The sequence below is a fragment of the Euleptes europaea genome, chromosome 7 (genome assembly GCF_029931775.1).
Source record: "Euleptes europaea isolate rEulEur1 chromosome 7, rEulEur1.hap1, whole genome shotgun sequence".
NCBI classification, from domain to species: Eukaryota; Metazoa; Chordata; class Lepidosauria; order Squamata; family Sphaerodactylidae; genus Euleptes; species Euleptes europaea.
Window position 1 is genome coordinate 93,832,107 of NC_079318.1, and position 111,634 is coordinate 93,943,740.

General features: G+C 50.5%; 1 protein-coding gene across 1 annotated transcript; it reads right to left on the reverse strand.

Annotated features, from left to right (window-relative positions):
• Positions 1 to 6,476: 6,476 nt before the first annotated feature.
• On the reverse strand, positions 6,477 to 110,782 carry INTS3 (integrator complex subunit 3). Its single transcript, XM_056853904.1, has 30 exons — positions 110,657 to 110,782; positions 86,674 to 86,757; positions 81,654 to 81,737; positions 73,849 to 73,962; positions 73,097 to 73,181; positions 68,297 to 68,363; positions 62,342 to 62,486; positions 59,836 to 59,965; positions 49,375 to 49,472; positions 48,168 to 48,359; positions 46,338 to 46,425; positions 45,381 to 45,460; positions 45,146 to 45,237; positions 43,662 to 43,768; positions 41,539 to 41,658; positions 38,042 to 38,171; positions 34,329 to 34,383; positions 32,775 to 32,878; positions 31,377 to 31,421; positions 30,086 to 30,205; positions 28,505 to 28,658; positions 25,446 to 25,514; positions 20,943 to 21,018; positions 19,543 to 19,656; positions 18,657 to 18,705; positions 11,706 to 11,873; positions 9,241 to 9,341; positions 8,555 to 8,627; positions 7,240 to 7,396; positions 6,477 to 6,560 (listed from the first exon to the last, which is right to left on the reverse strand). The coding sequence occupies exons 1-30, from the start codon at positions 110,780 to 110,782 to the stop codon at positions 6,483 to 6,485; spliced, it is 3,105 nt and encodes a 1,034-aa protein (XP_056709882.1). The 3' UTR covers positions 6,477 to 6,482.
• Between the last annotated feature and the right edge of the window lie 852 nt (positions 110,783 to 111,634).

Genomic DNA, 111,634 nt, shown 5'->3' on the forward strand with positions numbered 1-111,634 from the left:
GGGAAAAAGCATGAGCCAAGGTTAATATTTTCTTTTCTGTTCCACTTTACACACCAGGACCAAAATAGCTGGGACAAATGAACCTCGGCCCCACCATTTAAAAACAATTCCCACTGAGCTCAGGGTGACCTGCGCCATTCTCCCTCGGGTTTATCCTCTTAACAACCCTGTGAGGTAGGCGAGGCTGAGAGAAATTTCCTAGCAGAGTGGGACTTCGAACCTTGAGGAACTCCCCAGCTCCTAATCCGACACTCTTTCCACTCGTAAGAACATAAGAAAAGCCATGCTGGGTCAGACCAAGGCCCATCGAGTACATCAGTCTGTTCACATAGTGGCCAACCAGGTGCCTCCAGGAAGATCCAATCCATTTTTAAAAATTCTTAAGAAATGAAAAAGCAGGAAAAAAGAAGAAGCCAGTAATTAATTTTTTTAAAGGGGGAAAACCGACATATATAGAGTAGAAATAAAATGTAACAACCGCGGTGGCAGATCTACACATTAGCTGCTGTAAAAGGTTTCTAAATATCTAAAAATACATCCGTATGCAATTGCTATATATACACTGCATGTCTGTGTAGTTGATAAAAGTTGTAAGGTGTAGCAATAAAGTTTTGAGGGCATCTCTCTCTCCAACGTGGCATGGGATCCAGCCTGTTTGTAAGTTGTCTGCCGCGTCTATCGGACGGAACGCCGGCCTATCACGTCTTTAAAATGAATTCCTCTGCTGATTCATAACCGATAGCTGAGAGATTCATAACGGATACAAGGAAGTTAAATGGTGGAACTCCCTGCCCCAGGATGTGGTGATGGCTGCCAACTTGGCGGGCTTTAAGAGGGGAGTGGACATCTTCATGGAGGAGAGGACTATCCATGGGTATTAGTAAATATGGATACTAGTCATGATGCAATACCTATTATCTCCAGGATCAGAGGAGCATGCTTATTATATTAGGTGCTGTGGAGCACAGGCAGGATGGTGCTACTGCAGCCGTCTTGCTTGTGGGCTTCCTAGAGGCACCTGGTTGGTTACTGTGTGAACAGACTGCTGGACTCGATGGGCCTGGGTCTGATCCAGCAGGGCTTTTCTTATGTTCTGATGATCCAAACTCTCAGCCCTAATCCTGCCGCTTCCCCCACATAATTTCTCAGGCTGCGGCCTGGGCGCTTGGGCAAATCCCAGCAGCCCCCAAAACCCTCCCGACCTTTCCCCTACTTAAATAGAATGGGATTTCCCCTCCCCTTCTGGCTTCGGGCAACGGCTCTCGATCCTATGAGTTACAGATGTTGGGAAGAGAAGCGGGAACCGCAGAAGAAATGCCCTCGTTTTTCCGCCTTCCTCCCTTGCCAGATACAGCAGTTCTGGAATGTTTCTCCCTCCAGGGGGGGGAAAGGATGCCAGACGAGCGCACGCGGAGAGCTGGGAACAGGCTTGTGCTTGTTGAGAGGTGCAGAAACTTTCTTTTTTGAGGGGGAAACAAAACCCACATCCAGAATCATCCTTGAGTGCTGAGGTTGAATTTCAGATGAAGAGCTTTGAGGTAGGGGCTGCTAGTGTTGTGGGGGAGGCATTCCCCCCCCCAAGTAGCTTCAGCCTTTAATTGGAAGAAGAGTTGGTTTTTATCTGCTGATTTTCTCTACCACTTAAGGGAGAATCACATCGGCTTAGTCACCTTCCCTTCCCCTCCCCACAAGACACCCTGTGAGGTAGGCGGGACTGAGAGAGTGTGACTAGCCCAAGGTCACCCAGCTTGGTTCAGCAGGGGGTTGGACTAGATGACCCTGGTGGTCCCTTCCAACTCTGTGATTCTATTCTATGATTCTAAACTGGCTTACCACAACAGACACCCTGTGAGGTACGTGGGGCTGAGAGAGTTCAGAGAGAGCTGTGACTAGCCCGTGGTCACCCAGCTGGCTTCATGTGTAGGAGTGGGGAAACCAACCTGGTTCACCAGATTAGTGTCCGCTGCTCATGTGGAGGAGTGGGGAATCGAACCCGGATCTCCAGATCCGAGTCCACTGCTCCAAACCACTGCTCTTAACCACTACACCATGCTGGCTGTCAGAGAAGCACGACTATTATCTCATTGCACGATTTTCTCTGCTTGCCTTGCCCCCAACATCAGCTTCCACTGGGGCTGGTACACAGTTTTGTTCTATATTTGCATCGGGTAGGATTGCACTGTTCAGCTGCACCTGATGCAAAGAGAATCCTGTCCTTGGGAGGAGGTTGCCCATTGCACCTCTGCATGAGTCACTGCTTTGGTCTTGCTGGCTTCCTATCTGGAAGACTTGCACAGATACACAAAAGGTGAGTGACCCTGGGCCCCAAGACCTTCCTCTTACACGCTCTACAAGTCTACACAGGAGCAAGAGTGAAGTCTGCTTCCAATGTACTCCTCAAAATTAATTCACCTGTCAGGCGTTTTGGGGAAACATGGAGTTGAGAGATCCCTCCCTCGGTTGTTTTGTTTTACTTCCTGGGCGAAATGCCTCGGAGTCCCGTTTCAGAGGACTCAAGCCAGAGGCGGACCAGGATGCAACAGGTTCAATCCTGAAACGCAAGAGTCACAGCGACTGAAGATGCCTTGAGGCTATCCAGTCCACCCCTCTTCTAACCACCCAACAGCCTTCCGAGGAAGTCAACTAGATCACAGACTGCTCTGGAGAGCCAGCGTGGTGTAGTGGTTAAGAGCGGTGGACTCTGCTCTGGAGAACCGGGTTTGATTCCTTGCTCCTCCACATGAGCGACGGAGGCTAATCCGGTGAACTGGATTTGTTTCCCCACTCCTACACAAGAAGCCAGCTGGGTGACCTTGGGCAAGTTACAGCTCTGTTAAGAACGCTCTCAGCCCCACCCCCCTCACAGGGTGTCTGTTGTGGGAAGGGGAAGGGAAGGTGATTGTAAGCCGGACTGAGTCTCCCTTAAGTGGTAGAGAAAGTCGGCACTAAAAACCAACTCTCCTTCTCCTCTTTACGAGCAGCCATTCTGCAAGAGAGGGGGAGAGACCAAGGCCTCTTCTGCCAGGCAGCGGCAAGACCATCACAAGGAAGGAATTACAATCCACAGTGTGGGGCGCAAATGGTTGGACAGTGGGGTGTGGTGGTGGCGGCGGTGGAAGGGGTTGTCAAGTCGCAGATTACTTATGGCGACCCCTCTTGGGGTCTTCAAGGTAAGAGACAAATGGCATTGGTTTACCGTTGGCTGCCTCTGCGTAGCAACCTCGCACTTCCTTAGTAGCTTGTAAACTTCAGAATGCATATACTGTAGGCTCAAAGTTACCTGATGATGCTAAAGCGTAATATATTAAATGTTCTTCATTTCTGTGTTAAACGCTGCTCCCCAACTCAGCAACCAGAAAAATTAAACAGTGTAATTTTTAATTATTTACTTCATTTGTATTCCACCTTTCTCCCCAAAGGGGTCCCAAAGTAAATTATCCTCCATTTTATCCTCGCAACAACAACCCTGTGAGTCAGGTAAATCTGAGAATGGACTTCCTTAAGTGGTCTCCCATCCAAGTACCAACCAGGGCCGACCCTACTTAGCTTCTGAGATCCGACAAGATTGGGGTAGCGAGGGCTGTCTGGGTCAGAGCAGAATGGAGCACGCGTGTGAATAAATACATGAATAAATTCATCAAAGGAGAGAGACTGTGAACTCGCTACAGAAGCCCAAGGAACAGATACTGCCAGATGAGCTGAAACATGCTTTGACGTAAGGAAGGCTATCCTCAACTTGCCTACATTTGAGGAAGCAGTAACGTACCAGTTGGACCCCAGGGTAAAATTCCCCTCCCACCAGCAATCACAGCCTTCTACCTCCATCTCTCATAATACTAGAATGCAGGGTCATCTACTGAAGCTGGAGGGTGAGAGATTCAAAACAGATAAAAGGAAGTATTTCCTTCCAATGCATTGTGAAACTCCCTGCCCCAGGATGTAGTGATGGCTGCCAACTTGGAAGGCTTTATGAGAGAAGTGGACATGTTCATGGAGGATAGGGCTATTCATGGCTACTAGTAAAAATGGGTACCAGTCATGATGCATACCTATTCTCTGCAGGATCAGAGGAGCATGCCTGTTATATTAGGTGCTGTGGAACACGGGCAGGATAATGCTGCTGCAGTCGTCTTGTTTGTGGGCTTCCTAGAGGCACCTGGTTGGCCATTGTGTAAACAGACGGCTGGACTTTATGGGCCTTGGTCTGATCCAGCAGGGCCTTTCTTATGTTCCTAACAAGCTTCCTCAGGTGATCAGGGGGCTAGAGCAACTGCCCTATATGGAGTGGTTGAAACACTTAGGGCTGTTTAGCTTGGAAAGAAAGTGGTTAAGGGGAGAAGTGAGAGGTCTATAAAATTACACATGGTATGGAGGGAGTGGACAGGGAGAAACTTTTCTCCCTCTCTCATAACACCAGAACGTGGGGTCATCTGCTGAAGCTGAAGGGGGAGAGATTCAAAACATAAAAGGAAGCATTTCTTCACACAGCACATAGTTAAATTGTGGAACTTCCTGTCCCAGGATGTGGTGATGGCAGCCAACTTGGAAGACTTTAAGAGGGAAGTGGACATGTTCATGGAGGAGAGGGCTGTTCATGGCTACTAGTAAAAATGAATACTAGTTATGATGCAAAAACTATTCTCTCCAGGATCAGAGGAGCATGTCTGTTATATTGGGTGCTATGGAACACAGGCAGGATGGTGCTGCTGCAGTCGTCTTGTTTGTGGGCTTCCTGGAGGCACCTGGTTGGCCACTGTGAACAGACTGCTGGACTCGATGGGCCTTGGTGTGATCCAGCAGGGCTTTTCTTATGTTCTTATCATCCCCTAGAGCATTTTATGTAGGACTCAAAATTGCTAGCCTTCTCTCTCTGCGGCTGAAAAGGAAATGGGAGAAAGGGAATATCCCGCCCCCACACATCAGAGTATACGCACAATCTTCCTTACCCACAGTCCGTTCCAACGGGTGCATCGCAAACATGGCCAGGCAGAAACTTGAACCCAGACCCAACCCCAACCTCCCCCGTGGGATCCATAAACACAGGTGACCGTCTTGAACCCTCCACCGGCCACATCTGATGTTTCCTTTGTACTATTTTTACTTGCCCTATGCATCTGTCTAAATCTGTCCCGCTCTCCGTCTCTCTCCTTCTCCAAAGGGTGGCTGCAGAAATGCTTGTGAGAATGATCTCAGGTCTAGTCGCGACATGGGGTAGTCAATCAGCATCAATTCCCGGATTCGAAAAAGGTAGCCGAATGTTGGGGAAAGAAAGCGAAAAGAGGTTAGCTTCGGATTGAAGTCCCTGCCTGTACTCAAGCTGTTGGCCCCCCTACCGCGACTCCCCTCCCCAAACCGGCCCGAACGATCTGCACACAAACACGAGACAAAGGATATGGCTTGTACAAAACAGGTTGACAGTTTTTATTGTCTCTTTAAAAACCACTTAAAAATGATAATCTCTCAGTGGGTAGATGGGGAATTAAAAATATAACCGCCATCTTGTCTCGCTGGCCGGTTGCTCTGATAATTGATCCCCCTGCCCTGCAAGCTCTTCCAAGCAGGGTGCCACAAGGAAGACAGGATGTTCTTTTCGAAGCCGGCCGGGGGGGGGGGGGGCTTCGACACCCGTCCTCTGCGCCATAACCCTTGGGGAGGGGAGCGTGTGGTCGACATGGGGGGTTGAAGGCAGGGGACAGGGTGGGTGGCGGGAGACGGTGGTGTCTTTCACGCCACCAGTTGGAACGGCGAGGAATCCATGGTGAGTCTGGCCTGGGAGGGGAGATGAGGTGGGAGTGAATGAGGCTCCAGCGGTGACTCGCTGCGAGGAGAAAAACAGGAACTTTGCCTCCCCTTTTTTAGGGAGGGGGGAGAAATGTGAGAAGTTTGGAAATAATGTCTCTGCTGGGACGCCAGGAAGAGATGGTCCCGGACTAGCCCTCTCCCCACAACCCGATTCCCCTGCTCTTGGGTCTCCTTAGCCAGAAGTACCGACAGAGCAGTGAGCTGGTTCACACCCTTTATTTTCGTGAAGGATGGGGGCGGGTGGGAGGTGGACCCAGCCCCTCTCTGGCTCGGCACTACTTCTGATTACCGATCGCCCGGCGGACGCCGACTGGTGTCTTCCAGGTCCGCTGGTGGACGGCCGTGCGAAATCTCCCTTTCCCTGCTGCATTGGGCTAGACGGACCAGCGAGGAGGAGGAGGACGATGCCTGGTGTGGAGCGTGGTTCACATGGGGCGGGGAGGGCAAGGGCATGGGGTGGCGCTACCCAGGAACGGGGCAGTCAAGAGTGTTCAAGTCTCGCTGGGGGGGGGGTGCGCGCACAGACGCATCTCTTGCGTGTTTCCTTGCTGCTGATGGCGTCTGTCCAGTTGCTCCGGAGCCGCTCTCTGCTTCTGCCGCGGTTGCCCCGGGAGCCCCCAGCGATGAGGCAGATGGGAGGCGGGCGGGCAAGCGGTGCTGCTGGGGCCCTAACCCCCCCCTCAGTCACTGTCTGAGCCCACCGCCGAGGAGCCTTTCCTCTTTCGCTTCGTAGGCTTCGGTTTGGTGTCTTCCTCCTCCTAGGAGCAGAGAAAACCTCATGTAGGCAGGCTTAAGAGAAGGCTTGGGGAGGGGAACTATGAAATTGAGGATGGCCTCATGTTGCCTGATGGGACAGATACGCTCCCTTAGCAATATAACTGCCCTACTAGCCACGCTTACAAGAAGAGCTGCCGCTTGGTTTAAAGAAATCTTAGCTGATCAATTGTGGTCTGTGTAAATCTACACGGGAGAAGGCACAAGGGGTCTACTGGGGGAAAAAACACCTTTTCAGAGGATACCCTGCCTGTGCCATAACAGGCATCACCTCAGAAGAAGTGTTCCCCCTTCTCTCACATCACCTCAGAAGAGGCGTTCCTCTTCTCTCATGTCACCACAGAAGAGGCGTTCCCTTCTTTCGCGTCACATCAGAAGAGGCGTTCCCTTCTCTAGCGTCACCTCAGAAGAGGCGTTCCCCCTTCTCTCACATCACCTCAGAAGAGGCGTTCCCCCTTCTCTCACATCACCTCAGGCATTCCTCTTCTCTCACATCACCTCAGAAAAGGCATTCCCCCTTCGCTCACATCACCTCAGAAGAGGCGTTCCCTCACATCACCTCAAAAGAGGCATTTTCCCTTCCTGCCTCTCCTCTGGCATTTCCCTGAGGAGTCCCTGATAGGTAACCCTCGGGGACTCCATGTGTTGCTGCCCCCGACTCACCGAGGCGCTGCTGGAGGCGGACTCCTCTTCATTGTTGGCCGGCTGGGCTGCGTTCTTGCGGCTGCGGGGGCTGGAGATGGTGGCTTTCCGTCGGCTCTTGGGGGGCTTGCTGGACGAGTCTTCGTACTCCTCGGCCAGAGAGAAGAGGTCACTGAACCTGGGAGGGGAGACAGGAGTCGCAAATGCAGGCAAGGACTGGAGCCAGGCAAAGAAAGCTGGTGGTTTTTTTTTTGGGGGGGGGGGAGGAGGAGGAGATGAAACATCATCCCGCCCCAGTTCTTTTCCTTGCAGGCAGCAATGCGCATCACCCTCCTGGGAAATCTTCTGCTCCTGTTCTTGGGTTTCCCACACCCTCTTTTAAAGCACATTTCCTATCAGACAAAGGGAGCTCTGACTCTTGGAAGCTCATAACTCTCCCGCCCTGACCCAGCCACGGTGATCCATGCGATGGTCACCTCTAGGCTGGATTACTGCAACTTGCTCTACTTAGGGCTGCCCTTGAGACTAACCTGGCGGCTCCAGCTGGTATAGAATACGGCAGCAAGACTCCTTACTGGAGTATCACCCCGAGAGCATATTCAGCCAGTGCTCCATCAACTGCACTGGCTCCAGTTGGAGTATCAGATCAGGCTCAAGGTGCTGGTTTTGACCTTTAGAGCTTTACACAGTCTGGGAACTTCGTATCTTCGGGACTGCCTCTTCTGGAATACCCCCCAAAGAGTGCTACGATCTGCTGATAACAACTTACTGGTGGTCCCCGGCCCTAAGAGTGTGCGGCTGTCCTTGATGACAGCCAGGGCTGAAAAGCCTGGTGGAATGCTCTGCCTGGTGACATCAGGGCCCTGCGGGACCTTACGGAGCTCCACAGGGCCTGTAAGACAGAGCTATTCCACCAGGCTATAGAGGGCAGCCGCGGATACTATACTATATTTGCTGGCCTCCCTATTCTCCCCCGCCCCGTTGTATTATATCCATCTGGGGGGGAGGGGTCACCGGCCTGGTTGCCCAGTGGAGCACCATCTTGACTTGTTTTTGTTATTGGAATGTTATTGTTTTTAGTGGTTTAGTGGTTTATTGTTTTTAGTGGTTTATTGTTTTTAGTGGTTTAAATCTTGACGACAGAGAACTAATGATGTGTATTTTAAATGATGTGACCCGCCCTGAGCCTGGCAAGAAATCGAAAAAAATAACCCGAAAATCTTGTTGGTCTCCATGGGGCTACAGGACTCTACTGCAGACCGACACGGTGACCGTCTGAAATCCCTCTGCCGTAGCCCTGATGAAGGGCCCTCCCCACTGTCCCCTGACCACTTACTTCATCTTGTGGGCCTCGTCGCAGCTGGCTTGGACGTGCTGCAGTGCTTGGAGGATCGGGGTTTGGCTGAAAACTGCCGGGGAAAGGGAGAGAAGAAGAAGGGGTCTGTCAGAGGGGAACGGGGTGAGGGGGAATGCAGCCCCTCACCCCCCACAGCCAAGCCCTTCAGGACTGAACGGGCAAATGGGAGGACGTGTGGCGTGCTTTAGTTAGAGGAAACCCAAGGCAGGGAGGAGGCTGCAATTCTGAGCAGGGACCGCCTCCTACCAACCTGACCTTCAAGAGGAACTGGTTGGCCACTGTGTGAGATGGGATGCTGGACTAGATGGACCACCGGTCAGATCCAGCAGGGCTCTTCTGATGTTCTTAGGAAGGCCTCGACCTCTATGCCCTGTTGTTGGACCTCCAGAGGAACTGACTGGCCACTGTGTGAGACGGGATGCTGGCCTAGATGGAGCACTGTTCTTAAGACCCTCTCTTCTACCGATGGAGAAAACATCTCCATCACAAGCTTCCCACCCCCTGTTTAACCCAAACAACAGCTCAGTGAGGCAGGTTAGGCTTAATCCACATGACAGCCCCGTGAAGTAAGCTAGGTGGAGAGTGGGTGAAATGTGTGCTTGCATTCATGATGGTTTTGTGAATGTGTGTGGGGGGGTGGAGTGGGGGAGGGGAGTGTTACGTACAGTTCTGTTTGGTATTGGTGAGGTTCAGGCGCAGGTTGTCCAGGTGCTCCAGGATCTGCTCCAGAGTCAGCTGGGCTAGTTTGCTACTGGAACTCCGCAGGCTGGGAGTTGAAAGAGAGAGAGAAAAAAATTAAAATAATAGGCAGGGTTCTTAAGAGGCTCTTAAGAGGGGCCCTTCAGTCTTCGGCACCCTCTGTATGGAAGAATACAGACACAGCATTTGGACTCATAAGAACATAAGAAAGGCCCATTGAGTCCAGCAGTCCGTTCACACAGTGGCCAACCAGGTGCCTCTAGGAAGCCCACAAGCAAGGCGACTGCAGCAGCATTATCCTGCCCGTGTTCCACAGCGCCTAATATAATAGGCATGCTCCTCTGAGACTGGAGGGGATAGGTATGCATCATGACTAGAATCCATTTTGATTAGTAGCCATGAACAGCCCTCTCCTCCAGGAACATGCCCACTCCCCTCTTCCAAGCCTTCCAAGTTGGCAGCCATCACCACATCCTGGGGCAGGGAGTTCCACAATTTAACTATGCGTTGTGTGAAGAAATACTTCCTTTGATCTGTTTTGAATCTCTCACCCTCCAGCTTCAGCAGATGACCACGCGTTCTGGTATTATGAGAGAAGGAGAAAAGCTTCTCCCTGTCCACTCTCTCCATACCATGAATAATTTTACAGACCTCTACCATAAAGTGTAGACGCCTGGGGAAGGCGACGGCAAACCACCCCGTAAACACAGTCTGCCTAGTAAACTTCACAATGTGGCGTCACCCCATGGTTCAGGAATGACCCAGTGCTTGCACTAGGGACTACCTTTACCTTTTTTACCTAGTCCTATTATTGCCGTGTCCTGGATAGCCCAAGCTAGCCCTATCTCGTCAGATCTTGGAAGCTTGGCACCGGTTAGTCCTTGGATGGGAGACCACCGAGGAAGTCCAGGGTCACTATGCAGAGACGGGCAATGGCGCACCACCTCCGAATGACTCTTCCCCTGAAAACCCTACCGGTCGCCCTAAGTCGGCTGCGACTTAACGGCGTTTCCACGACCAGTCCTGTTACACTGCTCATGAGATATCTCCTCCTACGGATTGCGTCAGCTTGCGCTCTGTAATCCGCCTTGGATTCAGTGACAAAGATGGGCTATAAATTACATGAATTAAAACCCAAAGCAAAACAAAACCAGTTTTAACTCTTGTGAAGTCTGCAATAAAAAAATGCAACCCGTTGCTAAAACAGGTTCCTCTCAAGAAGCTCTTCCAGATCGTAACTGGGAAACTTGTTCTTTCAGGGAAGCGGCAAGTTCTTCAACAGCAGACTTCCGTTCCCCTGGTTCAGTCCATTAGCTCTTCTGCGCCCTTGCGCTGATGTTCAGATGGCAGAGAGGAGAAAGCGAGAGCCACTAGATGTCCTCCTAGTTCCGCGCAAGAAAGTCCGTCACCCTGCTAATTGTGGCTGCCAGCAGAGGGAACTGTTCTCTATGCTGGACCAAGAGACTGCACATCCTTCGTGCCCCCTTACCGCCCAGGTGTTTTCTGTGCCCCTCATTTTCTTATCCAGAGCTTCCTACAAGAGTTCTTATCCAGCCCACGAGGCAGCCACCCCCACCCTGCTCCTGAGGTGTCAATTATCGAAGACTTTCAAATAAAATACTGTTAAGAGTGTTATTGTTTTAAGCATATTTGTATTTTAAGTAAAAAACAAAGTAAAAATAATATCATTAATTGGCAATGCCTGTGTCTTCTATAAAGTTTGTATCTCTGGTGTGTGTAAGTGCCGTCAAGTCGCTTCCGACTCTTGGCAACCCTATGACTCAACGTCCTCCAAAATGTCCTATCCTTAACAGCCTTGCTCAGGTCCTGCAAACTGAGGGCCGTGGCTTCCTTTATATTCAAACCATCTCTGGTTGGGTCTTCCTCGTTTCCTGCTGCCTTCGATTTTTCCTAGCATGATTGTCTTTTCCAGTGACTCTTGTCTTCTCATAATGCGACCAAAGTAAGACAACCTCAGTTTAGTCATTTTAGCTTCTAGGGTCAGTTCAGGCTTGTTCTATAACCCACTGATTTTTGTGGCAGTCCACGGTATCTGTAACACTCTCCTCCAACACCACATTTCAAAGGAATCTACTTTCTTCCTATCAGCTTTCTTAACTGTCCAGCTTTCACCCCCATACATAGTAATAATATCTCGGTAAAGGTCCCCTGTGCAAGCACAAGGTCATTCCTGACGTCACATCCCGCCGTTTCCTAGATAGACTTTGTTTACGGGGTGGTTTGCCAGCGCCTTCCCCAAATCTCTCTGTTACCTGGCATTAAATTTTATGGTGCACATGGCCCAGCCTGATGAAGCGACATTCACGTCATATCCGGCCCTCGTAACAAATGAGTCAGACACTCCTGACCTAAGCGGCAATGCACCTGTTCTTCACCCCACCCCCTCGCTCATTCCCACACCCGGCCTCACCTTTGGCGTTTCCGGGGCAGGCTGTTGTTCTTGATCAGGAGGGACTTGATGTGCTCGGCCAGGAGGTCGTCGTGTTTGATGCACCAGTGCCGGAGGATGCTGGTGGTGAACTGGTCGTCTGGGTGGCATGGACGGCTCAGCACCATCTTCACCATCTCTTCGCTGGGCCTGTGGCAGGACGCAGATGGGGACTGGGTTTTATTACCGCTCCTTTCAAAAAGAGGGACCCGGAGGTGACAGGGGAGGGGGCCCTAGAGATGGTCTCCTACACAGATGGCTGGATATGAGCTTTTAAGGAGCTGCCTCGCTTTAACCGCACTCACAGAGAACCCGTGCCAAACAAATCTCCCCTTTAAAGAAGCAGTTTAGAAAGAATATGTAGTAGAAGAAGAGTTGGCTTTTATACCCCACTTTTCTCTACCTTTTACGGAGTCTCACAGCAGCTTACAATTTCCTTCCCTTCCCCTCCCCACAACAGGCACCTTGTGAGGTAAGTAGGGCTGAGAGAGTTCAGAGAGAACTGTGACTGGCCCAAGGTCACCCGGCAGGCTTCATGGGAGTGGGGAATCGAACTTGGTTCTCCAGATTAGAGTCCACCGCTCATGTGGATCAGTGGGGAATCGAACCCGGTTCACCAGATTAGAGTTCACCGCTATTAACCACTGCACCACACTGGCAGAGGACGAGAGGGGCCCCCGGGCACTCTCTGCCCCCAAACCTGGGACCAATCCTGATGGCCCACAAACTTCGCTGACACATTTTAATCTTTCGGTGGTCCTCCTTGCCCACTGCTAACGGTCTGTATCTGGACTACACCCTTTAATCGCCACATCAGTAGCATCGCTGACCCAAACCCCACAGACGATCAGGAAAGCATCCCTGTGTGGTCCGAAACGTGGAGATCTTAAATGCCAGGCTCTGCATGAGCCAAGGCTCAGCGTGAGGCCTGGCTTTTCCCAGCGTGGTTTGCCATTAACACACAGCCGGGAACCGCTTGCAACTTCCCAGCCGCCCCGAGCAAAAGCAGTGGGACGTGTTTGGACGTGGGGTGGTCCTGCCTTTCCCCCTCCCCAGGGCGATCTGGAGCAGCTGCAGATAGAAATCCACCCTTCGGTCGGAGCTGGCCTGTTTCCTGCCAGGCGAATGGTAAGAAATTAAAGCGCTCTCCTGAGAGGTACCGCGGGTGCCCGCGGGGTTGGCCGGGATGCCGCAGGATCCCTGTGGATCAAGGTCAGGGCACATGCTGCTACCAGCAGCAAAATACAGTCGATGGGGGTCCAGGGGGGTGTTAACCTGCTTCTGAGAGGCGTGGCAAGCCGTACAGACAGCAGCAGTGCCAAAGAGCCCTTTACTCCAGCATTCTGCCTCCGTCAAATGCCTCTGGGAGCTCCGAAGGAGGGAACGAAGGCAAAGATGTTATTCTATCGCCTGTCCCCAGGGCTTCGCCTTCTGAGATAGACTGTTTCTGAGCATGGAGGTTCCATTTACCCATTCTGAACAACAGGCAGGGACAGACCTTCTCTCCTTCATGAGACCAAGCCTCATGAAGAAAGGCGGAGGGACTTGGGAATGTTCAGGCTGGAGAAGAGGAGGTTGAGGGTGGACATGATTGATCTCTTTAAGTATTTGAAGGGCTGCCTCTTAGAGGAGGGCAGGGAGCTGTTCCTGTGGGCAGCAGAAGACAGGACTCGCAATAATGGGTTTAAATTGAGGGCAGAAAGGTACCAGCTGGATATTAGGAAAGAGTAGTTTAGTAAGAGTACTTCAGCAGTTGAAACGGCTTCCTTGGGAGGTGGTGAGCTCCCCATCACTGGCAGTCAGTCTTCAAGCAGAGGCTGGACAAACACTTGTCAGGAATGCTGTAGGCTGATCCTGCACTGAGCAGGGGATTGGACTAGATGGCCTCTATGGACCCTTCCATCTCTATGACTGTATCACTGTGTCTAATGTGTTTAAAGCCATCCAAGCCAAATGTCATCTACGGATCTAGTGGCAGCAAGCTCCACACATCAACAGCACACAGAAATACTTTCTTTTGTCTACCCTGAACCGATTACGAATCGGCTTCCGCGGAAGATGCCAAATTCTTGCGTTATTCGGGGGAGACAAGGATTCTCCCTCCCTCTGCTCCCACCACAGTCTTCATTAGAGAGCCAGCATGGTGTAGTGGTTAAGAGCAGTGGTTTGGAGCGGTGGACTATGATCCGGAGAACCGGGTTCAATTCCCCACTCTTCCACATGAGCAGCGGAGGCTAATCTGGTGAACTGGATTCGTTTCCCCACTCCAACACACCAAGCCAGCTGGGTGACCTTGGGCTAGTCAGAGTTCTTAGAGTTCGCTCAGCCCCTCCTACCTCACAAGGTGTCTGCTGTGGGGAGGGGAAGGTGATTGTAAGCCGGTTTGAGTCTCCCTTAAGTGGTAGAGAAAGTCGGCATATAAAAACCAACTCTTCTTCTTATCGACCAGAGCCCTGGCCCTTTTCCATCTCTGGCTTTGCGGAAGGGGCTCCCTGAAGAGGTGAGCCCCCCGCCACCTCCTTGGAGACCTTCAGCAGTCACTGTAAGAAGTGACTGTTTGCCAGAGCTTTTGAGAGGGTTTGAATCGCAGGCGTATTTTAAAGGAGGGAGGGGGAGATGCATGGCGTCCTCTGCTAGCAGCAGAACCAAGAGAAGAAAACAACCTGCAATTCTCAGGAGCTCGCGCCAGATCCCACGCACAGAAAGGCAGAGGACGGCCGGCAAAACCTCAGCTTTGGAAAGACGGAGAGTCTGCTTGAGCACTCGGCTCGCCTCCGCCTGCCTCTCCCGGCCCCACTTGGCTCAAGCTCAGCTGTGCCCCGCTCTCCTGCCACCGCTCCAGTTGTACAGGAAATTGAACACCGTCTCAAAGGAGGCGGCTTTGGTCAACAGGATCGCCCATTAACATTTCAGAGTGGCAAGGGCGAGGGAGCCAACGAGAGGACTCTGCCCTTTGGCGTGGCCCCTCTACCAGGCGCTCCAGCAAAAGCTTTCTGCAAACAGCAGCTCCTCCCCCCGCCACCCCCGTGTAACTCTTCCAGAGCCCAGAGGGGGCTTACTTCGGAGGGAGTCTGCCGACACCAGGCCAATGGGCCAAGGAGGCTGGCAGCAATCCAGCGCATACGAAAAAAAGCTTAGGCCATTTATGCAGGGGAAATTCGCGCTGGGTTCACCGCTGGGCGGACGCACCGTTTTCTGATTCTATTCTCAAAACTGTATTTGTGGGGGCTTTTTGCCCCAAAGATATTCCAGGAGTACATTGCGCTCAATTATTTGTCCCCAGCGAAATATGATGCCTTCTGGGTCCCTCCCCACCCCCGACAATGCTGGTTGTTTCATTGGCCCCTGCCAGCCCCACAGCGTGAGTCTTGGATTTTATTTGATCCCAGTGGTCATTTTACAGCCACAGCAGATAAGGAAACCTCACCACCACCAATTTGTTTCTGGCTATCTCAAGGCAGGGGTCTAGCGCCCGCAAACTATAAAGAACTCTCGCTGCTTAAACTGACCAGAACAGATGGGTATGGGGGGGGGGGGAAGACAGCCGTCTCCGTTCCCGGAGATCATAGAACACACTGCTGAAACTCACCAAAATGGCTTTTCTGGGAAGGATTGGATGAGGGAGGGATAAGCAAGAATGGGCGGGGGAAGAGAAGCCCAAAGTTAAGACTAGTCGCAGAAATTGCCTCGATTGGTTTCCCTTTAGGATTGAGGCAAAATTTAAACTCGTGATCAAGCAGGTTCCTGGAAATGCAGGACAAGTGCGGGGCGGCCGCGAAGTGACTTCTGAAGGTCGGAAGAATCATGAATAATCCAAACGAAGCCCCGAAGCAGTCCCGCGGGAATCGCGAGGCTAAGTAACCAAGCACAAATGGCCTTAGATTCCTGCTCCTATCCTGCCACGTGTCAAAACCGGAGCCAACTGAAGCTGCTGGGCTCTGACCGTTCCCCTCACACTGTTAAAAGCTGCACGAGGAGCACAGAGGCTACTTAGGTATTGGTGAATATCTCGCAGGTGGCCTGTGATGACTCGGGGTCTAACTTCTGCCCGTAAGGGCTCTTGGGTGTTCTGGCCCCACCAGGTACCTGTCCACTGCACCCTTCGAGGAGAGAGCAGGAACGCCACAGAAAAGCACCTGCCGAGCCAGCGGCATCCCAGGCAGCTCACGTAAGTGAGCCAAGCAGCACGCAAAACCTCTGTCACATCCCTGGGCACCCCAGCCCTGGGGGAGAAGGGGTGGAACCTGGGCACTGCCTTAAGAATGCTAGCAGCAACACAATGGGGCATAAGGAGGCACCAGGGGGAGGGTCTGTAAGGGCATGGCAGGAGCAAATGGAAGGAAGAAGAGTTGATTTTTATACCCTGTTTTTATCTTTAAGGAGTCTCAAAGTGGCTCACGATCGCCTTCCATTCCCCCACCCCCCAAAACAGGCATCTTGTGAGGCAGGTGGGGCTGAGAGAGATCTGAGAGAACTGTGACTGGCACAAGGTTACCCAACAGGATGCACGTGGAGGAGTGGGGAATCGAACCTGGTTCTCCAGATTAGAGTCCGCCGCTCTTAACCACTACACTACGCCGGCTCTCTAGGGTCAGTTCCCTATGGAGAAAAGGCCTATATGAGAACAAAGGTCTCCTTGGGAGAAAAGCCTACACAGCTGTAGGCACAGGACAGCAGAAACTGTCCGAGTCCAGGAGGGTGATAAAAAGAAGAAGAGTTGGTTTTTATATGCCGACTTTCTCTACCACTTAAGGGAGAATCAAAGCAGCTTCCAATCACCTACCCTTCCCCTCCCCACAACAGACACCCTGGGAGGTAGGTGGGGCTGAGTTCAGAAAGAATAGTCACACTCTCTCAGCCCCACCTACCTCACAGGATGTCTGTTGTGGGGAGAGGAAAAGAAGGCGATTGGAAGCCACTTTGAGTATCCTTACAAAAGTAGAGAAAAATCGGGGTATTAAAACCAACTTCTTCTTTTTCCTTCCTCGTGCTATGGAGATTATTTTAACTCCCTGCGTGCAAGAAAAACCCACCCGCCAAACCTTCCCTAGGCAAAGGTTATCGGCATGCTGTGTTACTGGGCGAGAAGCTAATACGTTCATCTCTGCTATATTGGACAGGCGCGAATGGAACATTAAAACTTCTAACACAACGACGGGAGACAAACCCTCCATCCCTCATCTCTGTGCCTCTCTCCCGGGAAGCTCTCTGTGCTTCTGTGTACCAATTTCTCCTTCTCAGTGCCGCTTTCGCGGCAGATGGAAGTTTTCTTATCAAGTCTAAATTGATTAGAGCCAAGAGCTGTCTCTATCAGGGGAGCTATCGTCCCACTGCCGCTCTTCGCTCTTCAGAGCAGTGTGACGAGATGGCAGTCGGGAGCGGAGAAATTAAAGGTTCCATCTTCCAGCGCCAGCTTTTCAAAAAAGCTCTGATTAACAAATTAAAGCGCCACTTGCCACGGTTTCATTTCCCCTCTATTCCAGGGGGACGGTTCTCAATTTGAGCCTTCATGCACAGTTGGGGCACCTAGACTGCGTGGAACACATGCCCTCCCTCCGGTTACACAATCTGGGGAGAAGCCCTCTATAATGGGGGTGGAGATTGCAAGAACTCCTAGAATCATAGAGTTGGAAGGGACCACAGGGTCATCTAGTCCAACCCCTGCACAATGCAGGAAGTTCACAACTACCTCCCCCCACACACACACAGTGACCCCTGCTCCATGCCCAGAAGATGGCCAAGATGCCCTCCCTCTCATCATCTGCCTAAGGTCACACAATCAGCATTGCTGACAGGTGGCCATCTAGCCTCTGCTTAGAAACCTCCAGGGAAGGAGAGCTCACCACCTCCCGAGGAAGCCTGTTCCACTGAGGAACCGCTCTAACTGTTGGGAAATCCTTCCTAATGTCTAGGCGGAAACTCTTTTGATTTAATTTCAACCCGTTGGTTCTGGTCCGACCTTCTGGGACAACAGAAAACAACTCGGCACCCTTCTCAATTTGTTCCCACATCAGCGCAACTGGCTAATCGTCCCAGTCCTTTGAAAAACTGTACATGGGACTCTCTTCAGGGAAAAAAGGATCCCCCCCCCCAAAAAAAAAGAACCAAAGCTATTTATGATAGAATAGATCAGTGCAGAGTCAAAAGAGCCAAATTCTGCCATGTGAATAAAGAATGTAAATGTGTTTTTAGATTACTGGGGGGGGAAAGTTTTCTTTTGCCTCATGTGGGAAAGTATAATGAACTAAGGAGGAGGAGGAGGAGGAGGAAGAGTTGGTTTTTATATGCTGACTTTCTCTACCACTTAACGGAGACTGAAACCAGCTTACAATCACATTCCCTTAACCTCCCCACAACAGACACCCTGTGAGGTAGGTGAGGCTGAGAGAGCTCTAACAGAGCTGTAACTTGCCCAAGATCACCCAGCTGGCTTCGTGTGTAGGAGTGGGGAAACAAATCCAGTTCACCAGATTAGCCTCCGCCACTCATGTGGAGGAGAGGGGAATTGAACACGGTTTTCCAGATCAGAGTCCACCGCTGCAAACCACCGCTCTAAAACACTACACCAAGCAACCACCCTGGACTAGTGGAAGTCCTCCTTGCTGTGTGCTCCCAGCTCCTGAGGTCTTACCATGCCTTGCACGCATATTTCCCAGCCTCATTTTGCATCTTTAAGGGCTAGAAGCTTCACAATAATAACAACTTTTAAAACGGAGACGTTTACAGTGTGGAAATTTGTACTCACTACCAGTGTTTCAGTGTGACTGCAGACATACAGGCTATACAAATAGGCCTGAACATCTCCCTCCCTTTCTTGCCCAGATGTCTTGGGAATACTAATGGCTTTCTCTCCAGACTTTTCATGACCCTGAAACAAGCCACCCCTGCTGGAGCAGCGCTTTAAATAACCGGCAAATAGGTTCAGATACGTACTTTTCACGTCTCAGCTGGAGCAACAGGCAGGAAAGCGCCTCGGGGTGCTCTGCAAAAGAAAACAAGGCTTGTTAAGCTCGGCTGATGGGCTAACCAATTCCGCATGGAACAGCTGGGTGCCAATTTTCCCACAGCACAGACAGGGAAGGGGAGACAGGGCCTGGTCTCTGGGAGATGGTAAACCTGGACTGTGCCCATTCAGACTGGTGGAGGGGCTCCCATGACGGGATACAGGCACATCTCGCTTTGCCGATATTGTATTTTCGAGCGAGTCTATTGGCGCCATTTTTTCCCAACAGCGTGTGCTCACTTCGTGTCTCTGTGTCACATTTTGGTCATTCTCGCAATATTTCAAACTTTTTCATTATTACTACAGCACATTTTAAAGACAGAATGCTATTACACACTCAGTAGCGTAAACGTAACTTTTATGTGTGCTGGGAACCAAAATAAATAAATAAAAGTGTGACTCGCTTTGTTGTGATATTCGCTTTTACTGCAGGGGTCTGGAACCCAACCCGCAATATCTCCGAGACTATGGTTGTACTCGTCAATATATACTGAATCTCCCTGTGCGTAGAAAGTTAGCATGTCAGGGAGAAGGCTGGAATTCTCCATGACATGCCAGCTTTCTACAGAAACAGCAGCGGAATCTGCTGCCTAGGGAGGGGGTTAGCTCCCCCTTACTGGCAGTCTTTTAAGCAGCCGATGGACAAACACTTGTCAGGGATGCTCTAAGCTGATCCTGCATGGAGCAGGGGGTTGGATTAGATGGCCTCTTAGGTACCCTTCCAATTCTATGATTCTATGGTGGGTGGGCAGGCCAAAGTGGACAAACGGCGAGCCTGGAACCAGTGTTTGGTGTCCTGTTCTGGCTCGATCTCACCTTTGTACTTGAGATGCTGAAGGATGGGGATGATGGTCTCCAGGGGGATGTTGTGCGCCAGGAAGAGCTGCCACGTGCAGTACTGCTCGAACGTCTCCCAGTCCAAGCTCTGAACTGGAGAAGGGCAAGAAGAAGAAGAAGGAGAGTTGGTTTTTACACCCCGCTTTTGTCTACCGCAACGAGTCTCGAAGCGTTTTACGATCGCCTTCCCTTCCTCTCTCCACAACAGGCACCTTGTGAGGTGGGTGGGGCCGAGAGAGCTCAGAGAGAACGGTGACCGGCCCAAGGTCATCCAGCTGGTTTCATGTGAAGGGGTGGGGAATCAAACCCGGCTCTCCAGATTCGAGCCAGCCGCTCTTAATCGCCACGCCACGCCGGGAGAAGGCTGGGTATCAGATATGCTTTGGCTGATGGCAAGGACAGCTTAAAAAAATTCAAGGCCACTCTGACCGTCCCAAGAGCATGAGATGGTCCCCAGCCCATTTTTACTCCATTGTGCTCTTGTTGGAATCATTACCACTGTTATATTTTACTGGAAATTGTGGAGGAGCAGTTTGTTTTACCGTTGAGAGGCAGAAGAACTCTGCCTTCCAAGTATTCATGGATTTCGCCACTCGCAGGGACGGATCCCTCGCCAATGGCACTGGTTTATATAGTTGGTTTATCTAGCCTAGGACTGTCACGACTCGTACCGAAGGCTCTTCAGTGTTTTAAGGCAGAGATCCTCCTAGCCCTTGTACTGGAGATCTTATTACTTGGAGAGAGCCGGTGGGTGAACCTGGGAATCTTCTGCACACAAACGTTTTGTGCTCTGGGGTTCAGCTCTGGAGCTACTAACTATTGCCAGGGACACCAGCTTCTCAGAGTTCCTTCCACACTAGGACGGTTCTCACAGGGCAAAACCCTCCCTCAACTGCCATGTCCCCTCGCCACCTCCTCCTCTGTACAGGCAGCAGCCAGCAAAGAGAGACCAGCTGAGCGTTTGGCAATCCGCGGGCAGCTGCGTGACCCCCTTTCCCCTCAAGCCTCTTCCCTGCTGCTGTCTTTGAAAGACCGGCTCCCAGAAGAAGAAGAGTTGGTTTTTATATGCCGACTTTCTCTACCACTTAAGGAAGAATCAAACCGGCTTACAATCACCTTCCCTTCCCCTCCTCACAACAGACACCCTGTGAGGCAGGTGGGGCTGAGAGAGCTCTAACAGAGCTGTGACTAGCCCAAGGTCACCCAGTGGGCTTCATGTGTAGGGAGTGGGGAAACCAACCCGGTTCACCAGATTAGCCTCCGGCGCTCATGTGGAGGAGTGGGGAATCAAACACGGTTCTCCAGATTAGAGTCCACCGCTCTTAACGACGACAACCAAGCTGGCTTTCACGGCAGCGCACCCACTGCATTCTACTCACTCAGAATGTTCAGGACCGAGTCCTTCCGGAACATCACCAGGTTTCCCATCATCACATGGCACACGAGCTCCTGGAGCTGGAAAAAAGGGAGCAAAGAGGTTGGGGGGCTGAGGAGAACTTGAAGCAGAGAGCTGGGGGGCGCGCGGGGGGAGTTAGAAGACAGGAAAGGCCTAGAAAGATTTCGCCCTTGGTCGTTTTCAGGGATCCCCCTGTGCTCAACTTGCTTCATTTCACCCTTATTCCAGAGTGCACCAAGGGGGAAAGGGTCCCTGTGGTAGCCCCCGTTTTATCCTCACAACAACCCTGTGAGAGCGGTTAGGCTAGTCCAGCATCCTGTTTCACGCAGCAACCGACTGGTCACCCCGGAGGGCCAACTGATGGGGCACACAGACCGAGACCTTCCCCTGATGTCGCTTCCTAGCCCTGGCTTTCAGAGGTTTGCTGCCTCTGGATGAGGAGGCTCCCTTTACACAAGAATGGATGAAGCTGCATCGCTCCCTTGGTACGCTACCCTGAGAACCTTGATAGAGCAGCATGATAAAAATGCGTTAGATAGACGGATACACCGATCTGCTGCTGCAGCCATGGATCCCTTGAAGACATTCGGGTGGGCCGCTACCCAGATGAGAGGCGCTTCTTTTAAGACTGGTGGCAAGCCAGAAGGGCAGTTTCTTCTTTGTGCACAGGCTACTTTAGAGTGGATGTGGGCCGTGCTGGAAAGCAGGCAGTGTTCACATCGACGCAGCTGCCACTCAGAAGGTGGTAATTGCCTAGCAGACGCAGCATAGAATGGGCCGCAGGTCTGGGGAGACCTCCATGCTTTGCCACGGTCTCTGTTGCAAACCAAAAGTGGTTAAGGGTGTCAGAGGGTTCCTGAACCAGAATGCAGCCAGAGGAAGAATGAAAGGAAAGGATGAATGGGGCGGTTCAGGAAGGGCAGAGGAAATAGATGGCCATCTGACAGCAAGGCTGATTCCGTGAACTTAGGTAGATCATGAGAGGGAGGGTTGCGTCAGTGCTTGGCTCTCGTGGCCCTTTCTTTTACATGCTCAGGGAAATGCCAATTGCCACTTTGAAGAAGCTGGTTTTTATATGCCGACTTTCTCTACCACTTAAGGAAGAATCAAACCAGTTTACAATCGCCTTCCCCTCCCCACAACAGACACCCTGCGAGGCAGGTGGGGTTGAGAGAGCTCTAAGAGAACTGTGACTAGCCCAAGCTCACCCAGCTGGCTTCATGGGGAGGAGTGGGGAAACCAACCCGGTTCACCAGATTAGCCTTCGCCGCTCATGTGGAGGAGTGGGGAATCAAACCCGGTTCTCCACATCAGAGTCCACCACTCCAAACCACCGTTCTTAACCACTATGCCACGCTGGCTGTCTTCCTGACTTTGGGGCCAGGGAGCAATTTTCCTCCAGGCCAAATTGGCCAGGGATCCTGGAGGTTGGTTTTTTTTTTGGCCATCTTCTGGGCATGGAGCATGGGTCACTGGGAATGTGTGTGTGTGGGGAACTAGTTGTGAATTTCCTACAATGTGCAGGGGATCAGACTAGATGACCCTGGAGGTCCCTTCCAACTCTGAGATTCTAAATACAAAATGATTTGAGCTGGGAATATCCAGAGCATTGGAGGAACCCAGCAAGATATTGCCGGGTTGGGGGGGGGGTTGTCACCAAAAATTTCCCATACTTGATACCATCTTGTTGCCAAAAAAGCAAAAACAAATTCAGCCTAAGAGATCCAGTTCAGCCCAGACCGACGTGGGAAAAACACAGAGAATGGATGGCAAAACTTTACAGCTGAAGCCAGTAGTGATATAAAGGGGGGGCGGGGGAACAAGGGGCTTATCGGGAAAACAATCAGCCTGCGGGCATGTCCTGGCTCAGGAGCCATTCTGCGTAGGGCTGGATTGGCTGGCAAGCCTTTAGCCTGCTACGGCTCCCTCCCCCCTGCCTCTCCACTTTGGCTATTTTTGGGTTACTCCACGCCGGAGCCATAGCAACCTATCAGCATTGGCACAGCCTGCCATTCTCTATTCTCTGGGGACTCTGCCCAGAGCTCCGCTCCACACTTCCTTGCTCCTGAAATAAAAAAGGCTCCAGAGCCCCAGCACAAGCAACACCCTGGGGACCATCTTCCAATTGTGGGGGTGGAATTGGCTGAGATTAATCTAGGGAAGGACGTTTGACCCATGGTGAAAGGCTCTAGTGTTACCTGAGCTCTGTGGGCTGAGAATGGATATACTGGGGTGCCCAAGGATGGACTTAGTTAAGATCACAGAATCATAAAGTTGGAAGGACCCATCCGGGTCATCTGGTCCAACCCCCTGCACAACGCAGGAAGTTCACAACTACCTCCCCACACACAACCCAGTGACCCCCACTCCATGCCCAGAAGATGCCCAAGATGCCCTCCCTCTCGTGATCTGCCTAAGGTCACAGAATCAGTATTGCTGTCAGGTGGCCATTTAGCCTCTGCTTAAAAACCTCCAGGGAAAGAGAGATTACCACCTCCAGAGGAAGCCTGTTCCACTGAGGAACCGCTCAGAAACTGTTAGAAAATTCTTCCTAATGTCTAGACAGAAACTCTTTTGATTTAATTTCAACCTGTTGGTTCTGGTCCAACCTTCTTGAGCAACAGAAAAAAACTCGGCACCAGATCCTGAGCTCAGCTTCCTCAGCGGGCCAAGGTTCTGTGGCAGAAGCCGAAAGGGCGAGAGGGGGGGCATTCCTAACCCGGTTTCACACAGCTAAAAAGCGACACCGCCAAGACAGCATAGGAAGCTTGTGAAGACTAATGCATAAAGCATAAGCTTTGGAGAGCTGTGTGTATGCCAAGTGCTGTCAAGTTGCTTCCGACTTATGGCGACCCTACGAATGTATGACTTCTAAGATGTCCCATTGTTGACAGCCTTGCTTAGGTCTTGCAAACTGAGGGCCGTGGCTTCCTTGACAGAGTCATAGAATCATAGAGTTGTAAGGGACCCCCAGGGTCATCTAGTCCAACCCCCTGCGCAATGCAGGGAATTCACAACTGCCTCCCCCCACACACACCTCCAGTGACCCCAACTCCTCCAAGGTCTCTGGCCAATTTTGGCCTGGAGGAAAACTGCTTCCTGACCCCAAAGTGGTGATCGGCAGTTCCCTGTGCGTGCAAGAAAGGGCCACGAAAGCCAAGCACTGATGCAACCCTTTCTGTCCTCTCAAGATCTGCCTAAGTTCACAGAATCAGCATTGCTGACAGATGGCCATCTGGCCTCTGCTTCAAAACCTCCACCTCCACCTGAACACACGAACCTGCCTTATACTCAATCATACCCTTGGTCCATCAAAGTCAGTATTGTTTGAGGGCGATCTGGCTGCGACATCTGTCACCCCATTGATCGCCAGGGTTGATTCGGCTGATCTGGCAGGCTAGGCAGGTGACCCCTACCTCCCTCACCGCTCCATGTGTGTCCCTCCCGAAGCTGTGCGCTCGGTCGAAGAGGACGACCATCCCAGATAGGAGTATTGTCTACTCAGACTGGCAGCGGCTCTCCAGGGTCTCCGGCTGAGGTCTTTCACATCACCTACTTGCCTAGTCCCTTTAACTGGAGATGCCGGGGACTGAACCTGGGACCTTCTGCGTGCCAAGCAGATGCTCTACCACTGAGCCACAGCCCCTCCCCAAATGTGCAAATTAAAACCCAAAATAACACCCCCACCCAGCAAACTGTACCTTAAGTTGTTTGTTTCAACAGCAAATTCTGCAAGGCAGGCCATTTATAATCCCAAGGACTGGGGGTGGGGGAGGGGCAACACACCAAAAAGCTGAAACGGAGGGCTGAGAGTATGATCTTCAGCTTCCCACCTAGGGGCTTTTCCTTTGTGACCGCTGGAAAGAGATCCTGCCTCTCTCTGGACAACCTTCCGCTCCGCCTCGTACAGAACGGGCAAGTCTAGTTGGAATTACACCCCCACCCCCAGGCGGGATAGTTACTGTAAGGTCTGAGAACAGCCAAACAGATAAGAACATGAGGAAAGCCCTGCTGGATCGGACCAAGGCCCATCAAGTCCAGCAGTCTGTTCACACAGTGGCCAACCAGGTGCCTCTAGGAAGCCCCCAAACAAGACGACTGAAGCAGCACCATCCTGCCTGTGCTCCACAGCACCTAGTATATTGGGCATGCTCCTGATACTGTAGAGAATAGGTATGCATTATCAGAACAAAAGTACATAAGAAAGGCAGTGCTGGATCAGACCAAAGCCCATCAAATCCAGCAGTCTGTTCACACAGCGGCCAACCAGGGGCCTCTAGGAAGCCCACAAACAAGACGGCTGCAGCAGCATTCATCTGCCCGTGCTCCACAGCACCTAATCTTCTGATCCTGGAGAGAATAGTCATGCACCATGACTAGTATCCATTTTGACTAGTAGCCATGGATAGCCCTCTCCTCCATGAACATGTCCACTCCCCTCTTAAAGATCCCGCTCTCTGTTCCTTTCCGAGCTCATGGATCTTACCTGGGCTGAGTCGATGACTGCCACAATCATGTTCAACAGCTCCCCGCTCCGAAGGGTCTCATCTGGAAACTGAGAGCAAAGGGGGGAGGGGGAGAGAAAATGATGAGAACCCAGCGGAAGAAGGCCGCGGTCTCTCTTCCTGAGGACTACCTAATGAAGGGGAACCACCTTTCCAGCCTACCTCCCGTATTTTTGTTTGCTCTGCCTAATGACGATGAAGAAGGAAAAGAAGATGATTTGGTTTTTATATGCCGACTTTCTCTACCACTCAAGGAAGAATCAAACCGGCTTACAATCCCCTGCCCTTCCCCCCAACAGACACCCTGTGAGGTAGGTGGGGCTGAGAGAGCTCAAAGAGAGCTGTGACTAGCCCAAGGTCACCCAGCTGGCTTCATGTGTGAAGGAGTGGGGAAACAAATCCAGTTCACCAGATTTGCTTCTGCCGCTCACATGGAGGAGTGGGGAATCAAACCCGGTTCTCCAGATCAGACTCCATCGCTCCAAACCACCGCTCGTAACCACTATACCACGCATACACAGACTCCAGGTTTGGAGATAACTGCCAAAATAGATTAATTCTGCCCAAAACTGTTAACAGTTGAGAAGCTTTGGCAAAAAAGGCCAAGTTGCCCAGTTCCCCACAGACCGCTCCAAGAACACAGGGGCCCCCGGGCATGCCCGTTCTGGACAGCAGGGGGCGCAACAGGCTGAGCATAGCTGGCTGGCTGGCAAGAGAGGAGAGCCATCCCGGCCAGAGAAGAGGGAAGCCGAAACCAATCTGTTGCTAGCTTTATTATTTTTTTGCTGTCAAACATGCGTAAAAACCTGATTCATGCCACTCTGTTCAAAATTAGAACAGAAGCCAAGCCAAGCCTGTAAAATAAGATTAAGGCTTGGCGAAGGAAACCCTGTTCTGTATATGGAAGACATTACTCTGCACGCCCAGGGTATGACAAAGTGGGCTATTTTTGCAAAACGGTTCCGGAGAAAATGGACAAGGGCCGGCTGGAAAGGACTGAGGCACAGGAGGCTCAGATGCAGGGGATGGTCCCGAGTGAAGTTTAAGAACATAAGAAAGGCCAGGCTGGATCAGACCCTGGCCCATCAGGTCCAGAAGTCTGTTCACACAGTGGCCAACCAGGTGCCTCTAGGAAGCCCACAAACAAGACGGCTGCAGCAGCATTGCCCTGCCTGTGCTCCAAAGCACCTAATATAATAGGCATGCTCCTCTGATCCTGTAGAGGATAGGGATGCAACATGACTAGTATCCATTTTTACTAGCAGTTATGGATAGCCCTCTACTCCATTAACATGCCCACTCCCCTCTTCAAGCCTTCCAAGCTGGCAGCCATCCCCACATCCTGGGGCAGGGAGTTCCACAGTTTAACTATGAGTTGTGTGAAGAAAAATCTCCTTTTATCTGTTTGGACTCTCTCACCCTCCAGCTTCAGCAGATGACCTGGTATTATGAGAGAGGGAGAAAAGCTTCTCTCTGCCCACTCTCTCCCTACCATGCATAATTGTACAGACCTCTATCATGTCTCCCCTCAGCCGCCTTCTTTCCAAACTAAACAGCCCTAAGCGTTTTAACCGTTCCTCATAGGGCAGTTGCTCTAGTCCACTGACCATTTGGGTTTATCTTTTCTGCACCTTCTCAAGCTCTCCAATATCCTTTCTTAGATGTGGTGACCAGAACTGTACACAGTATTCCAAGTGTGGTCTCACCATAGATTTGTACCAGGGCAGTATGATAGCAGCAATTTTATTCTCTATTTCTCGTCAAATTATGGCCAGCATGGAATTTGCCTTTTTCACAGCAGCCGCACACTGGGTTGACATCTTCATCGAGGGATCCCCTACCACCCCAAGATCCCTTTCTTGGTCTGTCGCTGCCAGCACAGACTCCATCAGTGTGTATGTGAAGCTGGGATTTTTTGCCCCGATATGCATCACTTTACACTTGCTCACATTGAATCACATTTGGCAACTCCCGTCAGCCGCTGGACCTCGGACACCTGGGAAGTGCTTCCGCCTGAGCCTGGCAGAGCAGCTGCCGGCCAGAACCGGCAATGCTGAGTGAGAGGGGCCAACAGCCCAATTCAGGATAAGGCTCCAGGATACCAGTGCTTGGACAGAGGCCGCACAATACCTTGCTGAAGACTGAAGGGTTAGATCACTGCCTGCGTGGAAAACCTGAGGCATCCTGCGTAAGCCCCCTTAAGCCCCCGGTGTAAGAGATTCGAGAAAGCGATTTCGTAAATAAACCAGCAGGAAGGGACCACATCTTCAAGTACTTGGAAGGGCTGTCATACAGAGGAGGGTGCCGAGTTGTTTTCTGTTGCCCCAGAAGGTCGGACCAGAACCAGCAGGTTGAAATTACCGTAAATCAAAAGAGTTTCCGTCTAGATAGGCCCACAGAACTCCTGCTAATATTTTTACCACCCAGTCACGGCTAAATGTTACTTCTGTGCTGGGCCTCTCTCAGTTGGGGTGGGGGATAAAGACATTGAGCCTACCTAGCAGGACCGTTGTGGGGAACCAGCGAAGTTCAGCGATGGAAGCGCTGTGAATAATCCCCAGTGCCGTGAAAATGCTATTATTTTAACTCTGGGGTTGTTTTGCCATGTAAAGCGAGCCAGCGTGGTGTCGTGGTTGAGAGCGGTGGTTTGGAGCGGTGGACTCTGATCTGGAGAACCGGGTTTGATTCCCCCCACTCCTCCACATGAGCGGCAGAGGCTAATCTGGTGAACTGGATTTGTTGCCCCACTCCTACACACGAAGCCAGCTGGGTGACCTTGGGCTAGTCACACTCTCTCAGCCCCACCTATCTCACAGGGTGTCTGTTGTGGAGAGGGGAAGGGGACTGTAAGCCAGTTTGATTCTCCCTTAAGTGGTAGAGAAAGTCGGCATATAAAAGCCAACCCTTCTTCTTCTTCTAAAGTGCAGGCCATCTAGGATGGAAAGTGGATCCACCCACTTGGTCAGGGTCCCAAGACTCCCTTCGTCCCCCGAAAGCCCCACTGGCCCTCAGCCAGCCCACCCCCACCCCCGGTCCTCACCTCAGTGTATATGGAAGGCGTGAGGTAGCAGAGCAGACGGACATCATCCTCCTGGCAGGCCTTCATGTCCATCATCAGGCAGGTGTGCAGGTCGCCCAGCTGCGTGGCCTGGGCAAAGGACTCGTAGAGGCTCATCTTCCCAGCCGCAGCTCTGCTACGGAAACAGCACGAGGCCCCGGTCAGCCAGCGGAAGGAAGAGTCGGCCAACAGTCCGCTGTATACCATTAGCCCAGGGGTCCCCCAACCTTTTCAAGCCTGTGGGAAGGGCTGTGGCTCAGTGGTAGAGCCTCTGCTTGGCATGCAGAAGGTCCCAGGTTCAATCCCTGGCATCTCCAGTTAAAAAGGACCAGGCAAGTAGGTGATGTGAAAGACCCCCTGCCTGAGACCCTGGAGAGCCGCTGCCGGTCTGAGTAGACAATTCTGACTTTGGTGGACCAAGGGTCTGGTTCAGTACAAGGCAGCTTCATGTGTTCACATCTGGAATTCTGACAAGGCATGGTGGGCGTGGCCACAAAAATGGTGGCTGCAGGAGTGCGGAGCCAGCCACAGAATGGCCGCCATGGCTTAACTTCGGTCACACAGTGCTGTGGTGGCAGCTGCTGCCAAAGCAACGTTTTTTTTTAAAAAAATCAGCACAGCCAATTAAGTCTCCAGTGCTGGGCAAGAGCCCTGCCTGGCCCAGCCCACTTCCTAAATACACTCGGCGAGTGCCGGAAAAGGCATGGGTGGGCCCACAGGCACCACGGTGGGGACCCCTGTATTAGCACATCGTCATTGCATTATTGTCTACTGATGTATCACCATTTTTTCCTGCACCAAATCTGCACTCTGACTCGGATCTAACATTCTATGCTCGTTTCAGATGCCTGCAATTCTAGCCCTGGTACACTGCTGATTGGAGGTCTCATCCCATTGGCTGCATCGACTTACACCGTACAGTCCACCTGGATTCCCAGTGAGAAAGACAGACTACAAATATAGTAAATATATGAATAGTGGGCACTGCCATATAACATGGCGAGACCTGGAGAGCTCTAGGACACTGGAGAGCTCTAAGCGGAGCGAGCCCTACGAGGAAAGGCTGCAAGAGTTGGGAATGTTCAGTCTGGAGATGAGGAGGTTGAGGGGGGACAGGATTGCTCTCTTTAAGTATCTGAAGGGCTGCCACTTAGAAAAGGGCCGGGAGCTGTTCCTGTGGGCAGCAGAGGTGAGGACTCGCAATAATGGGTTTAAATTGCAGGTGGAAAGGTACCCGCTGGATATTAGAGGGAAAATATTTACAGTGAGAGTAGTTCAACAGTGGAATCGGCTACCTAGGGAGGTGGTGAGCTCCTCCTCACTGGCAGTCTTCAAACAGTGGCCGGACAAGCACTTGTCAGGGATGCTCTAGGCTGATCCTGCATTGAGCAGAGTGCTGGACTAGATGGCCTGTATGGCCCCTTCCAACTTATGGTTCTATGGCAATGACTGGCCAGATTCCAGCGTGTGCCCATGTCCGTCCACCCCACTCCCAAAACAGCCATCCTATTGCCTGCTGTTGGTTTTTTTTTACCAGCTCAAGCCTTGGCCATCTGTTCTCACCTGGCTTTTAAGTAGTAGAGGAGGTGGTAGCCGATCTTGGGCTGCTTCTGGTAGAGCTCCGAGAGAAGGTCCAGCAGCACAGAGAAGCTGCTGTTGTCTTCCTGCATCTGGCAGAGGTTCCTGAAAGGGGCGGGGAGGAGAAGGGAGAAAAACTGAGGCCGAAGCCATGCCAGGTTAGGGTCCAGCTTCCTGCTGAAGTCGAGGGTGTGGTGCTGGGAGTGTGTGTGTGGGGGAGCTGTTGCTGTGAATTTCCCACATTGTGCAAGTTGTTGGACTATATGACCCCGGAAATCCCTTCCAACTCTATGGTCATTTGCGCATGGTCGCTGTAGCCTCCTTTATTCCCTGTTTCAGCCAGGATCAAAGTAACCCGGGTTGGGGGAAACTGTATGCATTGGCTGGAATGATCAGGGATGAAACTGTGCGTTAATGGAGGCATGAATTCAGAAAAGCAGTCTCCCAAGTTCAAATCAAGTCCTACCCCTTTAAATGCTGCTCTGTAATTGGCTGACTTCGCAGTACTCACCCTGAGAGAAGATTTCCTTCCCCTCAGACCCAACTGCCGCATAAAAAAGCATTTTAAGAACAAAAAGCGGAGCAATCTGAAAGAAGGGGGGGGGATCCAAGCCTCGTTTTTAAGAAGCCTTTCTTTTGCTCAGAAAGAGGTCTGAGGTAGCAGGAAGCACTTGAATCCCTGCCTCTTTACACACTGGTTCGTGATTGGCTGAGAGAGAAGCCAATCTTCTGTGCTTCCCCTGTTTGGCTATCTGCATGCTGCCTTGAAGAGGGGTTTGGAAAAGGGTGGGGCGAAGCTCAACCCGAGAACAGAGTTTGTACGCTCTGTGACTCCGGAATGAGCCATGATGAACGGTTTAATTCAGGCCAGAAGAGGAATGGGAAAAGCTGGGTTCATTTTGCGTTGAGACAGCGTTGAGCTTCCAAGGAATGAGGTAACGTGCATACTGAAAAAATTGATCCTGGCTGAAACAGGGAATAAAGGAGGGTAAAGCGACGATGCATAAATGACCTATGATTCTACTTACTGCCCAGCAGGTGGGAAGGAAGAAGCACAAGGCCAGGGCAAAACGTGTGCCTTTATAATCCATGGTTTGCCAGCAAAACTGGAAGTTCCAACTGAGCTTAGAGCAAGCCGGGGTTTGCCTCGGAATCTGAACCGAGTTGGAAAGGAGGGCCAGGGCCCTTCACTCCTCAGGCCAGGGAGCTACTTCCTGACTCAGAGTTGCTCCCTACTGCAGAGCTTTGGATATAGCAAGGGAGGCACAGGACTTACCTAAATATTAGGTAAAGCGGCTTCCCCACGGATTCCTCCAGAGACCTGCATGGAAGTAAAACAACCAGAGGCAACAAAATCACCCTCCAGAATGAGACCCACAGAGCCAAAACCTGGCAAGGAAACAAGCGATATCATTCAAATTTAAATTGGGCAAAGTCAAGGCGTTTCAAACTTTTTAACACCTTCGGGTTGAGCTTTCCACATGGACTCGTCTCCCACGGAAACTGTGCCCTTGCAAAGCCTCTAGAGCATCACTCTGGGGAACACAACAGCGCTGAAGCCTAGTCTTCACCGAGGTGATCAACCCACATTTGGGCTGCGGCATTTTAGAATGCTGTGGAGAGGGGGAAGGGGCTAACACATAAAAAGTCCTCTGCGTGCAGAAATCTAGCGTGTCAGGGAAAACGCTAGCACCTTCACAGTGCCATGCCAAATCTCTGTGTGTGCGGAGAGTTGCTTTAGGCCTTTTTTTGGTACAGACATCAATTTTTCAATCACAGATTATCCATCCATCCATCTCAATAAAAACAATCTCTTGGGATTGTGTGAACAGTCTGAAATGATACAGGCCAGATGTAAGCGGATCACCCCAATGAGATCCGGGGCCTAGGGCAATGCCCTTCAACCTCTCCACACCCAGGAGCCACCTCCAACACCCAGGTTAGTAGCCTGGGACCAACCCAGCTTCAAGCACCCAATCAGGAAGTCACCCACCATCAGAGTCATGTGACAAGAAGAGGAGGAGCCAGAGGCGCAGCCTCACCGGTGGGGAGAGGGGTTCCGTCCGGCCAGCTTTCATGAAAACACTGGTGGACAGAGGCGGGGAGAGGCAAAGGAGAGGAGAAGGGACCTTTTGTAGGGTGGGGTGGAGGTGAAGAATGGCCTCTGTGCTAACAAAAGGACCCCCTCTGCTAAGGGACCTCCCCTCACCCAGTGTGCAAAGAGTGAGGAGGCGCCACACCCTTACCCTTCTCCCGTGACAAGCTGAGGGTCAGGTCCTCAAGATTAAAGGCCACATCCCAAGCAGATGCAAGCAAGAGGCTCGCTTCTTGTTGCTGCGGGGATCACTGATAATTGGGGTCTGTGAGCAGCTGGGCTCTGAATAGGGTTGCCAGCTCCGGGTTGGGAAATACCTAGAGATTTGTGGGGAGGAGCCTAAGGAGAGCGGGGTTTGGGAGGGGCTTTGATGCCATAGAGTCCAACTGCCAAAGTGGCCATTTCCTCCAGGGGAACTGAACGCTGTTGCCTGGAAATCAGCTGTAATAGTGGGAGCTCTAGCTGCCACCTGGAGGCTGGCAACCTTAGCTCTGAAGGGCCTCTGTGCACGAGGATCAGCGACAAAAGAGAACGACGAGCGCGAGAGAGGGGAGGAGGGCGGAAACGGCAGCCCCTTACTCTTCGGTGATCTCCTCTGGTAGCACCTCCCCGCGGAAGTGGGCCTTGAAGAGCTCCTGCAGGCAGGACGCGAGGACTGACAGCTGCTCCTGGTCAAAATCCTCCTGCAGAAGATGGGAACGGGACACGGCAGGGTTAGCCACAGCTCTGGTTCACCTCCCCTCCCCTTGGGAACAACACCCACGGGCGCGGGGCTCTACCCATGAACACATGAAGCTGCCTTATGCTGAATCAGACACTTGGTCCATCAAAGTTAGTATTGTCTACTCAAACTGGCAGCGTCTCTCCAAGGTCTCAGGCAGAGGTCTTTCACATCACCTACTTGCCTAGTCATTTTAATCGGAGATGCTACAGGCGCAGCACTTGGGAAACAATCGCTTTCAAAGCCATGGTGCTCGGGAGGATGGTTTGGGGGTATATCATGAGTTGCAGACATGCCGTTAATGCCTGTTATCTGTTTGACAGGGCCGGTTTCATGTTGGCACCGTGTCTTTGGAGCCCCTTCCACAAAGGTCTCCCTTGATGCCTGTGTCATTATCGCTCTGGCAGAGGCGAGGACTTTTAGAAGAAGGGGAAAAAAGGAGAAGGAGGAGAAAGAGAATAAGGAGGAAGAGAAGAGACTTTTCTATGCTGACTTTCTCTACCACTTAAGAGAGACTCAAACTGGCTTACAATTGCCTTCCCTTCCCCACAACAGGCACCCTGTGAGGTAGGTGGGGCTGAGAGAATGTGACTAGCCCAAGGTCACCCAGCTGGCTTCACATGCAGGAGTGGGGAAACCAATCCAGTTCACCAGATTAGCCTCCACCGCTCAAGTGGAGAAGTGGGGAATCAAACCCGGTTCTCCAGATCAGAATCCACCGCTCCAAACCACTGCTCTTAACCACTACAGGAGAAGGAGCAAAAGAAGAAGAAAGAGGAGAAGGAGAAGGAGGAGGAGGAAAAGAGGGAGAAGGAGAAGAATGAGAAGATGACGAGGAATTGGTTTTTATATGCCGATTTTCTCTACCTTAAAGGAGTCTCAAAGTGGCTTACAATCGCCCTCCCTCCCCCCCCCCCAAACAGTCACCTTGTGTGGTAGGTGGGGCTGAGAGAATTCAGAGAGAACAGTGACTGGGCCAAGGTCACCCAGCAGGCTTCATGTGGAGGAGCCGGGACTCCAACCCGGTTCTCCAGATTAGAGTACGCTGCTCGTGTGGAGGAGTGGGGAATCGAACCCGGTTCTCCAGATTAGAGTCCGCTGTTCGTGTGGAGGAGCGGGGAATCGAACCCGGTTCTCCAGATTGGAGTTCACCGCTCTTAACCACTATGTCGCGCTGAATTTGAGGGAAAGGCAAGGCCCGCAGGGGGGAAGAAAAAGCCCGAGGTTCTGATGCCACCTCCTCCCACCTCCCTTGTCCGAGAACACTGGATGATCGGCTGCGTTGACAGCTCTCTGAAGACGCGTTTATGCGCCGTACCCCCACCAACAGGACCCCGTCACCTCCCCGTCCCTTGCGCTTCCCCATAGCCCGCTTAAGCAGGAGAGCCGAGCTTCCGGGAGCAGGCGGTTACCTCCAGGACCTGATCCACGATTTCCTGCATGACCTCACACTGGGCCTCTGTGTCACTGCAATGTAAAAAAAACCAAGAGGAAATCCCAGTGAAGACGGGGAAACTGCAAGATGTAGAGGAAAGGGGGACCACCCCGTACCGGGGGCTTGGCGAGCTCAGTCTGGGGAAGACTGCAGCCCTGGAGGGTAACTCACGTGAGTTGAGGGCTATATTTTGAAGTGGCTGAAAAGCTAGGGGAGGGGGATGCTGCACAATGGACTCGCCCCTGTGGAAAGCAGCTGCAAACTGCACAGGGGCTGATTACTTTATCCCGCACTTTGAGAGCTTGATTTAAAGGGAATGGGGCGCAGAGGACAGCGACGAGGATGATCAGGGGCCTGGAGACCACGGCCTCCAAGGAAAGGATCATAGAAATCATGGAGTGGGAAGGGGGCCATACAGGCCATCTAGTCAAACCCCCTGCTTAACGAAGGGTCAGCCTAGAGCAGGGGTGTCAAACTCAATTGTTATGAGGGCCGGATATGACAAAAAATGTCACTCGGTCGGGCCAGGCCACGCCTCAGTCCAGACTGAGAGGGGGTGTGTGGCTGCCTCGCGGGCCGAATAAGAGCTCTCAAGGGGCCGAATCCGGCCCTCAGGCCTTATGTTTGACACCCCTGCCATAGAGTCCAATGGCCAATGCGGCCATTTCCTCCAGGGGAGCTGATCTCTGTCAGCTGGAGATCAGTTGTAATAGCGGGAGATCTCGGCAATCCTAGGCGGCTATTTTGTGGCTACGCCCACCACCCTGTGTCCGAATTCCATAGGGGCCCAAAGGCTCAAAAAAGAATGACTGTTTTTTGTTGTTTGAACGCACCCTTAACAATGACTTCCTGACAAGCTCCAGGTTTGGTTCTTGCAGGGAGGCTGGGAAATTCTCACGGGACGTACTGGAGGAGAGGCCCGTGGCAAAACAAAAACGGCCTTGAGAGCCGCCAACAGCTTGGAACCGACACTGTTATCCCCGAAAGTCAACAAACCCTTCTCCTCCTCTCCTCCCGCCCCCTTGGCACTGGCTCTCCCCTTCCCTCGAGCTACAAGAAAAGGGGGGAGGGAAGAGATATTCCAGCACACTTTGGAAAACAAGCCTATTAAATGCACTTAGTCATGACAGAGCCCCGTTTATAGCTCGAGCGGGGTCAAAGGCCTTTTGCTGCCGAGGGGAGCTCTGAAATCCCTGTGCAGGCGGCACAGTTCCAAGGAGCGCGGGCAGCGCACTGACAGTGCCGGCGGGCCAGACCAAGAAAGAGCACCATGCGGGCGTCATGTCCAGAGGTTCGCTCGGGCAGGAAGTGAGAGGAGCGGGCCTGACTGATCCCCACGTTTGAAAAAGCGGCCCCTTGCAGAGATCGCCCTCAAAAATTGTGTTGTGGGGCGACGGAAACAAAAGCTGGCAAAGCTACGATTGCCAGGGGCGAGCGGTGCCAAGGAAATTATTCTGGCGGGTTAACGGTTGCATACTGAGGCCCGTGCCTGGAAATCTGCGAGCATCTTGCCTGGAAATGACACATGTTGGAGACATTTGTCGACGCTGAGCTTACCGACAAAATTCTGTTCTGTGGAACAGCGTGTACATTTGGGGGGGGAGAAGGGGAGAGTTTGTTTTGCTGCCATGTATAGTTATCAGGAACTGGCGCTTGTGTGACAAATACAGCAGGCCGTGAGGAAACTAGGGGCGCCAGCCTCCAGGTGGGAACATACTAGAACATAAGGAAATAAGAAAAGCCTTGCTGAGTCAGACCAAGGCCCATCAAGTCCAGCAGTCTGTTCGCACAGTGGCCAACCAGGGGCCTCTAGGAAGCCCACAAGCAAGACGACTGCAGCAGCATTTATCCTGCCTGTGTCCCACAGCACCTCATATAATAGGCATGCTCCTCTGATCCTGGAGAGAATAGAGTATTCATTTTGACTAGAAGCCATAGGTAGCCTTCTCCTCCATGAACATGTCCACTCCCCTCTTCAAGCCTTCCAAGTTGGCAGCCATAAGAAGAGCCCTGCTGGATCAGACCAAGGCCCATCAAGTCCAGCAGTCTGTTCACACAGTGGCCAACCAGGTGCCTCTAGGAAGCCCACAAACAGGATGGCTGCAGCAGCACCATCCTGCCTGTGCTCCACAGTGCCTAGTATGATAGGCCTGCTCCTCTGATCTTGGAGAAAATAGGCATGCATCATGACTAGTATCCATTTTTACTAGTAGCCATGAGGCCTTCCCCTATGTTGCCTCCTGGCACTGGGATTCAGAGGTTGACTGCCTTTGAATGTGGAGGTTCCCTTCAGTCACCATGGCTAGCAGCCACTGAAAGTCCTGTCCTCCATGAATCTGTCTAATCCCCTTTTAAAGCCGTCACTACATCCTCTGGCAGCAAACTCCCCATTTTAATCACTCGTTGTGTAAAGATGTATTTCCTTTTGTCCGTCCTGAATCTACGGTCCATCAGCTTCATCGGATGCCTTCAAGTTCTAGTATTTTGGGAGAGGGAGAGAACACTCTCTCTGTGTGGCCCCCCCCCATCCAGTTTGCCCTCAAGTTGCAGCTGATTTACAGCGACCCCGCGGGGCTTTCAAGGCAAGAGATTATCAGAGGTGGTTTGCCACTGTCTGCCTCTGTGTAGCAGCCCTGGACTTCCTTGGAGGTCTCCCATTCAAGGGTTAACCAGGGCTAACCCTTCTTAGCTTCTGAGATCTGACAAGATTGGGCTAGCCTGGGCCATCTAGGTCAAGGCAAGAGATTGGCAGAGGTGGTTTGTTATTGCCTGTCTCTGCATAGCAACCCTGGCCTTCCTTGGAGAGCTCCCATTCAAGGACTAACTATGGCCAACCCTGCTTAGCATCCGAGATCTGACGAGATAGGCTAGCCCGGGCCATCCATGTCAGGGCCCACTCTCGCTGTTCCATGCATAATTTTATAAACTTCTATCATGTCCCCCATCGGTTGTCTCTTTTCTCAACTGAAAAGTCCCAGACTCTTCAGCCTGGCACACCGTTGTCCATGTGCTCAGGTGAACACAGGCAGGCAAGTGCTGCTGCAGTCGTCTTGTTTGTGTGCTTCCTGGAGGCACCTGGCTGGCCACTGTGTGAACAGACTGCTGGACTCGATGGGCCTTGGTCTGATCCAGCATGGCCTTTCCTTATGTCCTTATGTTCTAGTCATGATGCATACCTACTGTCTCCAGGATCAGAAGAGCATGCCCATTATATTAGGTGCTTTGGAACACAGGAAGGATAATGCTGCTGCAGTCGTCTTGTTTGTGTGCTTCCTAGAGGCACCTGGTTGGCCACTGTGTGAACAGACTGCTGGAATTGATGGGCCTCGGTCTGATCCAGCAGGGCTTTTCTTATGGCCGCCAGCCTGGAAGGCTTTAAGAGGGGAGTAGACGTGTTCATGGAGGAGAGGGCTATCCATGGCTACTAGTCAAAATAGATACTAGTCATGATGCATCCCTATTCTCTACAGTATCAGAGGAGCAGGCCTGTTATATTAGGTGCTGTGGAACACAGGCGGGACAATCCTGCTGCAGCCGTCTTGTCTGAGGGCTTCCTAGAAGCTGTGTGAACAGACTGCTAGACTCGATGGGCCTCAGTCTGATCCAGCAGGGCTTTTCTTATGTTCTTAGTAAGGAGAAGCCCTCCACTGCCCCGGTGTTTGCAGCCTGGGCCACCAACCCTGTACCCACCTCCCCTTCTGCAGCAGCAGGACTTTATCCTTCAAGGACTCGTCCAGCTGGTCCAGGAAAGGTGTGATGTCGACCGGCTCTTCCACGACGGTTTCTTTGATCGGGTGGAACCGGAACTCTCTCTTTTTTCCTACAGGGGATGAAGGAAGTCGAGCAGATTCAAAGGTGAAAAAGAGCTGCTCCGCCTCTCCCTATGCGAGCGCCCCCCCTGCCCCCACAGCCCTTCCTGCGATGACACACACAGGCCCGGTTTTGACCAAGAAAGAAAATGTGCGTGTTTATCCACTATTTGAGACAACAGCTGGAAGTGCCTGTTCCAGAGCCCAACTCAAGGTGTTGGATTTGACCTTTGAAGCCCTACATGACTTGGGACCGGGATATCTGAAGGACCCTGTTCTTCCATACATTCCTGCCCAGGAATCAAGATCACAGGGAGAGACTCTCCCATCATTCCAAGAAGTTCGTTCGGTGGGAACATGAGAGAGGGCCTATTAGACATTATGTTTACTATGGTATCGTCAAAGGAATCCTCGGCATGAGTCCCACTTCTTCGTTTGCAGTAATCTGTTTCTCTTTCCGTTCTGTTTTTATTAATATTATATAATAAAAAGATAAAATTTTGAGAGGGCCTTTTTGGTGGCAGCCCCACAATTAGGGAAGAACGGGTGGAAAATAAATCAAAAGAGTTTCCATCTAAGCATTAGGAATAATTTTCTAACAGTTAGAGCGGTTCCTCAGTGGAACAGGCTTCCTCAGGAGGTGGTGAGCTCTCCTTCCATGGAGGTTTTTAAGCAGAGGCTAGATGGCCATCTGTCAGCAATGCTGATTCTATGACCTTAGGCAGATCATCAGAGGGAGGGCATCTTGGCCATCTTCTGGATATGGAGTAGGGGTCACTGGGGGCATGAGGGGGAGGCAGTTGTGAATTTCCTGCATTGTGCAGGGGGTTGGACTAGATGACCCTGGTGGTCCCTTCCAACTCTATGATTCTCCAGGGAAGAGCCCTCACATTCGATCTTCAGGAGGCAGCTGAGGACTGTTTTATTTAGGACTGCATTTGATAAATTGTGATTTTAAATTTTGGCTTTAATTATTTTATTGTACTCTGCTTTATATATTTCATTTATATTGCAAGCTGCCTTGAGCTCCGTAAGGAAGAACAGCGGCTAATAAATGTTTTAAATGAAACAAACAAATTCCCCTCCGCCTAGAAAGCTAGCATGCCAGGAAGAACGGGCCTAAGCCTACCCCCTTCCCTGACACGCTTAGTTTTCTCTATGGACAGAGGGGGATTTGCCTTAAAACTGGCATTCCAACTCCTGATTCAAGCACTCTGAAGTCAACAATCCAGCCACAGGTTTGAGTGAATGCCTACTGGGAGACAGCAACGGGGTGTGTTTTTAGAAATACTGGCCATTAAGGAAGCTGCCAGGAATTTTGCATCATGGGGCTGGGACAGTGAGGTCACTGTGACCCCCCCAAGGGACAAAAACTGCCAGCCACGCTTCCTGTGCAAGCATTGTGCTCCGGCCTTTGTTTTGCCATCTGGGCCTGAAAGGGCACAGTGTTCTGCGTGGAAGCGCCCCCCCCCCTTTCTCTCAACTCCAGCACATTGCATAAAGGACGGCATTCTCCTAGGCCATCTTGTCTCCTTCCGGCTTTTTCACAACCTCAGAGGAGCAGTGTTATGCCCAGGCCCAGCCAAATGATCCCAGATGCCGGATGTTGCCAAAGAACGAGGTGTGCTTTTATTGCAAGGTGTGCTTTTATCGCAAGCAGAACGGTTTGGGCTGTCCCTGCTCCATCCTGTCTCCCCCGCAGGAGCCGGAACAAGAGACGCTCGCGTTCTCCTTGTGCGGGAGGAGCTCGGCCCCCTCTGTGTGGAAGGGAAGCAGGCCACCGCCAACACTCTGGATTAGGATCTTGGGGTTTCACTTTGATTTGGTGGGTGCCCAATGCCCATATACTGGCCCCGCTCGTAGTGCCCAAACAACATCTGGAAAACTGGAAGTTCTGGCCATGCTAGAAATCACACTTCTTGCCCCTCAGATAGTGCAGATGTTTCTGCAGGGATCTCACAGTCTGCATTAAAGTTAGCAAGGCATGCTAAAAATGGGCCAATAAGCACCAACACCAATTTTCTACGAGACTGGACAACATTATGATAAAAGGGGGGGATAAAATTCTACATATATTAGGGATAGATGATAATAATATGTGAACTCATTTTTTATTATTCGGGAAGTACTTTTAGAAAATAATAGAAATAATAATAGTAATCACCACTGTAAGCTTTTTTTAATCTATCTTCATCAAGTATTGTATAGGGTATTTTATGATTTATGCTAAGATATGTAATCATGATAATCACCATTCAATGTGAAATATAATATCTCTATTTACTGCCAATAATTATTGCTATCTTTATATATTACTTATTGTTTATGATACTATGTTTATTATGTTATATGTATAGTTTTCATTTTTTGTTTCTCTTTTTTTTTATGTAAATGTAATTATTGCTGAGATACGGCTTTCATTTCTTTCCCCCCCATTTGGTCTATGTATAAAATAAAATTTAAAAAAATGATAACTGTACTTGCACCTTTTTTAACCTTTGCTCGCCACTTCCTACACGGCTTCCACCAAGAGAGTGAGCCTGCCCCGGAGCTGGGTGTGTGCCAACAGCCCCAGATGAGGGAGGATTTAAGAGTTTCTAAGAGATACAGGACAGATGTGCCTTCTCTAAGCAAGCAAATGCAAGGAAGTTCACAGCTGACAATGCCCAAGGGTCAGGAGGGCAACGAGCAATTAAGACAGACTGTGTAACCAGGTTTGTTAACCATAACCATGGTTACATCTGAACATCTGCGTGTGCGTGTTAAGTGTTGTCGAGTCGCTTCCGACATATGGCAATCCTAGGAATTAATGACCTCCAGAAGGTCTGAATATCTAGACTGTGGTTAAGGATTGGCCACACACCATACTTGGAAGGGGGCTTTGCAAACCACGATTAAATGTTGCACAGAAAAAACCATGGTTAAGGCGGTCTCCGTCTCACTAGCTTCTCAGTCTTGTTGGGGTCTCCTAAGTGTGCCCTCGTCAACATTTCCAGACCCCAGGACACTCCTTTAATGTTCTCTTAAAGGGGTCTGTAGGGGCTCCACGTCCCTCCTGAGGATCCCAGACAATGGGCTTAAATCCACTGCCTCCAGAAGAAGGGCTTCAACAGCCAAGCTCAACGTGGGTTTTGCTAGACCTTTTGGGATCTTAGCCAGGGCTAAGGCACAAACCAGGATTAGCGCAAACAACAGTGAAGCCTTACGGCCACACCGTTCCACAGACAGCACTCTACTCAAGAGCCTTGGGGGGTACGCAGGGCCCTTTGTTCTGTGAACTGTGTACTAAAGGGGGTACACATGTGTGACCTAAGAGGCCATGGGAACAGAGGCCATGGGAACAGGATTGGGCAGTTGCCCCTGCCGAGACTGCCTCACCTTTGCTATTCAAATCTTCTTCGTCATCGCTGAAGGCGGCCTCTGCGTTGTCGTAGCAACTGTCATCTTTGTCGGACATGTGATTGTCCATCTCCATGGAAACCGGCTCCTCAATTTTGACTGTAAGGAGGAATGCAAAAGAGATTGGGTGGGGGGACACGGCTGGCTTGACCCCCGCCTCGACGCAAGGCAGGAGGGCTGGGTGAAGGCGGTTCCCCGCCCCGTCCTGTCTGGTTCTATGGGGCAATCATGGCAAAGTCAGTCAGAGAGCAGAGGCACAAGAGATGTCAGACATGGGGGTCGTGAAGAGACTTTTGCGGCAGTGAAAGTTCCCTTGTAAGCCCATCAAACTTTCCAATCGAGTAGATTTTTAAACCAAACTTCCCACTGAGTTCTACATGCTTCCCCCTTTCCCGCTTTATCTTCCCAACTGCCATGTGAGGTGGGTGAGGCTGAGAGAAAGAGCACGCGACTGGCCCAAGATCGACCAGTGAGCTTCGTGGCCATATGCAGATTTGGAACGTGGTACCCTCCCAGGCCTTGTCTGTCACTCTAACCATTATACAACGCTGCCTCTCACGGGGAGACCATCCTCAGCATCCAGGGGTACTTACAGGCTGTCCCTGTGTCCCACTTTCCAGCCAAATGGGATGAACCCAAGTGAGTGCTAGCCTTACGGCTTGGCATCTCTAACAAAACGCCTTTGTTCAAGGTCCTACACACCAAGGGTGTGCCATACTTTGTAATGGTTAAAGCGTTGGACTAGGAGAGATGTGGGTTCACTTTTGGGCACCACAATTTAAGAAGGATGTAGACAAGCTGGAGCATGTCCAGAGGAGGGCGACAGAGGGTCTGGAGATCAAGTCCTACGAGGAAAGGTTGAAGGAGCTGGGTATGTTTAGCCTGGAGAGGAGAAGACTTGAGAGGAGATATGAGAACCATCTTTCAGTACTTGAAGGGCTGTCATGTAGAGGAGGGTGCCAAGTTGTTTTCTGTTGCCCCAGAAGGTCGGACCAGAAGCAACGGGTTGAAATTAAATCAAAAGAGTTTCTATCTAGACATTAGGAAGAACTTTCTAACAGTTACAGGGGTTCCTCAGTGGAACAGGCTTCCTTGGGAGGTGGTAAGCTCTCCTCCCCTGGAGGTTTTTAAGCAGAGGCTAGATGGCCATCTGTCAGCGATGCTGATTCTATGACCTTTTAGGCAGTTCATGAGAGGGAGGGCATCTTGGCCATCTTCTGGGCATGGAGTAAGGGTCACTGAGTGTGTGTGCGGGAGGTGGTTGTGAAATTCCTGCATTGTGCAGGGGGTTGGACTAGATGACCCTGGTGGTCCCTTCCAACTCTATGATTCCCCACCTGGCCATGATGCTCGCTGGTGGGCCTTGCGGCCAGGCGCTCCCTCTCTCAGCCCAACCTACTCTACAGTACTGTTGTGAAGGGCAGAAGGAGAAACCACACAGGCCACCTTGAGTTCCCTGGGAGGTTAACGATATATCAAACAAAAAGATGATATGGCTTTCTGCCCGGCTCGTGGCAGCTGTGGCAAAGGAAGCCGCAATTCTTTGCAAACTCTCTGCTCCCTCTCCCCCTGTCCAGCTCCTGGCATCCGTTCTCCCCCCTCTTGGCTTCAACCCTCCACCCTGCCATTAAATGCCATTACGGCATCCCACACAATGCTGTTTTGAGAGAAGCCTTTCTATGCCACCCGCTGTAAACGGGTCAAAAGCTAATGTCACTCGGTGCTTTTCTCTGCCCCGGCGTTATGCCACTGAGCCAATTTCCTTGCCAAAGTCGTCATGATTCCATACGCCTTTTAATTACCGCTGCTCTTAACTGCCTCCGTGGTAACCTAAAGCATCTTAGCCATGTCAAGGGTCCCTGACATTTCAATCTTATTTGCCGCTACCCTTTCCTAATCTTGACTCCCGTTTCTTCCTAAACTGCACGCGTTGCGCAAGGGCAAAAAATTAAGGATCTGAAGCTCAATTCGGCTTCCTGAGAAGCAAAGGTTTCTTTCCCTTCCTTATCAAGTTCTTCTGGACGTAAACCCTGTTAAAAGGCTTGTGGGCTTCCTAGAGGCACCTGGTTGGCCACACCTATCAGGTCGGTCTCCAGCCCTACCTTCAACTGGAGGAGAGGGCGAACTGCAGAACTCGGGGAATTTCTCTCTCAGCATGGCCCGGAGCTCCTTGTCCAGCTTCGGGTTGTCGAAGAGAGGAGCCAGGTGCCTGTGTGGAGAGACAAGACGTTCACATGGAGAGTTGCTTTTGGCTCCATCGAAGGGCCGATTGCAACAATACCATGCCCCTGTGGCTGCCGCAAGGATTTTGTGTCAGACATTGAGAAGAAGAAGAGTTGGTGTTTATATGCCGACTTTCTCTACCGCTTAAGGAAGAATCAAACCAGCTTACAATCTCCTTCCCTTCCCCACAACAGACGTCCTGGGAGGTAGGTGAGGCCGAGAGAGAGCTCTAAGAGAGCTGTGAATAGCCCAAAGTCACCCAGCTGGCTTCATGTGTAGGAGTGAGGAAACCAACCCAGTTCACCAGATTAGAGTCCACCGCTCTAAACCATCGCTCTTAACCACTGCACCATACTGGCTCCCTTTAGTGGGAGTTCTGTGCCTCTTAAGAAGCGTGTGGGCCCAATTCTGATTGAGACTGTGGTGCACATGGAGAAGGGGCTTTGTTTTCCCACATGAACACACATGAAGCTGCTTTATACTGAATTAGACCCTTGGTCCATCAAGGTCAGTATTGTCTACTCAGACTGGCAGTGGCTCTCCAGGATTTTGGGCAGAGGTCTTTCCCATCACCTACTACCCGGTCCTTTTAATTGGAATTGCTGGGGATTGAACCTGGGACCTTCGGCATGCCAAGCAGAGGCTTTGTGACTGAGACACGGTCCCTACTCAGACTGGCAGAGGCTCTCCAGGGTCTGCCTGTTCCTTTAACTGTAGATGCCGGGGATTGAACCTGGGACCTTCGGCATGCCAAAGCAGCTGCTCTACCACTGAGCCATGACCCCTCCCCTCTCTCTGCCCACTATTTCGTGTCCTATATTGGCCCCAGGGAGCTGCTGCTTGCCTCACTATGAAAATTACACGAAACCGTGCAAACAATGTTATTTTTGCTGTGGAACTAATATTGGCTCCCGGGGGGAGGGGGCGTGTTTCAGGATGAAAAGACAGGAGTGGCGGAAGCTAAAGCCCCTTCTCTGCACATGCCAGGGCTGCAGTCAGATTCAGCCCCCCAGTGCACCTGGGAGACGGAGGAGTCACATGTGTGATACAAAGCCGCAGGGGCAGTCACAAGGCATTTGTAACGTGCAAATTGGCCCAAAGAGGAGCAAGTGGACACTTCTGAGCACCAGCCGCTTCTTAGCCTCAGCGAGACTTGAACACGGCTCCAAGGTCGGCATTGTTTCTCAGTGGACTATAGGAAGGGACGCCCCGAGTCTGACTGGGAAAATGAAACCTGTCCGCCACCTTGCTTGAAGGAGGGGGAGCCCGCCTTTGTGAGGCCGGAGGGAACAGGCGGTCTTAGGAGCGGCGAAACAGACGGCCCGGGCCAGCAGGAACCCATCTGGACTTGTAAGCCACTTACGAGAGGACGCGCTTCTCCACAATGTGGGTGAGGGAGTTGAAGACGCCTTGTCGTACGTGGACTTCCAGGGCGGGGCAGAAGTTAGGAATGATCTGCAAAGGGGGAGAGAGAAAAGGAGAACACTGCTGCAGTTTTAAGTCACTTCAGGAAGCGTCTTCAAAACAGCAACTGGCAACCGAGGCCAGGCAGGGTCGGAGCTGCTGGGACGCTCGGGGAGGGGGGGGACACACCTTACCCGACACATGAAGTCCAGCAGGGTGGCGGTGATGGCTGGGTGCTGTTTCATGGAGTGGTGCATGACTAGAATGGCTGGTTCTGAAAAGCAAAGAAGGGCAACACTCGGTTCAAGGAAGAAAGGAGGCGCCTGCAGGCTCCCGTCACGGGCTCTGCATGGGGCTACCATCCGCAGGCTCCTGGAAGTGGTCAGGAGTGGCTGAGCTGTGGACAGCACGGGGGCAAAAAAGCTGGAGTTGGATGGCAAACAGGGCAGCCAGCCTCCCAGTGGAACTGGAGGTCTCCTTGAATTATGGGAGGTTTTAATTGAAGATGGAGGTTTTTAAGCAGAGGCTGGATGGCCATCTGTCAGCAATGCTGATTCTATGACTTTAGGCAGATCACGAGAAAGAGGGCACCTTGGCCATCTTCTGGGCATGGAGTAGGGGGTCACTGGGGGTGTGGGGAGGAGGTTGTTGTGAATTCCCTGCATTGTGAAGGGGGATGAACTAGATGACCCTGGCGGTCCCTTCCAACTCTATGATTCTATGGCTGATCTCCAGACAACAGGGATCAGTTGTCTGGCTGCTTTGGAAGGTGGGCTATGGGGCATGATTGGCCAGGGATCCTGGAGGGTTTTCTTTTGGGCATGGAGCAGGGGTCACTGGAGGGGTATTTGTGAATTTCCTGCAATGTGCAGGGAGTTGGACTAGATGACCCTGGAGATCCCTTCCAACTCTATGATTCTATTCTATGACAATGGTAGACAAGCAGTCTTTCAGAGACGCTGCCAAACTTCTCACTGAGATGAGCTCATCTGGAAAACATGGCATGGTGGAGGAGGGCGATACGATCTGCAACTAATCTCCTACAAACTCTGGATCCCACAGGGGAGGGAGGTGGGTTTGGGGGAGACAGAAATCGGGATAGGAAAAGACTTCCATTGTAACTGCACCAGAGAGCAAGGACTTCACCGTACCAATGTTCATGATGCTGTTTTTCTCGGGATTGAAGAACAGCCAGTCGTAGAACAAGGCCAGCTTGGCGTTTGAGGCGGCGACGTTGGACTAGACAAGGGAGAAACAGAGAGAAGGTAAACGGAAACATCTCCCCAGTTGTTCTGCCCCATCCTGCGGCATTCTGAAGGACAGGTCAAGCCAGCACAGGAGCAGCAAAGGACTCTGGGAAGGAGTACCGGGTGTGGGAGACGGCTTTCCTCTATGACGGAAGGCAGGCTGCAAAGAAAATGGATCTTGGAGAAGAAGGAGGGAAGGAGGAGGAGGAAAGAAGAAGATGAAGGAGGAAGAGGAAAGAAGAAGAAGGAGGAGGAAAGAAGAAGAGGAGTAGTAGTTGGTTTTTATATGCCGACTTTCTCTACTACTTAAGGAAGAATCAAACTGGCTTACAATCTCCTTCCCTTCCTCTCCCCACAACAGACACCCTGTGAGGTAGGTGGGGCTGAGAGAGCTCGAAGAGAGCTGTGACTAGCCCAAGGTCACCCAGCTGGCTTCATGTGGAGGAGTGGGGAAACCAACCCGGTTCACCAGATTAGCGTCCACCACTCATGTGCAGGAGCGGGGGATCAAACCTGGTTCTCCAGATTAGAGTCCACCGCTCCAAACCACCGCCCTTAACCACTACACCGTGCTGGTGGGGGGAAAGCATTTGGAGAGGGAAGGAGCGGCAGAGCACCTCCCCCCGGGTCTTCATTTTGCTTCCTTGCCTACAGGGCTGTTTCTTGCAGAACCTCGAAACACTCCATTGTGTTTCCAGAAAGATGGCGTAGCACCTCCGTACAAGCAACACTCTGCCAACTGTGTCCAGAGATCGCACGAAGAATGTGCTGTGGTTCTCAGCAACCTTCCCTTCTGGCCACGCCAGCGCCTCTCATCTTTCCAGCTTGATCCTGTCCAGTAATGCCAGGTGGAAAAAAATGTGGATTGTGTTACTGATGAGTCAAGCCAGACTCCGGGCCTTAATGAGCCAGGATGATGTTGGTAATTTGTTGCAGGAATAGGAGATGCTGGGAATGCCATTTGGGGGGGAGGAGAATGACAGGGCTTGGCATAGTGGTTAAGAGGAGCAGATTCTAATCTGGAGAAACGGGTTTGATTCCCCGCTCCTCCACATGAGCGGCAGAGGCTAATCTGGTGAACTGGATTTGTTTCCCCACTCCTACACGTGAAGCCAACTGGGTCACCTTGGGCTAGTCACAGCTCTCTTAGAGCTCTCTCAGCCCCACCTACCTCCCAGGGTGTCTGTTGTGGGGAGGGGAAGGGAAGGAGATTGTAAAACCGGTTTGATTCTCTTTAAAGGAAGAGGGAAAAAAAGGTATAAAAATTCTTCTTCTTCTCCCCCCAGCCGTCACAGCGTGGAACTAAACTGCCTCATGTTGGGGCAGTTTCTTGAACTGAGAAGTAACACTCCCCCACCCACTAAGGGAGGCAGGGTTCTTTCGCCTTTAAGATTCAGTAGCGTGGCCCCTTTCAGCACCCATTTTTCCGCCCGGCGCGGGTTAGTGAAACCTCTCAAACGAAACCCTCGGCCGGCCAACCACCAGGCCGCCCCTCCGAGATGCCTTGAACACATGAACACATGAAGCTGCCTTATACTGAATCAGACCCTCGGTCCATCAAAGTCAGTACTGTCTACTCTGACCGGCAGTGGCTCTCCAAGGTCTCAAGCAGGGGTCTTTCACATCACCTGCTTGCCTAGTCCCTTTAACTGGAGATGCCAGGGAATGAACCTGGGACCTTCTGCATTCCAAGAAGAGTCTCTATCACTGAGCCACAGCCCCTCCCCACCTTACCGTGCAGGTGGTGAGCAGCCAGCCGATGATGGCCCAGCGCGGGAGGATGTCGGAGCTCAGCACCTCGTTGGACGGGTGGACCACGCCGCAGATGTAGCGGATGAGGTCGCAGCGCAGGGACTGGCTGTCTGGGGTGGAGAGATACTGCCGCTGGAACCAGTCTTGGTACCTCTTCTGCTGGCCAAAGCGCACCTAGGAGGAGGAAGAGGGAGGGGGGCAAGACAGGAGTGGGGGAAAGACACAGGCCGGTCAACTAGGCCACACTGGCTCAGGAAGGGGAGAAGACTGAGAGGTGATAATTATAACCCTCTTTGAGTACTTGAAGGGCTGTCATATAGAAGAGGGTGCCGAGTTGTTTCCTGTTGCCCCAGAAGGTCGGACCAGAACCAATGGGTTGAAATAAAATCAAAAGAGTTTCCATCTAGACATTAGGAAGGATTTTCTAACAGTTAGAGTGGTTCCTCAGTGGAACAGGCTTCCTCGGGAGGTGGTGAGCTCTCCTTCCCTTGAGGTTTGTAAGTGTCTAGATGGCCATCTGTCAGGACTGCTGATTCTATGACCTTAGGCAGATCACGAGAGGGAGGGCACCTTGGCCATCTTCTGGGCATGGAGTAGGGGTCACTGGGGGTGTGGGGGGAGGTAGTTGTGAATTTCCTGCATTGTGCAGGGGGTTGGACTAGATGACCCTGGTGGTCCCTTTCAACTCTATGATTCTAAGGGGAGAAAGAACAGGCTGCTTGCCTCCTGAACGCGGACTTGGAAGAACCGACAACTCTGCCACCCATCTGGGAGGGCTGCCTTCCACACGGTACTGGCCAGAGAGCCAAGCCAACCCCAATACACCAAGGTGGTGTTTAGTTACTCCAGGTTCACCTCCTCTCCCTCCTCAGAGAGTCAGCGATACCGGTGAAGGTGACCCACGGAGTCCAGCTTCCTAGCTTCAGTTGGGTCGCCACGTTGGTTTGCAGTAGAAGAACAAGGTCTGAGGCCGGCAGTGCCTTAGAGACCAACGAGATTTCCGGGCCCCTTGGACTCTCGAAACCCCCCGAAATCTTGTTGGTCCTTAAGATGCTATTGGACTCGGATTTTCCTTCCTAGCTTAACCTGTTCTTTGCCAGATAGCATGATGCTGGCCAGAAAGATACCCGGCTGCTGTTCGTTCTGCCTCCTCCCGCCCTCGCCCCCGGAGTAGGCTGGCCCAGCTTACCCGAGAGGTCATGAAGAGCAGCTTGGTCTCCATGTCCGGCGTCAGGCGGAAGGCCAGGAACTTGCGCGAAGTCCGCGACTGCAGAAGCTGCAAGATGCCTGCGGGGGAACAGCAAACACAGCAGGTTGCCAGAGCTGCGCATGGACTGCTGATTGATGGGGGGGAAGCACTACGGCCAGGTGGGGAGGCTGCCAGTCGGCGGGGATCTTGGCTGTTGCCTGGGAGAGGCTGCGGCACTCGACTAGCTAGCTTGGCATAGTGGTTAAGAGTATCCGACTCAGTTCCGAGAGACGCAGGTTCAAACCCCCCAATTTGCCATGGGAGCTTGCCGGGTGACCTTGAGCAGGTCACACGCTCTCGGCCCAACCTACCTCGCAGGGTTGTTGTGAGGACAAAGTGGAGGAGAGGAGAACAACGGAAGCCGCTTTGAGTCCCTGGGCCTTCTCCGTTGTGGCCCCTACCGTGTGGAATGGCCTGCCTGAGGAGGTCAGGAAGGCTTCCACTCTCCTGGCTTTCCACACACTATGCAGAACTCAGTTATTCAAGAGGGCTTTTCTACGCAGGCAATAGAGTTGCACTGTACTAAACGATTCACAAAGTAACTTGGAAAAATCTTTAGGGACAGTGATCTATCGTCCTGTGTTCAGCTTGCTGAAACTAGGACCCTATATAATTTTTGCATCATTTAATGCTTCAGGTTCATACTTATGCTTTGCTTCAGTTCTGTCTGGTTTTTTTTTTTAATTTCTCATTGGTACTACAATCATAATGCTATTGTATTGCTTTTTGAATGCCCTGTAGATTATTGACTCGTTCCGCGTAATCCACCTTGAGTCCAAGTGAGAAAGGCAGACTATAAATACCGTAAACAAATAAATAAATAAAAGCTGCCATCCCCAAAATGACCGATCATGCACTTCATGCTGCCCACCTCAGCTTGCCCGATTTGCTTACTTTGCCCAGTATTCAAATGCTGTCAGCCACCTGCAAACTAGGGAAAAAATTATTTTATTTACCATATTTTTTACCTAGCCCCTCCGCCAAGGAAGTCAAGCCTCTCCCTATATTCCATATACCATCAGATCACTGAAGACTAAGCTCCATACTCCCTTAATATGCTAAAGACCTCAATATATGTGCATTAAAGAGCAGGGCCTTAGGGTGGTGGCCCCAGGACTAGGGAATGGTCTTCCCTCTGTAAGCAATACAGTCAGTCGCTTACAACCCTCTGGACGTTTAGGCAAATGTGCATGGCTCACTTTAGAGAAAACCTCTGAGGCATGAACTGCTGCAGATTTTGTTTAGGTCTCCTTTAAGAAGCAGGGCAGCTGCAAAGGATTTGTATTGCTATTGGACATGGCTTTACAGTCAACTGCAAGCCATCTTTTGGAAAGACAAGTGAGCAATATTTTATTTACTAATTTTTCAATATTTCATCAGCTGCATCCTCCAGAAATACTAGAAGCAACTTACAGCAGCTAAAAAATTCAGAATAAAAACGGGGGGGGGGGGGTTTCAGGGATTTGAAGACATTAAAATGCTAAGTGTGAAGTCATTAAAATGCTAAGTTTGAAGACATTACAGTTTGAAGACATTAAAATGCTAATGAGAAGAGTAATGACAGCAAGAGCGTGATAATAATTCGACATAAGACATAAGCTTTCTGAAGTGTAAGGATGTGTCACTGGCCACCAAGATTAAGTTAATTCATGCCATCGTATTCCCTATTACTATGTATGGGTGTGAAAGTTGGACAATGAAGAAAGCTGACAGGAAGAAAGTAGATTCCTTTGAATTGTGGTGTTGGGAGGAGAGGGTTAAGGATACCATGGTCTGCCAAAAAAAAAAAAATCAGTGGGTTCTAGATCAAATCAAGCCTGAACTGACCCTGGAAGCTAAAATGACTAAACTGAGGCTGTCGTATTTTGGCCACATTATGAGAAGATAAGAGTCACTGGAAAAGACAATCATGCTAGGAAAAGTTGAAGGCAGCAGGAAAAGAGGAAGACCCAACAAGAGATGGATCGACTCTATAAAGGAAGCCACAGCCCGCAAGATCTGAGCAAGGCTGTTGAAGATAGGACGTGTTGGAGGACATTGATTCATAGGGTTGCCATAAGTCGGAAGCGACTTGACAGCACTTAACACACACACACACACACACACACACACGCTTTCCAGAGGTTACAAGCTAAGGGACAAGAGCAATTCACACAGAACATACATAAAGAACCAAAAAGGTTCCTTAAATTCTAGTCCGGAGGTCTAGCAGCCAGTGAATGGTTGACTCTGACAAAACAGTAAATCTTGCTTCTGAACCAAACGCAGGGGCAGTAGATTCAGAACAGGCAAAATAAAGTACTTCGTGTGAGTGTTGTGCCGTCAAGTCGCTTCCGACTCATGGCGACCCTATGAATCAACGTCCTCCAAAATGTCCATAGCAGCCTTGCTCAGGTCCTGCAAACTGAGGGCCGTGGCTTCCTTTATTGAGTCAATCCATCTCATGTTGGGTCTTCCCCTTTTCCTGCTGCCTTCAGCTTTTCCTAGCATTACTGTCTTTTCCAGTGACTCTTCTCAAATTGTGACCAAAGCACGGTAGCCTGTGTGCTACATTTAGTGAAATCACTGAAGCCAGGAAAGTGGGTGAATAAGATTTCCCATGACGTATGTATGCAGGTTGAAATTAAAAGAGTTTCCGACTAAACATTAGGAAGAACTTTCTGACAGAGCGGTTCCTCAGTGGAAAAGACTTCATAGAATCCTAGAGCTGGAAGGGGCCACCAGGGTAATCCAGTCCAACCCCCTGCACAATGCAGGACATTCACAACTACCTCCCCCCCATACCCCCAGTGACCCCTACTCTATGCCCAGAAGATGGCCAAGATGCCCTCCCTCTCATGATCTGCCTAAGGGAGGTGGTGGGCTCTTCTTCTTTGGAGGTTTTTAGGCAGAGGCAAGATGGCCATCTGTCAGCAATGCTGATTCTATGACCTTAGGCAGATCATGAGATGAGAGGGAGGGCAGGAAGGGACGAGCCAGTGCCCGGCTCTCGTGGCCCTTTGGCCGATTGGCACTTTGGGTTAGGAAGCAATTTCCCCCCAGAACTGATTGGCCCAGGGATCCTGGAGGTTTTTGCCTTCCTCTGGGCATGGAGCAGGGGTCACTGGGGGAGTAGGTAATTGTGAATATCTGCATTGTGCAGAGGGTTGGACTAGATGACTCTTGTGGTTCACTCCAGCTCTGTGTGTGTGTGTGTGTGCGCGCGCGCCTGACTGCACCTGTCAAGTGGCACTCCTTGCCCTAACCGTTAAAACCAGAATAAATTAAGCAAAATTGGATGTCAATTTGCGCAACTTATACATATTGAAGAATCCATCTTCTCTGAGTCTCCGAGGCTGAATTTTTTAATGTTAAAGTATGGTGCCCGCTGCAGCTCCGGTTACATAACCATCTAAAAATTTGTATTAAAAACACAAGAATTTATTTCAGGACTGTGTTACAGAACTTGCCGAGCTGAGAAGAACTTGGATTCCCACCCCCCACCCTGTTACCACAAACCCCCGAGGCATCAGGACAAAGGCCCCCTCCCTAGCTACATGCATCCCCTCGCCTGAGGTGCTCCTGTTTTGAGAAGGCTATCAGTGACAGCCTTTCCTGTTTCTTTTCTTTTCCCAAAGATGGGTGGCCATGAGAGAAAACTCCTCTTCTACGCCAGGCCTCCTGTGCTTGCCAACAAGAAAGGAAGGAGTCATGCGCAAGATGTTTCTTATCTTTCCAGCGCCCCCCCCCCCAAGTGCAAAGGCCAGAATCCCTGCTTTGCCCTCCTGCCCCCCCTCCCCGCACATGCCACAAGGCTTGTGGGAGAGGGGTAGTGGCATGGGAGGGGGGGTTCCTGGGAGCAGAGCTGACGTTAGTCAGCATCCACAGCCCCTCCAGGCCGGGAACACCCTCTCCAGGAACAGAGTTGCTGCACCAGGTTTGTCCTGGAGCAGCCTCGCTGTTCGCAACAAGGGAAAATGCCCCATTTTTGTCATCTTTAAATTTAAAAAGGCTTTTTGCAGCCTTTTGGAGGGAGCCGGCGTGGTGTAGTGGTTAAGAGCGGTGGTTTGGAGCGGTGGAGTCTGATCTGGAGAACTGGGTTTGATTCCCTTCTCCTCTACATGAGCAGCAGAGGCTCATCTGGTGACACTGGATTTGTTTCCCCACTCCTACACACGAAGCCAGCTGGGAGACGCTGAGCTAGTCACAGCTATCTCAGCCCCACCAGACACAAGGTGTCTGTTGTGGGGAGGGGAAGGTGATTTTAAGCCAGTTTGAGTCTCCCTTAAGTGGTAGAGAAAGTTGGCATATAAAAACCTCTTCTCCTTCTTCTTTTTGGAAACCTCTTAGGAGGCGCCGCAGCAGTACCTTAGCCATGCTGTCCCCGGCTGCCGAAAGGCTCAGGAATGGTCTGGCCGAGCGTTATTGTTTTAAGCATGTTTGTATTTTACGTAAAAGATAAAGTAAAAAATAATATCATTATTTTTTCTGCCTGTGCCATCTACAAAGTTTGTATCTCCGGTACCTGGCATTAAATTTTACGGTACACATGGCCCGGCCAAGTGACATTTATGTTGGAACAAATGAGTTCAAAACCCCTGCTCTAAACGCTATACCACACTGGCTCTTGCGGAAACAGAGAGCTTGCCGTGGGACTGAATGGAACCAAAAAAGACCTCTGAAACGGTATGAAATGGGGACCCCCTGTTGAATGAGGCCGGTAGGAGTTGGTGGGGAAATCTCCTCTCCCCAAGGGCTGTTAAAATCGCTAACAATGCGACGGCCTTGGACAGGAGTGAATCATTTATTACTTCTATATTCTTCTACCCGGCGACTTGTTCCCACATTCGCCCACCCACAGAGAGGGCGATTATGCAACAGGCCTCCCACCAAGACAGCCAATAAGACGAGAGAACGCGCAACTCTAAGCCTGGGAGTTATGTGCATAAATCCTGAGCTGGAGGCGCCTTCTCCCTGCCTGCTGCAGAGCACTGGCCAAGCCTAGGAGTGTCTAAGAGCAGGGCAGCACAGTGTAGTGGTTTGGAGCGGTGGACTCTGATCTGGAGAACCGGCTTTGATTCCCCCACTCCTCCACATGAAGCCAGCTGGGTGACCTTGGGCTAGTCACAGTTCTCTTAAGAGCTCTCTCAGCCCCACCTACTTCAACGGGTGTCTTTTGTGGGGAAGGGAAGGAGACTGTAAGCCGGTTTGAGTCTCCCTTAAGGGGAGGAGAAAGTCGGCATATAAAAACCAACTCTTCTTTTTACTTATTTTTCGAATTTGTAGCCCACCCTTCCCAGCAAGCCGGCTCAGGCTGGGTAACATCGTTTAAAATAATACAATAACAATTGATAGAATAAAACCAACAACAAAATACCTAACCCCCCCCCCAAAAAAAACCACGATGGCGCTCAAAATACAATTATACTGTGAGAGTAGGGTTGCCAGGTTGGGAAATACCTGGAGATTTTGGGGGTGAAGCCTGAGGAGGGTGGGGTTTGTAGGGACCTCAATGCCATAGAGTCCAATGGCCAAAGTGGCCATTTGTTCCAGGTGAGCTGATCTCTGTTGCCTGGAGATCAGTTGTAATAGTGGGAGATCTCCAGGCACCACCTGGAGGCTGGCAACCCTATGTGAGAGCCATACAGGAGGTCACCCCTTCAAGTCAGAGTGGTTCCTCAGTGGAACAGGCTTCCTCGGGAGGTGGTGAGCTCTCCTTCCCTGGAGGTTTTTAAGCAGAAGCTAGATGGCCATCTGTCAGCAATGCTGATTCTATGACCTTAGGCGGATCATGAGAGGGAGGGCATCTTGGCCATCTTCTGACTCATGGCGACCCTATGAATCAATGTCCTCCAAAATATCCTATCATTCACAGCCTTGCCAGCTGAGGACCACAGCTTCCTTTATAGAGTCCATCTCATGTTGGGTCTTCCTCTTTTCCTGCTGCCTTCGACTTTTCCTAGCATTATTGTCTTTTCCAGTGACTCTTGCCTTCTCATAATTTACCTTGTAACTAGAGACATTTCCGAATCCTTCCCCAGCAATATACTATGTTAAGGGGCAGCATTGTGCAGTGTTTAGAGCACCATAAATTTCCAGCGGCTTCTTGGAAAGACACAAATTGGGATGCTCGATGCCACAAAGCTCGAGAACAAGTCATGTTTAACTGACCCTTCCTGCGAGTCACCATTTGTGAATGCCTGATGGTAATCAGATTCTCTGCCCTGCTGCCGTTTTTCTTTTTCTGCTTGCTTCTTCCATCATTTTACCGTCTCTTGAGTGTTTTAAACGAATTGCAAGACAGGCCTCAAAAGGCCGAAAGGCTGGGTATAAAAGTCCCGAATGCATATATCACTTCGAAAGGCCATAGCCGTTACCAGGATTCCCTGCATGTGGAATCAAAGTTTTACGGCTGGACTTTATTTAAGGGTGTACTAATAAAACTATCACCTCGCTATTCAAAACGCTTTGAAATTTTGACTCTGAGCCCGTCGGTATGCAACGGAAACGGTCTGAATGCTCAGCTGAGCGTAGGGGGATTGGTGAGCCGCCGAGAGAGACAACTCACTCGTACGAAATCGGGCCCAACCATTACCCAAAAGTTAATTTCAAAATAACAGCGCTACCAGGGCTCAACCTGGCCCACAGGCAGACGTCTGTGGAGGCTGGCTGAGGTTAGCTCAGTGCAAAAGGTAAGCACTCTGCCCATGCTTGGGAGGCTCTCAGCTGCCTCACATACTCAAGTTTCTCCCACTCTGGAGCTGAGCTCTCAGTCACAAAGAGCCTTCCCTTGTTCCAAAATTGTATCGTCGGGACCGTCTCTCCTGGTACGCCCCCCCCGCCCCCAGAGAGCATTACGCTCTGCGAATACCAGCTTGCTGGTGGTCCCCAGCCCAAAAAACATCCGGCTGTCCTCAACCAGGGCTTTTCCGGCCCTGGCTTGATGGAATGCTCTATCAAGTGAGACCAGGGCCCTTCGGGACCTGGTGCTATTCCGCAGGGCCCGTAAGACTGAGATGTTCCACCAGGCTGATGGTCTAAGACAGCAACCGTTTCCATCTCAGCTGGCCTCCCACCCCCACCCCCCATGGGGAGGGGCCGTGGCTCAGCGTAGAGCATCTGCTTGGCGTGCAGATAGTCCCAGGTTCAATCCCCAGCATCTCCAGTTAAAGCAGGGTTGGGGAACGTCAGGCCTGCGGGGGGGGGGGGCGCGTTTAAGGCCCGCGAAATCATTTGGTCTGGCCCTTCGTGGGTCCTGGCAGATCTCTAGCTCAGAAGACTGGCGGTCCGCCCCCTCCGGTGGACAGGAATAGCCTCTATTCAAGGCGGATGTGAGTTTGTTTTGCCGAGAAAAGGAACCTTTTCCTCCCCTTGCAGAAGAGTCGTTAGCTATGGAGCTGCTAGGACCGCCCAAGAAACTGTGTTAACCCTTTCCCACCCGGGCCATGGAAAAACGTATTGGTCGGCTAATTTTTAAGTTGATAATTTTGTATGGCCTGCGAATGATGTTATAAATATCCAAATGGCCCTTAGCAGAAAAAAGGTTTCCCACCCCTAAGTTAAAGGGACCAGGCAAGTAGGTGATGTGAAAGACCTCTGCCTGAGACCCTAGAGAGCCGCTGCCAGTCTGAATAAACAATACTGACTTTGATGGACCACGGGTCCGATTCAGTACAAGGCAGGTTCGTGTGTTCATGTGTGTTCTATAATTTTAATCTGTATATTGTAACTGGGGACTCACATTGCTCTTCCCTAGGCTCACCATGGATTCCTGTGATGAATAACAGCGCCAACTGATTGATAATCTACTGTTATTTGACCTAGCTTTTAAATTCTATATGTATTGTGTTTTAAATGTATGTGTATTATATTTTATGACTGTTAGCCGCTCTGACCCTGGCCTTGACTGGGAAATAGAGCGGGATAAAAGACCGGTAAATGAATGAATGAATAAAAGACTTTCCCGGAATTCCATGGGGGAGCTAACACCCGGTGCAGTTTCAGCCCTAGTAATTAGACACTAAATTATAATTAAGAAGAACTTTGGGGTGGAGGGTGTCGACAGCAATGAGAGAAAAAAAATCTGTTCTCATAATCCCTAATTGAAGCGGCCTGGGCCATTATGGACAAGGGAGGCCACACAGCGTGTCAAGGCAGACGGAAGACGCCTGCGGGGAGATATTTGTCCTTGCGAAGGACAGCAACGTGGGCATCCCACTAGGACCTTGAGGATCCAATGGAGGATCAAAAGCCCTGCGTAGGGCAGGAAATAAATCTGAAGGGGACAGTCGGCGCCACATGAAGAAGAAGAAGAGAAGAAAAAGAGTTGGTTTTTATATGCCGACTTTCTCTGCCCCTTAAGGGAGACTCAAACCGGCTGACAATCACCTTCCCTTACCCTCCCCACGACAGACACCCTGTGAGGTGGGTGGGGCTGAGAGAACGTGACTAGCCCAAGGTCACCCAGCTGGCTTCATGTGGAGGAGTGGGGAAACCAACCCGGTTCACCAGATGAGCCTCTGCCGCTCATGTGGAGGAGTGGGGAATCAAACCCGGTTCTCCAGATCAGACTCCACCGCTCCAAACCACTGCTCTTTACCACTCCACCACGCTGGCTCCCTGGAGTTTTGGACTCCCAGCCTCAACGCCTTTCCAACACTGCAGACACAGCGGGGGTGTGAGAGAGCAGCAGACATGCTGGAAAGGCCGGCAATCCTTCACTAAGAGGCTTTTTCTTCCAGGCCATCTCTGACAGGACCGTACCAGAGAAGACCTTCTTAGAAACCAGAGTTGTTCGGATCGGGGCTGTGACACAGGGAGCCTTCCCCCCCCCCTACACACACACAATGCACTCTTCCCCCAAACAGTCTCTGCAGCTGCTGACTGCCAGCCACTGGGGGGGGGGGTGTGAATACCCCGATTTGCTACATTGCCTGGGCAAACAGGAGCTCGACAAGAGAAAAAAAGTTAAACTCTCACCCCCTTACACCTTGTGTAACTCCAACTGCTGCTGTTAGAAACACTTGGGGATGCCCTGTCAGAGAGCTCCCAAGGTGGTGTCTCAGTTGGGTTTGAACGTGTGCCTCAGCAGGGATAGAGAGCAGGGCACTGATGCAGCCCCTTCAGCGCAACACAACTCTCTGCAGCATTTGCGGCTTCAGACTGTTATGTCGCCGGCCCAACAAAACCTCAAAGAACCACACCTGAAGCTGCCTTATCCTTTCCTTCCTTTCCTTTATCCCTTAGAAACTCCTTGATCCATTGATCTTGAGCAGCATATATCTAAGATATATGCTTTGAGGATATGAGAGATATCTTTGAGAGATATGAGGACTGAAACAAATCTTGCCACTGACAATGTAGCCTTGGGATACCTGTCACTTAATAAAAAAGGCATTATGTCAGACACAAGAGGCATTAGATTTATGTTAAAAGGGGAGAGACATAAGAGGCATTCCAAGAAGGCATGAGCTAATGAATTAACAGAACCAGAAGAGCAAGGACAGGTCCTGTGAGTATGGTATATTCAGAATTCTGCCCTGCATAACCATAGAGGGGTTAGCATTCAGTCTAGCTAAACAGAAGGCTCTAGAAAGACGAGGAGTTGTCAAATAATAAGTATAAGCGGGCAAACTGCGTGGTGGTGGTATTCCGAAGAACTGGGATGAACAAACGCGGTGAGCACGAAAAATAGTGCTGTTATAATCAAGCTCTTTAATGCGTTGTTTAAATTTTGGTGAAAGCTTCAGTTTTCCCAAGAGCTAATAACATATCCTGCGAGAAGCCCAACAATGACAATTTCTCATCTAAGATTTTTTGCCATGAGGATTTAGCTGTCTTATCCTGAAATCAGACCGTCAGCCCATCAAGGACAGACTTGTCTACTCAGACCAGCAGCAGCTCTCCAGGGTCTCAGGCAGAGGTCTTTCACATCACCTACTGCCTGGTTCCTTTAACTGGAGATGCTGGGGATTGAACCTGGGACCTTCTGCATGCCAAGCAGATGCTCTACTCACTGAGCCACAGCCCCTACTCAGACTGGCAGCGGCTCTGCAGTGTCTCAGGCAGGAGGTTATTCACATCAACTACTGCCTGGTCCTTTTAACTGGAGATGCTGGGGATTGAACAGGAGACCTTCTGCATGCCAAGCAGATGCTCTACTCACTGAGCCACAGCCCCACTCAGACTGGCAGCTACATTATTCCCCAAATACAACATTTGACTTTTAGAACGTGATTTAAAAAAACACACACACAAAAAAAACATTGCAATGCAGAATTGCACAGAGATCCAGAATGTCCTCAGCCGTTGGAACCTTTCTTCCCAAGACTAGGCCCGGTTGGCATCACCCTGCCTCCCGATGCAACTAGTCCACAATGGGCCCCAGTGATTACATGTGTATAGTGGTCTGCCTTTACCTACCTGTGAACTGCGGGCTCAGCGCCTGAGGGTTGTGGATAATGTCTTTCCAGAGCTGCTCAAACTCGGGTATCCTAGCAACGTTCTGCAAGAGCCTCACCAGATCTCGCCCAATCACAGCGCAATCCATAAACTTTGAGAAGGGGAAAAAAAGGAAGGGAGAGACTTTATTGTTTACCTGGGCAGAGGGACAGGGACAGAACGAATCTATCTATCTGTATGGGGAGGGGACTTTCTGTCCCTAAACTGCTTGGGAGCCGAGGATTAGTCAACTTGACATCACCTAAAGGGCTGAAAGGGTCTGCCCTCTGGCAGATGGCTACCCTTTGAAGACAGCAAACCCTTAAGAGGTTAAATGACAAGAGAGAAGGTCAGCTGTTATTTTGGGGAGGGGGGAATGACTGCTGATGTAAAAACAAACAAGCCCAGCTATAAATTTTGAGGCGCCAGCTTTCTTTTCCTCCAGGACCAGAGGCTCAGGGGCCAAGGCTCAGTCTTCACCTTCCGCATCTGAGCAAAGCGCACATTTCTGCCTGCTGTCAGTAGGGCCCCGCTGCCAAAGAGATCCTCAGCTTACTAAAGCCGACATGTGGGGCTGGCCTGTCTGACTGCGATGGCGGGGTCTTTACAGGGCTGTCATAGAGAGGAGGGTGCCGAGTTGTTTTCTGTTGCCCCAGAAGGTCGGACCAGAACCAACGGGTTGAGATTAAATCAAAAGAGTTTCCGCCTAGACATTAGGAAGAATTTTCTAACAGTTAGAGCGGTTCCTCAGTGGAACAGGCTTCCTCCGGAGGTGGTGAGCTCTCCTTCCCTGGAGGTTTTTAAGCAGAGGCTAGATGGCCACCTGTCAGCAATGCTGATTGGATGACCTTAGGCAGATCAGGGGAGGGAGGGCACCTTGGCCATCTTCTGGGCAGGGAGTAGGGGTCACTGGGTGTGTGGAAGGGGAGGTAGTTTGGAATTTCCTGCATGGTGCAGGGGGTTGGACTAGATGGTGGTCCCTTCTAATTCTATGATCTATGATTCTAGTAATGCCCCCCCAGGCTCTGGAGGGAAGCACAAGTAGCATCCCCCTGTAAAGGTTATTTCAGGACTATGTGAAGCTGCCAGCCCTGGTCAGTCAGTTCTTGGCCTTTTTCCTCTCCCTTTCCCCAAAATACCAGAACTCCAGGGCACCCAATGAAGTTGACTGGCAATGGATTCAGGAGGGACAAAAGGGAAACGCCTGCTGATTTAAACGGCAGAATTCATTGCCAGGCGACACAATGACGGACATGGATAGCTTTAAAAGGGGTGTTGAGGCAGATTTCATGGAGGAGAAGGGTCCGCTGACGGCTACTTGCCATGGCGACTAAAGGGAACCTCCCACGTACTGAGGCAGCAAACTTCTGCATATCAGTGCTAGGAGGCAGCACAGGAGAAGAGCCAGCGTGATGTAGTGGTTAAGAGCGGTGGCCTCTAATCTGGAGAACCAGGTTTGATTCCCCACTCCTTCATATTTGCGGCGGACTCTAATATGAAGAAGAGTTGGTTTTTAGATGCCGACTTTCTCTACCACTTAAGGGAGACTCAAACTGGCTTACAATCACCTTCCCTTCCCCTCCCCACAACAGACACCCTGTGAGGTAGGTGTGGCTGAGAGAGTGTGATTAGCCCAAGGTCACCCAGCTGGCTTCATGTGTAGGAGCGGGGAAACCAACCCAGTTCACCAGATTAGCGTCTGCCACTCATGTGCAGGAGTGGAGAATCAAACCCGGTTCTCCAGATCAGACTCCACCGCTCCACCGCTCTTAACCACTACACCACGCTGGACCCGTTTGATTCTCTGCTCCTCCACATGAGCAGCGGACTCTAATCTGGGGAACAGAGTTTGAATCCCCACTCCTCCACAGGAACCCCGCTGGGTAACCTTGGGCCAATCACAGTTCTCTCAGAACTCTCTCAGCCCCACCTGCCTCACAAGGTGTCTGTTGTGGGGAAGGGAACGAGATTGTAAGCCGCTTTGAGACTCCTTAAAGGTAGAGAAAAGTGGGGTATAAAACCAAGTCTTTTTCATTAAGAAAGGCCACCTCTCCCCAATCCACTTTTAGTCTGCGAGGCAGTGTGTGGCTTAACCACGCACTGGACGTGGCCAGGACAGGCAGAGATCTAAATCTCTGCGCAGTTCCCTGGTTGTGATAATAAACCCGTTACCTCAGCCAAATTTACCTCATGAGTTTGTTTGAGAGGGTAAAATAGTATTATTTCCCCGCGTGTGCTGGATTACTGAACTCCCTGGCGGAAGGCATAAGTAACAAACCAAGGTAGTAAAGAAGAAATAGGTTTGGCGGGTGTCAGAATGGCATCCGGCGACATGCAGAGAGGACAAGGAGAATGAGAGGTTTTGAGGGTCTGAAGGGGGACGTGTTTAGACATCGGGCCCGAGGAAGAAAGACCCCTGAAAAGTGAGAGGCGCTCCAGAGAGAGGACGCACGTGCTTCAGGAGGAAAAGCATTCTGGGTTTCCTCACCCGGTCACGGAGAAGAGAGACGCAGAAATCCACCTCCTTCTGCCGAAGGGCCTGCAGCTGCGGGGAGCCGTGGTGGTCCACGATGAGGCGCAGGAACGTGTACACGGACATGGCTATCAGAATCGAGCTCTTCAGCACCCATTCCCTGTAAAGGACACAGAACGACAAAGACTGTTGTGGAACCTTAAAGGCTTCAGAGTGTGGGACTAGAATCTGGGAGACCCAGGTTCAAATCTCCACTCTGCCGTGGAAACCGGCCAAGCGAGCAGGGGCCAGTCATGCACCCTCAGCCTAACCTACCTCACAGGGGGTTTTGTGAGGGGGAAAATGGAAGAAGGGAGAACAATGTCAGCTGCTCTGAGTTTCCACATATTGCGGGGCTATAAATGGAGCAAATGTTTATGAGCCAGACGCCCTTTTTGCTACATGGATTAAGACGATGTGCGTTTAATGCTGAGAGATCTGAGAACTGTCACCCAGCTGGCTTTGTGTGAAGGAGTAGGGAAACAAATCCAGTTCACCAGCTTAGCTCCCGCCGCTCATGTGGAGGAGCGGGGAACCAAACCCGGTTCTCCAGATCCGAGTCCACCACTCCAAACCACAGCTCTTTTTTTAAAAAAAATATTATTTTATTTTTCTTATAAGGGTACAGAAAGAAAATTAGGGGAAAGGAGGGGAAATAATAATACTTGATATCTGTGTCCTAGTGGTTTATAACATTACATACAGGCATCCTGAAACCACCGCTCTTAAGCACTACACCACACTGGTCGACGCATCCAAATTTGTAGAGTTGTCCCTCCTCTGGCAGCTTGGCTCCTTTGGGCTGCTTCCCGAGGGGCTTTTTCACCAGGTCTTGGGTGGTCAGCCCATTAAATTACAGTGCTTTCTGGATAACTTTTTTTAATTCCTTACTTCCTGTGCAATAAGGGTTTGCACACCTCCTCCTGCTGCAGGTCACAGGTGCCAAGGTCACAGCTGACTCACGGCGACCCCACAGGGCAGGGGTGTCAAACATAAGGCCCTGAGGCTGGATCTGGCCCCTTGAGCGCTCTCATCCGGCTCACGGCTCAGCCTAGGCAGCCACCCACCACCCACTCCCGATCTGGGCTGGCAAGAAGAAGAAAAAGAGTTGGTTTTTATATGCAGACTTTTTCTACCAATTAAGGGAAACTCAAACCGACTTACAATCACCTTCCCTCTCCCTCCCCACAACAGACGCCCTATGAGGTAGGTGGGCTGAGAGAGCTGTGACTAGCCCAAGGTCATCCGGCTGACTTCATATGGAGGAGTGGGGAAACAAATCCAGTTCACCAGGTTAGCCTCCAAACTACTGCTCTTAACCACTACACCATGCTGTCTCTCCAAGGCATGGACGGACCCGACCAAGTGACATTTACGTCATATCCGGTCCTCCTAACAAATGGGTTCGACACCCTTACCATGGGGTTTTCAAGGCAAGAGACATTGGGAGGCGGTTTGCCATTGCCTGCCTCCACATGGGCTGAGAAAGTTCAGAGAGAACTGTGACTGGCCCAAGGTCACCCAGCTGGCTTCATGTGGAGGGGTGGGGAATCGAATCTTGTTCTCCAGATTATAGTCTGCTGCTCTTAACCACTATACCATGCTGGGTCTCACAATATGGATAGGTTATGGGTTTTTGCCAACATGCTGTTTTTATATTTGGCAGCAGTTAGCATTTTACTTTTGACCATTTTGGGCACCTTCAGCACATGTTAGAAGTAGCAGACACTTTTTATAAAAACAAGTATAAATAAGCAAGCATGCTGGGAAAAGCGATAACCCCAGGACGGCGGGTCAAAGCACAAGTTTGGCCAATCTAGCCAGGCATTTTTAGGAACGCTTGAAAACTACTATTTTCCCACATAGATCATGGAGTACATTTCACTTAGGTGGACTTGGCTACCAAGAACAGCAGCTATTTTAACACACACATAAATACACAACCTAAGCCTTGGTCTCCAAAGCCAGAAGCTACGAATGGGCCCGAACCTGCATGGCTTTCTGCACGGCTCCGTTCATCGCTGGGCGAGAACTACCGATCACAACCTCCAGCATGCAAACCTCCCTGCCACCCTCTCCGAGGGGATGCAAAATGTGTTTTTAATCTTGAGAGAGGAACTTTGAAAAATTGTGTTTTTTAAAAAAAAATTGCATCCCCTCTTTGCGTTCCGTTAACACTTTGAGACAGCTGCCAGAAAATGTATTGCATAAGACAAGGAGTCTGATAAAAACAGAGCGGCAGCCTTCTAGCAAACGAACAGGAACATCACAGCAAACAGACTAAGGACCTCCGCCATGGTACGACAACCCCCCCCCACACACTCCTAAACCAGAGTGGCTCAGTCCACAATTCTACTGCCAAGTACTACAGAAAGGTTCCCTTTTTGTGTTCGTTCGTTCTTTCTTTCCTTTCTTTTTTTCTTTCTTTCTCTTTCTCTCTTTTTTTATCTTTCTCTCTCTATTTCTCTCTCTATTTCCTTCTCTCTTATTTATTTATCTATTTATTTACAGCTTTTGCCAGAACATAAGTAAACAATTACAATCTTACAAAGGATTTTAAAAGGGTAAGTTTCTTTCTCTTTCTCTTTCTCTCTCTCTCATTTATTAATCTATTTATTTACAGCTTTTGCCAGAACATAGTAAAAAATTACAATCTTAAAAAGGATTTTAAAAGGGTAGGTTTCTCTCACTCTCTTTCTCTCTATTTCACAATGCGATGACCCAGCAGCCTTTGACAGAAAAAATCTTACAATTTCTTTTTTTCTGTCAAGTCGCAGCTGACTTATGGCAACCCCCCATAGGAACATACAGGTTCAGAGGTGGTTTGTCACTGCCTGCCTCTTCATAGCAACGCCGGCATTCCTTGGTGGTCTCCTACCCCAGGACTAACCCGGGCCGACCTTGTTTAGCTTCCGAGATCTGACGAGATTGGGCTTGCCTGGGCCGTCCAAGTCAGGGTAAGAGACGTTCAGAGGTGGCCATTGCCTGTCTTGGCATGCTGACCCTGGATTTCCTGGGTGATCGACCCTGATTAGCTTCTGAGACCCACGTTCAGGAGCAGTGGTGGCAGAAAGTGCCGCCAGGTCACAGATGGCTTATGGCGACCCTCCAGGGTTTTCAAGGCAAGAGACGTTCGGAGGTGGTCTTGCCATTGCCCGCTTCTGCGTGGCAACCCTGGACTTCCTTGGAGGTCGCCCATCTACATTTTAACCAGGACCGACCCTGCTTAGCTTCTGAGATCTGATGAGACCGAGCAAGTCTGGGCCATCCAGGTCAAGGCAAGAGATGAACAGCGATGGTTTGCCTTTGCCTGCCTCTGTGTCACACCCCTGGTATTCCTTGGTGGTCCCCCATCCAAATACTAGCCAGGGTTGACCCTGCTTAGCTTCTGAGTTCTGATGAGATCAGGCTAGCCTGGGCTACCCAGGTCAGGGCAAAAACACCGTCAAGTTGCAGTTGACTTATGGCAACCCCATGGGGTTTTCAAGGCAACAGACGTTCAGAGGTGGTTTGCCATTGCCTGCCTCTGCATAGCGACCCCGGGCTTCCTTGGTGGTCCTCCCATCCAAGGACTAATCAGGACCGACCCTGCTCAGCTTCTGAGATCTGATGAGACCGGATCTGATGAGCCTGGGCCACCCAGAGGTCAGAGCTCAGGAACAGCAGCCCTCAGAATACCAGCGCTGGAGGGGGGCAACCACAGTGGGAGAGGCCTTGGCCTGTTTTTCCTGCCTGTCGGCCTTAACGGGTATATCTATTTGGCCACTGTGTGAAACAGATATGCGGCTCTTGACCTCCCTACGCTGGCATCACTTCTATGGGGTTTTGGGTACAGGTTTTAAGTGGGAGGGACCTGACGGGCAGAGGGTGGTAAGCCATGATGGTCAGAGGGTGACTGTTGAAAACGTATGGAGCAGCAGGCGAAAAAAGCAATTTGGGGTAGGGACACCAGAGGTGAATGGAAGGAATGTTGGCGGAGTGGGAGGGGGGAAGCACGCTCAGCTAACACAGGGCTAATCAATCTGACAAGCGACATGAATTAGAGGCAGTGTGGGCCATTAGCGGCAGCAAATTGCAATACGTTTCAACGAGTCGAGTCGAGTCTCGGGAGGGCTCCTACTTTGAAGCAGTCAACGCACAGGGAGCAGGTTTTTTAAAAAAGAAACGGGCTGAAGCCTTGGCTTTCACCTCCCCGCCGATTAAAGTGTCTCAACTCCAAACCTTCCGGCTTCGCTCTGTGGGAATACCAGCTGAACGCCAGGTCCCTTTGCTCTCCCACACTTTTGTCGCTGACAAAAGAGGGCTGCCGCTGATAAGGGCCGGGGCCATGGGTAATGCTCCCCTGGAATTACAGCTCCTCTCCAAACTACGGAGATCAGCTCTCCTGGAGAAAACGGACACTTTAGAGCAGGGGTGTCAAACCTAAGGCCCGAAGGCCGGTTCCAGCCCCTTGCGAGCTCTTATCCGGCCCACGAGGCAGCCACCCCCACCCCCAATCTGGGCTGTCATATCCCGCTCTCGTAACAATTGAGCTTGACACCCCTGCTTTAGAGGGGGGACTCTGTGGCATTGTTAGGGTTGCCAGGTCCCCCTTCGCCGCCAGCAGGAGGCTTTTTGGGGAGGAGTCTGAGGAGGACGGGGTTTGGTGAGGGACTTCAATGCCATAGAGTCCAATGGCCAAAGTGGCCGTTTTCTCCAGGGGAACTGATCTCTAACGGCTGGAGATCAGTTGTAATAGCGGGAGATCTCCAGCTAGTACCTGGAGGTTGTGCCCCACTGAGGTTCCTGCCCTCCCCAGGCTCCACCCCCAAATCTCCAGGCATTTTCCAACCTGGAGTTGGCAACCCTCCCCTTTCCAATCTCTCCGCCCCCCACAACCACTAGTGGCCTGGGAGGACCTGGCAACCCTATCAGCAATACCATCAAGACTAGAAACCTGCTTTCGTTTCAAGTCTGCCCTCACTCTCAAGGATCTGTGTCAGAACTCGAGTTGCAGAAGAAAAACAAAGCTGGCCCATTGTGAACTAACAAGAGAGGACTCTCCGGACGGTCCCAGTGGGGCGCGAGCCGTGATTTGTGAGCTCAAGGTGCTTCCTGCAGCATCAACGGGGTTTGCTCCCAGGAGACACACTAGATGGCGCTGCGGGGCAACGCGGTGAAGACAGAATATTCCTGGGGGGAAGAAAGTAAGCGGGGCCAGGAGCAAAAGGCTTTAACGACCTGATTGTTCGCCACGATAACAAGCAATTTTAAAAGAGGAACGACTGTTGCGATGAAACAAATACTTTGTGAGAGGGAAGAGCCTTCTGAAAAAAAACGAGGAGGCCCGGGGCTATGGCTGCGCTTTGCGGCATATTGCCCATCGGCTTGACCGAGCAAAAGGGCTGCCAAGGCATGGAGTGGCCAAAGTCAGGGCAGAGCCATCGTGGGGAAACTGGCTCTGCTGCAAAGGGCCAAAGAGAAGACAGGTTGGACATACACTGACTGGCCCAGCAATAGGGTTTTCCAACCTCCAAGTGGCAGCTGGAGATCTCCCTCTATTAACTCTGATCCCCAGGGGACAAGAGATCAGCTCATCTGGAGAAAACGGCTACTTTGCAAGGCGGGCTCTTTGGCGTATGGTGGACTAGGATCTGGGATACCCATGTTCGAATCCTCCCTCTGACACAGAAGCTCAATGGGTGACCTTGGGCGAGTCGCATGCTGTCAGCCTAACCTGCCTCTCAGGGCTTTTGTTGTGAGGATAAAATGGAGGAGAATCATAGAAAATGCTTTAGGAGAAAAACCAAAGTAAATGAATAAATGTTTGAACGGGGCCTGAGGCAATTCAGTCCATCATCCTTTTTTTATATAAAGTTGCAGGCAAATGAGCTCAGAGCTATCATGAGCGGGCAATAAACCCATGCCCCACAATACCGTCAGGGTGCCTACCTCTGCTCCATAAGAATGTCAAGGATGCTCTCTGCCAGCCAGATATTCTTCGCGGTCACATCCCCGCCTGCAAACAGAACAACACGGCAAATGTGAGAAGAGAGGAAGCTTCACTTGGACAGATGGCTGCAATTTCGTCCGGCCGCAGGTTTTGCCAAACTCCCAGACAATCACCTCCAGCGAGGCAGCAAAGGTGCAATTCAGCCCAGTTTCCTTTTTCCCACCGCTGCCACCACCTCGGAGGGCCTCCCACACCTGGCCCCATTCTGCTCTGCTGAACAGGGGCAACTGGAACCAAAGCTAGCACTTTCTGGATAAGAACATAAGAACAGCTCCGCTGTATCAGACCAAGGCCCATTGAGTCCAGCAGTCTGTTCACACAGTGGCCAACCAGGTGCTGGACTTGATGGACCTTATTGCTGCTAACTTGGAAGGCTTGAAGAGGGGAGTGGACATGTTCATGGAGGAGAGGGCTATCCATGGCTACTAGCCAAAATCGATACTAGCCATGATGCATACCTATTATCTCCAGGATCAGAGAAGTATGCCTATTATATCAGGTGCTGTGGGACACAGGCAGGAGAATGCTGCTGCAGTCGTCTTGTTTGTGGGCTTCCTAGAGGCACCTGGTTGGCCACTGTGACAGACCGCTAGACTCAATGGACCTTGGTCTGATCCAGCGTGGCTTTTCTTATGTTCTTAAAAACATCCATTCTTCGCGGTGCACCCAACAACTCAACAGGGGAGTGCACAGAACAGGCTCTGAAAACTGCTGAAATGTAGTCATGACACCTGAAGTTTCAAGGAAGAAGACAGCGCCTCATGAAAGGGGGGCCTTGCTGTGGAGGAGCCTGAGGTGGCTTGGCAAAAAAAAAAAAAATCCCTCCCAGATGGGAAGTCCAAGAAGGGGGGCAAAAGGAGAAAAGGATGGTTCGTTGGCTCAGTCTGGTTCTGGCCCCTAACCCTGGTGACTCCTGGCCTACCCCGCTTCGAGAACATACAGCTACCAATCCCCGTGCTTGTATCGTCCTCGCTCGGTGTTGCAGATGACAAAAAATAAAAATAAAAACGTCAGATTTCTATTATGATAGGATGACAAATTTCGTCTTCTAAAGGCAATCGGCTAACTCACTGATGTGGTGCAAAAACGTTTCCAGACATCTCCATTGTGCTCGCAATCTCTGAATTGCTGGGAAAGGGAACCAAACGTGGAGAGGACAGGGCATAAGAACGTAAGAAAAGCCGTGCTGGATCAGACCAAGGCCCATCAGGTCCAGCAGTCTGTTCACACAATGGCCAAGCAGGTGCCTCTGGGAAGCCCACAAACAAGATGACTGCAGCAGCAGTATCCTGCCTGTCCTCCATGGCACATAATATAATATAATAACTGCCTGTGATGTGGTAAAACAGAAGTAAAGAAAAATGGCCAGGAAGCACCAGATGCTGAGAATCGTGGAGCATCAGCTGAAAACAGAAGGGGGGAGCAATAAGACTGTTTAAGCCCCTAGGAGTTTACACTATCCTGGAAGGTGGGGGGAATCTGAGACAGAGAGAAATTTCCTAACGCTCTGCTGTATTCTTTTAGCGCAGCGATACTCCTGCATTTCCTGCATTGTGCAGGGGGTTGGATTAGATGACCCTGGTGGTCCCTTTCTAACTTCAGGTCTGTCACTTGTCGCACACAAATGGGAGTTTGCAAGCAGTGTGCTGTCCTTATTCCAAGACTGTCCATGCAGTCCACAATCGGTCTAGGGGTTCAGAAGAACCACAACGCGGCCTGAAGAACCAGCTATGGAAGGCGAGTCCCTCCATCCATGTCCCGATCACTCTTAACTTAAAACATACCAGACCCATCTCTGGAGAGAGGAGCCCTTGTTAATAGCCTGTTAAAGCAGCAATTTTAATAAAATTGCATTGATACATCAAAACAATTTTATAAAATTGGACAATGTTCTCTCTCGGGCGTCAAGTGAACAGCTTCATAAAGGATGCTCTGTGCGTTTCAAAATTTAAAAAAGAAATTATCCAGTTCTTTTCCAGAATGTCCTTTTTTTCTGCAGAACAAGGCTCCAAAGTAATGGTTTTTTCCTCAAATCAGACCTGATTTAAATTGTAATTGGCCAGCATAATCACATCTATACACAGGGAAGGTTGAACGTTTTATCGTTCTTCTTAATGCAGCCGTTTTTCTATGCTGTGTTGCTAATTGCGCAATGGATGGAAACTTAAATTCTTTTTTTCCTTTGCCGAAAGACAGCAACCAGACCACTATTTTTTTGGTCCTCCCAAGCCTGCTCATCTCTCACTTAAGAACCTAAGAACCTAAGAAAGGCCATGCTGGATCAGACCAAGGCCCATCAAGTCCAGCCACACAGAGGCCAAGCAGGGGCCTCTAGGAAGCCCACACACAAGACGATTGCAGCAGCATCCTCCTGCCTGTGTTCCACAGCACCTAATATAAAAGGCATGCTCCTCTGATCCTGGAGAGAATAGGCATGCATAATGACCAGTATCTATCCTTACCAGTAGCCGTGAATACCCCTCTCCTCCATGAACATGTCCACTCCCCTCTTGAAGCAACTTTGCTCAAATAACACCCCCCATCTCCATAAAAAACCAGTCAGGCTTCTTGTCGCTATTTGCCCAGCCGCTCCCAGGCCCTGTATCCCCAAGCCATTTCTGTGTGTGTTTGTGTGCTTGCGTTACCATAAGTAAACATGGCGGTTAGGGTTACGGTTGCCAGCAGACGCCAGGTAATGCAAGATAAAAGCATGGGGGACAATGGCGGTAGGCCTGGGCAGAAGGCTCCATTGTGTGTTTGTGTGTGTGGGGCGCTGCTAAGGGATAAGCATTTGAAAGAACTGTTTTTGGGGAGGGGAAGGGCTGTGGCTCAGTGGCAGAGCATCTGCCTGGCATGCAGAAGGTCCCAGGTTCAATCCCCGGCATCTCCAGTTAAAAGGATCAGATTGCAGGTGACGGGAAAGACCTCCACTTGAGACTTTGGAGGGCCGCTGCCGGTCTGAGCAGACAATACTGATCTTGATGGACTAAAGGCTCAACTGAGTACAAGGCAGCTTCGTGTGTGTTGCTCAATATGAGGGCACCTGCTTTAAATGCAGAAGGCCCAGGGTTCAATCCCTGAAATCCCCCAGGTAAAGGATCACATATAGCAGAAGTCAGAAAAGACCCTCCTCTGCCTAAGACCTGGAGAGACAACTGTAGACATCTAGGTGGACTTGTGGTTTGATCTGGTTCAGCTAATACCAATCTTCTGGTGGCCCCCAGCCCGAGGAGTGTCTGGCTGGCCCCGACCAGGGCCTTTTCTGCCCTGGCCCCTGCCTGGTGGAATAGTCTCTCTAATGAGACCAGGGCCCTGCGGGATCTTAAAAAGTTCCGCCGGGCCTGTAAAACAGAGCTATTCCACCAGGCCTATGGTTGAGGCCAGCGATGGTTCCCTATGTATAAATGCTGGCCTCCCAAACCCCCCACTGTGGTTACATCTCTCCCTATATCAATCTGGGATTCTATTCCGTCTGCTGGCCTAGTTAGAGCATTGGGTTTTACACTCTAGAGGAACCTTAGATTATTTAGTATATCTGTTTTATATGAATTTTTTACAGGGCTATTTTTAAATATTGTTTTAATGGTTTTATTGATGTAATCGGATATTTATATTAGTAGTATTCTTTGTAAGCAGCTCTGAGCCCGGTGTCGACCAGGGGAAGCGGGAGTAGTAAGCTGAAATAATAAATAAATACCAACCTACCTACCTACATACATACACACATACAAGGCAGCTTTAGATGTCTGTATTATTGGAGAGAGTTCAAGGAGGGTTTAAGAGGGGAGTGGACATATTCATGGAGGAAAGGGGTATTCATGGGTATTAGTTAAAATGGATGCTAATCATGATGCATACCTATTCTCTCTAGTATCAGAGGAGCAGGCCTATTATATTAGGTGCTGTGGAACACAGGCAGGATGGTGCTGCTGCAGTCGTCTTGTTTATGGGGCTTCCTAGAGGCACCTGGTTGGCCACTGTGTGAACAGACTGCTGGACTTGATGGGCCTTGGTCTGATCCAGCAGGGCCTTTCTTATGTCCTTATGAGGGTGCTCTTTTCCCGGAGGTTTTTAAGCAGAGGCTAGATGGCCATCTGTCAGCAATGCTGATTCTATGACCTTAGGCAAATGATGAGAGGGAGGGCATCTTGGCCATCTTCTGGGCATGGAATAGGGGTCACTGGGTGTGTGTGGGGGAGATAGTTGTGAGTTTCTTGCATTGTGCAGGGAGTTGGACTAGATGACCCTGGTGGTCCCTTCCAACTCTATGATTCTGTGAGGGCTATTTTAAATGTTGTTTTAATGTTTTTATTGGTTTAATTGAATATTTATATTCTTTGTAAGCCACTCTGAGCCCAGTGTCCACTAGGAAGAGCAGGGGTAGTAAGCTGAAATAACAAATAAATGAATAAATAAATAAATACAAGGCAGCTTTAGATGTTCGTGTTATTGGAGAGGGTTCAAGGACAGGGTGCCTGCTTTGCCTGCAGAAGTTCAATCCCTAGCCTCTGCAGATAAAGGACCTCCGGGAGGAGACACACGTGATGAAGATCATGGATCTCTTTCCATCTGCAAAAAGCAAGCTGTGCCACATGCACTGCCCCAGTTTGGATCGGGGACAAGTGAAACGGATCTGAAATGGAGAACCCAGTCGGGGACAGCCTTGCCAGCTGACGCCCCGTGAGGCAAGGAGGCCTTACAGGGCAAGGCGCCAACTGACCGGGTCCTGACGCGCTCACCTGCTATCTGCTTCATGAAGGTCATGCAGATGCCGTCGCTCCCGAGGACGCCGCTCCTCACCATCTCCCGCACCAGCCAAACGAACTAAAGGTGGGGAGACAACAGAAGAGGGGGCGGGGAGGAGGAAGAAAAAGAGTCGGTTTTGATATGCCGACTTTCTCTACCACTTAAGGAAGAATCAAACCGGCTTACAATCACCTTCCCTTCCCCTCCCCACAACAGACACCCTGTGAGATAGGTGGGGCTGAGAGAGTTCTAAGAGAACTGTGACTAGCCCAAGGTCACCCAGCTGGCTTCATATGTAGGAGTGGGGAAACCAACCCGGTTCACCAGATTAGCCTCCACTGCTCATGTGGAGGAGTGGGGAATCGAACCCAGTTCTCCAGATTAGAGTCCACCGCTCATGTGGAGGAGTGGAGAATCAAACCTGGTTCTCCAGATCAGACTCCACCACTCCAAACCACTGCTCTTAACCACTACACCACACTGGAAGGAGGGTGAGGACTCGGCAGGTTCAGATGGCTAACGCTGGCCTCCATGCCGGACGTTTCTCCCCACCCCCCGCTCTGCATTTTGTTTGAGCCACTGTTTCCACAGCGCACATCAGTCTTGCCGGTCACGTTCTCACCCCTGTTCACTTTAAGCCTCAACCCATCTTTCCTGTCTGGTAGGTAGCGAGCTGCTACCTTTGCCAACTTCATCTCTGACCCCACCCTTCCCTCCTGGCGGTTCCTCCTGGAGCTCTCCTTACCTGAATCCGAGCTGTGTCCTGCAGCTTCAGGTACTTGTCCATCACCATCTGGTTCATCTTGGCCAACAGGCCACCCAGCCCATCTCGGCTCACCAGCGTCAGATCCCGATAACACTGGGGTGGAGGAGAACACATGGGGGGGGAGCGTTAGGGAGGGGTGCAGGAACTGGCTGAATAGAGGGACACGACAGCGCAGTGCACAGATAGAAGCCAGCCGTTTCGGCCAAGAACCCTGCGTGCACAGCAACTGCGTCCACAGAAGGAGCCCAACACAGGCTTTGCAAACCAACAGGAACTGGAGTGAGATTCTGAACATGCGTATGCGTCAATTGCAACGGGTCCACAGTGTTTGTTTCCCTGCCGCCGCCACCTCTTCCCACCTCAAAGTCCTCAGGACTGGCCCACGCCTCTCCTGAGAAAAGCGCTACACCCGGCAGACGCAATGTGTTAGCAAAGACGTGTTAAAGACCAGAACAAAATTTGAGTCCAGCCACACCTTCGAGACCAACCAAACCGCCTTTGTGAGTCAAAGCTCACCTACATCTGGTACGTGTCAGGTTTTGGTGGTCTTTAAGCAAGGCTGTCAAAGATAGGTCATTTTGAAGGACATTGATTCTTTGGGTCCCCATGAGTCGGAAGCGACTTGACGGCACTTAACACACAACACAAGGTATTTATTGGATTTGAGGTTTGTTCTGTTACTACTGGCTCCCCTTACCTGGATGGCCCAGGAGAGCCGGAGCTCGTCAGATCTCGGAAGCTAAGCAGGGTCGGCCCTGGTTAGCCCTTGGACAGGATACTACCAAGAAGAAGAGCTGGTTTGAATACCCCAAGTTTCTCTACCTTTATGGAGTTTCAAACCGGCTTACAAGCGCCTTCCCTTCCTCTCCCTACAACAGACACCTTGTGAGGTAGGTGGGGCTGAGAGAGTTCGGGCAAAACTGCGACTGGCCCAAGGTCACCCAGCAGGCTTCATGTGGAGGAAATCCAGTTCTCCAGATTAGAGACTACCGCTCTTAACCACCACACCACGATGGCTCTCTTCAATTCAATTCAATACAATACCTTTATTGGCATATAAGAAAACAGTCAGAATCGCCTACAAGCAGTAAACATTAGATTTAAAAGTTTCCTCTTTAAAAGACAAGCTCCCGTATCCTTATTGCATGATGAAAAAATCCTGCAACCTTAGTGTCCGGGTTCTGGCTATTCAAGAAAAACAATAACTTGTGTTTATCAGACGACGCCTTCTTTCCTCTTAAAAGGGGAAAATAAGAATTTGATGCATCACCGTGGTGTGGTGGTCAAGAGCAGTGGTTTGGCTCTCAGACTCTTCCTCTGAGGTCACCGGGCTGGTCAGACACCTCCTCTTCTTTATTTTGTAATGTTTGCCCTGATGAAGTGTTCTGGGGAACTGTTATGTGTCACTGGGTTGGTCCTCATGAGAGCCAGCGTGGCGTAGTGGCTAAGAGCGGTGGACTCTGATCTGCAGAACTGGGTTTGATTCCCCCACTCCTCCACACGAAGCCAGCTGAGTGACCTTGGGCTAGTCACAGCTCTCTCAGCCCCACCAACCTCACAGGGTGTTTGTTGTGGGGAAGGGAAGGTGATCGTAAGCCGGTTTGATTCTCCCTTAAGTGACAGAGAAAGTCAGCATATAAAAAACAACTCTTCTTCTATTAAGTGGACAGTGTTCTTTAAAAAGCCAAGCCAGCCATATGCAGAGTTCAGGTTCGGCTCCAGAGAGTGACAGAGAGCTGCCCGGCAACTAATTACAGGCTCGGCAGGAACATGTGTTTTCTTTCTCAGTGTTAGAAGCCAGAGCTGTGAAGCTAGAGAAAGGGAAAGGAGGGACTGATGACTGCCGACTGCTCCATGAAGGGGAGGGGGGAGGGCGACTCGGGATCAGGAAGCAATTTGCTACGCAGGTTTCTGTATTAATGTTAATTTGCGCTGCTAAATGTCACGCCATTCCAGAGACGAGAGAGCTGCTCTCTGCGTTCTCCGCCGGAGAGTTAATGAGGCCCTGAAAGAGCCCTTTGATTAAACACTCAGGCCTCTGGGGTCCGTTTCGCGCACTGCCCCGGAGACCCTGCTCAACAGGAGGGGGCTCGGCTTGGCCTTTCAACGCTTTGCAAATGTTAAAAACGCGTTCTCGCCGAGGGGGTCAGGAGGGCCTGGCCCTGGCCCCAAACCTACCGCTATCGTGTGGAAGGCTGTGGCTTCTGAATGGGAATGTTGTGTTGAATTCTGCAGAATGGGAGCTGGCATGTTGTAGTGGTTTGGAGCGGTGGAATCTGATCTGGAGAACCTGGTTCGATTCCCCACTCCTCCACATGAGCAGCGGAGGCTAATCTGGAGAACTGGGTTTATTTCCCCACTCCTACACATGAGCGGTGGACTCTTATCTGGAGAACTGGGTTTCATTCCCCACTCTTCCACATAAACGGCGGAGGCCAATCTGGTGAACAGGGTTGGTTTCCCCACTCCTCCACATGAGCAGCGGAGGCTAATCTGGAGAACTGGGTTTATTTCCCCACTCCTACACATGAGCGGTGGACTCTTATCTGGAGAACTGGGTTTCATTCCCCACTCTTCCACATAAACGGCGGAGGCCAATCTGGTGAACAGGGTTGGTTTCCCCACTCCTCCACATGAAGCCTGCTGGGTGACCTTGGGCCAGTCACGGTTCTCTTCGAACTCTCTCAGGCCCGCCTACCCGACAAGGTGTCTGTTCTGGACAGAGGAGGGGAAGGAGAGACCAAGCTGGTATCTGTCAAAGGGAGCTTTGACTCCTGAAAGCTTATGTCCTGAAAATCTTGCTGGTCTTATGCGGGGTCATCTGCTGAAGCTGGAGGGTGAGAGATTCAAAACAGATAAAAGGAAGGATTTCTTCACACAACGCATAGTTAAATTGTGGAACTCCCTGCCCCAGGATGTGGTGGTGGCTGCCAACTTGGAAGGCTTGAAGAGGGGAGCGGACATGTCCATGGAGGAGAGGGCTATCCATAGCTACTGGTCAAAATGGATACTAGTCATGATGTAGACCTATTCTCTCTAGTATCAGAGGAGCATGCCTATTATATTAGGGGATGTGGAACACAGGCAGGATAAATGCTGCTGCAGTCGTCTTGTTTGTGGGCTTCCTAGAGGTGCCTGGTTGGCCACTGTGTGAACAGACTGCTGGACTTGATGGGCCTTGGTCTGATCCAGCAGGGCTTTTCTTATGTTCTTATGTTATCTAAGATGATGCTGGACTTGAATCTAGGGATTCTGTAGAAAGGGTCTCTTTATGGTGATCCCACAGGAGTCAATGGATGACGTTAGGCTCCGTGGGGTGGTGACGGACAAGAGAGAAAGGGGTGGGGGGAAAGGGTAGACAACTCAAACGGATTCGGTATTCTTGACAGCAACCCACTGCTTAACCCCCTCGCCGCCGTGACGCACTCTGCAAGCCTCTACCCTCACAGCCCCGTTTCATTAGCAGGAAAAGGAATGTGGCCTGACAGATGTGTCGTTCACATGAATAAATCAGAATCCCAAGAGGAGAGCCTCCAGGGCGCCAGCGCAATGGGAAGATGGCAAAGAGGCGATGCTTTGAACTCCAGGTGCGAGATAAAGGGGGGGGGGCAGAAAGAGGGGAAAAGTTCCCTCTCTGGTTCTGGAACAGACTTTTAATTAAAAGCGAGAGGCTGCCAGGCGGAGGAGGTGGCAGTTTCCAGAGTTTATACACACTCGCTCACGCTCACACACCAGCCGCTGTCACTTTCCTGGCCAAACACATCCCAGCGTTGTCTCTTTGCACAGCTGGATCGGGTTAGCACAGCTAATATTTCTGGACTTGAGGTAAAGGGGGGCACGTAGGGGGGCCGAGGGGAGGAGGCGGAAGAGCTGATTTGAGACTGCCTCCGCCGCTCATGTGGAAGAGTGGGGAATCAAACCCGGTTCTCCAGATCAGAGTCCACCACTCCAAACCCCCACTCTTAGCCACTACACCACGCTGGCTCTCCCACTGAGCCACAGCCCCTACTCAGACTGGCAGTGGCTCTTCAAGGTCTCATCTCTTTCACATCCCCTACCACCTGGTCCTTTTAACTGGAGATGCCAAGGACTGAGCCTGGGACCCTCTGCATGTCAAACAGACATGCCACCGAGCTACAGCATTTCTTAACACAAATCTCACCATACCCAATAAGAACTGCCCCCCACTTTCAACCTAAAAAGGCTATACACCTGCAAGTGGACGGTGACAAAATGTTCCAAAAACTGATTTGTGCCTGCAGACTCTGTACCCAAGCCCAAACACCCCTTTGACCCCACTGCCGGAACGGCACTCATCTCCACAGCCAACTTCATAAGAACATAAGAAAGGCCCTGCTGGATCAGACCAAGGTCCATCAAGCCCAGCAGTCTGTTCACACAGTGGCCAACCAGGTGCCTCTAAGAAGCCCACAAACAAGATGACTGCAGCAGCATTCTCCTGCCTTCGTTCTCCAGCACCTAAGACAATAGGCATCCTCCTCTGATCCTGGAGAGAATAAGTATGCATCATAACTAGTATCCATTTTAACAAGTAGCAATGAATACCCTTTTCCTCCATGAATATGTCCACTCCCCTATTAAAGCCTCCCAAGCCCTCTTAAAGACTTCCTCAAATGTCACCTGCTCACTGGACAGGATGACAGCCAGCAGGTCACATGTCAAGTGCCAACGCTTTAGGCTAGTCACAAGGGGAATGCTGCCCTGTGTGGAGTAAAGCAATGCCAGGCAAATAGAGCAAAGCACTACAGATACCAGGGCAGAGGCCTTTTGTATTGAGAGCTGGCTGAAAAATAGGAAACAGAGAGTAGGAATCAATGGTCAGTTCTCACAATGGAGGGATGTGAGCAGTGGGGTCCCTCAGGGATCTGTGTGGGGACCAGTGCTTTTCACCCTGTTCATCAATGACCTGGATTTGGGTTTGAACAACCAATTAGCCAAGTTTTCAGATGACACCAAATTATTTAGGGTGGTTAAAACAAAATCGGATTGTGAAGAGCTCCAAAAGGATCTCTACAAACTGCAAGAATGGGCATTAAAATGGCAAATGAGATTCAATGTGAGCAAGTGTAAAGTGATGCATATTGGGGCAAAATATCCCAACTTCACATATACACTGATGGGATCTGTGCTGGCAGCAACAGACCAAGAAAGGGATCTTGGCGATGAAGATGTTGACCCAGTGTGCAGCTGCTGTAAAAAAGGCAAATTCCATGCTGGCCATAATTAGACAAGGAATTGAGAATAAAACTGCTGATATCATACTGCCCTTGTACAAATCTATGGTGAGACCACACTTGGAATACTGTGTACAGTTCTGGTCACCACACCTAAAAAAGGATATTACCGAGCTTGAGAAGGTGCAGAAAAGAGCAACCAAAATGATTAGGGGTGGTGGTGGATAGCTCGATGAAGATGTTGACCCAGTGTGCAGCTGCTGTAAAAAAGGCTGGCCATAATTAGACGAGGAATTGAGAATAAAACTGCCCTATGAGGAGCGAGCGGTTAAAACGCTTAGGGCTGTTTAGATTGGAAAGAAGGCAGCTGAGGGGAGACATGATAGAGGTCTATAAAATTATTAATGGTTTGGAGAGAGTGGACAGGAAGATGTTTTTCTCCCTCTCCCATAATACTAGAACACGGGGTCATCTGTTGAAGCTGGAGGGTGAGAGATTCAAAACTGATAAAAGGAAGTATTTTTTCACACAACGCAGAGTTAAATTGTGGAACTCCCTGCCCCAGGATGTGGTGATGGCTGCCAACTTGGAAGACTTTAAGAGAGGAGTGGACATGTTCATGGAGGAAAGGGGTATTCATGGCTACTAGTTAAAATGGATACTAGTCATGATACATACCTATTCTCTCCAAGATCAGAGGAGCATGCCTGTTATCTTAGGTGCTGTGGAACACAGGCAGGATGGTGCTGCAGCAGTTGTCTTGTTTGGGGGATTCCTAGAGGCACCTGGTTGGCCACTGTGTGAACAGACTGCTGGACTTGATGGACCTTGGTCTGACCCAGCAGGACTTTTCTTATGTTCTTAAGAGGAGACGACTGAGAGGTGATATGATAACCATCTTCAAGTACTTGAAGGGCTGACATAGAGAGGGAGGGTGCCGGGTTGTTTTCTGTTGCCCCAGAAGGTTGGACCAGAACCAAAGGGGTTGAAATGAAATCAAAAGAGTTTCCGTCTAGACATTAGGAAGACTTTTCTAACAGTTAAGAGTGGTTCCTCAGTGGAACAGGCTTCCTCGGGAGGTGGTAAGCTCTCCTTCCCTGGAGGTTTTTAAGCAGAGGCTAGATGGCCATCTGTCAGCAATGTTGATTCTATGACCTTAGGCAGATCATGAGAGGGAGGGCATCTTGGCCATCTTCTAGGCATGGAGTAGGGGTTACTGGGGATGTTGAGGGGGGAGATAGTTTGGAATTTCCTGATTTGTGCAGGGGGTTGGACTAGATTACCTTGGAGGTCCCTTCCAACTCTATGATTCTATGAGGGCTATTTTAAATACAAAACTTCATTGTGTGTTGTGTGTGAAGTGCCGTCAAGTTGCTTCCGACTCATGGTGACCCTATGAATCAATGTCCTCCAAAACGTCCTATCCTTAACAGCCTTTCTCAGGTCTTGCAAACTGAGGGCCGTGCCTTCCTTTACAGAGTCCATCCATCTCTTGTTGGGCCTTCCTCTTTTCCTGCTGCCTTCAACTTCTCCTAGCATGATTGCCTTTTCCAGTGACTCTTGTCTTCTCATAATGTGACCAAAGTACGATAGTCTCAGTTTAGTCATTTTAGCTTCCAGGGTCAGTTCAGGCTTGATTTGATCTAGTACCCACTGATTTGTTTTTTTGGCAGTCCACGATATCCATAACACTCTCCTCCAACACCACATTTCAAAGGAATCTACTTTCTTCCTATCAGCTTTCTTCAATGTCCAGCTTTCACATCCATACATAGTAATGGGGGATACGATGGCATGAATTAACTTGACCTTGGTTGCCAGTGACACATCCTTACACTTCAGAATCTTTTCAAGCTCCCTTATGGCTGCCCTTTCCAGTCTCAATCTCCTTCTGAAACTTCATGAGATGGATGCATTTATTACCTGGGTTTGCTGCAACTGTTTCTGAACACCTGTCTGCACCAAAAACATGACTGTTTTTGGAATGACGTGAACTGAAGGTAAACCTGTCCTCCCCCAAGTAGCTGCACTGCCTTTGTTACCTATGAAAAAGACCTACAACCCCTCTCCATCAAATAAATAAATAAATAAATAAATAAATAAATAAATAAATAAATAAATTTTATTTGCGGCTAGTATGCCAGATAAATCCCCTCTCCATCACTGCATAACCAGAATCCCCCAAGATCTCCCCTTTTTCTGCAGTGCTTCACACATAAGAGGAAGAGTTGTTTTTTATATGCCGACTTTCTCTACCACTTAAGGGAGACTCAAACCAGCTTACAATCACCTTCTCTTCCCCTCCCCACAACAGCACCCTGTGAGGTAGGTGAGGCTGAGAGAGTTCTAAGAGAACTGTGACTAGCCCAAGGTCACCCATCTGGCTTCATGTGTGGGAGTGGGGAAACCAACCCGGTTCACCAGATTAGCCTCCGCCGCTCATGTGGGGGAGTGGGGAATCAAACCCGGTTCTCCAGATCAGAGTCAACCGCTCCAAACCACTGCTCCTTTGCACAGACGCATTCTTTTTCCAGAGGCCAAGGGAGGGATGCCGAGCGAGCGCCAAAAACGGCAAAGCGCGCCCCTTACCTTCTGAGCTTGGGCGGGCTCGGTGAGGATCACGGTGAAGAGCCCCAGAGAGATCTCCTCGTGCTGGGGGGTTCCTTTGCACACCTGGGGGGACCAAGAAGGCAAGGCAGTCAGTGGCAGGTCTAAGCTCGGGGGAGGGAGTACAGAGAAGTAGGGAGAACGGATGGCTGTAAGCATAGATGGCTTTAAGAGGGAATTAGGCAGATTCATGGAGGAGAGCGCTCCATCAGTGGCTACTAGACATGGTGACTAAAGGGAACCCAAAAAAGGAGTACTTAAGTACAAAGGAAGACACAGTGAAAGTGGAAAAATATTCAGTAAATGTTGGCTTATATATTCTTTGACATATTATTTTTATGTTGATACACTGTACAAATGGTAAGATGTTGGATGATGATGAAGAAGGAGTTGGTTTTTTATATGCCGACTTTTCTCTACCTTTTAAGGAGAATCAAACCGGCTTACAATCACCTTCCCTTCCCCTCCCCACAACAGACACCCTGTGAGGCAGGTGGGGCTAAGAGAGCTGTGACTAGCCCAAGGTCACCCAGCTGGCTTCATGTGGAGGAGGAGTGGGGAAACAAATCCAGTTCACCAGATGAGAGTCTGCCGCTCATGCAGAGGAGTGGGGGATCGAACCTGGTTCTCCAGATTAGAGTCCACCGCTCCAAACTGCCACTCTTAACCACTACACCACGCTAGATGGAATGTGGTTTTTCTGTTTGTGCATTCTTCATTACAATTTCTTTCTTTTCTTTTGGGTGGGTGTCAGTTGGATTTATTGAATATTTTTTCCACTTTACTAAAGGGAGCCTCCACATTCCGAGGCAGTCAACCTCTGAATCCCAGTGCTGGGAGGCAACATCAAGGGAAGGCCTTGGCCTCTATGTCCTGTTTGCTGGCCCTGAAGAGCAACTGGTTGGCCGCTGGGTGAAATGGGATGCTGGACTAGACGGACCACTGGTCTGACCCAGCAGGGCTCTTTGGATGTTGTTATGCCATGGTGAGTAAAGGGAGCCTCCACATTCAGAGGCAGTCAATCTCTGAATATCAGCGCTAGGAGTCAAAATCAGGGCCTTGGCCTCCAAAACCTTGTTGCTGGACCTCCAGAGGAACTGGTCAGCCACTGTGTGAAATGGGATGCTGCCCTAGATGGACCACTGGTCTGATCCAGCAGGGCTCTTATGTCCTTATGAAGGCCTCGGCCTCTTTGCCCTGTTGTTGGCACTCCAGAGTATCTGGTTGAGGCCATTGTGTGAGACAGGATGCTGGACTAGATGGACCATTGGGTCTGATCCAGAAGGGCTCTTCTGATGTTCTAATGAAGGCCCTGGCCTCTATATCCCTGTTGCTGGACCTCCAGAGAAACTGGTTGGCCACTGTGTGAGACGGAATGCTGGCCTAGATGGACCACTGGTCTGATCCAGCAGGGCTCTTCTGATGTTCTTTATGATTAGGTGAGCGCGGACTCCAAAGAGACGCTCGAACATTGACGCAAAATAGTGAAGACACAGACCTTTCAAGGTGAACTAAATTAAAGTCTGGCCGTGTATACAGAAATCCAGGTATTGAGGCATACAGGCATAGGCTTCTAATGAGCTTTAAAAACCCTTAAAGGAGACAAATCCAAGGATGGCGGAGGGGGGGTACCCCGCACTATGATAGTAGCTAACCGAGCTGCTTCCCCGGCACATTGATCGACACAAGTGGAGAAACACAAAGGTGTTTTTGTGTATGGCTGGCTGCATTCTCACAGGAGAGAGACTTGCGTTCTTCCTCCCACGCTGAGCGTGGTGGGAAAGAAGATACGAAGAAGAGCTGCCTCCTCCCCCTGGTGTCTCTGCCCACATCCTCTCAGGACAAAGGCCGGCCTCATCTTGGAGAAGGCTAAACTTTAGACCATCCAACAGCGGAGCTCGAGAGGCTGAGCTTTGACTCCTGGATTAAGGGTCTGTCTAGTCTTCACGGGCTGGGTGCATGCCGGAGATCCACCTCCAGCGGGGGAGCACTGTGTTGATTTAGAAGGGGATCAGTGGCAGGAGTGAAGAAACTCAGGGTCAAATCAAACACATAGAGGATATAGAGCAGTGATGGCGAACCTTTCAGAGACCGAGTGCTCAAACTGCAACCCAAAACCCACTTATTTATCGCCGAGTGCCAATGCGGCAATTTAACCTGAATACCACCCCCAGAGGGGGCCCAGAGGGAGAGGCTAGGGTTGCCAAGTTCCTCTTTGTCATGAGTGGGAGGTTTTTGGGGTGGCGCCTGAGAAGGGCGGGGTTTGGGGAAGGACTTCAGTGCCATAGAGTCCAATTGCCAAAGTGGCAATTTTTTCCAGGGGAACTGATCTCTATTGGTTGGAGATCACTTGTAATAGCAGGAGATCTCCAGCTAGTACCTGGAGATTGGGAACTAGTTCCTTAGTGTTTTCTCTCTACATATCAAGACAAATGGAAAGGTGTTTGGAGGATGGCTTGTGGGCACTTCAAAGGTGGAAAAGGACTGCACGCCCCTCCGCCCGCACCGACCCAGAGGGCGCCGGAGAAGCCTCTGGAGGGAAAGAAGGAAGGAAGGAAAGAAGGAAGAAAGGGAAGGGAGGGGGAAAGGGAAGAAAGGGAGGGAGAGAAAGAAAAAGAGAAAGGGAGAAAGAAATGGAGCGAGGGAGAGAAAGAAAAATAGGGAAAGAAAAGGACGGAGGGAGACGGAGAAAGAAAGAGGCCACTCAAGTATGGGAAGTTTTGCCTTGGATTTGCCACTCTCCAGATGCACATTTTCCCCCATCCGGGGCAGGGCAGAGCCGGAATGGCCAGCGGCTTGGAGGAACCATGCGTGCCGGCAGAGAGGGCTACGCGTGCCGGAAGTGGCACCCGTGCCATAGGTTCGCCAACACGGATATAGAGGATGGTTCCGAGTTGTTTTCTGTTGCTCCAGAAGGTCGGACCAGAACCAACAGGTCGAAATTAAATCAAAAGAGTTTCTGTCTAGACAATAGGAAGAATTTTCTAACAGTTAGAGTGGTTCCTCAGTGGAACAGGCTTCCTCGGGAGGTGGTGAGCTTGCGTTCCCTGGAGGTTTTTAAGCAGAGGCTAGATGGTCATCTGTCAGCAATGCTGATTCTATTACCTTAGGCCAGGGGTCTCAAAACTGCGGCTCCAGAGCCGCATGCGGCTCTTTGGCCCGTTGAGTGCGGCTCTCCGAACTTGGTTCAGAGCCCCTGCTCTTGCGCCGGCTTGCGCCGGCAGCCTGGCTGCGGAGCCGGCGCGCCTGAGACAGAGTGGGCGAGCGGCCGCGCTGTCTCTCCCCCCCCCCCCCGCCATGGAGAATGGCCGGGTCCCCCTTTCCCTTGCCCTCAATGGTTGGGTGGCTAAAGCCTCCCCTCCCCTCTAGCCGCATGATTGCTGGGTGGGCAGCTCGGCGGTTCCTGGCCTCCCCGCCTATCAGCTGTTGGGTGGGGCGGGCTTCCTTTGGTAGACCTGGCCTCCGGCTGAGTCCCATTGGGAGGCCATGTCTACCCACTGGCTTTCTTGGTGGTAGACCTGGACTCCGAAGAGGGAAAAAAGTCCCCCTTCAGAGGCCAGGTCTACCAATTGGCTTCTAAGGGCCTCCGGAGGCCAGGTCTACTGCCAAGAAAGCCAATGGGTAGACCTGACCTCCCAATGGGACTCAGCCGGAGGCCAGGTCTACCAATAGGCTTTTATGGCGGTAGACCAGGCCTCCAGACGAGGACCGGACGGGGAGGGGGAAATGGCAGGGACTTACAATTTAATTTTTATCAATAAATAAGATCACTATTAAGTATGATATCAAGTTTTTTTCAGTGTACCTTTAGTTTAATTAAGACTTAAAACTTTAATTAAAGTTTATTAAGTTAAAAAACAGTGTACCTACCTATATAGTTTATGTTTAAGAAATTTGGCTCTCAAAAGAAATCTCAATCGTTGTACTGTTGATATTTGGCTCTTTTGACTAATGAGTTTCCCGACCCCTGCCTTAGGCAGATCACGAAAGGGAGGGCACCTTGGCCATCTTCTGGGCATGGAGTAGGGGTCACTGGGGGTGTTGGGGGGGAGATAGTTTGGAATTTCCTGCATTGTGCAGGGGGTTGGACTAGATGACCCTGGTGGTCCCTTCCAACTCTATAATTCTAAATTCCCTCTTCTCCTTGGGCCTGGCCACAGTAGACAAGTGTAGGGATTTCTTTCTCAGGACACTAGAGAAGGCTTTTCAAACTCTCGGAGGAATTACTCTCTGGATTGATTTGTCTGTTCAGGAACCCTCCCTAGGTATCTCTCCTGGGTTTTGCAGAGAGCATTTTCAGGGTATTAAGCAGAGGCTAGATGGCCATCTGACAGCAACGCTAATTCTGTGAACTCAGGAAGATCATGAGAGGGAGGGCAGGAAGGGAAGAGCCAGTGCTCGGATCTCGTGGCCCTTTCTTGCATGCCCAGGGTGATGCCAGTCACCACTTTGGGGTCAGTAAGGAATTTTCCTCCAGGCCAGATTGGCCAGGGATTCAGGAGGGTATGGATCAGGGGTCACTGGAGGTGTGTGTGTGGGGGGGGGGGAGCGAGGTAGCTGTGAATTTCCTGCATTGTGCAGGGGGTCAGACTAATCTAAAGCAAAGCTTCTTAAACTGTGGGCCGTGACCCCATATGGAGTCACATAACTGAATGTGGGAAATTTGGCAACAGTAAAAGATTATATGTATACCAAAGAATTGTTTTAAAATAAATTTCTTTATGAGTCATTATCAGTAAATGTTTGATGTGTGTACCTATTTTATATACCAGGGGTCGAGTAAAAAATTCTCGGGTGAAAAGGGGTCACGAGTGGGAAAAGTTTAAGAAGCCCTGGACTAGATGACCCTGGTGGTCCCTTTCACCTCTATGATTCTATATCCCAGGATAGCCTAAACCAGAGGACTTCAACCCCTTCCAGATGCAGGACCCCACCTTTAATTTAGGCAGCCTACTTGACCGAAAAAGTTCTGAGCTCAATGTTGCAAGCAGGAGTTACTCACGTAAGCGTTCAGGGCGTCATTGGCTTCCCTCTCCGAGACGCCGCCTGTCAGAGCCGTCACGATGCCCATGCATCTCTCGAGCCTCTGAAACGGAGAAAGCAAAACCGTGAAGTCACTGAGCAGAGCGAAGGCGGACGGCCCACAGCCAGGCAGACCGAGCGGACCTAGCGTTTCTAGCCCCTGGTGAGGACGGGCATGAACTGAACACATCCCCCCAAGCACTCGCTACTCTGGCAAGAGGTAGACAGGCTTAATGGCATCAGGCAGGAAAACGTTCCTAAAGTTCCAGAGGCCAAGCCACCCTGGGGTGGATCCGACCCAGCGTTTCCACAGGCGTGAGGACTTCTGCCCGTGGAATGTGACTTTCACAGACCCCGCCTCCAAAGCAGCCCGAAACGTGGCGTTTGGGGTAGCTGCAGGGGGAGGGAGACGCAAAAGTCATGCGGAACAGGCAGATGTTCTCACAGTCCGCAAAAATGCTGTCACCCTGCAAATGGGTAAGATTGGTAGCTGCCCGTTTTTTTTTTATTAATTTTTTATTATTTCAAACATCATACACATAACAACAATACAGAAAGCACTCCATATTCGTGTGTGTGGCTACTTATCTAAAAAAAAAAATCTAAAGCAAGATCATAATAAAACTACATTCTATAACACTGTACCCCCAAAAAACAAAATTGATCATATCACACTTCACAATTAATGCTAGAATTAATTCAACTGCTATAAATTCTAGCCAGAGATTAATTATATATGTACATTACTTTTCAACCAGAAGAAAATATCGCATCCTTACTTTGATAATAAATTGCAATTTATAAACTACTTAATATCTTGATATAAAAACTGCTCACTGTAGACTTATTTCACAATCACTGGTTAGACACATAATCATAATACAATTTCCAACTCTCTCGGAATTCTTCCATTGGTCTTTTGTTGACAATGTTCATCAATTTGGCCATCACGGCCATAGCTGCCCATTCGTGCACATTTTCAGTGGCGGCTCTCACCTTGTGGAATGGCTCCCACCCTTCTGACATTCCACAAAATGTGCCAAAAAAAAAAAACCCACAAAAAAAACCCCACAAAAAAAGACATCAGGGGAAGGCTTCTGTGCCCTATTTGTTGGCCCTCCAGAGGAACTGGTTGGCCATGGGTGAAACAGGATGGTGGACTATGTGGACTGCTGGTCTGATCCAGCAGGGCTCTTCTGATGCTCGGCATCTATGCCTTGGTATTGGCCCTCTGTGTGAGACAGGATGCTGGACTAAATGGACTACCGGTCTGATCCAGCAGTGCTCTTTTTACAAAGGCCTTGTCCTCTATATCCCTGTTGTTGGACCTCCAGAAGAACTGGTTGGCCGCTGTGTGAGATGGGATTCTGGCCTAGATGGACCACTGGTCTGATCCAGCAGGGCTCTTCTGATGTTCTTATAAAGGCCTCTGCCTCTATGTTTGACCTCCAGAAGAACTGGTTAGCCACTGCACGAGATGGCTCACTGGTATAATCCAGCAGGGGTCTTCTTATGTTCTTATGAAGGCCTCAGCCTCTATGCCCTGATGTTGGACCTCCAGAGGAACTGGTTGGCCACTGTGTGAGACAGGATGCTGGCCTAGATGGACCACTGGTCTGATCCAGCAGGGCTCTTCTGATGTTCCTATGAAGGCCTTGGCCTCTATGCCGATGTTGGACCTCCAGAGGAACTGGTTGGCCACTGTGTGAAAAGGGGTGCTGGACTAGATGGACCACTGGTCTGATCCAGAAGGCTCTTCTGATGTTCTTATGAAGGCCTCAGCCTCTATGCCCTGATGTTGGACCTCCAGAGGAACTGGTTGGCCACTGTGTGAGACGGAACGCTGGACTAGATGGAGCACTGTTCTTAAGACCCTCTCTTCTACCGATGGAGAAAACATCTCCATCACAAGCTTCCCAACCCGTTTAACCCAAACAACAACCCAGTGAGGTAGGTTAGGCTTAATCCATATGACAGCCTCGTGAAGTAGGCTAGGTGGAGAGTGGGTGAAATGTGTGCTTGCATTCAGAATGGTTTTGTGAATGTGTGTGGGGGGGTGGAGTGGGGGAGGGGAGTGTTACGTACAGTTCTGTTTGGTATTGGTGAGGTTCAGGAGCAGGTTGTCCATGACATATTAAATAATGCAAGATTCCATAGCAGGATTCACATTACAGCAAACTATACACAGTGGTATACACCACAGCAAATAGTTTTGTTTGTATTTTAAGTAAAAAAATAAAGTAAAAAAATAATATCATTAATTGGCTTTTACTGTGCCTTCTATAAAGTCTGTATCTCCGGCACCTGGCATTAAATTTTATGGTACACATGGCCCAGCCCAACCAAGTGACATTTATGTCATATCCAGCCCTCGTAAGAGGAAGAAGAAGAGTTGGTTTTTATATGCTGACTTTCTCTACCATTTAAGGAAGAATCAAACCGGCTTACAATCGAGGTAGGCGATGCTGAAAGAGCTCTAACAGAGCTGTAACTTGCCCAAGGTCACCCAGCTGGTTTCATGTGTAGGAGCGGGGAAACCAACCCGGTTCACCAGAGTCAGCAATGCTGATTCTATGACAGTAGGCAGATCATGAGAGGAAGGGCATCGTGGCCATCTTCTGGGCATGGAGTAGGTGTCACTGGGGGGTTGGGGGGGGGAGGTAGCTGTGAATTTCCTGCATTGTGCAGGAGGTTGAACTAGATGACCCTGGTGGTCCCTTCCAACTCTATGATTCTATTCTAGATTAGCGTACACCGCTCTTAACCACTACACCATGCTAACAAATTAGTTCGATACCTCTACGGAAAGAGAGACCTACTTGGTGAAGGGTCTGCTTCCCAGAACTGTCACCTCGTGGAAGAGTTTCCGTAAGCTTCTCACAAGGGGATAGTGGTGGTGGAAAATGCCATCAAGTCGCAGCCAACCTCTGGCAAACCCCGTAGGGTTTTCAAGGCAAAAGACGAATAGAGGCAGTGTGCCATTGCCTGCACCCGTGTAGCAAACCTGGTATTCCTTGGGGGTCTCCCATCTGAGTAGTAACCACGGTCAACCCTACTTAAATTCTGAGATCTGACGAAATTGGGCCAGCCAGGGCCTAAGGAAGCGAGACTGAGCCTTCATGTTTACTCAGCAGGACCTGGGTTGACCCCACTTGTGAGACATATTTGCCAGTTCTGAAAAATCATAGGGGGGAAATCAAGCAATTGGGCGAGACGCAAGGCCACAGGGCCCTAAGTAAGAACGGGGCTCCACACGCTGAAAGCCACCAGTGAGCAGAGAAAGGGCGGTTGGGATGTAGCTCTCTTTCCGCCCCAAATTTCCTTTTTATCCCTATCAATCATCCTCTCTGAGCCAAGAAGAAACGGGTTACGCAACCTGACTCACTTCAAGCAGGAGCCAGACAATCCACAAGGGCCTACTTTGGAATTGGGGCCGATGCCAACGCCTCCCCTTCCCAGACAAGGAAGGTTTTATGCCAGAGGAGGGTGGCATGTTGACTCCCCCGCCCCAGCATCTCTCAGGCCCCTCCTTGTCAAATGCACACCCTAGAGTTAAAAGGCAAAGGAGCCCAATCTTCTGGGCATAGAGTAGGGGGGTCACCGGGGGGGGGAGGGTGACAAGGCAATTGTGAATTTCCTACATTGTGCAAGGGGTTGGACTAGATGACGCTGGTGGTTCTTTAAGAACATAAGAAAGGACATGCTGGATCAGACCAAGGTCCATATGGTCCAGCAGTCTGTTCACACTGTGGCCAACCAGGGGCCTCTGGGAAGCCCACAAGCAAGAAAAGGCAGCAGCATTATCCTGCCTGTGCTCCACGGCACCTAATATAACAGGCATGCTCCTCTGATCCTGGAGAGGATAGGCAACATGACTAGTATCCATTTTGATTAGTAGCCGTGGATAGCCATGAACGCGTCTGCTCCCTTCTTAAAGCCTTCCAAGTGGGCAGCCATCGCCACATCCTGGGGCAGGGAGTTCCAGCATCTAACATCCCAACTCTATGATACTATGCTGGACAAGATGGGCTGAGCATCAGGGTGATTCTTAACATTTTGGGAAACCACACAGGTGAGGCTCTTTTTTCAAGCTGAATGAAAATACTGGGGCGGGGGGGGGGTGTTGAGGGGGAATGATGTCAAGAAGAAGAGGAGCAGAACAGAATCTGTGTGCATATGAACCTGTTACACTCTGCCTTTCAAGGTTTGCTCGTTCTGGTACCTCCCAGGAGGGTGAGAACAGCTGCTGCCCGTTTTTAAAACTTTTTCCCCCCCCCGCTGTGGCTCTAACTGTGTGGATCTTGAAGGTCCTGGAACATTTCTTCCCTGTCTGCTTTGAGAAACGGCAGCAAGCCAGTACCTGTTAAGAGGGCTTTGGGTTAGTAGCAGCCGGATTCGGCTTTGGGGATGATTTTTGCCTACTGATGATACAAAGCAGGGGTGTCGAACTCAATTGTTACGAGGGCCGGATATGACATAAATGTCACTTGGCCAGGCCGGGCCATGCCTCGCCAGCCCAGGTCGAGACTAGGGGGGTTGCTGCCTCGAATGGCTCTCGGGCCAGATAAGAGCTCTCAAGGGTCCGTATCTGGCCAGCGGGCCTTATGTCCGACACCCGTGGTATAGAGCCTGTATTCAAATCTGGTTTTGTTGCTCTTAAGACTGAATGTTTCCCCTCCAGCATGAAAAAAATATGATTAAAAGAATACATACCAATGAAATAAAAGTTATTGTTTATATAGCATCTTATGACCGCTATCGAGCTTTCTCCTTGCAAACGTAGGAATTGTGGCCATTTTATAACCATGCTCAAACCTTTGAACCGAGCTGCAGTTCCCGGCTGGAGGCAAGCCGCCCTTTCAAAGCAGTGGCTGGCTTGAGGCAAGTTGATTCTACTTTGGAAGAGGGGGCAGGAAGGCTAGCCGTATGCCAGCAGGTAGGCGACTCCCCCTGCTTGCGTCCGGTGTTGGTGGTAGGGATGCCAGCCTCCAGGTGGTGGCTGGAGATCTCCCGCTATTACAACTGATCTCCAGGCGACAGAGATCGGTTTGCCTGGAGAAAATGGCCGCTTTGGAAGGTAGACTCTATGGCAGGGGTGTCGAACGCATAGAATCATAGAGTTGGAAGGGACCACCAGGGCCATCTAGTCCAACCCCCTGGACAATGCAAGAAATTAACAACTTTCTCCTCCCCCCACACCCCCAGTGACCTATTCCATGCCCAAAAGATAGCCAAGATACCTTCCCTCTCATGATCTGCCTAAGGTCATAGAATCAGCATTGCTGACAGATGGCCATCTAGCCTCTGCTTAAAAACCTCCAGGGAAGGAGAGCTCACCACCTCCCGAGGAAGCCTGTTCCACTGAGGAACAGCTCTGACTGTTAGAAAGTTCTTCCTAAAGTCTAAACTCATCTGTTATGAGGGCCGGATATGACATAACTCACTTGGTCGGGCCATGCCATGCCTTGCCAGCCCAGATTGGGACTTGGGAGGAGGGGCGGCTGCCTCGGCTGCCTCGCGGGCCAGATCCGGCCCCCGGGCCATAAGTTTGACACTCCTGCTCTATGGCATTGTACCCCATTGAAGCCCCTCCCCCAAACCCTGCCCTCCCCAGGCTCCACCCCTAGAATCCCCAGGTATTTCCCACTTCGGAGCGGGCAGCCCTAGGTGGCAGAGAGCTCCTAGTCTGCAACTCTCTTGTTTCCTGTCCCCAGAGGAACAGCCTAGAGGAGATAAACAAGTGCTTTGGCTGAATTACTCTGGACTTGCTCCATTTAATCAGCAGCTCTTGAAGGAGTGCTTTTAATCAAAACGGCCCTCAGCCGTACTGGAGGAGAGGCGAGTTTTGCTGACGGAAGACGTTTGTCTCCCATCCCGGGGAAGGCAGCCAGCGGCCTGCGCCCAACCAGTTTTCTTTTAGTCATCCCTGGGTAGCTTCCATCATCATGGCTTGTGTTTATGAGTTAGCAGTGGTCGACCACGTGTCACGCTTGTTGTTTCTCTCTCCGCACTTTCGCAAGCTGGGAAGGCTCTGGGCACGGTGCGAACATCTGCTCCTGCTGCTTATTTCCAGCCGGGAGTGGTTTTACTGAACATCACCTAACCTTTAACAGGCAGAGAAGCCTTCTCGCTCGGGAAGCGCCGGCCCCGGCTCCCTCTCCGCTTAACAGAGTCGCATCGAGACAACTTTCTCGATTAGCCGCGGCCTGGAACTCTGGATGGCACAGCCGGCAACGTGAGAATATAAGAACGTAAGAAAAGCCATGCTGGATCAGAGCAAGGCCCATCAAGTCCAGCAGTCTGTTCACACAGGGGCCAACCAGGGGCCTCTAGGAATCCCACAAAAAAGACGGCTGCAGCAGCATCCTCCTGCCTGTGTTCCACAGCCCCTAATATAACAGGCATGCTCCTCTGATCTTGGAGAGAATCGGTATGCATCGTGACTAGCATCCATTTTGACTAGTACCCATGGATAGCCCTCTCCTCCATGAACACGTCCACTCCGCTCATAAAGCCTTCCAAGTTGGCAGCCATCACCACATCCTGGGGCAGGGAGTTCCACCATTTAACTCTGCGTTGTGTGAAGAAATACTTCCTTTTATCTGTTCTGAATCTCTCCCCCTCCAGCTTCGGCAGATGAACCCGCATTCTGGTTTTATGAGAGAGGGAGAAAACCTTCTCCCTGTCCACTCTCTCCATGCCATGCATAATTGTATACACCTCTATCACGTCTCCCTTAAAAACCTTCTTTCCAAGCTAAATGGCCCTAAGGGTTTTAACCGCTCCTCACAGGGCAGTTGCTCTAGCCCCCTGATCATTTTGGTCGCTCTTTTCTGCACCTTCTCAAGCTCTGCAATATCTTTTTAAGTGAGCAAGCGTCTAACAATGGAAACAGGCTTTTTCTGAATGAAAACAGCAGGCACACTCCACTTTTTGCACCCAAAAAGGTCTGTGCAAGAATTACGCACTCACAGAGGAAGCTGCCTCTGCTTCTTTGTGAGTCACTGAGCGGAGTAGGCTTCCTAGCTGCTGTTCGCTTACCACCTTCTAGTGACTCATACAGAGACTGGTTGGGTGGCTGTTTCCGCTGCAGAGGGAGCGAGCGAGTTACCCAACCCAAAGCAGACATGCAGCAAAATTATCTGCCTGAAAGGACTCCAGGACAGAACAGCGACTCAAGCAGAGATGCAGCAGGAGCTTCTCTGTGCAAGTGGATTCTTGGAACACACAGACACTGATAATCGTTCAATTAATTAACTGTTTCATGAGAAGTTCTCTCACAGTGCATAGTTTACTTTTTTTCTTTTACGCACCCTTGGCCAACAGGTACGTGTGAATAAACACTGCCGTCCTAAGCAGAGAGCAAGTGTGGTGTAGAGGTTAAGAGCAGCGGATTCTCATCTGGAGAACCGGGTTCGATTCCCCACTCCTCCACATGAGCGGCAGAATCTAACCTGGCAACCCAGGTTGGTTTCCCCGCTCCGCCACATGAAGCCAGCTGGGTGACCTTGGGCCAGTCACAGTTCTCTCTGAACTCTCTCAGCCCCACCTACCTCACAAGGTGTCTGTTGTGGGGAGGGGAAGGGAAGTCGATTGTTAAGCCGCTTTGAGACTCCTTAAAGGTACAGAAAAGCCAAGTATAAAAACCAACTCTTCTTCTTCTAGCAACAACAATTTTTTTTAAAAGGCCCAAGGCCTTATTTGCAAAACCATGCTATCAATTAATGCAACTTCATGCGCCCTCTGCGTTTGAAGCTCAACTCTGACCCCACAAACCTGGCTCATACTGAAGCGACCTTCCAGGACTTCCCTAAAGGCATCACCCAGGCGTGGTTCCTGTCGCCCCAGCTATTTGGGTTAAAGCCAAAGAGCTTCAGAGCTGAACTGACAACCCCAGATATAAGACGTGAGGCTCCACCCCTGATGTCAGGGACATCGGAATGGGGGGGGGGAGGATAAAAAGCTTAAAGAGGCAGGCAAAGGTCAGCATCCCTTTCAGACAAGCGGTTTCATCCTTGTTAATTCATCGCCGGCTTGACCTCTCTCTCCTTTTTGAAAACTCAGTGAAATGCCGACGTTGCATCTCTGCAGTGTGGGGCCCGATTGTGCGGAACGGTAGAGTGTGTGAAGGGAGGGGGTATACACCGCGGGCTGCAGTGCACTTCTGCGTGTACATACCAAGGGAGACACTGCCCCTCTATGTGCCGCCAAGAGGGCCGGGCCACCCAGCATCAAAGATGGAAGGAAGGTTTCTTCCTTACCCTAGCAGAGGTCTCTCACAGAAGCCCTGTCCTTCTTTCCAGTGAACACACATCAAGCTGCCTCATCCTGAATCAGACCATTAGCCCATCATAAGAACATAAGAAAGGCCCTGCTGGATCAGACCCAGGTCCATCAAGCCCAGCAGTCTGTTCACACGGTGGCCAACCAGGTGCCTCTAGGAAGCCCGCAGACAAGACGACTGCAGCAGCATCACCCTGCCTGTGTTCCAAAGCACCCAATATCATAGGCCTGCTCCTCTGATTCCTGGAGAGAATAAGGATGCATCATGATTAGTAATCATTTTGACTAGTAGCCATGGATAGCCCTCTCCTCCATGAACACGTCCACTCCCCTCTTCAAGCCTTCCAAGTTGGCAGCCATCACCACATCCTGGGGCAGGGAGTTCCATCATTTAACTATGTGTTGTGTGAAGAAATACCTCCTTTTATCTGTTTGGAGTCTCTCACCCTCCAGCTTCAGCAGATGACCCCCGCGTTCTGGTATTATGAGAGAGGGAGAAAAGCTTCTCCCTGTCCACTCTTTCCATACCATGCATAATTTTATAGATCTCTATCATGTCTGTCTGTCTGTATGTATATACCAAGAGAGATGCTGCCCCTCTTTGCCAGCGAGAGGCCAGGCCACCTAGCATCTAAGATGGAAGGCAAGTTTCTTTCTCACCCTACCAGATGTCTCTCACAACAGCCCTGTACTTCTTTCCAGTGAACACACATGAAGCTGCCTCATCCTCAATCAGACCATTAATCCATCAAGGTCACTTCGTCTACTCAGACTGGCAGCAGCTCTCCAGGGTCTCAGGCTGAGGTCTTTCACACCACCTACTACCCTGGTCCTTCTAGCTGGAGATGCCAGGGATTGAACCTGGGACCTCCTGCGTGCCAAGCAGGTGCTCTACCACTGAGCCATGGCCAATACGTGGATTGCACCCCCTGTCATACATGGGCAGGACATTTTCTGTGGTGGCATCATCTCTGCAACACCTTTCCACGAGGGGACCACCAGAACTCCTTGTTGTTGGCCTTCTGGCCCCAAGCAAAGGCCTTTTGGTTCCATTCTGCTTTTGGCTCAAGGTTTTTGCGTGTGCGTGCTTTGGTTCTGGAGTTAGGTCTCGGAGGCTTTGGACATTGAGGCTACGATTACTTCCTGCCAACCTCACTCTTGCTCTCAAGTGGACTGTTTTTTATCTGCCAGTTTAAAAAAAAAATAAGCCTCTCCTCTTGATTAATTCATTTCATTGCTGTGTTTTTATATTTTCAATTTTGATGCGAGTCATTCCTAACAACCGCAAGTGGGAACGTGGCAGGGCATAAGTATTTTATATAAACAGATTTCACGGAAGAGGACAATGGGGGACCATCATGCTGGGGGTGGGCATTAAATCTGAGCCAAGCCTTCTCTACTTAACGAAGGCCCCCCCCCAAAGAAAGAGTTTAAGAAGTAAAAGATTTGTCATCTGCTCGCATGCCTTGGGAAGAGAGAAAAGAGGAAGAGGAAGAAGAGGAGGAGGAGGAAGAAGAAGAAGGAGGAGGAAGAAGGGGGGAAAGAAGAAAATAGAGGAGGAAGAGGAGGAGGAGGAGGAAGAGGAGGAACAGTTGGTTTTTACATGCCGACTTTCTCTACCACTTAAGGAACAATCAAACTGACTTACAATCACCTTCCCTCCCCCTCCCCACAACAGGCACCCTGTGAGGAAGGTGGGGCTGAGAGAACTGTGACTAGCCCAAGGTCACCCGGTTGGCTTCATGTGGAGGAGTGGGGAAATAAATCCGGTTCACCAGATTATCCTCCACAGCTCATGGGGAGGAATGGGGAGTCAAACCCGGTTCCCCAAATCAGAGTCCACCGCTCCAAACGACCGCTCTTAACCACGCTGGGTAGATGGGATCTTCAGACCACCTCCGGCCCCCGACATTTCCCACAAATCTCGCTGCTGCTAGATGGGCCTAATCAAAACCTCTCTGACGTTGCTAAGCTATGATAGCATAAGAGGGAGAGAACAGAGTGTTCCCCGCTGCCTCCCAGACCCCGAGGAGCGGCCTTAACTGGGCTTTCTCCCCACCCTCCAAGGAGATCTTCACAAAGCTGAACGAAAGCTTTCGTTCTTTTGAAAGAGAACACAAAACCCTCACCTAGGGACCTTTGGGATGGCGCCACGGTCTGGTGTTTCATTGACGAGAAGCAGCGAGAAACTCTGTGCTGTGCTTCCCAGCCCTGGCGCACAAAGGCCCATTAATGTATCTGACAGTGCGTCATGCACACTAGCTGCACGAACACGGGGCTGTGAAGAGACCAAAGGGTGGTTTGCACGGCTACTCCCTCCCCCCACAGAAGAAGAGGAGTTGATTTATTTTTGCCAACTTTCTCTACCTTCCCTGCCCCTCCCCACAACAGACACCCTGTGGGCTAGGTGGGGCTGAGAGAGTGTGACTGGCCGAAGGTCACCCAGCTGGCTTCATGTGTACGAGTGGGGAAACAAACCCAGTTCACCAGATAAGCCTCCGCCACTCATGTGGAGGAGTGGGGAATCAAACTCGGTTCTCCAGATCAGAGTCCACCGCTCCAAACCACCGCTCTTAACCACTACACCATGCTTGTACACAGTACAAGCAACAGCTTTTGTGAGGGGCGCTTAAAACAGCTGTCGCCCTCCCCAAGTCTGTAACGCACAGAACGCGGACACCCGGGCACCAATCCCACTTCCTACCTTGGCCAAATCGCCAATGGTGAGGAGCAGGCAATGCACGATGCACTTCCAAATCAATCTAGCTTGGAAGATGGGCTCCTCTCTCGATACGGTTGATCTGGTCACCTGGATCCATGCCACAGTAACATCAAGCCTAGACTACTGTAATACCCTTTGACACTGGACTCCCCGCAAAATCAACATGGAGACTGAGGGGTCTGGAGACCAAGTCCTGTGAGGAAAGGATGATGGAGCTGGGTATGCTTAGCCTGAAGAGGAGAAGACGGAGAGGTGATATGATAACCATCTTCAAGTACTTGAAGGGCTGTCATATAGAGGAGGGTGCCGAGTTGTTTTCTGTGGCCCCAGAAGGTCGTACCAGAACCAACCGTTTGAAATTGGGGGTGGAGCCTGAGGAAGGAATGGTTTGTAGTGACCTCAATGCCATAGAGTCCAATTGCTAAAGTTAATTGCTATTTGCTCCAGGGGAATTTGCTCCAGGGGATGGCCATTTGCTCCAGGGGAACTGATAGCCGTTGCCTGGAGGTCAGTTGTAATAGCGGGAGAACTCCAGCCACCACCTGGAGGTTGGCAACCCTATGTGAGAGCCATACAGGAGGTCACCACTTCAAGTTAGAGCGGTTCCTCAGTGGAACAGGCTTCCTTGGGAGGTGGTGAGCTCTTCTTCCCTGGAGGTTTCTAAGCAGAGGCTAGATGGCCATCTGTCAGCAATGCTGATTCTATGACCTTAGGCAGATCATGAGAGGGAGGGCATCTTAGCCATCTTCTGGGCATGGAGTAGGGGTCACTGGGGGTGTGGGGGGGAGATAGTTGTGAATTTCCTGCATTGTGCAGGGGGTTGGACTAGATGGCCCTAGTGGTCCCTTCCAACTCTATGATTCTATTCTATGACTGCAGGTGGTGCAGAATGCAGTGGCTCAGCTATTATCATGATTTAGATGGAGCACCCGCTTCCTAAAAACAATTGGTGGGCTCCAGAAAAGTCGTCGATGGGCATAGAAATATTTGCATATACAATGATGAGATATCTTGGGGATGGGACCCAAGTCTAAACACAAAATTTGCGTTTTATAGACGCCTTATACACATAGCCTGAAGGTAATTTTATACGATATATTTAATAGTTTTGTGCATGAAACAAAAGTTTGTGCACGTTGAACCGTCAGAGAGCAAAGGTGGCGCTGTCTCAGCCACCCATGGGGACAATGTGTGGTTGTTTGGCATCACCTTCATTCCTGACTCTGAATTCACATGCTATTGATAAGCAATTTTTCCTTGGAGATGCTGAATAAACTTTCTGTTGTGTGCCTGTGTTTTGACTGCAACCCGTCACATGAGGTCAGGTGGCATCATGTCAGCGCACAATTTTGGATACTCAACCTGTATTTTGTCAGGCCAGTTCACAGGTTTCATATTGCCAGCAAATCAAAGCATCTGATGTTGCACGCCCAGCCAGCGTGGTATAGAGGTTAACAGCGGTGGTTTGGAGCGGTGGACTCTGATCTGGAGAACCGGGCTTGACTCCCCACTCCTTCACAAAAGCGGCGGAGGCTCATCTGGTGAACCGGGTTGTTTTCCCCACTTCTACACATGAAGCCAGCTGGGTGATCCTGGGCTAGTCACAGCTCTCTCTGAACTCTCTCAGCCCCACCTACCTCACTGATTGTCTGTTGTGGGGAGGGAAAGGGAAGATGGTAAGCCGGTTTAGAATCATAGAATAGAATCATAGAGTTGGAAGGGACCACCAGGGCCATCTAGTCCAACCCCCTACGCAACGCAGGAAATTCACAACTACCTCCCCCCACATCCCCAGTGACCCCTACTCCATGCCCAGAAGATGGCCAAGATGCTCTCCCTCTCATCCTCTGCCTAAGGTCATAGAATCAGTAATGCTGACAGGTGGCCATCTAGCCTCTTCTTAAAAACCTCCAGGGAAGGAGAGCTCACCACCTCCCGAGGAAGCCTGTTCCACTGAGGAACCGCTCAAACTGTTAGAAAATTCTTCCTAATGTCTAGACGGAAACTCTTTCGATTTAATTTCAACCCACTGGTTCTGGTTTGATTCTTCCTTAAGCGGTAGAGAAAGCCGGCCTATAAAAACCAACTCTTCTTCTTCTTCTCACCTATGCCAGTCCCAGATATCTCACTGTGCTGGCTTTCAGTCTTTTGGCAACCTCCTGGGGCAAAGGGCATCCAGCAGCATCCGTCTCCAAGCCAAAGAACTACAAAAGCGTAATTCTCAGTTTCACTCCCAGCTGGCGCCAAAATTCCAACCCCCTCATCTCAGGTCTGCTGTTAGCTTCCGAAACATGCCGCTCGCCCAGATGTACAGACTCTGCCAAGTCCACCCGCGGGGTTCACCAACTGAAAGAGAGGAATGCCTCCTCTGCGGCCTTTCAAGGCTTAATCCCTCTGAAGTTTCAAGGGCCTTGACGGAAACAAGCCGAGCGCCAAGATACACGCCCGATCTCCAAAGGCCCACTTCGGAGGGTCCAAGGTCGGGCCGATGATTGTTCAACAGGCATGGAATGTCACCGTGATGTTTCCAGGAGACACAACTTTAATCGTGGGTGACAGCCGATGACAATTTCAGGGGTATGTAAACAAAGAGGCTGGCAACCTCAGCAACTCCGAATGACAAGAGTCCCCCTTTTACAGACCATTATTCTGACTACCACCTTAGGTTTTTTCAGCAACCTGGGATGGAGTTTCAGGAGCTTCTGGCCACTGCTGTATCAAGGGCTCTTTTGGCTTCAGGATCATACCAGGTATTAACCAAAAGCCAGCATGGTGTAGTGGTTAAGAGGGGTTGTGGATCAGTGGAAGAGCATCTGCTTGGCATGCAGAAGGTCCCAGGTTCAATCCCCGGCACCTCCAGTTAAAGGGACTAGGCAGGTAGGTGATGTGAAAGACCTTTGCCTGAGACCCTGGAGAGCCATGGGGAGGGGCCGTGGCTCAGTGGCAGAGCATCTGCTTGGCATGCAGAAAGTCCCAGGTTCAATCACCGGCATCGCCAGTTAAAGGGACTAGGCAAGTAGGTGATGTGAAACACCTCTGCCTGAGACCCTGGAGAGCCACTGCCGGTCTGAGTAGACAATACTGACTTTGATGGACCAAGGGTCTGGTTCAGTATGAGGCAGCTTCATGTGTTCAGCGTACCGGACCTCGTCTCAAATAAGGAGCAAACTGCGCTTCCATTCCGATACCACCGCCATGTGCTCTCCTCGCATTCACAACACAAAGATTGACGCACACACGCATGGAGCCTTCTTCGCTCGCAGCCTGCCCTGAGCGCATGGAAACTTCTGCGACACAGAGAACATGCTGTTCCACAGACCAGCAACGTCTCTTTTTCTCCATCCACGAACACAAGTTACCTCTTGCCAGTTGTGTGGCTTTAAAACTTTTACAACCCTCTGTTCTTGTCAGCTGCATATCAGTAATATGAACTGCCCTCCCCTCAATGTAACTGACAGATACGGAGAACAGAGCCCACATGGGTGCCACGAAGGGATGCCAACCTCCAGGTAGGACCTGAAGATCCCCCAGAGTTACAGCTCACCTCCAGACTATAGAGATCAGTTCCCCTGGAGAAAATGGCTGCTTTGGAGGGTGGACTCTATGGCATTGTACCCCGCTGAGGTCCCTGACCTCCCCAGGCTCCACCCACAAATCCCCAGGAGTCCCCAACCTGGATCTAGCAACCCTACCCCCCATCCGCCGCCGGGGGCCAGGGGGGACCTGGCAAACGGACTGCCCCATCTACAAGGAGAGAATACAAAATTATTCCTAATATCCAGCCGGTACCTTTCCGCCCACAATTTAAACCCATTATTGCAGGTTCTATCCTCTGCTGCCACCAGGAACAACTCCCTGCCCTCCTCTAAGTGACAGCCCTTCAAATACTTAAGGAGGGCAATCATGTCCCGTCCCCCCCCCCCCAAACCTCCTCTTCTCCAGACTTTGGTCCTCTCTGGTCTGATCTAAAGGGGTTAAGTCTATCAGCATTGCTCTCTACATCAGAAGCCTTCCCACGGCTTAACTTTGGTGTGCTGAGCTGGTATACAGTTGACAGGACTGATCTGAAGGTGTAGAAGGCCTCAGCAAAACTCCAGAAAGTCACACATCTTTGACTTAACCAGCATCTCTTACACACAACCATGTGGCCCTTGGGAGAGAACACCATGTACTTCGACCGGCCCGGTCCTAAACTACTTCGCAGAGCTGCCGGGAAGGCAGATGAGCCCTGCGAAACATTCATCAGCGCATAAAAGCAGGACAGCCATGGCACGGCCATAATGAATAAAAGCGGCTTGAAACTGCATCGTTTTCCGGGCCTTGCGCTTATTTTTAGTAACAAACTGTTGTGCCCTGCCTTGGTTTTCTGGAATCCACAGGGGAGATGGTCCTCGCTCTCTGACATGCCCACTAGTCCTCCAATAATAGAGAGCATTTAATTGGCAGTGACTCGAACACCGGCCGTACAAAAAGTGTTTACGCCGCTCAGAAGCTCTTCCTGAAAATAACGCTTATTTAACACTTAGAGCTATTCTTCGAGTAACACGGCACGAATTAATTTAATAAATAATAAAACACGTGGTGCTTTCACATACAGACACATCTTAACTGTAATTCTTACAGGCACTATGTAAGACAGCTTGATATAATGGGAGGAGGGGTGGCTGAGAGTGTCTTACCTAAGAATATCTAGACCAGGGGTCCCCAACCTTTTTTTGAGCCTGTGGGCACATTTGGAAATCTGACACGGCATGGTGGGTGCAGCAACAATATGGCTACCACAAACGGCTGCAGCAGGAGGATGCCTAATATACTGGGTGCTGTGGGACACAGGCGGGAGAATGCTGCTGCAGTCGTCTTGCTTGTGGGCTTCCTAAAGGCTCCTGGTTGGCCACTGTGTGAACAGACTGCTGGACTTGATGGGCCTTGGCCTGATCCAGCAGGGCTTTTCTTATGCTCTTATGTTCTAAGGCTTTAAGAGGGGAGTTGATATGTTCATGGAGGAGGGAGCTATTCATGGCTACTAGTCAAAATGGATACTAGTCATGATGCAGACCTGTTCTCTCCAGGACCAGAGGAGCAGGCCTATTATCTTAGGTGATGTGGAGCACAGGCAGGACAATGCTGCTGCAGTCGTCTTGCTTGGGGGCTTCCTGGAGGCACCTGGTCAGCCAATGTGTGAACAGACTACTGGACTTGACGGGCCTTGGTCTGATCCAGCAGGTTTTTCTTATGTTCTTATGAGAGGACATGTTCATGGAGAAGAGGGCTAGCCGTGGCTACTGGTCAAAATGAATACCAGTCATGATGCATACCTATTCTCTCCAGGATCAGAGGAGCAGGCCTATTATATTAGGTGCTGTGGGACATAAGCAGGACAATGCTGCTGCAGTCGTCTTGCTTGTGGGCTTCCTAGAGGCACCTGGTCGGCCACTGTGTGAACAGACTGCTGGACTTGATGGGCCTTGGCCTGATCCCGCAGGGCCTTTCTTATGTTCTTATGAGGCAGAGCCAGACACAAAATGATTGCCACAACTTAACTTCAGTGTAGATCCTTGTGCTGTACTGGCAGCTGCCGCCAAAACAACATCTAAAGAAATCTGCACAGCCAGTCACGTCTCCAACTGTCTACCAGAAGCCTTGCTGGGCAAAAGCCCGACCCGGCCTCACCCACTTCCTAAAAACACTTCGTGGAGAACAGAAAAGGTGTCAGTGGGCACCATGGCACTGATGGGCACCACATTGGGGACCCCTGACCTAGACAGCTCACGGCAGACGTGGTTTGAACCACACATACATACCACAGCCTATTTGCTTAACCACCAGGCCACTGTAACTCACATCACCAATTTAAATACATCTACAATTCTCGCTGTACAGGATGACTGAGCCCCGGAAAGGATACAAGGAGCAGGCTGTACCCCACCATGACATTATTATCATTGATGGTACTGGAAGCAGATACTCTTCGGTTTTCCTCTGCTGAGAGGATCTCATCTTCTCAGGTTTCCTCAGGGTACTTCCATTTCCGGAATAGTCAAATAAATCGCAAAGGGGTAGCTGTATGAAGTCTCTCATAGCAAAATTAGGCAAAAAACCCCAGTGAAACCTTAAAGCAGGGGTGGGGAATGTCAGGCCCAGGGGTCGTTTAAGGCCCGCAAAATCATTTGGTCAGGCCCTTTGTGGGTCCTGGCAGATCTCTAGCTCAGAAGGATCTAAGACTGGCGATCCGCCCCCTCCCGAGGACAGGAATAGCCTCTATTCAAGGCGGATGTGAGTTTGTTTTGCAGAGAAAAGGAACCATTTTTTCCCCTTGCAGAAGAGTCGTTAGCTGTGGAGCTGCTAGGACCGCCCAAGAAACTGTGTTAACCCTTTCCCACTACTACTACAAGAGGGCTGGGGGTGGAAGTGGTGACAATGGAGGGGTTAAAGGGGGCAGGGCCAGAATGCGCGGGGGGGGGGGGAGTTCTTAGCCAGTGTGTCCTCATTTCATCCCTGCAGGCGGAGGTAGCAGGAGCCGGCTGTAGAATCCAGCCCCAACCATGCGGAGCAGGAGCAACTCCGGCATGTGGCTGGACGGCTACGCCCGGCTGGTGCAACAGACTACCCTGTGCCACCAGGTGGGCGAGTGGGCCACTAGTTGGATGCCTCCCTGCTTGCCCGCGCCCGGGGGGGGGGGAAGGTCATCTGGGGCAGCTGCCTGCTTGGGGCTTAGTCAGCTAATTTTTAAGTTGATAGTTTTGAATGGCCCGCGAATGATGTTCTAAATATCCAAATGGCCCTTGGCAGAAAAAAAGTTCCCCACCCCTGCCTTAAAGAGTAACAACATTGATTTCACTAGGAGCTTTCATGGGTTACACAGCCCCCTCCTGTGACCCACAGACACTCATATTAAAATAAATATTAGATTCCAGTCCAGTAGCCACTTCGTGACCATTAAGATTTTTGGGGTATAAGCTCTTGTCAGTCTAAGCACTGATGAAGGGAGCTTTGACTCTCGGAGGTTTATATCCCGAAAATCTTGCTGGTCTCTAAAGTGCTGCGCACGTGTGTGTGTGTGTTAAGTGCCGTCAAGCCGCTTCCGACTCATGGCAACCCTATGAATCAATGTCCTCCAAAACATCCTATCCTTAACAGCCTTGCTCAGATCTTGCAAAGTGAGGGCCGTAGCTTCCTTCATAGAAGAAGAAGAGTTGGTTTTTATATGCCGACTTTCTCTACCACTCAAGGGAGACTCGAACCGGCTTACAATCGCCTTCCCCTCCCCACAACAGACACCCTGTGAGGTGGGTGAGGCTGAGACAGCGTGACTGGCCCAAGGTCACCCAGCTGGCTTCATGTGTAGGAGTGGGGAAACAAATCCAGTTCACCAGATTAGCCTGCTCCGCTCATGTAGAGGAGCGGGGAATCAAACCCGGTTCTCCAGATCAGAGGCCTCCGCTCCCAACCATCGCTCTTAACCACTACACCACGCTGGCTCATAGAGTCAATGCATCTCTCATTTGGGCTTCCTCCTTTCCTGCTGCCTTCTACTTTTCCTAGCATGATTATCTTTTCCAGTTACTCTTTGTCTTCTCATAATGTGACCAAAATCTTCTCATAATGTGACCAAAATCTTCTCATAATGTGACCAAAGTACGATAGCCTCAGTTTAGTTATTTTAGCTTCTAGGGTCAGTTCAGGCTTGATTTGATTGAAAAACTACTGATTTGTTTTTTTGGCAGTCCAGGGTATCCGTAACACTCTTCGCCAACACCACATTTCAAAGGAATCTACTTTCTTTCTGTCAGCTTTCTTCATTGTCCAGCTTTCACACCCATACCTAATAATAAGGGATACTATGGCATGAATTAACTTGATCGTGGTGGCTAGTGACGTATCTAAGGTGCTACTGGACTCTAATCTAGCTGTTCTACTACAGGCGAACACGGCTACCCTCTGAGACAAACGCTGTTAGTTTTTAAGGTGGATTTTAGACAAATAAATACAAGGTGCAGCAGGGGTACAAACGTGACAGTATTGCCTAAGTCAACAGGAAAATGTGGCTTGCAACACAAGCATATTAAAGAGGTGGTGGCAACCACTGGAGAAGAGGTTTCGGCCGCTGTCTACTAGCAGCCAAGGAAGATACATGGGGGATTCCAATGCTCACAGCAAACAGACAAAGCTTACTTTATATGACTGGAATGGAAGCGGAAAACCCTTGCCAACTGAAGATGGCACCGGTGTGCTGTTTCCCTTTTCACTTGCGATATCCCCGTAACTTAAGTAGCCAAATTCAGCAGCTGAATACTCCGCTGCTTTGAGATTTTAAGCTGTTCCCTTCCTTGCGAGCTCTTCATGCTGAGAGTAAAAGGCAACAGGGCTTAGCTGAGGAATTACAGAGGAGGCTGCATTTTTAACGGATGCTCTCATTCATCGGTGGCCAGCTTGCAGCGCCAAGTACCACAGGTTGAAGGCAGGGGAGGTGTCTGCGACGCTCCCAGAAAGAAGCAGGAGAATCTGTGGCGTAGAGCAAGACTAACAGTGCATTTCTGAGGAGAGTTACTCCAGTCTAAGCCCATGGTGGAATGCCTGGCCATCTTCTGGGCATGGAGTAGGGGTCACTGGGGGGTGGGAGGTAGTTGCAAAATTCCTGCATTGTGCAGGGGGTTGTACTAGATGACCCTGGGGGTCCCTTCCAACTCTATGATTCTACATCAGGGCCCTGCAGGATCTGAAAGCTTTCCGCAGGGCCTGTAAGACAGAGCTTTTCCACCAAGCCTACAACTGAGGACAGCCACTTATATCATCTTATACCATCTTTACTGGCCTCCCCACCCCACTCCTTCCCTCGAGTGGGAATAATATAACTTGAAGGGTTGTCACCATATGGTGCCTACAGCTTGTTTAGGATCTGGGCGCCATTGTGTTAGGATTTTAGAGTTTTACTGTTTGGTTTTATTGAGGATTATGTGCACTGTTTGTTGTGCTTTTAATGATGTTACCCGCCCTGAGCCAGCTTGCTGGGGAGGGCGGGTTATAAGTCTAAAAAATTAATTAATAAATACAATTGAAATGAACGGGCTTAGACTGGCGTAACTCTCCTGAGGAATGCACTGTAAAAGTATGACCAGCTATGCTGAATGCGGTACACCAGCCACATACTGCAAAGCACCCAGGCCTCCATAAAACTCCTGGTGTCGTCGCTTGCCTGAGACTGCGGCAACCAGTGGCCGTCTAACACCTGGAAAGGATGCTGTACAAGAGGGAGACAGTGTGGGGTAGTTTCAAACCAGCATCTGGGAGGCCCAAGCTCACATGCCCTATGAGGAGAGGTTGAAATGCTTAGGGCTGTTTAGCTTGGAAAGAAGGTGGTTAAGGGGAGACATAATAGAGCTCGAAAAAATTACGCATGGTATGGAGAGAGTGGACAGGGAGAAGCTTTTCTCCCTCTTTCATCATACTAGAAAGCGGGGTCATCTGCTGAAAAACAGATAAAAGGGAGTTTTTGTACACACAATGCATAGTTAGATTGTGGAACTCCCATCAAGGTCCATGAAATTCAGTATTGTCTACTCAGACAGCAGCGGCTCTCCAGGGTCTCAGGAAGAGGTCTTTCACATCACCTACTTGCCTAGTCCCTGTAACTTGAGATGCCGGGGATCGAACCTGGGACCTTCTGCAAGCCAAGCAGATGCTCTACCACTGAGCCACGGCCCCTCCCCCTTCCCTCCTGGCAAATGATAAGCAAGACCCAGAAGTTCCCTTCTAAGGTAACTAATACTCTGAAAATCTTGTTCGTCTCGAAGGTGCCACTAGACACAAATCTAACTGTTCATCCTTGGTTCAGGTAAATTTCCCTGCACATCACGAGTCTAGGAAGTTCCTGTGCATTACAGTTTAAGTCCAAACTGAGCTACATATTCCCCAGCTATCCTCAAAGAGGTTCAGTTACACTTGCTTCTGCCCCTTCCTTCTGGCCCCTGCTTATTATTTGCCAGGAGGGAACGGAGCCAGCATATCAACTAAGTCCGCTTACCGTTCCACCTCTTTCTGGTGGGAAGAGCCTGGACTTTCTAGAGGCCCAAAGATCGGCCACACACACAGCCTCAAATTCCTAACATTTTGTATAATAACATACATACATACATGTATGTTATTATATATCTATGCATGTATGTATGTAACATTTTATGTAATAATCAAGACCTCCAGCCTCAGCCTTTCAAGCTTTAAAACAAGGATCACCTCATCCTACCATACCAAGGATCAAGGGGCTGTGGCTCAGTGGTAGAGCATCTGCTCAGCATGCAGAAGGTCCGAGGTTTAATCCCCGGCATCTCCAGCTAAAGGGACTAGGCAAGGTGATGTGAAAGACCTCTGCCTGAGACCCTGGAGAGCTGCTGCTAGTATTGACACTATTGACTTTGATGGACCAAGGTAATCCCAGTACAAGGCAGCTTCATGCGTTCATGGGTTCAACAAGACTATAAAACAGCCCGTGCACTTCCAGTGCTGACAAATAAAAGTGTTCTACATCAAATCAAGCCTCCCTAGAAGCTAAAATGACTAAACTGAGGAGAAAGTGCCAAAGCAGGACTACAGCTGAACATCAAGAAGATAAAAGTAAGGACTGCAGGAGAACTACTCAGCTTTAAGGTTGACAATGAGGAAATTGAAATTGTTCAAGACTTTCTATTCCTTGGCTCCATCATCAACCCAAAGGGAGACTGCAGCCAAGATATCGGAAGGCAGCTGACGCTGGGAAGGGCAGCTATGAAGGAGCTAGAAAAGATTCTGAAGTGTAAGGATGTGTCACTGGCCACCAAGATCAAATTAATTCATGCCATCGACTCCCTATTACTATGTATGGGTGTGAAAGCTGGACAATGAAGAAAACTGATAGGAAGAAAGTAGATTCCTTTGAAATGTGGTGTTGGAGGAGAGTGTTATGGATACCCTGAACTGCCAAAACAACAAATCAGTGGGTTATAGATCAAATCATGCCCAAACTGACCCTAGAAACTAATATGACTAAACTGATGCTAATTCACAGTGGGTAGCCGTGTTAGTCTGTCTGCAGTAGTAGAAAAGGGCAAGAGTCCAGTAGCACCTTAAAGACTAACAAAAATATTTTCTGGTAGGGTATGAGCTTTCATGAGCCACAGCTCTGAGCTGTGGCTCACAAAAGCTCATACCCTACCAGAAAATATTTTTGTTAGTCTTTAAGGTGCTACTGGACTCTTGCCCTTTTCTACTACTGCAGACAGACTAACACGGCTACCCACTGTGAATTATCTTCATGGAAGGCACCACATTTAGCCGTACAGAATGGAAATCCATCAACCTTGTGAAGAAACTTGCACAGGTACAGACAGACATCATTTTTCTCACTAAATGCAGTAAACTGATGCTGTCGTACTTTGGTCACATTATGAGAAGACAGGAGTCACTGGAAAAGACAATCATGCTAGAAAAAGTGGAAGACAGCAGGAAAAGAGGAAGACCCAACAAGAGATTGATTAACTATAAAGGAAGCCACAACCCACAGTTTGCAAGACTTTGAGCACGGCTGTTAACTATAAAATGTTTGGGAGGTAATTAATTCATAGTCGCCCTAGGTCGGAAGTGACTTGGCGGCATTTAACACACAAACATTTTAGCTTCGATTTTAATTGTTTTAGTGATGCATTTTTGTTGGTTGTAATGGGGAGGGGTCGTGGCTCAGTGGTAGAGCAGCTGCTTGGCATGCAGAAGGTCCCAGGTTCAATCTCTGGCATCCTCTGTTAAAGGGATTAGGCAAGTAGGTAATGTGAAAGACCTCTGCCTGAGACCCTGGAGAGCCGCTGCTGGTCTGAGTAGACAATACTGACTTTGATGGACCAAGGGTCTGATTCAGTATAAGGCAACTTCATGTGTTCAGGTGTGTTTTTAAGGCGTGATTTTATTCTGTATGTTTTTAACTTGTTAGCTACCTTGGGGGCCCGTATGAGGGCAGAGTAGCAGGGAATAAATATTGTAAGTGAACGAATGAATCAATAAAGATGGACATTTAGCATGTCCACAGGCTTCATAGCCATCTTCATAAGAGCATAAGAAAAGTCCTGCTGGATCAGACCAAGGCCCATCAAGTCCAGCAGTCTGTTCCCAGTGGCCAACCAGGGGCATCTAGGAAGCCCACAAACAAGACGACTGCAGCAGCACCATCCTGCCTGTGTTCCACAGCACCTAATATAATAGACACGCCCCTCTGATCCTGGAGAGAATAGGTATGCATCATGACTAGTGTCCATTTTGACTAGTAGCCATGGATAGCCCTCTCCTCCATGAACATGTCCACTCCCCTCTTCAAGCCTTCCAAGTTGCCAGCCATCACCACATCCTGGGGCAGGGAGTTCCACAATTTAACCATGTGTTGTGTGAAGAAATACTTCCTTTTATCGGTTTGGCATCTCTCACCCTCCAGCTTCAGCAGATGACCCTGCGTTCTAGTATTATGAGAGAGGGAGAAAAGCTTCTCCCGGTCCACTCTCTCTATACCAGGTCAGGGCTGCTACTCATAAGAACATAAGCCCTGCTGTATCAGACCAAGGCCCATCAAGTCCAGCAGTCTGTTCCCACAGTGGCCAACCAGGGGCCTCTAGAAAGCCCACAAACAAGACGGCTGCAGCAGCATTTTCCTGCTTGTGGTCCACAGCACCTAATATAATAGCTTTCACCCTACAGTAAATGTCATTCCAGCCCTGCATTCTTCCTGACTAGCCACAGTTGTCATATGACACAAAGATGGAAGAACAGTTAACAACCATGCTGCAAACTTTATGGCCTAAGTTACACAGAAGAAAACAGAGAGAGAGAGAGATTGTTGCCTTGTTCTTGGAAGGCAAAACTGACCCACTGAAGGAAGCTTTTTGGGGTGCAACGCTTCCCTCTCCCCAGCCACCCCCCCTTCCAGTCCCTCTCGCCCCGGACCTACCTCCTCTAACTCATCCTTGGCATCCAAGCTGGTGTAGATCAGCAATTTCCCTCCTGCACCTCCTCCTCCTCCACCTGTCGTAGCTGCTGCTGCTGCTGCACCCCCTTTGCCTTTCTGCATCTCCATAGCAGGCTGGGGCAAGAGAGGCGCCCCCCTTTTTCTCTCTGGCAACGCTCGCTTCGCCAGTGGTGGGAGGAGGGGGGTGAGATCAATGGGGGAAGCCCCACGCTCACCCCCCCTGCAGTTTCCTCAAGGGCTGCCTATGGGGAGTGGGGGTCAAATCTATTAGGGTGGGAGGGTGGAAAGCGAGGGAGGGGGGTCCTCCTCCTCTTCCTGAAGCCCCCTGACTTTTCCCTCCTTGAGAGATGTGTGCCTATAGCTACACCTCACTTTTTTTTTTTAAAGGGGAGCACTTTTTGGGGGAGGGGGATGCTTAAGTCTCCCTTTCTTGTCAACCTATTTTTTGGGGGGGAGGGCCCTTTCAGTTCCTAATTTGGGGGACCATGATTGACAAAACAAGGCAGATTAAGGGGAGAAGGAAATACTTGAATGAGATATGTTTTTTTGGGGGGGGGTCTCCTAGCTTTGAGGGGCGGGGCTTTTGGAGTAGGGGGCTTCTGGGGCGGGTCTGTAGACCCAGGGGGCGGGGCTTGGGCAGATAAGGGAGGGGGAAACTCTCTTTTGCAGCCGTGTCTATCTGGCTTTTTCTCCCTCCTGGAAACGAATTAAGGGGGGGATGTATGTATATATAAAGGGGGGGGTGTCTGCACCGGTGGGGGGGTAGGGAGGGGGAGCGCGAGCCTCCTCGCCCCCCACCCAGCCAGCCGAGCAGACCGGAAGTCAGTGGTTGGGGTGAGCGAGTGTGTGAGGGAACGGGCAAGGAAAGAGCCGAGCCTCGCGCAGCCGGAAGAGCCCGCCTCTTCTCTTCCCCCGCCCCCCTGCCGCGGCGGCGGCCTATCAGCGCTCAGGGAGAGGGGT

Coding starts and splice junctions, on each gene's coding strand:
- INTS3 (XM_056853904.1), bottom strand. CDS start 110,782: ATGGAGATGCAGAAAGGCAAAGGGGGTGCAGCAGCAGCAGCAGCTACG. Junction 59,966..62,341: donor TCTCTCTTCTCCGTGACCGG/GTGAGGAAACCC, acceptor CCCTTCTCAAAG/TTTATGGATTGCGCTGTGAT. Junction 18,706..19,542: donor TCAGCATCTCAAGTACAAAG/GTGAGATCGAGC, acceptor TTTCTTTTGCAG/AGCACCCCGAGGCGCTTTCC.